The sequence below is a fragment of the Brachyistius frenatus genome, unplaced genomic scaffold (assembly GCF_029030835.1).
Source record: "Brachyistius frenatus isolate BFR_SWC_R1_liver_20210118 unplaced genomic scaffold, ASM2903083v1 Contig_33, whole genome shotgun sequence".
NCBI classification, from domain to species: Eukaryota; Metazoa; Chordata; class Actinopteri; family Embiotocidae; genus Brachyistius; species Brachyistius frenatus.
In genome coordinates, this window is record NW_027210632.1 from 3177679 (window position 1) to 3321857 (window position 144179).

Genomic DNA, 144179 nt, shown 5'->3' on the forward strand with positions numbered 1-144179 from the left:
TACTTGACTTTAAAGTGTAATCCAATGTAGAAAATGGCCACAGGTGCACTGCAAATCTTATTTAAATAACATGCCAAAACTCTTGCTCTGCAAATGTGTTTTAATGAGATTTTAAATTTTGGGGGAAATTAAACCTTTTTATCAAGCACTGCTTACTCGTCTCTGCTCTCATATTAAAAATGAGAGTTCATGAGAGATGGCTGATTATTCATGGATAATGGGTGATGTTAACACTGAAAAGGTTTAGGCTATAACTTTTTTTTTAAAGGCAATCAAGTTAGAAGGGTGAATAAGATCATAAATGATCTGCTTAAAATGGAAAATGCCCACTTATTAATGTATGTTTTATTTTCTTGGCAACTTAACTCCTGTACCGCTCCCAGCATAAACACACACATACACACACAATAAGATGTGCCCTCACTGATCGGGAAAACAACAGCGTTGTGGCTCAGTTGTAAACGAGTCATCGTGGAGATGACGAATGAGTTGCTAGGCGACGGCAACCGGGCAATTCCCTGGACAGGTGGGTGGGGTCGGGAGCTGATGGCAGAGGCCACACCTGCTGCCTGCCAGGCACACACACACACACACACACACGCACATGCACACACACACACACACACACACACACACACACACACACACACACACACACACACACACACACACACACACACACACACACACACACACACACACACACACACACGCGCGCGCGCAAACACTCACACACATTCCTAATTCACCCAGAAACACACATCCCTGTCACTCCCTGTTTCACACACAGTTGCACTGATTTCACCTCGTCTGTTGCTCTTTTGTGCGAACATGACCTGCAGCAAACTGTACTTTGGTGGTCAACAGGTTAAAGTGAAAGTGCGGTGAACTGCAGAACTGATATCCACACAACCTTTAGAGAAGGTAGAAGCTAAAATGCCCAATGAAGAACATTGTTGGGGTCTCATACACATTGTAGCCTGTTTTTACCCAGTTAGTTTTATTATACTTTTTCACATTTGCTGAATGTGTAAAACAATAAAAGAAACAGAAGAAAAGCCTTCCCCACACTTAAACCTGTATTAATTTAACTGATCTGCAAATGTCTTAGAAAACAGATACACTATTTACACATTTAGCAGATACAGAAAGAGACAAGCATTCACTACAGGTCATGTTTCTGTGTTTCGCTTGCTTTTTTTTAGCTTTGTTATGCTCCCTATAAACTCCTTAACAACACACCTGTCTTATCTGTGTTTAGGCACTAAATTGGCTGTTTGGTGCAGGGCAGGTGGTGTACATGGATGTATCAGAACTTTTTCTGTGAAAATAGCTGTTCTGATTAGAGCAGTGAGAAAAAACTAAAATAGTACGGGTGTGTGCACTCAAACCAGAACAATGAGCTAAAAGATGTAAAAACGTTGCTGTGTTTGATCATGTGGGTTTGTCACTAAACTGTTTCACGTTCGTCATTTGATCTATTGTTTACATAAAACTATTGATTAATGCAGGTTTAAGGATGAACCTTTTAAAGCCCTAGTAATCTGATTATTTATGGAAATGGGATGTATTTAGTCATACTGAATTGGCTGTTTTTGAGAGGCTTTTGTGAGACAAAACTAATCCCTGTGAAAATCCCATATAATCCTGTTTAAGAGAGTGTTGCATTTGCTTGCCTGTTTCAAAAACAGGGGCAGCATGAGGGATTGATGCTGGATTTATTTGTTTGAGGGAACACATGGTGCCTTTTTTTGTCTTTAGAACTCTGAATAATTTTATAATGGACTGGTGTCATTTTGTTATTTATGAACAGATAATTTCCTGACTAAAGTATGTTCATCTCCATGTAAACTTCCAAGCAATCGCTCATCTCTCTGCATGGATGACACTCTCTCCTAACCGGCCCCTCCTCTTCACTGTTGCTCTGTAAATACACCCCTCTTCCCCCAGCTCGCAGCCCTGCCCGGCAAGAGGTCCCAGAGGAGCAGCTTTTATATGAGTTATTGAAACCTAAGAGGGGGAACATGGGCAGCTATTTGCTCAGTAAATCTATTTGTGTGATTCACATAATAGCAGGTGAGCAACACTTTGCCTTGTTTGTCTGCTCTGCCCCTCAATGGCAGACACATCGAACTCATGCCCAGTCGGCAGACAGAAATTAAACTCGGAGATGATAACTTTGGGGTTCCAAAATAACCACGGAGCTCTGAGGAAATTAGTCAAAGATTAGTTTTGTATTTGACAAAGGGCTGTGGAGAAAACCCCATTAGAAAGTACAGTATATTATTCTAGTATTTACCTTGTTGATTGTCCCAGCAAAGGGAATTGTCACTTCCTATTAAGTTTGCCACAGCCCTTGGAGCAAGTGGAGGAGCAATTGGAATTTATTATCACATTTCTGCATAAGCAGAAGCCCTGCACTGCTTGAAATGAAATGAATGTTTATAATGATGTACATTATTAGAGGATAATTGTGAGTTTTTCTTGAGATTCTTGGCTGAATCTGACATGGACTGCAATCAGGTTGAGGGCCCGAAATGCTTTGAGCTGCACACGTGAACAGACACAAGCGAAGCTGTCCTCAAGTGTACGCCGTAATATCACCTGGCTTGTGGTGGAATATTGTTGTCAAGCATGCAGAAGAAGGAGAACAAAACTCATCTGAAGTCAGCTCTGGAGGGTTTAATTTGGAGAATGCAGCTCATTGGAGGAGTTTAATTCATATGCTTCATCATAAGAAATATCAGTCTGTGGAGACTAAAGGCTATAGAGGAGAAGAAGAACAATTATTTTGAGGGTATCATAACAAAAACAGGATATTCCTCTTCTTTATATAGACTGATCTCTGACCTTTGATGCACTGGAGGTCACATAAGGTTAATGAGGTTGGTAGGCTAAAGGGAGACGGGCACATTAATCTGAAGGCAAACTATACACTGACAGGAAGGTGTCTGCATGCTGTTAAGAGGCGGTGTTTGTCCCATGCTTGACAGGACCCCAATGGCGACAGAGCCATGCATAATAGTTTCTACGTGTGGTGGAACGGGCGCCCGGAAACCCGTTCGTGCGTCAGGAACACGAATACACACTGTAAAAAAAATGTCATTAACAACAGTCCACACTTCAAAAGTGTCCATACAGTGTCTTATATTATAATTTTTAGGTTTCATAAAAAGTGAGATTAGTCTCATTGATATAATTAGATCGACTTTTTCCACTTTTGTCCGGAATTTCACAGAAATATTTCTCCAAATCTCTAAACTAGATCGCAGTAACATATTTTTGCTAAACCATTGAGAACTCTTAACTAAAAAAAAAAAAAAGTATAAAATATGGAAAGATGTCACTCAATTTAACAACTTTCCCACATGCTTAACACTGCAAACTGCAGGGTCATATGTTTTTTGCAGTGTGCGGAGTGGCACCGCTCTGCCGGCCAAGATGAAGATCTTGAATGCGCCCTCCCCTTTTCTCCTTTTCTTTTTTGACACACGCCGTAGATCCTGCTCTAATAGCCTATCGCAGTTTAAGGCACTCGCTTAACAGTCAGTCACACACACACACACACACACACACACACACTCTCGCTGAACCTAAAAAAGCCCACTCTTCAACTCCACCGGTGGGGGGAACATAGATACCAGATGAGATTTGTTTCCAAACGCGCACCGATGGCGGTGTGAGGCGTTTGGCTAAGAAGTACGCACGGCGCTGTGGATTTGTGGACCTTTTGTTTTTTTTAGGTGAATCTTCTCCAAGTCTGGGTCCTGCTTTGGGGGAAATAAACAAAGCGATGGATTACTCATTCTGTGTATTCTTATTGCTGACGACCATCTCGTCCGCGTCGACTGGACAATTCCCAACAGCACAGATGTGAGTAAAGCTTCAAAACAGCCTGTTGGCTTTTGAAAGTCTTGGGTAATAGAAATGACAGCCTGGCGTTTCATAGAGTTGTATTCTACAGAATCAAGCTTTATTTTGTGATTGTCGAAGAACATTTCGTCCTTAAATTCAGTTTTAAGTTGGTGGCAAATGTTCTGTAAAGCGCAGCAGCAGAAAGCCTTGTGGTCTTCTTTCCAGCTGATGATGATTGCTCATTACTCGGGATACAACTTTACACTGTGAAACGTGATATTTACAGCTACTTGTCCATTTATTGCCAGCCTGCAGCAGTGTGACATGTGGCTGGCTGTCATATGAATCATCCCAGGGAGGCAGACTGAGGTCTGAATGTCGGAACTTTTCCTTAACCACAGTTTAGAGGGGATGCACACTTGCTTAGAGTTGTTGTAATGAATCAGATTAATTGTGAGGCACATGAAAGTTGAAACTGGAAGACCAATAGAAAGCACACTCAGTTTTGCCAGAATGAAAGAGTAGAAATTATGAACTGATCCTTCAAATTAAAAAATAATAATAATAATGGCAACAATTAATTAATAAATTGTGTTCATGAATATTGATGTTTTTTTGTTTTCTATGATGTTAAATTTCATATCTTTTGAAGTTTTAACTGCTGTCATGTGTTATATTTGGAGGCTGCCTTGGGTTCTGTGAACTTGTGACATGTATTGGACTATTTTTAGACATCATATTTAATTGATTCATTGAGACAATTATTAATTGAATAATCAATAATAAAACGATTGTAATTAGGTTTTAAAAAATAAAAATAAGGGTGGCCTTAAACTGTTTTTCATTTTGCTGCATGTGAAAACCTTTTGAAGACCTGCCAGATTCCTCCAAATGTTCTAAAAGACTCAAAAGATGATTTCCAGGCACCAGTGACTTAAACACATGCTCGGTAGAAATTGTGTAAGATAACCATATCTCCATATGGATTTATAAGTACTTTTCATTTCCAATATGCAGTTCAGTAGTTCAGCTTTGCTCTGTTACTAATTGTCTCAGTAGTTTGGCCTCCATCTATGAAGTAAAAACTCTCTGCTTGCCCTGCGGGATGTTAAACTTGAAATATGAATTTACTGTATGTGATTAAGTAGAGCTATCGCTGGCACAGTCGAGGTATCACTACCGCCGTCTAAATCTGACCCAACCTCTATATTTGCAGTGCTACATTTATAGATATAATGATGTATCAGCGGAAACAGGAATAGAGTTCCGAAATTAAAACAAACGTGTTTGTGCTGCAGCTCGCACTTAATCAACAGGTTCAAGATATTCCCAGATGGTTCTGAGGCAGCCAAGATGACCGGGTTCGGTTTTGCATACAGCCCAAGTAACGGTCCCAGAGACGTGGTGAGCCATGATGGCACTTAGCCTAATGGCCGAGTACAATGATGTCAGACAAGCAGAGTGGCCTACCCACTCCCTGTATTCCATGGGCACTAAGTGAATTGATCTGTGGGTTGTATACATGATTTTCACACAGGCTTGGCCAACTGCAGACCCACGTCCACTGATGTGTTTGACTCTCATCGTTCGAATTAGGGAATTGGAAGCCAGAACCAAACTGAAAACATTTGGTTATCATCCTCTGTATTTTGAAATCTGCTTCTTCGTCACCAGTAATAGTTACAATTTCTTAAGCTTAAATTGATTCATTTTCCTTTCATTCTCACTGTTTCATTGTGAGCAACTGCGGCCAGGCATGGTGTACTGATGTAGTGATGGTGATTTTGAGTGACAAGCTTCACGTTGACTCCTCAAGGTGAAAGTTACAGAGAGAAGACGAGAGGGGCAAGGATGGAGAGACTGACCCAGCGTGTTTGTCTCCAGGAAATTCAGACATGTGGATGAGAACTTCAGTAGCTCTGTGTTTTGTGATAAACAAAAAAGACAATTACACACTATGTGAATGCTGGCTTTGCTATTTTCTTTCTTTCTTTCTTGCTTCCTTCCTTCCTTCCTCCCTGTCTCATGGCTGTGACTATCTCTTGGCTCCATCTCTAACCTCACATGCCAGCATCTGTCTGTTTCAGATCTCCGTGTCCCCTCTCCTCTTCTCAGCCTCCCTCCCCCCTCCATCCCTTCTCACTCTCTTTCTCATCGGTCTCTTGTTTCCGTCTTGTTATTTCCCTGACCATCTTCTTTCCGTCCTGCTCCTTGTGTCTTTTTTTCTCTCTCTCTCTCTTCTCATAGTTGCCCGAAGGCAGATGATTAACATCATCGAATCCGAAATGCAAAGTCTGATGTCATAGACTGTGCCCCAGAGATCTCAGCGCCATCTAGCACGCTGGGAGATCAGGGGAGATAAAAAAGAAAAGATTGAAATGGAGAGGAAAAAGACATAACATAAAAATCCAGACATCAAAATTTAAGGAAATGTCCAGATCTCTGTATCACCATTATATTGTGCTGAATTCAGCCACCTGATCCAAGACTTTATCATATGCTTCTTTCTGGCTGTGACCCGAGTCATAGACAGATATATTTAATTTATATCCTTTCTTTTTCCACAGTTTCTGTCACCCTCTGCTCCCTTTCTCCCACTCCTTTTTAAAAAAAATTTTTATTTAAATTTTTTTTTTTTTTTAAGGCTAACTAGATTTCATGCTCAACCAGTTAAGAGCCATGCTTGTTGTGTTTGCGGCCTTGTCTGTAGCGATCAGTAGACATAATTTGAGGAGGTGCTTCATCTGAGCAGAGAGCAACATGGTAGTTATGAGGCAAGAAGCCTGTAAAGATGATACAGATATATGGAAGGGTCTTAAAGAACATTATTAAACATAACAACATCAAGATCCACAGTTAGAAGGAAGACAAGACATCAACAATATTTAGTGTACCTAAAATAATAGTTGGACATTTTGTGATAAATGCTTATTTCTTTTTCAAATTGAAGTATTCAAATAATATGTAATTTTATGCAGGCTATTTCTGGACAGCATCAGTGACTTCCTGTTTCAGGTTCTTGCCTGACAACCTCAGGACTCTTTGACAGGACTCTTTCTTTGTTCACATGATCACTATTAAAACCACAAATTGACATGTTTATGCTTTGTTTTTTTGTACAGATAAAACAGATATGATATCCATCTATGCATAAGACCAGGTATAGCCCAAAACATTTTGGTACTTGTATGGATACCGGTTTCCGAAAGATACTTGTTTTGATACCAATTTGATAAAATCCATTGTAAGAAAAGAAAAATTACTTACACATTACGGTATGAAACTTAAGTTTTCATGCAGAGAGTTTAGAGGGGGAGAGCGTAACCCTGCTACAATTAAAGATGACCCCTGAATGCCTCACTATCGCGAGATGCTACAATTTACCAATGTTCCCTAAATGTCTCAAATTCTATCAGTAGATGCTAGCAAGCCGGCTGCACACAGAGAAGATTCCAGTTAGTGCTTCGCAGACATCTCGGACAGATATTCGGCCACAAATATGCGGGGGGAACCAATCGCAGTTGACATAGAGTGAGAGCTAGACTACACCCTGAGCAGGTTCCCAGGGCTACAGATATGAAATAAAATGTGAATTAGTGAGCCGCTGAGGTGTTGGCAGGAGGACTTTGTTGAGTTGTCATTATTATTTTCCCCCTTGTTTCTAGTCTTTATGTCAGTCTAAGCTAATGAGCATCTTAATCAAGCTTCATATTTACCAAACAGATCTCAATCTTCTAAAATAACATTCGGCAAGAGAGAAAATAAGTATATTTCCCTAAATGTTTTACTACTCCTTCTTTTTTACTCTTGAAACCAAGTGAGAAAATGAGCCACCCAGGTCAGAATATTGTCTGTTTTCAGTGATCAATCTGGTGTAATTTCCTTGATAGGGGTTGAAATTTCATCCGTCTTTGTATTGTATGATGTTTTCATGTTTGTCTAGACACTTTTATCCCAGTGGACTGACACAGACGGTGGCCTCTAGTGAACATGGCTCAGTTCCCTCATGCAGCCACACACATGCACCTTATTTCGTAGCCAAACTTCTCTCTGGATCTCAGGTGATCAATCTTACTGCTGCAGAGCACTTTGGTCATAAAATATAATATGTTGCAACAATTAAAAAAAAAAAAATCCCTCCAATAGAAAGATAAAGAAGATAATCATGACTTCAATCCGCTGTTCTGTGATCAGATAATCGTTTGAGTCATTATTTTAAAGTTGGCTTGCAGCAAAGAGAACTTGTTCATGCTTTTACATTCGCATTTGCTTCACGTCATCATCGCTCAAGATTTTAACCAGAAAATGTGCCCATATCCCTGGAAAACCATGCTGGCTACAGTCACTGTGTCCAACACACAGGTATTCTTTTTTACATTCGGTTTTATTTTAGTCAATGGAAAAGGCTCCAGGCTTTGTTTCTTGATTGAATCACAGGGCTTTAAACTATTTTTTTTCCCTGCTTTGGCAGAGACAAAGGGATTAAAAATGTTTCATTAAATTAAAAAGCTAAATGAAGGAAAATATTTGATGAATTCTATTTCCTTTCAACTTTGAGTCGACACTGATAATACGGGGAGATTTGAAGAGGATGAAACGAATGTAATGAGCAGCAGATGGAGATGATCAGCTCGGGGCTGTCTAGGGTTTCCTTGGCTGTGATTTGCACCTCTTGGCCCCAAGGGAGTTGGTGCTAGCAGGTATATTTCAGGAGGCATGCTCTTGCCCAGAACCAGGCAGCTGACGGGTGTCTGTTACACACACACACACACACACACACACACACACACACACACACACACACACACACACACACACACACACACACACACACACACACACACACACACACACGTGTGTAAGGGTGGATCCCTCAGGTACTACTTGCTCTTTACTCTCGCTGTAGTTTCTTTTTACCCTTTTAGGGTTTTTTCTTTTGCTCTTTTCTCACGGTTCGCCTTTTTTTACTCACTCATTTTTAGTCCTTCTCACCCACTCGTTTCCTATTGCCCCCCCCCCCCTCCTCCATCTCAGTTATGGCTATATTTAGGCAAGCCCATGTCTGGGGATGGGGCTATTGAGTGTCCTGACTCAGAAGTATAGTGTAAGTAGAGAAACAAGATAGTGGGGAAGGGGGGCTTCCCATAAATCTCCCTCCCCTCGTTCACTAAAGTTTTGTGGACCTCTTGCTTATGTGTGACTTCTGAGTTTGCTCTAGGGTCTGGTTTAGGTTTCTACTCAAACGTTTCTTTCAAGAAAAAAAGAGGCGCATACACAAACTGCCATAGGACGAAAGAAGCAACCCCAGTGCTGCATTATTTCACTCACAATCCTTTGCCACATGGAAATTCCCAGGAATTTTTCCATTGAACGGTTGCCCGGGCAACCTTGGGAATAGCTAACAGCTGTTTGGATGGGAGCCCTGTTTGGTACAGGAAGCACATCTGTATAACAACATATAGAGCAATGGAAGAGCAGTATTGTCAAGTAAGCGTGCGTCACTCCTTACTTGTTTGTAGGTTTATTTCCTTATCACCTTTCATCACAATTATGTACGACATTACTGAGAAAGAGCTACCAAAATTGTTAATAGTCATATATCATTCAATGGTGTGAAACACAGGAAGACAGAAAAAAAGCACACCGAACAAAATATTGGAAAAAAGGTTGAAAGTGACCAAAAGTTGAATGTGGCTTTACTTGCCTGTTGTCTCTGAGTATTTACATGAGCCAGAAATATATCCTCAAGCTAAAGCTGTGGCCTTACTGACAGGAACAACATGATCATTTTATTACGTAGAGCAGTGGTTCTCAACTTGTGAGCCGCCATTTTGAATTGGAGACTTTTATTTTGAAGTCTACAGAATTGCTGCACTTATATTTCGGAGGACATAAGTTTCTCATGACACAGAATGGGTGTAGTAGCTATTGACTCCTTGTGTTGTCAGGACAGTGATGACCAAAATCATAGTCACATCAGTAGTACACTCTCACTTGGGCATTCTTAAACAGGGTTAGGATTAGAAGTGTTTTTTATTTCATAACGTTCAATTTAGATTCTTGAAACTTGAGGGGCAATGACAGTTTAAACTCGTTTGAAAAATGTATCTCTGTAATTCACGAAAAGTCTGTTTAAAAAAAAAAAGATTTGGTTTTTAGCCCCACTTATACTTTTGTTGCTCTTTTTGTTTATTTCATGTTTTTAACTGTTCATGGAAGCTTTGGATATAACTACACTATTTCTTTTAGAAAGAAGTGTCTCAAAAATGTCCAAAATTTGGATTGCAATTAAGTGACTAAGCAAAAATGTGCATCCTAAGGCAAGACCACTCGAGAACCTCTGGCAAAACTAATGACCAGTAGGCCTACTAATTTTGAAAGAGTCTAAATAAAAGTTTTCTGTACACATCAGGAAATGTGGTTAAATATGCAATAAGTCAACTCATCCTAATCACACACTAGAAGATTTAAGTGAATAAAATACCTCTCATGAGACACCTAGGGCCCATTTGATGGGTTATATTTTGAGAGAGGACCAAAAAAAGTGGACCATCATGACATGTGATGGCTTCTCTTGAGCCCCTTAATGGAGCTGCATCGGGACATGAGAGCTGTTAATGCCAGTGTTCAGACTACACTGGACACTGCGCGTGGCCATCAGGGTGACTAGTGCTGAGTACGGCACTAACAGTAGTCTGCCTGTGTAGGCGTCTAGATTGACGTTAATTGGACATTTTGGCCAGAGGGGGGGTTCTCAAATCTCTCTATTTATACACATCGTCCAAGAGTGTCTGTGTGTAGTGATGCTGAAGGGTAGGGTTGTTGCATGGATGGATGGGTAGAGAGTTTGCTCAGAAAGTGTGAAGGTGACAGGGATGTGGAGGTTTAGTCATTTGAGCAGAGTTCAAAATGACATGTAGCAGAGAGAAAGACAGCTGGAGGGGGGAGGATGAGCAAACGAGAAAGAGGAAACAGTGAAATAGTGTAATAGAATAATAGTATCTTCTATTCTGAACTTCAAAGACAAAGGGATTAAAAATTGGACATGCTGTTTATGTGATATTGTGCAAGAACAAATCCTAATTCAATGTGTTTGAGATTTGCAGGCTTAATTCATTTGACAAATATCTAAACTGCTTGTACACTACAAACCTGACTTTAGACTTGTGTTTTCAAAACTTTGCTAAGTCAGTCTTCTCTTTAGCCTAGATTTTTCTTCAAGGAAATAATCATCAACATTTATTGTTTTAGAGACAACTTAACCCCAAATACCTTCCACTCGACCAAAGATAAACATCCCTCAAAGCAAACTGTTACCAAACTGTCTCTGTGCACAGAGGAAGTATAATATTAATTGAGTTACTGCTGTTGTTCTTTGCATCAGTATTGTGCTGGAATCCCCCCGGCAGGTGAAATCGCTCTGCAGTGAGCACAAACACTTGCAGGTGTCACAACAATTCTTTTTCCACCGTTTTAATGTGTCCAGACACCTGCGGGGAGAGGTGATACAATGGGAGCTGTTAGTTCTGTCAGGATTTATATGCCGTTTGACATGGAGGGTGTGGAGGAGGCAGTCTAGGCGCTAGGGGGACGGCGAGTCAGTCCCAGCTAGTAGGGGTCCAGAGTGTGAGGTCAAACGTAGGCAAGGGTGTGTGTGTGTGTGTGTGTGTGTGTGTGTGTGTGTGTGTGTGTGTGTGTGTGTGTGTGTGTGTGTGTGTGTGTGTGTGTGTGTGTGTGTGTGTGTGTGTGTGTGTGTGTGTGTGTGTGTGTGTTAGACATGCAGAGCAAACAACAGCCCTGATCTCAAACATGAAGCTAAAGACATGCTTCCCATTGGCTTTGACAAAGGCAAGGGATTTCTGAAATTGAATGGCATTAAGCCCAGCTTAATCTTGCAGATTTCTTTCTTACAAAAACTACAAAATCAATTAGCTCCCCTTCTTCTTTGACTGATGGTCATGCCACCGTGGACTCCGCCAAAATAAAACAACAAATTGCACATTTCTGTAATCCTGCAAATTAAGCTTGGCTAAAGACACTCTTTTAGCTTTGCCTCACTCTAAACATCGAATAACCTGACTCAAAAACAGCCGAGCAACATGGCTACGAACACGCTGCCTTCATTCAAAAAGAATATCTGATGACACAAAGCATCATCCTGCCTAACCCTAACCCAAACAATCTGCATTGCTCAGAAGTTAAACAGAGCGCAACAAGTCAATATGAGGCTGTTTATCTCAGAATCAGCTTTCTGTAATCTACACTTTCTCTTTTGGCACAGGGTTGCCTTCCAGCACCCCCCAACACTTTAAAATGATCTCATACGATGTCAAGTCAGCTCCTCTAGTGCTGTAATACACCCGAACATAAGTGCTTGATAGAGCACAGAAAATACTGTTGTCAAGGCTTCACTTAAACACTGCTCTTGGTAAAATGTGCCGACTGATGCGCTGAGAGGAAAATGTGAAGGAGAGGCAGAAATATCAATAACGTCTTGTCGTAGAGGATAATGAGGCCGGGAGACATTTACAAAGCCTGCAATTATGGTGTTATTGACCTCAATAAAGGAGAGGATATCATTACTAGTCTCTTTTGTACTTTGGTGGTGATACATGTGAGATGAGGGAGAGGGCTGGGGGGAACTAACTTTCTAGCATTATGGGTGTATTAACACTGAAACAAGGCAGCAATACAAGGCTATATGCTAACCTTTTTTTTTTTTTTTTTCCCCAAAGGAGTTCTCATGCTTCTTAAATGGAAAAAAATAAAAAATAGCACACAAAGGAATTTAGGAGCATGATGAAAAATATTCAACACAGTTTATTAAAACACTATTTATAGTTATACGACATGCATGTATATGTGTGTTTGCGCTCCCTCTACTTATATGCAATTATGATGTGAAAAGCAGGGGAGGACTCTGGAAGTGAAAGGCAGCGGTAGACACAAGTAGACACAACGCACAATACACATCTGTACAATACCATCTAAATCACACAATGATCCATGTAAACTAAAGGCCACTGTTTGTTAGTACAAGATTAGGACAATATATCTGTGAAACACAATAGGGCTTTTAACTTAAAATGAGGGCTTTTCCTTTGAAACACTATGGGAAGTTGCAGCATTCGGCAGACCAATGTTATACCTTTATCCCTAAATCAGTGAGAGATGTTTACGACTGGCTCCGCTACTGTGGACAAACCACATTTTTTTCCAGGAACCAGTAGATCGCGATGACCCAGTAGATCAAAGGAGCTCTCAGGGGAAAAAGGTTGGAGACCCCGGAGCTACAGGAAATGCTGTGCGTTTACATGTGAATAGAAATGGGTTGTAGGCTTGAAGTAACATGACCACTTTACTCCACTCACATTTATTAATAAGAAATGTCTTGTATTCAGTCAATAGATTACATTTCTAAAAAAAGATTATGGCAGGTCGTAAATCTTTACTCGCATGCTGTTCCTAAATTAGTTTTCTGACTCACTCGTATCTATTTTTGGTGCATATGCGAGTTAAATACTTTAAAACCTTGAAATACTAAAAAAAAACGAATTATGTGGCGTTTTGATGACGATGTAAGCTCTCCACGATATGAAGACAACAAGAAAATGTGGTCCTGATTTACAAAATTACACACAACAGCAAACAGATAGCAGACTCAGGGAGGTAGAAGGGAAGAGGGAACAGAAGAAATGAAGGGGAAAGACTTGGCAGAGATGGAGTGACAAAGACATGCAAGAAATAAACGAAGCAATAGGTGCTAGTTTTACACAAGATGGATAAAGGGAGTTTAAGAAAAAAGGGAAATGTAGATAGTAAAAGTCAGAATGAAGGGCAAACGTGACAGTCTCCTACAATGTTCTGTCAAGCTCACTGCTTATTAGATGCATTGCCTCATAGTTAGAGCTCTTATTTGCGATTCCCCAGTGGCTCAATTACATCCATGCTGACATCCTCAAACATCCCTGGCTTTTTTTCTTCATCTCTTCTGCTTCCGGTAATGGTGTCAGACTCGTTTCTCTCTAAGAAAAGATTAGAAGCCCAAATCACTGCTATTAGTAGAGGATTTAAGGTTTCAAACTGTCTCCGATTGCTGGAAACCATGACTTCACAACTTGATGAGACTGAAAGGAAGGTGGGGGTGAGGCGGAGTTGCTGTCAGACGCTTCTTCCATGAGGGTTTTGATGGTATTAAGAGATCAAATGTGGATCTGCAGACTGGGTTCTGAGTACCAAAACATGAGGATGTTTACAAGGCGTGAGAGCGCTGGAGCGGAAACTCCAAGATTGGATATTGAGCCCTGGATTCTTGTGGCTGCTCGCACACGGGCACGTCAGGGCCCCTGAGCTGGTGTGAGCCTGACTTTTCAATGATTCAGTCAGAATGACGACCAACATTGCCGGATCAATAGACTTTTACTGGGCTAAAGGTGTTTACATGGTGTCTTATATCTTTTTTTGCCCTCGGTTAAAAACAAAAGAAAACGGAAAATAAACAGGCCAGCTATAAAGCCATGAAAAATAACATGGGTGCACTTGAAAATCCCTGCTGCTGAGTGACAATGTACGGTCATGTTTCCAGATGTTCTTCATTCTCTTCCCCTGGTGTTGAAGGATGTGACATGCGTACATGCTGCATGAAATTCAACTAATGATACCATGTTTCAGCTGAGATCACACGACTTGGCTGCTAGTAAGCTGCTAGTGCCCGTTAAGCAGTGAGATGTGAAAACATTTCCTTCCTTTCCAAAAAAGACAGTCTAAAAAATGAGAACACAGTCTACAGGGTATTTATTTAAAGTTTCCTTACTCCTTTCTTTCTTTTAAGGATACATAAATAAGTTTTGGTTATGAAAAGAACAGTCATGACTCTGCAGAAAAAGCTTGAAGGTAAAGTTCTCCCCAATGTTCTCTGCATGAACTCCATCTGGGAACCATCTTTTAACGCTGGATTACAAACTCCTTGAAAAATCCTCACTGTGAGCTTTTTATATAAACCATGAATGAAGGTAGTTGAGATTTGAAAAGTTGAAAGAAAGTTATATTCCAGGACAGTTTGAGGCCAGCTCATATGTAAAGGATAGTTTTTTTATTATTATTACAACTTCTGTCATATTTTTAGAGTTTCAGTTTTTATTTCCGACTGTCTAAATCACTTCTTTTCTTTTTTTTTCTTTTGAATGAGCATCCCTAAAATGTCAGTAACGATCCTAATGATAATTTGACAGGAACTGCAGGAAAACAAGCACATGCACAACTATGGTACGTCCAGTAGGTCAGTCAAACAGTTTGTAAACTGCTATTTTTACAACAGATATCCTGTGTTATTAACAAAAACAATGTTAACAATGGGTTTGATGTGGATAGATTTGACATTAGAAGAGATTAAGAGTGATTTCACATTCCGTACAAGTACGTAAGAGCCCAAAGTTCGTACCCATGCACAGATTGTCATACCGTGCACGGGTACACGTGGAAGAGGGGAACTCCAGTCCAGACCAGGCTACTCAGGTACATTGTGCATCAGGTTTAAAGGCTAGCTGTACCAAAACCTGGAAGTGTATCGCTGTTGGCGATACAACGGAAACATTACTCGACTGTTGAATGATAAATAAAGTTTGATAAGTGTCCTCCTCCTTGTCTATGCACCCAAAACAAAAGCAGCAGTAACGTGAAGTAGCACTTCATTGTGAAGTTAACTGTGGGAACTGTATCAATTGGATTTGGTGCACGTTTTTATTGTGTATATGTGCGCCGTGCAGATGCTGACCTTAGCAGCATACTTGGGTATGGAACATTAATATACAGTGGAGGAGGTGGAAGAGGGGGCAGTCGTACTCTGGCATAATACAGATTAGTGCTACCCAATGTGGAAACACTCTGAAAGTATGACTTTGGAAACAACAGTTCATAAAAACTGTCTTTACTCACCAGAACCAAACAGAACAAATATGAACAGACCTTTGTTTAAATGTCAGCTACTGCCTCTGAGGTCAGTAATGCATTTTTAATGTCAGAGTTTGGTTAATCATACTATTTGTTTTCTGTTCCAGTCATCTGCTTGCTTTTCTCACTGCTTGTATCTGTTGTCATAGGAATGATGGTCAAAACATAAAAAAAACTAAATCCAAATTGTAACACTGAGGAATTATCTTTTAATATCATTTCATTCAAAATGTGAACTGCAACTGCTCTTCCGGTAACAATCTCGAGTTGTCCTTCAGTCCAAATGGTTTTCCTGACAGACTGTACCCAAGAGGCTTTAACAGTTACTACTTTCTGAGGGTTAAGGCACATTCAATTCCTGAGCTGATCGTCCTACAAGCGTTTCATCTTGCTAAAAGTGTATTAAACTGCTGCACAGCCGCTAAAAGCTAGAGGCTGTGGTTTTAAAGTGTACAAACGGAGTGAGAGGAAAACACAGGCTGCCTCCTCAACAGTCACACATGTAGCTATGCCGGAGGGGTTAATCTGGTCAGAAGAAAGCAGCAGTGCTCTCATGCTGAGTCATGCTCTCTATTCTGGGATTGTGTCCACATCCCCTTGTTCTCCCCTCGATTCTGACAGCCTGCTCCCAACTGGCAAAGCAAGGCTATCTGGTTTTAATTAAGGTTGTAAATTGTCAGTCCGGATGTTGTAAATCAGGTTGTTTCGTCACCTCTAAGTTCTTGTTTTTTGTTTTACTTTTTAATCAGAGAATAAAAACAAGTGATTTTTTTGTTTGTCTGCCTCATTATTACACTGACCTATCACTACTCCTTTAAACAATGTGATCACACACACATCAATGTATTTACTCCAAATTTCACATATGTCAAATCTAAACTGAACAGAATCACCTCACAAATAGGCCAATTTTTTGTAGTAAAGATGACCAAATATCTAATGAATTTCTTGTCCATTAATTATTCTTTTGGCCATTAAATTGCAAGACACATTTTGTGTCTATCCAGTAGATGTGGGGTAACATTATTTAGTTTGGAGTTTCGGACCATCTCATGAATCTAAATCCAACAGTCTTTCCTCACCTTTTTCAACACATTTTTTTTTTCTACTCTGCTAAATGCTCCACTATGTCCACCAACTTGTTGCTTATTGTGTTTGTAGCTATTTGGTGCTAAAAGTGTGCATTTGGTTAATCAGATGTTCTTTGTTGAAAACAGCTGATGCTGATGAAGTTTACGAGAGCGATTACTGTAAGGAAAAACTGTTTTTGGGATGCGAACCAACAATGAGCTAAAAGAGGCACAAATGGAAAGCGGAAACGTAGACTCGGGTGATAATTCTTTGTGGATTTTTAACTACAAGCTTCAGCTGCATACTACACACCATCAGTTGATCCATTGTTTGAATAACACGACAAAGTCAAAATTTAGTACATGGACGTATGAGGGCTTTTAATTTGAAATGAGGATTTTTAATTTGAAACAAATACATAAAGTTGCGGCATTTGGCCAATCACTGGTGTAACTTTATCACTTTCACTTAGTCATTAACAGACATTTGCATTTACTGGGCTGACCCAACTGTTGCGGGCCAGCCCAAAAAAGTTGATAAGTTCAGTGTTAATCTTTAAAGTCAAGTTGCCGCTTTCAGTGTTTAGTCAGTCTTTGGTTCATCACTCTAAGTGATGGGTTATATAACACTGATCCTGCACACATGCTTAAAAAAAAAAATCAGTCACTTCCATTTCATTACATTAAGAGCTTCTTCAAAAGAGCTGCACCTATCCTGGTGACCTTTGACCCTGGACAACCCCCCTACTACTCACTGAAAGACCCAGTGCTCTGGTTACAGACCAACTTCAACACACACACACACACACACACACACACACATGACAGCTGGCCTAACAGAGGCAGTTTCTCTTCCAGTCATTAGATTGATTGAGGCCAAAAGGATACAGAGGAGGGGCTACTTCATCTCCCCAACAACCACTTTACTCAAGGCCACAAGGGTCAAGTACAAATTAAGATATAGAGTCACTAGTTTAGTCAAAGAATCAGCTCATTTAGCAGTAAGGAGGTCTCACATGCCTTCTAAAATGTGCACTGTGTTTTTCTGTTTTCCTAAAGTGGTCTGCAGAAATGTGTCTAATGTCTGTGGGTGGCAATATTGACACCGTTGGCCTGCACCTCATCTAATGTCACACCATTGAACTCGCAGGCCTGTGACTGAGCACATGGAAAGAACTTGATGAAATTTTAATACCGTCCTTTCATAGTTGGAGCCCTCATATCAGACGACCTGTTTGTCTAAACTCCAACCAAGTGTGTCCTCAGCTTTCTAAAGTCAGTGAACCTGCGTTGATCTGTACTGTGCGAACACTGAGTCACATTTCATAAATAACATGCTGAGTGAGACTTCTCATTTCATGTCTTATAAGTGTATGAAACTGTTCCAAGTCCAAAGTGTGTGCATGTTTAAGTCAGTGGCACATTTCTAGTTCAGTACAGGAAAATCTATGTGACCAGTGATATTCTGACTGACCGCAGCTGAACAAAGTGATTAGCAGTCTGATAGGTATTTCCCACTTGGCAGAATAAACTACTATGTAATAATTATTACATAATCCCCCAATAGCGATCATTTGAGGTAACTGCAATTATTTTTCATAATCATTAGAATGGTTTCCATTCATCTGTATGAAAACAGGCGGAAATGTCAAATTTCCATAATTATTTCCACATTGTTTTCTCCCATTTGAGGCTCGACTGATGCTCTTTTAATGATGTTATTATGGTTTAATGGCAGACGAGAAGAGAATTAGCACCACCATGGTACATTGTTTATTTTGATTACTGGTGCTGGCAAACAGAAATGTATGTTTCAATGTTTAATGCCAGTGAATGGCTCGTCATCTTCATTCAGTGTATGAATGAACAAAAAAAGACAATTAAATCGTTGATCGGAATTATTTGAAATAATTGTCAGTAGAAATTTCATGATTACATGTAAACTACTTATATCCAGTGGATTTTTACTGTCGGCCTGGTGAAGAAAGTATCTGTGCTGCTGATGGCTGGTTCCGAGGACAGAAATGTCAAAGAGAAGTTAAAGTTATTGTGGATGGAAAACACCTTAGCAGTGTGTGGGTGCTGCTCATTGTTGAGATGCAGTAAAATCACGAATAATCTGGATTTTTCTGCCATTCATATTTTTACAGTTTATACAGTTTGACCAAAACTAAATCGTCCCAGATCTTGTACAAACCTGGTTTGCACTGTCCTTTCAGACTGTTCTTGTTGTCAGGAGAGCAAGAAAGCATCTGAAAGAGTAACACAACTGGCAAAAAGAACAAAAAGAAGTAAAGCAGAAAAATGGGGCTCCAACAACTGCCTGTCATGAAAGCAGTCTGCTTCATAAGTGGTTGATTTTAATGACTCAGTGAGTGTGAGAGAAAAGAGGCTTGCAATGCCAGCAGGTCTCACACTTGGCTGAGTATCACATGGTTCCTCTCATTTCTTGCCCAGCAGTCAACAACTGCTGTAGCTGAGTGGCTCGACATAGCTCACCAGCCATTTTGGATGCTTCCTTCCTTTCCTTGTCACCCCCGCCCCCAGTCGCCCCCTGCCTGCCCCCTTCTCTCAAATTTCCCTAAGGAGTAGGGCATGGGGGACAGAGTGGATGTCAAGCATGGGAGGGGATAGTGATGTTATCTAATTTCTCCACGTCCTGCTCCAAGTTTCCATCCTAAAATGTTTTTTTTTTGCATGTACATTTCTTTGTTAAAAACTCACTTTGAGACCATGATCATCGTCTGCTTCATTTTCAGAAACACATAGTCAACTCTTCACTTCAGAGGAAGCCACACATCCTGGTGTTATGCAGGGTTTGCATCCTTTTGACTAATAAGAGGAAGATCGTTAACTGTAGAAGTGGCTAATCAGAACACTGCTTAGCCTTTTAGTTGTTACCCAGGAGCTTTTATTAAACCAAGATCAGAGAGTTTTAAAAATAAGTAGAGTGAGCGATTAGCACAGAGTTTCATTATACTACAAGCTGACTTGATGCAGGGGCTCTGAGGTGCTGCAGAAGAGTCAGGGACTTTTAATCACAACTACTGTAGTCGGATACTTTCCCCAGCTCATGTTTTATTGCTAACTGCACGCTCCTCATTAAGGTTATGCAAAGAAGCTCCACAATAACAGGATAAATGCCAGCTGGTTCATAATAACAATGGGCATTTCAAACAAAAATACTATTTGATTTTCCACGGGAATTATTATTTTTGGAAGGAGTTCCACACACAACTTTTTGACAGCTTTAGTAGTCTTTGCATGGCACCGTACCATACCGTACCGTACCATCTAATCTCATAGCACCACACACGTTTTACCGGAGTTTTACCAGGAAAAAACTCAAGACGAAAGTTGCATAAATTAATAGATTTTTTTGCTTTTGAAATGACTAATCAAAAATTCAAAAATAGTGACCGATCTGTAGAGGTTTGTATCTACGATTGCAATGCTTAACTTGGATCAGCAACTTTGTCAGCAACACTAAATGCCTCACAATTAAAGTACATTTAATGGAAATAATGCTGCAATACACTCAGTAAATGTGGTAAATATTATTCTTTTCTTCAAAAGGATTAATAATTAACATTTGTATGGTGTTTTGAATGAGGTCAAAGTCAGCACTTGTTGGAAAATTAGACAGACAATGAAACGTAACTCTTTGATGGAGCATCACTGCACACACGCATACTCTCGGTTTTCCCATTAGACACCTGTTGTTATGCCCCACCCTGGGCTCATTTGGAAACGTCACATGCATAACAACCTCAATGCACACCTGCTTACTGTGGTCAGCGAACCTCATCTTGACCCTGGAGTTGACTTCATGACATAACAACTATGACTCTGAAAGACATTTGTTGGAGATTTTCTTTTTAAATAAACCTACAGTATGTGTGCGTGTCTGTGTGCCTATGTGTGATTGTGTGGTAGAAGTAAAAAAAAAAAAAAAAAAAAAATAGCAATGTGCTGACATTATGTCCATCCTAACATCCGCAGCTGTCTCTCAGAAGGCTAAATATATTATGTGACTGCTATGCCACACATTTCCAGTGTGAGATAACCCGGCCTGCTCACATTACACTGTATTTTTTAAATCAGACAACATAGACAGGATTGATATGTCAAAGGCCCCTGAGCAGTGTGGAAGGTCAAGAGGTTAGTTCACACTGTGGGGGAAAAAAGGTATTTTTCTTTATGGATTATGTCATGTATTTTTTTATTGACTGCCACACTGAACATGTACCGTGGTGTATAGGTGTAAGTGTGTTGTTTTTAGAGGGTTCAGAACACAGATGTGCTGTTGAACTGGGCAGGATTGACAAATGCGTCATGGGTAGTAAATTTTATTAGCTGTGGATATTGCTTTTCCTGAGAAATATCTAAATCAGCACTTCATAAAAGTTCATGAACTCGAAATTTCCCAGCGAAAATGATGTTCAGTGAATACGGTCAGTTTCAAGGAATCAACATTTTGGAAAATAGGCTGGGTAAATGAGAAGATTGATACTACTCTCAACATCTGTAGGGTATATAAAAGCAGCCAATAGGTCTAGTTTAGCTCAAACACTGGACACCCCTCGCCCGAACCAACATATTTGTTTGACATATATTATTTTACAGCCTGTATCCTAACAGTCTTTCTTGAAAATTGTGGATCTTGTTGTGGCTATGGTATTCCACATGCTGCTGCACACTGCTAGTTAATAAAACAAAAAAGTGTCTGGCAAAAGAACTGAGTGGCTGGTAGATTCACAGTGCCAGGGGGACAAAATGGTTTTCTCCAGCACCAAACATAACCCTCTAATGTCATATTTTAAAATGTTGTTTTTTGTACAGATTAAACAATTAAAGGATAATGAGTGAGTTAGTGAGCTTTAGAGTTTGTGGCGTGGCAGGTTAGCTGTTTCTTCCATTCTCCCATTTTTACAAGTTAACTATGTCAAACTACATGTTGTTGTTTTTTTAAAACTTTTTTATCATCTTGTACTTTGTGTTTACAGACAGTAGATTTTTCTAAGCAACAACAAAAAAGGTTAATCTTTTCGAATGTAATGTTTTGATGCTCAAACAAGCAGCTGCAGCTTAATATCTACTGTTTGAACACACAATTTTCTACAAGAAAGCAGTTATAGCATTTTTTTTTCCCAAAATAATAACTTATTGTGTGATCAGCAGCTAAAATACAGTAAATAGTACTGTGTATGTTTAGGAAATAAACCTAAATAGCTTGCGATGCATGTTGGGTGTGCAGAAGTCTCACCTGACTAGTAAAGAGATTAGTTGGTGGTTTCATAGTTCAGGGTATAGTGGCTATGGTCTCATATAGACGCCTTACGCACTTACAGACATAACCTGAACTAAACTGAATGTCAAGTATTCCACATAAGGAGCCGGTGTCCTTAAAATCCCCATGGCTAAATTACCGGGCATAAATTTAATTTACAATAGTTTAGACACCTGGTACCTGGTCACATGCAGAAATCACATAGAGGTCATAGAATACCACTGGTTGCTCTGATGTTTTAAAATGCAACAAGGTTGATAAAATAATTTTGACTTGACTCAAGGGTGTGTAAGTTACAGAAAACCAAATCTAAAGCCTAATAAATGCGCCTTTGTCTGTCTCTGGCACTTTCATGTCTCTTTCCCTTTCTGTCCTCTTTTTCATCAGAGGAATACATTAACCAGCAGCTCACCCCAGAGGATGTGATACTCCCATGCTGAACACTATGAATAACTCTTGCCTTAATGCACAACTCATGTGGAGTAGAGCAATGTTGGCTAAACATTATTATTTCATGCTTCCCCTCCCCGAACAGATATTTTAGCATATTGAAAAGGTAAGCATTAAAGCTCACTTTAGGTCATGTGATCACGTGGACTGTATTTAAACTGAGTGCGATTGAAGTAGCCCAACAAATTTGATAAGACTGCAGTCCAAACAGAAGCTTTCTACTGGCTGAGGAATAAGTGGCTACTTTTGTCTTTTTTGTGTTTTTAGGATAAAAGAATGGGTGGACCAGATGCAAAAAGATTTGATCACATTAACAGACTCAGCCAGTGGCATGCACAGCCTAATACAGGTAAGTGACTTCCTGTCACACATACACACTCGCTGTTTTTGCACAGAAAAATTACATTACAATCATTACATTATAAAGGTGAACTAAAATTTGAATTCAAACTTTTTGTGTAAGGTGATATAAACAATAATGGTATTGCAGCTATTGTGCATATCTTTAAATGTAGATAAATAAACTGCTTCTTTCTTATACTTGTCACAGGGGAGCCTAGGTTCTAAGGCTCTTGGTGAAAGTTTTCTATTACAGCGGCTGAATGACCAGTGTTATTGCTAGAATTATTAATTTAAACAGGCCTGTGGGAAATAGTGTGTGCAAGAACCAAAGCAAAAAGTAATCTGTAGATCACCCATAACAGTTTTTTTTTTTTGCTCTTAATTTGGCATGCAATTAAAACAGTGTTTGCCCACTATTAATTGTAGGCATTGCATCCATGGCAGGCTATTAGTTTTTGTTTCTGTTGCTTAGCAACATGTGATGTTTCCAGTCATAAAGCTGCTGAGCCCAGCTGCAGCATTATTTTTTTCATTTATTGCTGCAATGTTTTCCCCAATAACATTACAGCACAACTGTTGCATGAAGGCAATGTCAAACCTGGATCTTAAGCAGCTGCAATGGTCTTGTACTGAACGTCTGCAGCACTGAACATGCAACTGCCTCATCTCCTGCAAGGCTCTCCTTGAAGGCCCCGGGCTTTTTCGCCCTTTTCTTACTGCCGTGGTTTAATTGTCTATCTCAATGCATGGCCTCTTAAAAAAAAAACGTGTCCATAGGCCAGACTGAGAGAGCTTTGATTAAACTTTTTTGCATTTTTAAATCTCTTGATTTTACTAGCCTGCCCTGATTTGTATCTGACCGCCAACTGAACCGCAATAAGGCAGCGCCTGCGCCGACGTCACCCTATTTGTACTTTAAACATTTCATGTAGTCTCTCTGTTCACGAGTCTATTCTCTGTTAATTTAACAGTGTAAGAAATAGTAGTCACTTAGGGTAAGACTTTTAACTTGCAGGTAATTCATACATTTGTATAATCATTTGGGGTGTGCCAGCTTTACCCTTCTTTGGCACAGACACATCTGTGCAGCGATGCCAGTGTAACTGACATTTGGTCGGGTATTGTGAGGAGATACGTAAACTTTGTGTACTGCCTGGAACCGAACTGTGTATTAAAGGCACACCAAAAAAGAGTTTACGAGTAGCCGGTCACACCATTAGCGATGTAACACATTTGTCCCTTTACTACAAGTCATAATTTGTGGGGATGCTCGCAAGTGCAGCTGACTAGCTTCCACTCATAGCTATTGTCAGCATTGAATCCCGCGACACATTCAGTGCTAAGTTCTTCCCACATTGTAAATGGGAGGGAGGCTGTCAATGTTAGCTGTCTTTCATGTGACCAGTTTGACCAGACTGTCAAAACTCGCTGCAACAAGTTGCCACGCACCCTTTCAGTATGTCACCGTATGAACTGAATTAAAATATAAAAGTAACCATGGAATAACGCAGAGAATGCTAAAATCACAGATGGGTTTAACCAAATGCTAATGTTGCTGATGTCGTCCTCATGGACACTGAAAATAATAGAGTAAACTATTTTTAGTGTCCCGCACACAGCTATCATATAAATTAAATGATCAGTGCTGGCATTGTGAGTAGGAAAATGTCTTCTTTTTTATACAGTTTAAGCAGGCCACACAATTCCAAACAAACACCAAAAATACAGAATTCTTTGCAGAAATGTGTCTTTATTTCAGTTTGACATTACTCCACGACACTGATTCAGAATTGACAAGAATTATTGGGTGTACTTTTTGTCACTTATGTCTCATTCTCATTAACCCTCCTTGCACGACCTCAGCTGTCACAATACACCGCCAGGCTATATATAGTATCTTCTCATTAGACATAAGGCTACATCATTTCATTCTGCCGGCACAATGTACACGCGTCACAACTACACTGTGATGGCTATAGTCCCTATACACACATACACCCAGACAGAAGCCTACATCTGACAAAAAAAGAAGAAGCTTTTGACATCCTCATTGATTGACATAACGCATCTGGCACTTCTGGCTCCCTTTGAGAATAAAATCAGTCGGCTTTAATGCATCACTGAAATCATTACAAAACGTGTTTTTATTTGATGTGGTGTCATGACTTGTCACCAGAAATGAGAATTAAATGTGTTTGTGCAGCTGAATCATATTTAAACCTTTGTTTAAAAACAATGTAATGTACAAAGCATGTAGAGTTCAAAGGGAGTGTTGTGCAGCTTGCTCAATTTTATATGTGGAGAAATTATGCAAATTGCCTATACAGGTAATTTACAACTGGAAATTCTTTAAGTATTTTTAATGATAGACACAATCTGTAGCTGTTTGCAGACAGGTACACCTTTTGTCAGTGAAAATTGCATGTTTTTATTTAAGACACTCCAAATCTAAATTACAGCATGAGCTTGTTAAATTTTAACATACAGATTAGAAATAGAAATTCTAAGAATAAAGTTGACATTTTGTAATATAATCCAAATCTAAAACTTTATAGTATTACTTTTAATACAGCTCTTAACTGAAGTAAAAAAAAAAAATCCACAGGATGCCTGGAGAATAAAGACAAATACATGCATGTGCCTCAGTCCTGTGGTTTGAATGTCGGACAATGAAATCCCTTTAGGCTGCTAAATAATTGGCTGTTTGCCATTTGTGATTCTTAATTCTCTTGCTGGAGCATATTCTATAGTAGAGTAAATTGTCTTGTTACATAACCTGACATTGCAATTTATTCAGTGGATGTGAAGCTTTCCTTTTTGTGCCTTGGTCAGTGAGGTTCGATGAAGAATAGAGGAAGATCACTTGCGCGCGGTAACCCTCTTGACTTTGGATACTGTAATTGTATCTGAAAAGAAATACTAGACTCAAAAAATTAAAACTACTTGAGAAAGATCCTGATCCCTTCATTAAAGTATGTATTGGAATAATGATATTGTGGTTATCCTGTCGTCTCACTCAACTGGAAAGCAGGGATCCATGTGTGAAACAGATACAACCCCTGCAAACTCAATTTTATGAGAGAACAGCGTCTTCCTCCCGCTGTCAGTGGAAAACAGTTTCACTGTCCATACTTTTAAAATTCTTCCCACCAGTAACTGTTGTGCAGCATTCCGACATCAGATGACATCATTCAGGTTAAGTTCTTATCTCTGACCCCAGATTTTCTCTTGTGATTGCTTTAGATATATCATAAACACAGAACTCACTTCAGCGTGGAGTCCAACAATGCAGCGGAACTGGTGGCAACGGCTGCTGGGAACATAGAGAAACTGCTGGCTAATCGCTCCCGGGCCCTAAAGGTAAGTGTAATCTCATGATCTTGTGGCACCCTTGCTACTTCAAAGAAATTATTTCAGTGGTGAATGAAGTTTGCTTTTTTTTCCTCTTTTGTCATAGTGGTGTAATGCTTATTTGTGGTAATTGTGACCCTTTAAAGTTGCTAATTTTGTAGTTCGAGATGGTCACATGAAATGCAAATTCTAGATTGTTTATTTGCGAGATCAGGTCCTGCATCTGTCTGAGCACAGTGGCCAGAGCCCTGGGAAACAAAAAGAAACAATCTGCTTCTCTTCATTTCACGTCAGAACAGACACTGGAACTTACACAGCCGCTGCTTCAGGCAACGCACTGATCCAATACAATCAGACATCTTCCAGCAAGATTACTTATTTCAAACGTATCATGCCAAAAACTCATAGAAAAACAAATCGCTGTGTTTGTGTGTGTGTGGGTGTGTACCACTTTTTGCTGTTTTGACAAAAAGTCACAAGTGACCCTTTTTTGTTTCACTTTGATTTGTGAGACGGCTGAGACTTTGTCTGCCCTCCCGAATCCATACCGGCTGCTTTCATGGGTCATTTGCCTGAACCGAACAAAAGGAAAATGCCATGATGGCTCCGCTAGCAAATGCTCTCATCTCGTGGTAAAGTGTTCTTGACCGTGTCCACCTCCATGTAGATAAATTATTCCTTGCTGAATGGCTGACCAGACAGTGACCTTGAGAGAGAGCTGTGAGGTTGTGTCAGATTTGGTTTCCCCTTTAGTGTAAACAACCCTGAACAGCTAGAGTTAAATCAGTTTGTACAACGTTGGCAAACTGTGGATTTGTTTGTTTGCCAGCAGCATGAAAAGTGGCTCTAGAGATAGCAGTGTTCATCAGCCCAGTCGGTCCACCACTTTGATCCAGCCTGAAATAACTCAACGATTTTACATAAGCCGTTCACGTTCTGCAGAAAGCAGAGGATGAAATCTGTAATTTGAGGGCCCCCCCAAACTTTTCATCGAGTGACACCTGCTAGTATGACACTTCACGTATCCAGTGAAATGTTTCAGCTCCAACAACTGTTGAATGGCTTGCTGTGAGATTTGTTACACACAATCTTATCCCTCTGTCAAAGAACTGTAATAACTCTGGTGATTCCTTGGCTTAAAAATGTGTTTGTCCAGTACTCTTATTACCAAATACCAATTACCAAAAATGAACGACATATCCTCTAGCCTCAGCTATACTACTGCTAATTAGACAATGATAGCATGCTAACTTGCTAAACTAAATTGGTGGACATGGTGTCAGCTTTGTTATTGTGAAAGTTAGTAGCCTATGTTAACCCTTATGGGGCTGCTGGTTTGATAGCCTCTTGGTCTTTTTTTTTTTCCCAGTTACAAAGGACAGGAAGTGAAATTGATCCACAAAACCTTTCACTGCTCCTTACTTTAACAGTATCTGGCCAACTAAATTAGGAGCTCGGGAAGCTCCCAGTCTCAATCAATCTGACTCAGAAAGCCAGAAATATCCAATTAAAGGCTGACAGCCTGTTGCCATGGCTACATTCTCATTGATTATCCCATCAATCCTTCCAGCCAAGCATTTAGTTTTTTCTTACCTCTCCATAATTGCCAAAGGATGAGGTACAATTAGTTTCTGGTGTTGTTGTGTTGCACCTTGGGAGATAAACATGTCTGATCAGCGAATTAATGGCAGTGAAATAGAGCTGTTAAACTACAGGCTTTGCTCTTACATCTTAAGGCTTGCAGAATCATTAACTTATTTTAAATCACTTCTTAAAACCCATTTTTATAGAATTGCTTCGAAGTGATGTCGTCCTTTTATGTCCTTTTATGCAGTTCTTTTGTTCCCCTGTTTTTGTTTGTTTATTTTATTCATTTGTTTGTTTTCTGTTCCATTTGCTCGTTTTGGTTATTTGTTTGGTTTTGTTGTATTTATTACCTTAATGGTATGGTCTTTTTTTTGCCTCCTGTTTTCCTAAATGTTTACCGGTATTGACGTTATGTTTGACTATGCTTTGCTTCTCTGTAAAGCACTTTGTAAACTCTGTTTTTAAAGGTGCTATATAAATAAAGTTGTTATTATTATTATTATTATTATTATTATTATCATCATCATCATCATCATCTTATCAACACCATCTGCTGTGTATTTCACATGTCAGAGTTAATAGTTGTGGTTTAGTCCTTTGCTAGAAGGGTTAGATGGGCTAAAACGGTGTAGATGGGATGATATAACTTTTTTTTGCCAAACACCGTATGCTGACGCATTGGTCCTCTCAGAATGTACAGTGCATCCGCAAAGTATTCAGAGCGCTTCACTTTTTCCACATTTTGTTATGTTACAAATGTTGCAGAACAAACATGTTACTTATTCAAAAATGGATTAAATAATGGCCCATGGTGGCATGGCAGCTCCTGTAAACGGTGCTCTGTATAATTTAGTAGAATTGAGCCAGCTTTATGGCAGTCAATTTATGTAAGGGACCATAAATAGTCAGAGCGTCCACTTAGCGGAATCATGAATTGAAATAGAAGTAGAAAGGAGGACTGTAGCAGCTGTAATGTTTCTGACCTGACCTACACTAACCTAACAGTAGTTCTCCATGAGGTAAAGAAGCCCCCACTTTGACCTACCACCCTGCCTTGTTTTATATCATCTTATCTTCCTTCTCCTCTTTTTGTATATCCCTTGTTCCATTTAGAAGGGCCGATCTCACACACAGCATGAAGTGATGATGTAAGGGTGTGGAGCTTTCTCTCTGAGGGAAAGAAAGAAATTGAATTGCCTGATGTGTTTGTGAGAGAGATGATGATGATGAGTGTAAAAGAGGGGGAGAGTGGTAGGAAATTCATGAGTGCACTATACGCACCCCCTCCCCCCTCTCCCTCCATGAGGCAGCATACAAAAGACTAGAAGCATATTGCAGACCACCCATCCATTAGGATCTTGGCCTCTTAGCACACAATTCAACTTGCAGCACTCTCTTCTTGTTCACACAGTGCTGCTTGAACCTTTGAAGCCATTAACCTCTCTCCCATCCTTATTAAAAACTACCACTCACAGGAATAAATGGGTAAACATGCACAGGTACATAAAGAGTTAGTTTCCACCTCCAGATACTCCGATGGTATTAATGAATTAAGTTAATGGTATTTTTGGTAGATGTATTTTTCTAGAATATATGTTTCCTGCTCAAGGCTGTGACATAAAGGCTGTGTACATATTGCAATCTATTTCCTAAAAAAGTAGTTGGACACCGCAGGAGAAAATGGCTTAATAGGAATCAACCCAAACGGCAGTAGTCACAGAAGCGTAACATTACCTTACCCACCATAGATGTGTAAGGTCACATGTTGGTGCACAAATTTATGAAGTTACATTTTTAGAGTTGAAAACTTGAAGAAACTGAAACTGTTTGATCCCCTAACTGAAGAGCACCGGAGGGACAACAATTCACACACCCGAGCAGCACTCCACGCTGACAGTTTTTTTGATTTTTAGATTTGAAGTTAATAATTTAACCTTGGCCAGTTTACAATTTCGGCTTTTAGAACGGGGCGGCTGTTTAGTGGATCTTTATTAGGATGCGACATTGTCTGGATATACTATAAACAGTAATAAGAAACACACACCACCATGAGGATCTGTAAGGATAGCATTTTGTGGGAGAGTACTGTTTAAAAACGGCTGAATTTGTCTGTCTTTCCTCCCCCTACAGCTGTACAGTTCAGGCCGTGTTGTGCTTGAAATAAGCAGGATGGACTGTCTGGCTGGTAGCGTTTCTTTTTACACTAGGCCAACTTGTCTCTTCTGGCTACACTTTGCAAGTGTTTATTTGCTTGTGTGTGTGTGTGTGTGTGTGTGTGTGTGTGTGTGTGTGTGTGTGTGTGTGTGTGTGTGTGTGTGTGTGTGTGTGTGTGTGTGTGTGTGTGTGTGTGTGTGTGTTCCTGGGTGGATATGTGAGTGCCAGCAATTGTCAATGGACACAATCCCATTAGAATGATGGCTGCTGTCATTAACTTAATCAGGGGCCAGCTTGGATTTGCTGTCTGTCAACCTGACAACTGTCCATCCCGTCACCTCAATTCGATCAGTACATTTGATGGCGGTGCTCCCTTGACGTGCAATTTCTGTTGTTGGCAGCTGTGGCTACTTAGAAGGAATACGATTTTTCATCACAGCCACAACTTATGGCACACATTATATTTATATCATACTCACAGGAGGTTAAACTCAGTGTTGTCTGTCTGCAGAAGACAAAAATTACAGTTCACAAAACTGTCTTTCAGCTGTTGAATCCAAGGTGTTCCCATATTATTCAAGCATTTCACTTTTCTCATATACTTTAAGGGCTGATTACACATAGCACATACAGCAAAACAAATGAAGGTTAAAAAAAATTGTATTCAATGCATATTTACATTTTGCAAAATAATGTAATCAGTATTCTTTCTGTCAAAATACAAAGACTGGCTTATTAAGACAGGGATTTGCACAATTCTGAGTTTCACAGATAAAAAAAAAGGCTTGTTTTTGCTTTATTATTACTTTTTGTTGTTTTTGTATCACTAAACCGATATGGAGCGTTTTAATGAATACACTTTGCCAACTGTCAGTTCTATCTCTAATCCATCAAAGATGCTGTCCTAAATTCGTGTTGGTTTGTATCTGCTTTGTATCAGTACTGTTGTGGAGTTTGGCTCCACACTAGTAACCACAACCTGAAAGGACTTTTATTTCCTTCCTGTTTACTTCTACATAATGAGCATAAGGGTTTGATGGATGCTGCTCATTAGATGATGTCTACCTGTCTCTTTGTGTCTCTTCTCTCCACTCTCTGCATATATGTTGAATCCACATCGCTGTGTACTTTCTGTTACACCGTCAGTCTTTTTTACATTGAACTCTTTCTTTTTTCTTATGGGGGTATCTGTCGTCTATCTGTTCATACGCTTTTGTAACACTAACTGAAGTGCAAAACACACACTTTTCATTGTCTAACTGGCTTGTCTGAGTGGACTTGGAAACAATGGTATCTTGAGGGTACAAGGTTTAAGTGTGACACCATTAAGTGCTGCAAATATCTCTCTCTCACACATACATATATTCTGTTTTTATACCATCACTCCTCACCTGTCTGTTTCACACAATCTAATGTGTTCCCAAAGCATTGTTGATCTGTCTGGGGAAATGGTTTTGTATCTATACCACTCATGGGTGATCAAAGAATTTGCCTCTTTCATGTTGTGCCACAATGTTCTGCATTCAGTATGTGTTGTCCTTAAAAGGATGTCAAGCGAAACTGTGATTCCCAACAGGAAAGAAACTAGCTCAGTGCTGAGGGAACTGCAACAACTTTTTGCCTCAGTCAAAACCCCTGAAAGGCTTGTTGTCATCTACAATGTGGCTGATTATTTCAGTTTTTGAGAGAGCGAGGTATTGATATGTGTAGATGTGTGTGCTTGTGTGTGACTGAGGCTGGGAGGCTGGGAGATTTCTCCCAGATCGCTTTGATACAGCAGATGAGTCAGATTATTTAGGCAGCTGCTGTCATAGCTTAGTTTCACTGCTGATACAACTCAAGAGAAAACAGTTGCTCAATCTTTACATACACACAGGCTACCCTCTCCACTTGTGGGCGTGCGCGCGCGTGCGCACACACACACACACACACACACACACACACACACACACACACACACACACACACACACACACACACACACACACACACACACACACACACACACACTCACACACTCATGTCATCATCTGTCTTACCTTTCTGGACTTTTTTCATATCCCAAATCTGCTTTTTGCTCTTATTCTTAATTCTTGTCACATTATATTTCTCCTGTTTTGTGTCTTTTTTTCTCATCCCTCCCTCCAACCCTGTCCTTCCATCTGTATTGCCCATGACTCCCTCTTAACTTCTTTTCCCCTAACTTCACCCTGATTCTCTGTCACTCTTCATTTCCCTTTTCCCAATTTTGTCTTGCCTCATGTTCCTCTTTTCTCCCTCTCTGTCCTCTCCTATTTCTTCTGTGTGTGTGTGTGTGTGTGTGTGTGTGTGTGTGTGTGTGTGTGTGTGTGTGTGTGTGTGTGTGTGTGTGTGTGTGTGTGTGTGTGTGTGTGTTATCTCTACATTATGTTACCTTGTCAGACATTTCTATCAATTGAAACCGCTCATGTTGAAATGTAACCGCGTAAAATGTTATGACGTCTTACCATTTAATGTTCATATAGGCAGCCAGTTTTTCTTCTGTGCAGTAGTTTACTTTATTGTGTATATACAGTATTAACATACATGGATATCTAAATAGAACCTTTCCGAAACGACAGTTTTAGTGCTAACAGTAATGATGGAAACGCATTTTCCTGAATTGAAAGTTAATCAACTTCTCAAGTAGCTTCACTTCACCGTGTACCATTAGGACACTCAGTGCAAGGAAGTCTGGTTGAAACATGTGATCAGGATATTTTTGGGGGTGGGAAGTCAGGAGCCATGAGGCAAAGATACTGTGAGGTGAAAGGGATAGATTAATTGTGATACCAACAGGAAGCTTGCTGTTGTTGTTTATCCTGCTCATTCTACTCTGCAATTTGTATGAAAAGTGACTCACACAGATGAAATAAGTATATATTTAGATCCAATGTGACTTAAGATCAGTATTTACAATGGCATGTATATAAATTTGCTGATAAATCACTGAAAAATGTTCTTCTAACGCCAGAAAACACCCTAGAATGGTCATGTTTTGTTCAGAGTGAAAGTGAAAGTGATCCTGTGATAGTTTCCTGTGGATACATTGCAAACAGGAACTGCTGATGACAAATGTGGCATACTTTGAATGTTGGCAATTTCCCCAAATGTAACCAAATACAGGCATGTTTGAAGGGCACCCAAAACTGACTAAGGATTCTTCCCTGCATTATTTCCCTGCTCTTACTCAGTTTCTTTCTCTTTTCTTTGTGTGTCTTCGCCTCAGAGCCTCCTCTACTTGCCTCCATTGTTACATCCATACTGCATAACTGTGAGCTACTGTATAGGTGTGGCTCGGTGAATAATTGTGAATGAACTCGCACAGATTGCACACACACTTTTAGTCCATTTGTTCATTACATTGACCCAGGCTTCTTCTTTTTTTTTTTTTAACCTGTCTTGACAGCAGATAGCCTCTCTCTGATATTCAGGCCACCTCTGACTCTGTTCTCATCAATTATTGAATCGTTCCTCTTAACCAATACTCTTTGATGGTGCCTGTGGTTAACTTCCCCCCAGTAGAATAGGTCATTTCTCTTCCCATAGTGACACCAGCAGAGATCTCCAGATATGTCCCTTACTCTTAATAAGGAGGAGTATGTTGTGGTGGTTACAAAATAGAGTGCCACAGTTACTGATGAGAAATTATCAAACTGCACTTAAGAGATGTTTACCGAGATGAAGTCAAATATCATTTTAAAAGCCTACTTGTCTTGAAATAAGCGAAACCTTAGCTTTTGAGGTAGTTGCAATTGTTTCCACCACAAGCAACAGGACTGTGAAACAAACAGGTGTCAATATCATTACATCTCTAACAATGAATTTGTATCTGAAATTGAAGACTTGTTTAAACGTTTTTAAAGTGAGATGTAAATATAATTTCAAGACTTACTCAATTCAATGGGGGTTTTTTCAAAATATTTTTCACAATAAATGCAGTTTTGCTGGACAAGATCATTTTGACATTTATTATATTAAATTTTTATTAAATATTTTATTGAAATAATTCCACATTAAGTAATTGAAATACCAACTGAGCCAATATAATGCTGGTTTTTTTTACCACTCAGCAAAAAACACTAATAAGTACTCTAAAATGAAAACAAATGAATTTTGTTTTGTTTTGTTTTGTTTTTGTAAAAACAAGTTTGTTTCATGCTTAAAGTCGCAGGCTCAATACTGAGCCACTGTGAGTAAGTAGCATCCCCCTTTAGCTCGTACCTATCGATAGTCTTACACAGCATTACTTTTATTTTTCATATTTTGTTGGGTTATTCAACCTGTGGTGTGGTTGATTGTTATTGATTTCTGTGAGGTTACTGGAGTTTATCCTGTACAATCTTTTTGGTTTTTTGTCCTTAACAAGAGACAAATGCTTTGTTTACTTCTGATATTTTCATGTAGTTGAGGACTGCAAAAGTACAACAACATCCTTTGCATGTCTTTTGAAATGTAAAATCCTTACAGTCTCCTATTTTGACATCATAAAATCCAGGAAGTATTACAGGCTGGCCTAAAAGTGAAGATAGAGGACTGACTTATTAGGTCAAGAGGAAGGTTATTTTTATGTGACTTCCCTCAAGAACTCCTTCCAAGGCTTTGTGCCACCCTTGAGGGGTGCTTGTTGACAAAAGCACCTGCTTAGGGGGACAATGCAGCCTGCCAGGACTTCCCCCAGACAGACTGTCTACACAAAAGAGAGCAGACTGGCTTCTAGCAATGTCATTAGGTGAAAAGGGGAATGGGAATGGCTGAGAGGAAGGTTCTTTGTTTGTCTTTTATTTTCAATGAAGTTAAAGAAAAAGACCAAAAAAGTGACCACCCAAGAGAGAAAGTAAGAGCATAGAGGGGAGAGAGGATGACAGGACTGCAGCCCAGACAGCTAAGTACCGTGTTATTTGAATATTGATTGGTGAGGGTTATTTCAGGCCCAGGATTGCATTAGCACTTTGGCAGCAGATTCAAAAGGCTTTGGCTGCCCACCAGAGTCTGAGCCACAATTGGTGGCCATTTTGGAAACAAAAAAACGGGAGCTGTTTTTCACCCTCGGCCACTTGCGTTGGTTTAAATCACTCTCAGTGTGGTTCTCCATCTCCATCTATAGGAAACAAAATTTCCTTAATTGTGAGTGGGCTGTTGGCTTTGGCACAGAGAAGCAGGTTTGAGTTGAGTCTTAATTGCCGAGGAGAAAGATGGCTTGCACTACAGTGGGAAGATAATGAACAAAATGTTTCTGGTCTCTTGTGTTGCCATCACATGGGAGCTTTTGCTCTCCACAGTGCATGGACCATGGAGGCAGCAGGTAACCATGACACCCTGGTTGCTAAGCAACATGGGCATCATAAACAGATTCCTCACTCCCAAAATGAATCACTTCTCATTCTCTTTCCTCCTCGCTCTGCTACCCTCTTCTACATTTAACACTGCACAAACAAAATGAGAAAACTTTCATTCATGTCCTCGCCTACCTTAGTCTACCTTATGCACGTATTAAACACAAAATGGCCTGTCTAACAACATTCATGTTCATTAAATTGTCTAAGAAGGACGATGGCAAGAGCGTGAGCACTTGAATAGAGCTCTTTTAAGTGTTGCGTTATGTAGTGGTGCGTAATTACAGAGGAGTCACTGATCTCTAGTGTCTGCAAGTGTGTTATTAAACCGCCACTAGATGACATGCTGTGAGTCATTAGACACTGCTGTTAGGGCCCTAATCACAGGGTAAGCACACAGGCGCACACACGCGTACAACATGCTCATTAGACTCCTCATTCACACTTTAAAAAAAAAAAAAAAATTTATTAAGGTGTACAATAAATTGAAAACAGTTTGTAAATGATTTGTATTGTATTTCTGATGACATTCTGAAGAAAACTCACTTTGCACATTGACGTCGTTCTCACTGAAGTGCTGGTAGAATTTATGATCTCAAAATTGCTGAATAAACAACATAAATTTTCTGTGTCACATGCCATGGGGTTATTATTGGCAGGTCATTTATGTTAATGGTATACTATGCAAGAGTGGGCCTTTCAGAGTAACTAACTTGTTGCAGTAGGTATGATTGATTTTGTGAGTAGTGCTGAGATGTTAAAATATTGCCTCCTTCAGTCACAGTCAAATGGAAAAGGGCACATGAAGATTAAAAGTCGCTGTTAGTCTGCTTGCTCATAATCAAATATTGGAACACACATGAGCAAAATATGCAAACCATCCTATTTGTCAAAATTATTTTGAGATTTTTGTTACAATGTTTGGTGTGCGTGTTTTAATGGTGCCCGCAGTTATGAGTAGCAAGTACCATGCGTATATTAGTCTAATGCTGCAGCTAATGATACTTTTCATTATTGATTAATCTGCTGATTGTTTCCTGCATTTATGAGTCCAGTGTGATGTCTTCAAAAGTCTGATTTTGTTTGACCAACAGTTGAAAACCTAAACATATTCAGTGTGAATCAAGGAAAAGAAACAAATGCCCACATTTGAGAGGCTGGAACCATCAAACATTTGCTGTATTTGATCCAAAAAAATTCAAACAAAATAAATACTGCTCATTTACTGCAGTCAGTTCAGCTTTTCATTAAGTGAACATTAAGCTATGAATAATGTAATACTGATTGCCTGAATACCTTGTGTTTCCTAATTGTTCTTCCTATATTTGCATTAAAACTCAGTCCGCTGGGCCTTGAGCTGAAGTGGCTGCTTTCCTGCTCTTGTGTGCCAGAAGAGTCTGAAACATATTCAAAAAAACTGCCTCTTAAGCCAACTATGTATACACAATTAGCAGTGAAGAGGCTCTTCACAGTATCCACGAACAGATGGTTTGTCCACAAAACTTTTGCAAAATATATTTCAATTTCTACTAGTTTGCAAAAAAAGTTTTCTGCCAACCAAATGACAAATGATTTAATGCTGTTGAAATGAATTTATGAAAATAAATAAAAGCACTTCAGTATGGTTATTGCAAGATAGAGAGTTTTTTGTTTGGCATGATGCAATATTGTGAAAACATATTACTGTCTCTCTCAACAAAAAGCATAAATATTTGATGTCTATAATGTTGCAGAAAATGTTGAATCAGTGAGATACACACTCACTCTCGAGTGTGTGTGTGTGTGTGTGACTTTGGCCACCAGTGACTCATTATTCACTACTTCCTGGATTGTGTTTGTGTGTCTGGCTGCTTTTGTCAGCCCAGCTGTCGCACTCCACTCTCTGTGTGTCTCCGGCGCTCTAGCTTTGTGTTTGTCATCTCTGTTTTCCTACATGAAACTTATCAGATGTACAGTATATGCATACAGAGAGGGAGTGCACATTTGATATCTAGCTCATTATAACTCTCTCTCTCCCACTCTGTCATATTCAGTCCCATTCAGGTGTAGACAGCAGCAGCTGCACTTCATGCGAGAGGCAAAATTAAAATTATGATCTACATTGTTTTGTTGACGCGTTTTTGTCAGATTTTTTTTTTTCTTTCTTTCTTGGTGTATAAACAACAGCAGCGAGGTGTGGTGAGCACCGAAGCTGATGCAAACTGGAGTGTGACATAACTGCGGACAATAAAAATCACTCTTCACATTATTGTTGCCAAAACACTGTCGCCGCTCCGTCGCACTTCAAGTAGAAACTAAAGGCAGCACCATCTAGCCAATTATTCGTCCGATCATTTAAAAGTGATATAAAAAAAAAAACAAATCGAAGGTGACATTATTTCAAAACATACTGTATGTGTGCATATGCTGAACCGCCAAGTCAACACCGCAGCTGGGTACAGCTGTAATTGGGAGTTGTTTGCCGCCAGCTGGCAACCAGATAGCGTCGTCGGCTGGAAGAGCTTGCTGCAGGAAAGATGAGCTGTCAAACCAGTGCACAGCAGTGGATTATGAAACTAACACCAGTCTCTAACAAATCACTTCCTGGGAAGTTGGTATGTTAGTGAGGGCTGTTTCCTCACCTCTCGGTGTTGTAGTAGGTAGGGTTAACTTGACAACTTGCACGTACTTACTGTGCAGTTGTTTTTTGTTCTGTTGTCATTGTATGTGTGTTTGTGTGTGTTTGTAATGTGTGCAAATGTATGTCTCTTTCTCTCCCCTCTTTTTTATTTCTCACCACTCTCCTTTTGGCTCCCTACAGGCTGAGCACGATAGATCTGACTAAAGTGCTGCCAGTCACAACAGCAGATGCTCATGTTTCCTCTGCTCTCCCGTGCCTCCCTACACATCAGTGAGATGGCAGGTGTGTGTGTGTGTGTGTGTGTGTGTGTGTGTGTGTGTGTGTGTGTGTGTGTGTGTGTGTGTGTGTGTGTGTGTGTGTGTGTGTGTGTGTGTGTGTGTGTGTGTTCTGTCCTGGCAGGACTGGATGCTCTAATCAGCCTGCCAGGAGCGTGTCGGAAAAGCAAGCGTGCGTGTTTACACAGTTCATCTCTGTGTGGTGCTTACAAAATACAAACTCACAGGATCTGTAGAGCACAATGTTTTAAATCTGTAATCCAGTGAACTTAAATCACAGATGCAGAGGGAGCTCCGAGTGAGTGAAAGAGTTTACTGAGATGAATTGCTATTTTTCCCTCTGTTCCCTTCTACCGCTAAACCCGTCCTCCATCCATCGCTTCCAAAATTCTGCTTGCACTTGTGCATGAAGACTAAGGGTGGAACGGTTCAAGTAAAACAAATCACACCCGTTCGGTTTGCTGGTCACAGTTTGTGTCATGACTGTATTGTTCGGTTCATTTGAAATAGGCCGCGAGGCATTGTGGGAAAAAAGCCTCGTACTAATAAACAACTGAAACATGCACCAACATTGTTTAGGTCTGCTCTATGTGTTTTCAGTGTTTTGACACTGACTGAAAAAAGTAGTGGAATAAACAGCGACTGTGTGGAAGCACTGTGCAACACGTGCTGCTTATACTGTACCAGCAGCAATACTTTGACTATGATGGACCATTTAAGAACAAATCACCCTAGTGGGTCCCGTAACTGTGCAAAATCCAGAACTAAAGCATTGCAGTGTTTATAGCAACAGATATGCAACCCTGTGCAGTCGAGGAGGATGCCGGATTCAGCATATATAAAAGAAGTTGAGCTGTGCTATAATACCCCCTCCTGCCGACACTGCAGCTGAGCAGTAATTGCCGAACTTTATGAACACACACGATAAGGTATTTATATACATATAAGTGTCCAACACAGCCTTCTTAGATCTTACTACAGACAGATGAATCTGCAGGGCGACTACAAGTTACCAAGCTCTGATCGTCCACTGCAATACCTCATCAGTGAGATAAGTATCTGCATTTTGCAGACACACCCCACTTATGAGACACACAAGCAACAAATTCTGATGGCCTTTATGTGTGTAATGTGTCAATTTTTATATAAAAAAATAAAATAAAATAACAAAGTGGTATTTTTAATTGTACTATTCTTTTATTGAAGATTTGTCAATAAATAATCTTTATGTTCTTAGCCAAAATTTTGTTAAGTCAAGCAGTTGTGAGTGTTTTTGGCAAGTAAGGGAAAGCATGTTGAAATTAATATCACGTATTGGCTGTAACACAAACATCTGTATCTCATTCACTTAAATTCCCCATTGAAGAAGTTATGGCATGTGTGTTTACCAGTATTTGGCTCAGTTTTATACATATTGTAACGTAATTTGGGTTTGATTTGGGAAACCAAGGTCCTCAAAAATCTAATTTTTTGTGGCACACATCATTCCATTTGGAGCTTTATGTAGTGACATCAGCTGGAGAGTTAAGGCATTAGAGAGGACATGATTCATTCTCTCCAAACAGGAGACAAACATGTGCAAACACACATTCTGTGTGTGCATACTGTGGATTTATGGGGAATCTGTTATCAAGTGGTCACTCAAAGCTTTTTAAACACGTTTTCTCATTCACTCTTTCTCGGTAACAAAACTCAGTCTTCCTCTTTTTAATGAGTGCACATAGTACGTACATTTGACAGTTGAATACAAAAGGTGCTACCCCCTCCCCCCCTAAATATGAAACGGAGTGGATGGTACCTCAATTAGATGTGTTCCTGTTGAGCCTGGCTAAGGACATAGGAACTAGTTGCAGTGGCTGAGTCTTTATTTTCAGGCATGAAGCTACACAGCATGAACCAGGCATAGATCATCGTCATTATCCGTTCTGTAACTCAGCAATACGCTCTCATTAGTTATTCTATAGCAGCTTGCTGATATTATAAATTTGAATGCCAGCTAATTAGTAAGTTCATATTTTAGTATGCTTATTTATGCTCATTACTTATTGCATTATGCTCATTACTTTACCCAGTTTTTCTGAATTCTGTAAAAACTTGAAGGCGTCAACCAAAAAGAGCGGCTATAAAGTGGAAGGAACTGCAACAGCTGCTGACCTTCGATCCCTTGACTTCTTGATCTTCCACCTCATTAATGAGTGACTGTTTGTCCGTGCATATGCGGGTGCCTGTGTTTGTGGGCAGGTGTGTGTGTGTACGTGTGCGTAGTTGCGTGAAATCGAACCCGACAGTTTTAACTGTTGGCCGAGGGGAGTCAAAGACAGGGTCACCAGGTGAGCCTGATGTAGAAAGCCTGTTTAAAACAAAAAAGGGCCTGCAGTGACGGATATGCAGACTCGACTGTGGAGGTGGTGGAATTTCTTTGCAAATTGACTTTGTATGGACATCAGAAATACACACAAACCTCTTGGCTGCTTATCGTATTTCATTCTTTCGATGATGCTGTGAGCTGGAAAAGGAGTAAATGACCCTCTATGGGTGTGTGACCGCAGTAACACCACACAAACCCAATTTCTCTTTGCATCAATAATGACCCAACTGGAGGCTGACAGTATATTCCCATTAAGTCAATGCAGCTTGGTGGCCACTGGCAACTGGAAAGTAAATCTGCCAAGGCATTGTGTGCTTGTACATGTGCAGTAAAAAGACCACAATGACTCGACTGTCAGGACCCATATTTCTCAAAAAACAGAATGCTTTTGTGTGGATGTGTGGAGATTCACAAGCATAACATATCTAATATATCAATAGCTAGGTAGGTGTCTAATTGGAAGGATGTTTTTTTGTCCTGCTGTGGCAGACACACAAAGATGTTTGGTTTCAAAAAAGCCGTGAAGTTTTTATCTCCTCCTGCACAGACGCAGCCACATTTCTATTTGACCTTTGTTCCTGTATGCCAGATGTGACATCCCACCATTTCTTAAAGCTGCTGCTATATTTTTGCCCCCTAATGAGACACAACTGAGAGGCTGTTGACACAACTGTATTTCAGACAACAACAGTGTCAGGCCCCAGCATGCATTATGAGACGGCATAGAGTGCAGGCATAACGAGTGATCTGAAGCCAAAATCAGCGGGGGGTGGTGGTAGGGTTCATTATCAAAATGTTGCTGCTGTGCCAGTTGATAATGCAGTGAGGAGGTTTCTCTTTTAAAAGAAAAGAGTAAGTAGGATCAAGAAGCTAACAAACATTGTCGGTGTTGCTTTAGAAATGTCAATTTCATGGACTATTAGTTAGATGTTTAGATTGTTGTTTACCTTAATCAAGGTTTTCAGTAAAACTGATATTTTTGATGTATAAGAAAGTGACCCAGTGTCATGTTACATTGCTCCAGGTTCACCCAGATTGAGTGATCTCCATTAGATTGTTGTCGCTTATGATTTAATTAGATCAAAATTGTATAATTGATGTGATTGTGAGGCTGCAATGATATTAGCTAACGGGTATAATTTTCAATGATTTTGGATGACTGATTCCAAAATTGGTCCACTCAACACATAAAAATACACGGCCGGACTCGTGTTTAAAGGTCTGATTTTGCACCCAAACACTGCGACTAATATCCCAGCGTGTGATTCACAATCAGACTTTGTTCTGCCTCTGTGATTCTCACGACTGTCTTGTTTAATTTCACAGCAGAATTAATTCAATAATTCATTTTATCAACCCACTCCTCCTCTCATTTCATAAATTAATTTACTCCTTTGCCCCCATCAAATTTTCTCTCCTTTTGTGTGTGACTTGGAAACCTTAGCGCCGTACACATAAGCAGGAAGTGCTGGATTTGATATTTCCCTTGGGAAATTAATAGTGCAGATTGTTTTTGGACCAGGTACAGATTAAAAACTGGGCCCATGATAAACCCATTAACCTCGTCATTAAGACCAGATCCGGAGAAAGATGGAATAGGTGGAAGTCTAATTTTAGTGCAACACTTTGTCATCACTAGTCCTTATTCCTACCTACAGTTGCTGAGAGGAAATGAGGTGTTTTCCCTTTAACAAACTGCTCCTGCAGAAACACCTGTTTCAGGGTCAGATGTCATGTTTCAACTATGATATTTGATGACAATCTGTTGTAGAAATTCCTTCATCTGACTTGCTCAAGGCTTTTTCCAAATTTCTGAAACAGCTAATGCAAAAGCATGCTTCGACAAAGTCAGAGTTATTATCATTATTTTTTCAGTAATGTAGCCATAGTGCCAAAAGTGTTTTACGGGAGTAATAAATATAGTCTTCCATACTGTCTCCCTCTCTCATTCTACTCTTTCTCTCCTTTTCAGAGGCTGGCAACTGAAGCAGAGAAGTTTCAAATGGAACATGACTGGAGGGACGACAGTGAGGTGAGTGAGCGGCGAGAGCATGATCAGATACGTCCATTTACAGCGGCTGCGTTACATACAGATCAAATGGTGCAGTAAACTCCATATGTGAAGTGGCTGGAGGGACATGTTATTCATGATCCAATATGATTGTAATAATTGGATGGCAAATCTCATTACAATGACTCTGTTATGACTTTATAAAAGATTTAATTTCATTATTTTACACAATAGGCAGAAACAACCAGGCATGATCATACACGCACTGCTCACTTTTTTGATATTGCCCATTCATTGTAGTATTAACATTACATTCGATGGGAATGTACAACAAATAATATGAACACACTGTTATTTTACTCTTTGAATTGCTGATCCTGAGTGCTGGCCCAGTGAATGCAATGCCTCATCCACTCTCAGAGAATTACAATGCAGCTATTTTGCTATTCTTTGCCTGTTATGCTATGTTACAGCTCAGTCCTTTTCATAATAAATGCAAATTAGAATTTCCCTTCCCCTGCAGCCATTTAATGACAAATTATATTCTGTGTACGTTCAGTGGTGGAAGAACATCAAAGAAATTCAACTTTGCCATTTGTCCTGTTACCTTTCAAAATTCCTCAGTGTTGTTTGCCAAATCTTAATGATTCTTTTCCATTAAACATTTTCCCATTATTTAACGTCATGCATGCTTTCTTGTGCTGAGGAAACAGGGAGGGAAATGCAGCTCTGGGGATAGATTGATTTATCTAATATATTACTCACTGAGTTTGATATTCCTTTGGCCCAGGATGCTTGGCTGGCAGTTGTAATTCATTTTTAGTTGATGTGATGGGGATTCCTGCATAACTGAACCAAAGTATTATTAATATATCCCCAGCATGCAAATAGGGATCGGTACAAACCAATGTTATTGTGCTTCCAAAAGATACCAGATTCAATAGTTTATTTATAGCCTTCACAATGACACTTTAATAAAGTTAATGTAGTCACTTGCTGATAATTTCAGCAGTCTTGGCATACTGTGAATTTGCAAATTAGTTGTTTATTTTTGGCGATGGTTCTGCTGCTATATGTGATAAAATGTGGGTTAAGTGTTTAAAGCTTGTGTCAAGAAGGATTAAATAAATGTGAAACCTGAATTTTCAAATTCTGTCTGTAAGTAACTGGTGTCAAGCTTTAGTATTTGATTTTATAGACCCAAATAGATTCAAGGAATACATGTGGCCATTGTTAGCTTGATTTCGTTGAGCCTTAGACTTGCAGGGTTTCTTGCCTCCTTGATCTGGCAGGCAGAAATATCTTCACTGCACATATCTAGCATGCCAGGAAAAGAATGTGATGGCCTTGAGTATGTCAGTCCAGCTATAGTGTAACTTCAGACAGTGCGGCCTCTGCTTCAGGATATCCTCTGACAGTCAGCTTAGCCTCACATGAACGTATGTGCGCTTCGACCAGCGCTGACAAAAACATGTGCAACTCGAGTGCTAATAATGATCGTGAGACGAAATTTTGAACACTTGTACATGAAGGTTATAGCTTCCCCCTGCTCCATGCACGTCAAAGTGCAACTTTCCATTCACACGCAAAAGGAGCAGTCGCCGAACTTTTTAATTGACCCTCGTACACTTTGCACATACAGTACGTGCATATCATCTCATTGTATTTTTATAACGTATTCGGCTGCTCGATTTGGTGCTGGTCACTGATATTTATCAATCAACACTTGATATTGTCATTACCACCATTTGACATACCCAGTGGAGCGTGTCTGTGTGTGCTTTTGTGTGTTTTTATACGCCTGCGTGTGTTCTCTGTCACCTTTGATAACTGGGCCAGTACCACTGGGCACTTCTCCCTGCTGACTTTAAACACTTCAAAGTTGTAACAGCTGCAATAAGAACCACACTCGCGTGTGGGTCTGTTCAGTGTATGACAATGACTTTAACCCTATTTATAAAAAGCTCTATTCAGCTGCTCCACACAGATCGGCTTGATTATATTGTTCGTGTTTACATTTGGTATTAAATCAATATTTCATATTTATTTTATCTGTAGTTTGAAGTTGGCCTTTCCAAAAGTAAACATTGCAGATTATTAAATGTGATACTTTTCAGCAAGAGGAGGAGCACATGTTTTTGGGAGTTTTCAGTGATTGGAAAAGATTAAATGACTCATTAGGGTTTTACATACGTTGAAATAAACTGCAGTTAAACCTTGGATCAGAAAAAAACATTGTATTACTCAGACCAGATAAAGATAATACACACTGTGATTTGGCAGCTCACATCATAGGATTGTTTTCAGGTGGACTGCCAGAACAATGAAAAGAAGGAGTGACTTAAGCTAATGACACCATACCATTTTGTGAAAAGAATTTATTGACACTGTAATTCATGAGAGAAGCTGAATATGTACAGTCAGCCTAATCACTTTAGATACGCAATTTATTCACAGATGTAGATTTATGAATGTCAGACCACTTTTCTTGGTTGGAGGCCACCACTGAAGCTACAACCAAAGAAGTAAAACTATAAAAGAAAATACAATGCTCAGAAATTAAAATAAAACTACAGCAAACATTGTAATATTTTACAAAAATGAAATAAAACATTCAAAAGTATATGATGTTTAGATGAACCTTTCTTTGCACCACTGCAAATAGTGCAAAAATAGTGAAATTACTTTTAGCCAAAGCAATTTTGTAGTTGATATGTATTTAGTTACTTAATTAAGTATTCAAATGTCTGAAGTGGAAAATGCCCCCCCCCCCCGCCCCCTTCCGTTGTCTATAACATGGTTATGTCCTACCACAAACTGCAAATATATTTCTTTTACAAGTTCCTGCTCTCCCTTCATTCTTCTTCCTTTCTCACACGTTAAGTTTCCCTGTACACAGTAGGCTCCCTTGAGGGGTGCGACGGTGCGACCTTAGTGTGATCATCACCTCCTGAGGTGCATGTTGTCTGCAGTAACAGGACCTGACAGAAGGCATCATGATACAGTCTGCTGTTACCAGCTCCTATGTGTACATGTTGTTGCTTCTTTGTCACGTCAGCATATGTGCCCCCCCCCCCCCCACACACACCCCACATTGAACGTATAGCTCAGAGAGAGCAGATGCTCGACTTTGGCACAGTTTACTCCGCTTAATCACTTTGTTTTTCCAGTTCATTACGACCTCTTAAAGTTAACAGAACCCGTAATAGCGGCAGGAGCTGTTGCTGCCTTGTTGGCGCGCAGCCTCAGTGGTGGCAGGCAGGTGGTGGGAGTCCGTGAACCGCCTCCGTGGCTCCGGGGCGCCCTTACGTCAGCAGCAGGGCTAGCTCGTTAGCGCCCTGCTAGCCTGTGTACTGACAGGAAGCCGAGCGGTGTAAAGGCAAAACAACACCCCTTACTTCGCTGATGCTCAGTGTCAAACACAGGCCGCTTCTGTGCGAGCAAATATTTGCAAGTGCAAATTGAATCCGCAGCGGAAAATGTAACTTTAAAAGGCCGAAGGTGAGAGATTTATTTGTGTCACGTGATATTTTAGAGGAAAGCCATTTTTGGGGATTTGCTTCAGCTTTTTTTTTTTTATTATTTATTTATTTTTTTAGCAGTGGATCAATTTGCTTGTTTGTTTTCTCTTTGGTCTTATTTGTTACTTGATAGGGAATCTCAAAAACAAATGGCAGAATTTCCAATTTGAATGACTTTTGGAGGATGAAAATACTTTTGGTGAAACCTAATGCTCTTTCATGTCGTTGTAGCTTATGCAGAAAATAACAATATTTGGGTACAGTACATTCGCACTCCCCTAAAGGTAAACCCTTTTCATTTTAGACTGTCCCAAACTCTCTTATTGTTGGTGCCACCCAAAGGCCAGAATGACAATTTTACACAAATGCAATTATGTTTGTTGAGATTTTTCTGCCATCATAAAAGCCCAAAAATTATTTTATTTTAATATTTCTACATAACATTAAATATTCATGATTAAAGTAATGAATAATCAAGTTGTTGTTGTTGGGGAAAAACAGCCTTACATGTAATTTATTAAGGATTTAACACTCAAAATTTGTCTTGTTTATTCCCTATTTTAGCAGAGACAGACACAGCATAACTGTTGGATTTGACCTTTGATCAGAATGGACACACTTCAGTTTGTACATGAACACTTACTGTAGATATTTATTTATTTAGGTACTTAACAGTACATTATGATTGTTGTTTTTGCTGACCTCCAAAGATTTACATCTTGCCTTCCTGCAATGATGTAAAAGTGTACTCCAGGGTGTGTCAGTACATTGTGTCACTGTGCCTGATATGAAGTTTCTCCTCAAAGGTGTGTATGTTCCTTATTTTGTAACTCATTGTTTAACTTTTTCTGTTTCTCTTTTGATCTCTTCGCAGTTCGACAAAATTGTTTACTACAATGCCAAAGATGACGTAAGTAGAACTTGATCAACTTGATGTGGTACAAATTCTCAACTAAAACCCCTCAAGCAACCCCCCAAAGATTATTACCATGGCAACAAACCTGGTAGAAGGTTTTTGTGATAGCGTGCAAGAATCGTCCACCTGATCCATCAGCCTTCACCTTTGTTTTTTGTTTGTTTTTTTCATCTGTGAAAAGAAGTCACTGTATATACAGTATAGATATGTGAGCTCTGCAGCAGTTCTCTCAAGAGTCATTGTTATAGGATGTCCTTGTGTGTGTATAAAAAGGGGTCTTTTTTTTATGCATTAAGGTCAGTGCATGTTTTGGGCCCCACACTCACAAGCAAATGAGTATGCATGAGACACTGAATGCCTCCTCTGGCCTCGGACGTCATCTGTCTGCTCCGATAAACAGGGATCAGCATGTAATTCCTCTCCACTGTCCCAATGGGGAAGAACCACACACCCACAGCACACTAATGTCACTCTGTATTTGACTGACAGGCCCTCTCCCCTTTTTGTCTTTCCTTATCTAGATGGCTGCATTTATCTCTCACTGCCTAAAATTTAGACTGACAATACTCAACACTGACGCTGTCAGTCACACGAACAAGAAAGTGCATATACTGTACACAAGGGTGTATACACGTGCAGAGATGCCTGTAAACCCCAAAACACATGGCTGGATGGTTTAACTTTGTTTTTGTATTCTTTTGTGCAGCTAAATCAGACAGAGAAGAAGAACCGATATGTTCCAGATGATTTCCACACAGACCCCGACTTCAAACGACCCGTCTCCTACAACACCACTGCTGTCCACATCCCCACTGATATATACGAAGGCTGTGAGTTGAAACACACAAACCTTGCGTTGTAGAAAAGACACAATAATCTCTCTCATATAATACCGAGCAACTACTAGCCCCCACCCTGCTTTCTGTCTCTCTCTATCCCTGTCATCACTATGTCTACTATCTACAGTACGCTCTCATGATGTGGAGCTCAGCCTTGCAGCACTGTCTGCACTGTAGACAGTTCCACACCAAGGCCAAGCTATTCTAGTCTATATATAACCCAGCTGCCAACTACCCAGTGGTCAGCTCTCTCTCGCCTCCTCTTTACCCTGGTCACCAGCTGCTCCTTTCCCTCACGTCCATCTCTGGCCCCACCGACCTCCTTGGTTAGACGTTGATTACATTTTATACAGTCAATCATTGTCCCCAGAGGTTGAATCCTTATGACTTAGGGTATGCCCTGACTTCTGCCCTGATGAGGTTGACATTTGTCAAACTTGTATGGAAACGCTAAATAGTTTACGTGTACGTGTATGACTGCGCGCACGCACGCACGCACGCACGCACGCACGCACGCACGCACACACACACACACACACACACACACACACACACATATCCTCAGGGTTATTAATCTCTGACATTAATGAGCACCATGCAAGGTCACTCTGACACATGAATATAAGATTACAGGCATGTATGGATACACACATGCACAGAGAAATGTACGTTACAGGTCATGTCCTTCCATGCTGATACTCTTGTCCACTTAGTGAATACATTTAACATTCAACAACAATAGTACACAGAAAATGAAACCAGACTATATTAAAGATCATATTCGTTCACTCCTTGATAATACTCGTCTAATGTAGATAAATCAAAAGAAATGCACCACTCAGCCAAGCTTTTAAGAAGCCTTCTATAGTAGCACTACATCATTAGCCTCTTACTCTGCTTAACATGACACTTTATAGCTAACATGTTATAATTTAATTTTACATACTTCATTTAACTACACACGAATTCAGCAGGCAATGAAACGGTTAAATATTATTCTAATATCCAGCCATACAGCATTAGGTAATAGCCTCCTAAGCACTTATAGGCATTCAATATCAATTTCAGTAATGATCTTCACAGCGGGTCTGCTAAATGCATTGGACTCAGTCACATGACTTTAATGCCCTTATACAGCAAGCCACTCCACATAAGTTGGACTATAAATGTGCAGTGACGAGCCTCTGAGGCCTCTGACTGTGCAGACATTTTTGTCATTGCCAAATGGCCAAATGCACTCAGTTATTTTTACAAGCAGCAGTTATAATGATGAAAGGGCAGAGAGGGTGAGTCGGGGTGTTGGAGGAGGAGGGGGTTGTCCCGAGTGTGATTCCACAGCCTGTCTTCTGCTCTCTTTTAGTGACAGACTGTATATGGCCCTTTCCATGGTCTGTCTTTTTAAAGTCTACACTATGAATGAACATGCAAGACATTTATGCATGAGGGAATAGGTCAATTTGATGTTAGTCTGGCCAAGAGTAAGTTCCAGTACCAGGCTCATGGCTGCAGTGTAAATGTGAAACATAGGTATCTTAGCATAAAGGCTGGAAACAGCTAGCCTAGACAGAGCCTAAAAATCCACATAACCTTTTATTATTTTGTCCATCATGTACAATAAAAAAGTGTAAAAACAACAACATTAGCTTTACTGAAAGAGAAGATTGGAAACATTGGGAAACAGGGGGCTTGGCCCGTTCTATCTTTCGGGGTAAATGTGCCCACTGTTGTAAAAAAATTGAAAAAAAAAAAAAAAAAATTGCTTTTTGAGGCTCATTATTGAGCTTCACAATTCCTGGTACACACATGTTAAACTTTATGGAGAACCACATCAGCTGTTTCCTTCTGCTTCCAGTTATTCTGCTTAGCTTAAGCTGGGCTGTCATTGCTCCAGCTGAGTTCTCTCTATCCAAGTGGTTTGCTCTGTTCCCGCCCTGAGGTAGGTGGTTGAAGGTGGAGTCATGGGTGGAGTTCCAGTTAGACTTAGTAGTGACGCTGTGCTGGTGTTGTTGCTCTCTTTCTCTCCAAGGATGGGCTGCCACATTGCCGCCTCTCTGGCTGGCCATCACTGTCCGCGTTGCCATGGCAATTTGTATCTGAGCGTGCGTGCGTGTGTGTCTGCATGTTTGTGTAGGAGGAGACACACTCACAAAGACACGCCCTGGTGTTCAATCTTGTTGTACGGACGCGAAGGACCGGTAACTTGATTAGAGGACTTTGTCTAGACAAGGCTGGCGTCCTTGTGGCTTTTATTGATGCTGAAGGAGAGTTGTATCATCCACCTCTTTAATTGCAATAGACTTTCTCAACAACCTCTACGTTTTATCATTCCTTCCTCTTCTTCTCCTTCTTCTTCTCTACTTATTTTTTCATCTTTGCTTTTTTCCATTCCTCCTCACCAACTTGCCCTCCTCTTCCTTTTCCGTTCATCGTCTACCCTTTCACCCCAATCTTTATAACTCCGCCCCCCCCCCCCCCCCCCCCATCCCTCACTCCACTTTATTAAGCATATTAATAGTGTGCTGTGCGGAGACAAATGTGCTATTGTCTTTCTCCCCCGCGTGAGTCCTGCTGATTGGAACCTAGTCTCCCCGCTGGTCCGGTGTGGGTGGTCAGACTGGGATTCATTATCGTGTGTGTGTACGCGCGCGGCTGCATACCAGAGATAAATCAGTTTGTCTGTGTATGAACGTGTCTGAGATAGAGAGAAGACGAAACACTTGGGGTGTGAGAGTCGTCATGTGTGTGTGTCACATCGCATGCACCTACTGTACTGTGTATGGATCCCATGGTCGTGTATGCATGTCTTCTCGCTCATTAGGCAGACTGGCGTGGATGTGATGAGAGGAGATGAGAGGAGATGAGAAGAGAGCGTTGCGGCCTTGGCAGGAGATCCGAGACTTGTCTGATGCCCGTTTGCATCAACGCTGTGTGGCACCTGTCAGCCCGAGACACACACACACACTGTGATGTGCTGAGATACTCTGACACTCTGTGTGTGTGTGTGTGTGTGTGTGTGTGTGTGTGTGTGTGTGTGTGTGTGTGTGTGTGTGTGTGTGTGTGTGTGTGTGTGTGTGTGTGTGTGTGTGTGTGTGTTATAGCCATGGCCCCTTTGGCAAAGCTCACAGCATATAAACAGAATTATTATTATTTTATTTTTTTTGCATACTTGTTCCACTTCATACACGTCCTATTTCATTTACAGTGCTGGCAGCCAAACTCTGAGGTACCTTCATCTCCCTTTGTCTCTGCCCACATCCGTCCTTCCCTCTTTTGACTCATCGCACAGTCATTACATATGCAACCTGTGTCCTTGCGGCAAGTTGGATGCCTTCCCGTGATGTTCTAATCAGCTGATTGGGATTCACATTTGGATTCCCCTCCATGCGAATATGTTCAAAGACAGAGTTTCCTTCTTCTAATCCCATTTCACCTTTCCATAAAACTTCTTAGAAAAGAAGGAGACGGTCATCAGCACGTGTGTTTTTTGTGTAAATAATTGCTCTCGATTGGCGATTCTTCTCACGTTTATGACCTCAAGACCTTTGTCATGCTGCAGAAATAAATATAGCTGTCAAGTATGCGTGTGTGCTGTTCTCTGTATCTCTTTATCAGTTACCACTGGCCACAGCAGCTATGAATGTGTTGCATGTCTCCGCATCCTCATCTCACCTTTGGTGCTTTTCACACTTACTAATCATACACACACTCAGCATTTGCTCCAGTGGCATTACCAAATGATCGTCTCTCACACACATCAGCGTCTATTAACTACAGCTGAGTAACGTTCAAACATTTTTGATACAAGCACCAATACCTTGACTTCGATACCAATACTTTTTTTGATACCAGTTTTATAAAATCCATTTTGAGAAAAATATGATTACATCAAAAATGACGGTACAAACCTTTGCTTTTCATGCAGTTTAGAGGGGGAGAGTGTCACCCAGGTGGTTTTCTGTAGCTACAATCAATACATGTCCCTTAAATGTTTCGCATGCATGTTATCGCTACACGCTACAATTTAAAGATGTCCCCTAAACGCCTAACATGGAAGCTATCACTTGACACTAGTTTGCTGGCTGTTACTGCAGCACATGTTCTCCAACAGGTGCGAGGCCAAAAATTGGTTCGAAAAGAGGGAAATAGGTTTTTCTCATGTAAGATTTCACCTACATAAGTTGAAACCGAAAGGTTATACGTTCAAACCACCCAAGTTTCTTGCTTACTGACACAGATGAGATTTACCTCTTTGTAATTGTAGCAACAGTTATGTGTTTTAAAAGGAAAGTCTGTTGATATGGATGTAGTGTAGGTTAGGAAATTTGGCTCTAAATGACAAGGCATTTTTCGGTGTTAGATACTACTGAACATATTATTCGGTGCCATAAAAGTATTGAAGTTTGTTACCCAGCTATACTATTTACACACTTATCTAACTGGACTTGAAATGTTATGCACTTACATCTCCTTTTTAGCTTCTTTTCATGCTTCATTTAATCCTTCTTTCCGCCATCGTCCTTTGGCCACCTCGTGCTTGTAAAGGCACCAATTTATGATTGTTTGGCCAATTCTGATTACGATTTAATCATCTTGGCTAACTAGATTAAGTTGGACTGACTCCATCCCCGTCAGGTTCAACAGCTTGGTGATTTTAATGATCTGTTCTAAGATCAAGTTGTTTCTGGTGCTGAAGTCCAGCTCACTCTTATGAAGCTCTCTCCCCCCAAAGCTCTTTCTGCAGTTTTCTGCACTTGTTGCCCACATCTCCCCAGACATTTCATCCAAGTTTACCACTTCACGTTATCACAGGTGTCAGTAGTTGCCGAGCAATGTAACTCACAAGTTAAAAAAAAATACTTGCTTTAATCTAGCCTTGTGCCATTTCGCGCTGATAGCCATTTAGACCTAATCAGAGAAAGTTACTGGGATTTGGTGATCTGAATGCAGATATCGATGTGGGAAAGTCGAATCAAGTGTTCTGCTGCACATCACACACACGCGTCACACGGCATGTTTCCTAAATACTGATTGTCCAGTGTCCAATTGTCTCTTGTATTTACTTAAGTGTTAAATATGTGCTCCTTTCTGGCAGACATTAAGACAAAAAATGTGTATGTTGGTGGAAACATGCACTGTTTGTGGGGACTGAGAATTTTAATGTGTGTAAGCACCTAAAGTGTCTTCCCATGCTGTGTGAATGCCTGCAAAAGGATGTGTTTGTGCTCACGTCACAATCAGTAGTGAGTGACAAAGTATCGTTGACTGGAAGGACCCCTTCTGATATGATGATTGCAGGTTCTCACCACTTCAGCCCCCACCATGTAATTACTTTCAAATGCACAGGCGATTTCAGCCACCAGCGAGCTGATGACAGGGAACACCACAGGGCATCGCTTGGCATGGCACCGTGGAGCGTTCCCTCCCCTTCCGTCATCACCTCCCACGACCATCACCTTCATCAGTCACTGCCAGAATCCTGTTTGATTTGTTGTTGAAAGCTTCGACGTGCCTCACGGGGGATATTTTGTATCATCTCTTCCATATTCAGCTCCCATCTCTTCTTCACCCATGAATCATTCATTTTTTTTTTGTCTCACATGTCTTCACCATGTTGACCATGTGATGTTGAACCGTGTGATTTATGAGGCTGCCATGGCTGTTGTCGAGGCTTCTTTTCTGAATTTATTATCATTTGATTGGTCAACAATTAATAATCCAGAACAAGGACTAACATGATAGTGCTTCAGAGTAAGAAAAGGCTCTGTTAACTCGTGTTGGGTGGCATGCAAATAAGTCCAACTGGAGTCCTGCAGTAGACAGTTGGCAAGTTCAGCGAGCTCAGAGTGCTTTAATTCAACCCCCAATATGCTTTCATTGAAGTGAATTATGTACAATTCTGAGACCAAAATGTGAAAGGGTAGAAGAAGTCAAAATACAGATAAATGAAAAGACTCTCAACAGCATGGGCTCAGCTTGGTAGTGTGTTCGCTATTCAGACACCACAGCACCTGTTTTGTCAGGATGCATGGAGCAATTTTGCTGTACCACTCTCTAGTATGAGCAGCTCTTAACTGTTAAAATAGGAAAATGGAAACTCTGAAACTCTGCAGATTGCCTGTTTTTGCTTTTCCTTTTAATTTGAGCCATCATCGTCCAAATCTAATTCATTTGATTTCATATCTGTAAAGTAACAGATGTATGTTTGTCCAATTACACAGGTTAGAAATGACCCAATCCTGCACTAACTGTGCTGCTCAGGGCCAGCTCACTGAAAGTATGTGTTCAAAGAAAATCAACGCCAGTATAGCTTCCTTTCTTGTCATCCTCCTTTCCTCCCCTTTATTCTATGTTCACTCATTATGTTATCAATTCTCTCATCTCATCAGTGGAAGCACGATCTTGCTGCAGAAAACTCATTTGTAGAACATTCAGAAATTCATGGACATTACTTGATTCATCAATTACCTTTTTCCCAGAGGAAAAATACTTTTACTGAGAGCCAGGTTGTTGTTTTTTGAGACACTACTAATAATCATGTATCCATGTTTGTTGTTCTGAGTATGCATATGCACAAACACCCACGCCCAACACCCTTTAAGTCCCCCGGGACGTGATGCCATGCTTGACAAATGGAGCTGACCAGAACTTGCATTGCTCTTGTGATACTTCTCATTTCTTCCTCTCATCATAGTGACCTCGAGCCAGCAACACACACATCGCCACAGAGATGGATCTGTTTACACTGAAACTGTAATTTGTTCCAGTATTTGGCTGAGATTAGAGGACACTGCCTTGCAATGCCCACTATTGTTGCTAAGGGCTCATCAGTGGTGCCTGAGCTGCCCGTGTGTGTGTGTGTGTGTGTGTGTGTGTGTGTGTGTGTGTGTGTGTGCGTGCGTGCGCGCGCGCGCGTCCAAATTCCTATGTGAGACTAGAATGGGTTTGCCAATTTTGTACAAAAGACACACAGGAAAAACACACACACTTTTACTTTGTCACTCATTGTGTATTTACACACACACACACACACACACACACACACACACACACACACACACACACACACACACACACACACACACACACACACACACACACACACACACACACACACAGACACACAAATCATGTAATGGATTGGTCACTATATTGACTTCCTGCAGTGGCAGCTGGTAAAATAAATAAAATACTCTAAGTGCTCTTTGCTTGTTATTTCGGTGTTCATTGTGAGCAGTGTGCAGGTGAAAAATGCCAGTGCTTCCTGTGTGAGGTCACCCTGAGATTTTGTGTTACTGATGTCACGGAAACCAGCAGGACTAATCCATTAAGGGCCATCCTTGGGGAGCAGAGAGATCAGACCTGAACAAACTGTCACCACTTATCACCGGGACACTCTTTTCTCTACTGTACCATTGGGAGCCATTTAAGGCCCAGCCTAAACTCTCTTTTTTATCCTGAAAAGCATGGAAATACAGCCTCAGTAAAGGAGCTGGCTGTCAGGAGGGTAGAGTGAGGAGCAGTAGGGAGCGTGAGAGCTGTGGGACAGTAAAGAAAATGAAGGGGGGAGTAGGAGGGTCAGAAATGGCAATATTTTTCTAAGCTTTTTTGCTCGGGCATCCATTTACTGACTGTAAATCTGACTAATCCATTTTGTAACTGCTATTTTTGTTGGGTTCTCAGAAATGTCCTTACACTATTTAGCATGTGGGTTGTATATAAACGGGCCTGGATAATAGATACAGCTTTCATTCAAACAGAAAAGCTTCATGCAATTTCAGGTCATTGGGTTTTTGCATGTCTGTGTACCCAAACAATACCAAATGCTGTATACTTGGCTGCCAGTTTGTTACATATACCCTGCGAAAAAAAAAAAAAAAAAAAAAAAAACTGATTCATTTTAATGGAGCCTGAGAGTTGGCACAACAGGGGTGCCAGTGCAGAGAGCTCAAGCTCAACACATGGTTGTCCGGCAAAAAAAAGACAGATTGGGTTTGACTGTAATCATGCGTAATATCATCGAGCACGTTGCTGCATTTAACCATCACATTAATGCAAGTACACATTCCTACTAGATTACTTTATTACTAGATTACTTTATTACGCAACGCTGAATTTCTGCCGTTTATCTTGCAGTATTTATGGCGAAGGATAAAATAGATGCGTCTGTCATAACCTCTCAGTTGTAAAAGAGTGTTTTTACAAGTATTACATACCATTGTGCAGTGCTTTAAACACATTAATCTGTTACTTTAACTGGACTTCTAGGGTAGTATTTTCAAGGGTTTTTCTTTTTCATATTTCATTTTGCAATATACAAGTGTTTTGCTACTAATGTATCTATATCAGGAAGTATACCTATACTATGTAACATTGTATTTTTTAGCCAATCTAGTAGTGTGGCTCAAACACTGAAAATGATCAGTTGGTCTATCACTTTGTTCTGGACTGAAATATGTCAGCATCTCCTGGATGGATTGGTGAATCATTTTGTACAGGCACTCATGGTTCTCTGATAATCTTACCTCCACATTTTGGTGATAGCGCCACCATGAGGTGTACTGCCAGGTTCGTATGGACCATGAAAAATCGTGTTGCAGTGCAACCAGTTGTTCTCACAAACGTTTACACACATAAATGAGGGCATTTACACACACACACACACACACACACACACACACACACACACACACACACACACACACACACACACACACACACACACACACACACACACACACACACCTAAGTATGAGTCACACACAGCCCCATTTTTGACATGCAGCCTACCCTCCCCGACAGAGTTCTGCCTTTTTGGATCAAACTAAATTGTTGGAACATTAAGCCAGTAAGAGCTTCTGCAGACAAACGGGTAAACAAAACGTTTCCAGTATGTCTGGCCACTGAGTACCCAGAAGAGGATTTGGTCTTTTTCCAGAAATATCAAATTGAATCGTTCTGTTTTACCTCCATCTTCCATCTTTCCTCTCCCCTTTCTCATTTCTTTTGACCACTTTCTGCTGCGGTATAATGTGTGTTGTGTGTAGTGTGTGTTCGGAGAGCAAAAATCCACCCAAAAAAGGAAATATCTCATCGTAGCAGATTGACGTCAGTTTCAATATCTGTGAGGAAACTTCCTCTCAGCCATCAATGTCAGTAGCCTAATACTGCCAAATCTGTGTGTGTGTGTGTGTGTGTGTGTCTTAGTTTTTCAAGCATAGTTTTCTTTCAAAATTGCTTTTTCAGAACAAATGGTTTTTGAAAAGCCTTAAAATTTTGTGCTTGTGTGATTTTTATGATTTTATACTTCTGAAAAAATATGACTCATTTAATCCGTGTGTGTGTGTGTGTGTGTGTGTGTGTGTGTGTGTGTGTGTGTGTGTGTGTGTTACAGCTACCATAATTTTGAATGAGCTAAATTGGACAGAGGCTTTAGAGGATGTTTTCCGGAAAAACAAAGAGGAGGATCCCTCACTACTCTGGCAGGTGTTTGGCTCTGCCACCGGATTGGCTCGGTACTACCCAGGTAAGCAGCTGACTGTCAGACCATTAGCATAACCACTGACCTTTAAAGGCTGATCCAGCTCTTTGGAGAGCGACAGGCAAGCTGTTTCATCTTGTTTCCAGTATTTATACTAAACTAAACTGAGGTAATTGGATCCTGGTTCCAGCTGCATCCTTAATCCACAAACATTAGAATGGTATCAGTCTTCCCATCCAAATCTTGACCAAAAATGTACTCTGTGTGTGTGTGTGTGTGTGTGTGTGTGTGTGTGTGTGTGTGTGTGTGTGTGTGTGTGTGTGTGTGTGTGTGTGTGTGTGTGTGTGTGTGTGTGTGTGTGTGTGTGTGTGTGTGTGTGTGTGTGTGTGTACTCTGTGTAACAGTCAAACTATAGCCTTTGATATAAATATAAGAATAAAAAATAAAGTAAGAAGTCAAATGAAGCTGAACCCAAAACCCTCACGTCCTCTTTGATGTAGGGTGCAGTAAAACCCAACAACCTTAAACTCAACCTTCGTGTAAAGAAAACGCACTTTTTCTGTTTCTATTTTTTTATTTTTTTTCATTCTGCCAAATCCCAGCATCCCCTTGGATGGACTCCAGCAATTCAGCCAACAAGATCGACCTGTACGACGTTCGCAGACGACCGTGGTGAGTGCAACTGCTCATGAAAGCCTGTCGCTTACCGTCATCATCTCATTTTCAGACATTTTTCTGGTGTCTGGTCAAGGGCAGACACATCGCTCAATCGGTGTACCTGTGCAATTGTCACATTAAACATTTATTGGCCAAAACCTGTGTTTGCATGTTGCATGAAGTGATTACGCACAGAGCGTCTGCACACACAAACCCAGGTCTCTGGCCAGACCCAAACCCTCTCGAACAAACACATCAGAGCACCTGGTTGATTAAGCCACTGCAGATCAAAGGCTACAAATACAAAAGCTTCATTAGTCTCTCAGATATGATTAAAATCTGTCTAGAAGCCACCAATACTCTTTTAACCATGTTATTAAATTTCATTAGCTTCACACACCCCGTCGGCAACTGAGCACTCTAACTCTAAACAATGACACACAACTGTTTGTTTATGAAAGACGTGAGAGAAGAGCAGTAATTAAGCCAAACAAAGGCCAGATTGAGTTCACATGCAAATGACAGTAAGTGATATTTGTTTACGTGCTCAAAGACAGATGAATGTGATGAGACAGCAGAATGCACTCAGAACTATTATGTGGCTCAGTCTTTGTGTTGTGTAGATATAAGAAAATATAATCTAAATAAATAAATGTATAAATAAGAAAGCATTTCTTACATTATAATAACTACATGTATGTATTTTTGTGTACGTGTTTGTTGTTACTCACCAGGTACATTCAGGGGGCAGCGTCACCCAAGGACATGCTGATCCTGGTGGATGCGTGAGTGACGACCTCATGATTCATCCATTACAGTCAGATTTTATCTTCTTTGGCGAGCCAGAAGGCCCTGATGCTAACTCTGTGACGGGCCTCCTCCCGCTGGGCGCTGCTGTACTGTGCTCACTCGTGACACTGAAACACAAAGAGCAGACATTGTACTGGGCAACCTCATTGTTTACAGTTCAGCTACTTCTTCCTCTGACTTACACCTATAAATGCAAGTTTAGAAAAGCCATTCAGAGGGGATTCTGGAGCAACAACTGCAACGACGGCAGTTCAGTCTTTTATCGAGTTGCAGAACCATCAGGCATTTTTCAATATTTTGACACCGTCCAATTATTATCTGAGAAATGGGAGTTTTAACAAGGCCAAATAGTTGAAGTCTCTATTAAATTTAGGACATGCAGAACTGCAAACCCACCGACAATTTATATAAATAATGTTTTTACGTCTTAATTAATAAGATTAAGCAAAAGAGCAAAACTCTTAATTGTTTTTCGCATGGGAACCCCGTAGTTTATGATCGTAAGCAGTCACTAGGACGCCAAATGAGTATCAATCCACAGCTGCAAATATTCCCCCACAAACAGACTCCACACGCAAATCCAAAGAGATAAGAGTGTTTATGTGAGTTATCTGTAATGTAAGCATTTGTGTGGATGGGTGAAGAGTAAATGCAAGTGAATCTAAATGTAAGACATGTGGTCAGGGTTCATGCTTCTCAATCCGAGGAAAAGAGGGACCAATCACAGGAAAGCAGCCTTGTTGGTTTTGGTCTTTTTTACGGAGTTGACCAAAAATGTCAAATAATACCAGCCAGCCATTTAATTCTTAATAGCATTTTTATATTTGTGTAAATCGGTCCTCATGATTGCAGATGATTCAACATTTTCACTACAGTACAATAAATATCTGCTGCATTATAAAACATGTCATTATGAGTGTGGTACTTTATGTTCTATTAGGTGTCAAAGTGCTTTTTTCCACTCAGGTGGAATTTCATTATAAACGACTGGTGGCTCAGCACCAGGGCTAAATAACTGCACGATGTGATGATTGAAAAGCTAAATTACCCCACTTGCAACTCTTAACACTGCTCTGGTAATTGTCACACAGGCAATTGATGAGGCTCATTAAAAGTTGCCACCGCTGTGCTTTGGTGAAAAGAACATTAAAACAACTTCACTCCTCATTTTTCCAGTTTCTGTACTTTTCTATTCTTTCACCTGCAGGAACCAATTAAGTGATGTATTTATAGATCCATCTGTGCAGGGTCTCCGTCTCATTTTAGCAACAGATGTAAAAAAACAAAACTGAATGTTATTAAGGAATCAAGTTTTGACAATGCTGAGCGCTGACATTTTATTATTCATTTCATTCCAACGTTCGTAGTCTGAGTACCAGTCATTAGCCGAGACTTGTTGATGACACTCGGCTCGTTTTATAAATTAAAATTACAAATGTAATTATGGCTCATGAGTAGTGTTTTGCCCTGCAGGGGGTATGCTTTTAAAATACCGCCCACTGAAATAAATTGTTTTGAGCGTGTTCATATGTGGGAGACCTTTTGACCTCTCAGGCATCAGCTACACATAATGTTACTGAAAAAGGGCAACGAGCCTTTCACCATGAGGTTACGTAACAATAACATACGTGTTACTGCCCATGTTTACTACCTAGAAGATGAGTTTTTGACTGTTTTATGATATTTATTTTTGTAGTAAAACAAATATCATCTTTGTTCCCAAACTGCAGGAGTGGCAGCGTATCAGGTCTCACCCTCAAACTCATCAGAGGGTCCGTCAGCAACATGCTGGAGACGCTCTCTGACGATGACTACGTGAACGTGGTTTATGTGAGTATTCGCCAATACTTTGAACTCGTGTTTAGTTTTAATTGCTCACCGGAGAAATACTCCGAATCCCAGCACTTCAATCAGAAGCTGCATTTTTCTGCCAACACTCTGTCCTAAAAATTCCTTCAGATTCTGTGTATGTATTCAATTTCCAGACACACAGATTGATGAATGTTAATGTGGACATAATTGTGGTCTGAGTGTTTGTGTAGCTTTAGCCTGCATTGAATGATTGGTTTAAACCGGGCTCTGACCTTTTCAGTGACTTAATGTACCACACATGGATGGATCTTTACTGTGGCTGTGTATGTGCATGGATGCGCGCATGCCAGTGCGATCATTTGTCTGACTCAAAGTATCTGTGTGTACATACGTGTACAGTATATATATATATATATGTTGTGTGTGTGTGTGTGTGTGTGTGTGTGTGTGTGTGTGTGTGTGTGTGTGTGTGTGTGTGTGTGTGTGTGTGTGTGTGTGTGCGTGTGTGTACGCGTGTGTGCGCGCGTGCGTGTGTTTACGTAGGAGGATGTATGCACCAGAGATGAAACCAAGTATGCGCGGCTAATAGAGCGAACACACGACATAGTTGGGGCAAGCCCTGAAATGCCACAAGATAAGTTTGACAAATGAATGTGTTGCTGCAGTCATGAGGCACGCTTTGAATCAGGGAAATGTAATAGAAAAGCATTCGGTCGCCCAATTGAAATTCTGTAGGAATCTCAGGCATCAAAGTTTCACTGACGCGGGGATTGAGGAAATATTCATCCATCATCATTTACAGCTCCAGCGCCTGGTCAGTTAAAGCATTTCTGCTTCCTGGCGATATTATTTGTGGAAAGAAAAATAGCACCGTTTTAAATGGTTACAGTGGTGATTTCCCTCAGTTGAAAGAATTTGTGAGTCGTCTCAAAGACGTATTGCAGGCAATCACCCGAGATGTGATTAGGACTGAAAGGCAAAGTGCATCACTAACTTGATTTTGAACCTTTACTGGCAGTGTTGGTATCTTCTTCTTTATCTTGTTGCTAGGCAACCATCAAACTCTGCTTCTGCCTGTCACTTAGCCTCGTTTAAAGTAGCTAATATTGTCCGCCATTTCAAGAACACTTAAATTGAATGTACAGAACAGAAGAAGATTGATTCTCTAATGTTCTCGTGTGATCGGAGGAAAGAGGCTTTTTTTTTTTAAAAGGTAATGGAATAATGAGGAACACTCTTGGTGGCAAAAGGTCAAAGAGTGTTTCAACCTCAAGTGAGTCTACACCTCAGGTGAGTCATTACACGTTCGTGTATTGATAAAACCAACAAAATATCATATTAAGATGAGTTATCTTCAGAGAAACAAATAAGAGAATTTTGTCTAGAAAGAGCTCAGATAACTGTTTCACTGTGTTTTCAGACTTTGTGTTACCCAAACTAAGCTTGCCAGATGCTCCCTGTTGCTCATCCCAAATGTGGTTGCTTTAAGACTCTGTCATATGTGTCAGTCTACTTTTTCACAATTATTCTTTCGAGTTTATCAAATTATAAGTACACAAATGGAAGGTCCCCTTTTTTTTTCTTTTTTTTTAAATAAATATCACAACGCAAACTTTGTTATTTACATGTTCAAAGTGGGCCCGAATCCCCCATATTTATTTGAATAGCATTGGCATTCCTTCAGCATACAGGTGGTCTGGCTTTCTGCAAACATCTCAGCTCAATGAACTGATCATCTTTGGCACAGGACACATCATATTCTTGGATGTGACTGTCTTAGAATCTCCTTCATCCTTATTTGCCTCCTCTTTGTCCTCCTTCCACTCTCTCCTAATGGATGGGAATATAAATTACTTTTTCAATTTGCTTTCCAAATTAGTCATTTATTAGGTTTTCCTTCACTTCCCTTAATAATGCAGTGGTTTGTCTTTTTGTTTGGAGCTTTCAAATTAGCTAAGTGACATGGACCAAGAAGTTAATTAATTCAGGCATCAGTTCAATAAGTACATTGGTGGCATCAAGCCAATTTTTTTAGACCATCTAGAAGCTTTTTGAAGGTACAACCAATAAAATTATTTTTGATCAATCATATGTACTTCTTATCTCTGACATGAGTGTAGCTGGTTTTATGTGTTTCTGGTTGGAAATTTTGTCTTTTTACAGTCTTTCTCTGGGAACCTTTTTGAAACTTTAACGAAAAGTTAAACCTATGTTTCTTTCCTGCACATCAGCAGAAACTATCAGAACTAATTAAATTTGTAAATTAAAGAGCTGCAAATGTTTTGTTTGTAAGTCTATAGCTATAACTAATATACGATATAAAAATTATACTAAAAAGAGTATTAACAAGTGGAGGCACTTTTTAATACACTGTACACACAAACGTATACAATGTATATACAACATGCTCACACACAGTATGTTGTTCTGCTGAGCGTTTAATTATTGTGTCTGTGATATTTTAAGTTGTGTACTATAAGTTAGATGAAGTTCGAACTCACTACGGTTTATATTTGTTTGTGTGTAGGCGTGTGCCTTTAGAGGATGAATGTCTTGGCAGCATATACCCTGAAACTTCTGCCAACATGTTGAATACTTGGAAACAGTCACTGCAATACGCAGCATCCTTTTGGTGTTCTAAAAACATAAACCCAAGAAAATGGAGAAAAAATTGGCAAAAAGGTGGCACACCGGAGCAGTCTCTGTTAGATTGTGTCCTTTGTTGGTGTGGACTTTTTCTAGTGTTTCTTATTCTCATATATCAAATTTGCTTAAAAACTATTAACTAATTTGACGTATTTAGTGTGTGTATACATTATCATGACTGCTGAAACATCTCTTCTTTCTTTCGTGAGTAATGTTGCGGCTGATGCACCTAGAACACTTACGCTACTTTGCTTCTATTACACTCACTCTTGCTTTGACAACTCACTTAAATTTCCAGTCAGCTCAGTATGACTTTACTTTGTAGTTGCCCTTGTATTGTAGTTCAGAGATGACAAAGTTGAAGCCTCTTTCAAGTGTCATTCCCACTATTATGTCGCCCACATTTGGCATTTCATGTATCCATTGTGCGGTCTTTGTTTTTCAGATACCCACACTTGTGCTTAAATCATAACAGAACTGGAAAAGCAGGATTTGTGCACCTATTGTGTGTTTGTACATATTTTAGAGTGTGTATTTTTGTGTGTGTGTTTGTGTGTGTGTGTGTGTGTGTGTGTGTGTGTGTGTGTGTGTGTGTGTGTGTGTGTGTGTGTGTGTGTGTGTGTGTGTGTGTGTGTGTGTGTGTGTGTGTGTGTGTGTGTGTGTGTGTTTCGAGCATGATCATGATTGGAGGGTTGCAGTCAAGGCCAAAACAGATGTTAGGTATTAATGAGCCGTGTCCCAACCCCCCCCCCATAGATGATGTGTGTGTGTGCGCGCATGCGATTATATTTGTGTGTGTGTGTGTGTGTGTGTGTGTGTGTGTGTGTGTGTGTGTGTGTGTGTGTGTGTGTGTGTGTGTGTGTGTGTGTGTGTGTGTGTGTGTGTGTGTGTGTGTACCTGAATAGATTGGGAGCCATCTGTTCCTCCACATTAACTATTCACCAATATTAACCTGAAGATACTTCACATGTAGAGCTGTGTAAATGTAATTTAACCAGTTACAGTAATGTTTGCCTTCATGGCGTAATCTCTCCATAATCAAGCTCTTTGTTGTTGTTTTTTTACCTCCTTACGCCACTGTTTTCACATCCCTACCTGCTCTCCTGCCAATCCTTCCTTCTGCTCCTACAGCTCCCTTCGGTCTGTGCAGATTTGATTAAAACTGATTTCATTTCACACGTGATAATTTGTTTGTGTTATTTAAGTAGATCTCTGTCAATAATTGATTTTATTTTATTTAAAATGAAATCACTTTAATCTCTCTATTCAAATACCTCATTTTGAGTCTGTTTAAGGAGCACTGCATGACTCTGCAACGAAGGGAAAAAAAAAAAAAAAAAAAGGCCACATATTTAATAGCGAAATATGTGCAAGTGCCTTCCCTCCACTTCCCATCATCCCTCCTTCCCTCTTCCCCCAGTTCAACGAAAAGGCCTCGTACGCAGCATGCTTTCAGAACCTGGTGCAGGCCAACGTGAGGAACAAGAGGATTCTGAAAGATGCAGTGCAGAACATCATCGCCAAGGGGATCACCAACTACAAAGGTGGCTTTGAGCTGGCCTTTGGGCAGCTCGCACAGGTAAAGTGTCAGCGTGGGCCGACTTGGTAAAATCTTTGAGGTATCTGTGTTTGGCTAACAGCGGGGTAAGAGTGTATTTGTGTGGTGGGTGGGGAGGTTAACTTTGAAGACGTTACTGTTATATATTATTATTTTATTTTATCAACCAATGTCCCTGGAAATATAAAGACCAGCCCAGAGGTTTGATGAGACTCAGGGAAATGTACTTACTTTTTTACTTTTGATTAAATTCATGTTAATTTAAGGGCCAGCACAGTGGTGCAGTGGTTAGCACTGTCATCTCACAGCAAGAGGGTTCTGGGTTCGATCCCGGCTTGGAGCCTTTCAGTGTGGAGTTTGCATGTTCTCCCTGTCCCAGCATGGATTCTCTCTGGGCACTCTGGCTTCCTTCCACTGTCCAAAGACATGTGTGTTCAGGTTAATTAGTGATTCTGGAAAAAAAATTGCCCTTAGGTGTAAATGAGAGTGTGGATGGTCTCTCATTTTCAAAAATGAAAATCATAGGAAACACACATCCCCTCTTCTTAGGAAGAGTTAGTATGTGTCGACCTCTTCTGGTTGTTTTGGATATTGCCGTTTTTGGCTCAGTGTGGCACATTTGTAAACAAGCAATTGACTTCTTTTTGCCCCTGTATCTAATAGATGAATGTGTCAAGGGCCAACTGTAACAAGATCATAATGCTCTTCACTGATGGGGGAGAGGAGAGGGCGGAGGAGATCTTTGAAAAATACAACCCAAAGCAAGCGGTAGGACTCTAAACACAACGTTCATGGAGAAGAATACGATGTTTTGCTTTTTGTTATATTTAGTTTTATTATGCTCTCTCCCTCCTACAGGTGCGCATCTTCACGTTTTCAGTAGGTCAACACAACTACGACAAAGGACCAATACAGTGGATGGCCTGCGCTAATAAAGGTACAAGGTTGCATTTGACGTCTGGGGACTTTGTGACACATTCAGTTCATTTAGTTGATGTGAATGGTCTTATGTTGGATGAAATTATGCAAATGTAAAAGGAAAATTTTGTAATGGCTCACAGGTTTTTGTTAAAACATTAATAACTTAAAATAATTTAAGTTACTAATGTTTTAGAGGCAGCAAACGAAAGCCATATTTTCAATAATGATCAATTTACAAGCACACAATGCATCGTGTTTCATCTATTGTGAACATAGGCCCATATTTATACGATCAGAAAACCCTACAGAATGGCCCTTTAAGCAGCATTTGCTTTCGAACAGTTCTAATTTTGGTCAGTCAGATTATTCTTACAAGAGCATGTGGTTTTCAAAAGACAATAGAATTGTGCTTAGATATGAATATGGCCGCCTCCTACAGTACATATCTAATCAAATCATCTTATCTGATCATTTGAGCTGTTCAATTTTAAGTAGCTGAGACAATAGATGTTATGTTTTACCGTGGACCTAACAATATATGATTTTCTCTCTTTTAGGCTATTACTATGAGATCCCATCTATAGGTGCCATTAGGATAAACACTCAGGTAAACACACACACTACTATAAAGACACACTCATGTAAGCGTGTACAGGATGTCTGCTTCTCTTGTCTTTTACATCAGAATTCTCTGTGGCTCAACCAGATGTGTTTGGTGCCCTCTTGTGGCAGAATGGCTGATGTGCAGGTTTCCAAATAATAACGGATTCTTCCTCTCACCTCCTTTGCAGGAGTACCTGGATGTTTTGGGTCGGCCTATGGTTAAAGCTGACAGAAAGGCCAAGCAGGTTCAGTGGACCAACGTCTACCTGGACGCGCTGGTATTTTGTTATATCTGACACACTTTACACTCTCGTCAATGTAAACACTGAACATACTTTGAGATGTGGAGAAAAAAAAAGTAGTGCCACTGTCACAAATGTTGTGATCTGGTGAGAATTAGAAGAAATCTGTTTAATGTCATCTGAAGAATTTCATACTAAACATTTCCTGTCATGTCATCCTGGTCAACTCAGTTCTGTTCCAGTCGTGTTTGCGAAAGGAAAGATAAACTTTATTTCAAAATAGCTGCATGAAGCCATTTCTAGTGGTGCTCAAGCTTCTGTCACAATTTACTTTAAGGCGACGGCGTAGATAAGAGAGCAGACTGATAAAGTGAGCCCAAAGGTTTGGATACTGTCAGACGCTGTCAACTCCTGTAACACTATTGACCTCGTCAGCACCGGGAATGTCTCTGCCTTTTGTTACTGGCAACACGTTATATTTACGCTCTAGTTGTTGTTTTTTTAATGACCAAGCAATGTGTTTTATTAATTTTATTTATTAATCAGGATAACTGTACATTAATAGGTAACAGATTAAATATTATGTAAATTTAAGCATTGGGAAATTATTTTGACATGACTATTTGGCTTAAATACCTAAACATATATTCAATATGTTGTATGTTTGATATCTTAGGAGCTGGGCCTGGTAATCACTGGAACTCTGCCGGTCTTTAACAAGACCCACACAGGCTCAAAGGTAAAGAAACGTTCTTATGGTTCACATTTGATATAATCTGTGTGTCTTCTTTCACATCCATCATGTTTCCAGTTGACTTGCCGATTAAATTTACTGTATGTCTGACACTTTGACCCCGTGGGACTACTTAAGTCTGTGGTTTTAGGGACCATAATGTTTACCAGATTAAAAAATAAACATACAACAGGAATCCTCTCAACTAAATTGTCTCATCCTTTACTTTTATCCTTTGCTTTCTTGTGGCTTTTCCTTATATCCTCTATTGACGCTGAGGTCCCTCAGAGCTCTCCACAAGAAGACAATCTGGGTTGTCATAAAGCAGAAATCAAAAAAGAGATCAAACCTGCAGATCAGAGTGAGAAATGATCCGGTAGCAAAGTGCTTCAAGATGAGTTTACATGTCTGCCTCGGAGGACTCAGGGTTACCTCCGCCATGACTAAAAACAAGCCTGGAAATGCTTTGTCAGTGACTCATAGCGGCACATGAAGCTTTTGGAAATGAAACAGTCCAGATTTGTATTGCATCCCATTTCCTTGAAATCTGTCAGAACGCACCGAGGGACTTGACTTATCCAGAAAGAACAGGACTCATAAGAGGGTGTTACAATGACTCTTTCTACCGCTGCCTTCCTTCTCTGTTTTTCCCATGTATTTTGTTGTTTTTAACCTCAGAAGTCTCAAAACCAGCTCATCTTGGGGGTTATGGCTATTGATGTCTCCCTGGAAGATATCAAGAGACTGACGCCTCGGTTTACTGTAAGAGCACTCACCTCATAAATACACATAGTGGATGTAGTAGATGTGACTTTTACCCGAGCTTCTCTTTCTGTCCTCACACAGACATTTCCCTCTCTCTTTCCTTTTCCCTCTAGTTTGGACCAAATGGCTACTACTTCGCCATTGATCCCAATGGATATGTGTTGCTCCACCCTAATCTGCAGCCACTGGTAGGCCAAATCACTCAACTCTTAGAACACCCAGAGATTTCCTTTTTCTGCATCTAATCTATTTTTCACAACTGATGTCGCTCCAAGGATTTGGTTATTTTGTTCAAATCCATTAGTGTCTCATTCATATTGGCCAAACAGTCATTTTGGACGAAAACATGACATTCCTGATTAACAGCAGACTTTTTGGTGTGCAACCATTGCTGAGGCTTATTTTCTCAATTATTGACAGGATTATTTTCAGATGGACCGCCAGAAAACCAATAAGAAGGAGCGATTTTAGCTAACAACACTGAAACAACTCACTGAAAAAATGTATTGACTTCGAATTTTATGAGAAAAGTTGAAGGGGAATCTATGGAGCCGGTGGCTTTTTGGAGCCGATGTCTCGTCGCACTTGGTGGTATTGCAGGTTAAGGCACTTCTGCATCGGCCTCCTTTTTCAGACCTGGAAGCTACGTCCATTTTTATATAGCAGATCCTGTTATGTTTCACAGAGTTTTAAAAATCCCATTATTACATGTTACAAAATGCACCTTATCTGAAAGGTTGTCATCATACATATCGGACTTGATATCTTAGCTTTAAGTCGGGTTAAGTGTTTGCCAATACAATTCATCTGATTTACCACACTGACTATGTTTGTATTATTTGGCTGACTCCAAGGTTCTTTGTTTTTCACAAATATCTCAATCATATGGTTGCAGGATGATGTTGTTGAAGCAAGACAATATGTTTCTCGTTGACCTTTTCAAATATGTGCTTTTCTTGTACATGATGGATGCACATGTTGCTTACAGATGATTACAGCATTCAAAAGTCAGAGCTAACAGACAAATTAGTTCATAATTAGTTCCCTCTCCAAGGGCTACAAAGTAAATAGAAGGTCAATAAATTATGTTTACTGGTCAATTTGTTTTCTTCTTTGTACTCAAAGCCCACAAATTATGTATGTAATACTCACTAATTGTTTGCATTTCTACACAGACTGCCAAGTTTCAAGAACCTGTGACACTGGACTTCCTGGATGCAGAGCTTGAGAATGAGATCAAAGTGGAGGTTTGGAAAATAGATTACTCCCAACTCTTATGATTCCACGAGCTTATATCAGACTCGAAAGTATGGCAATCTCTCGGTACGTTGAAATATACTTATTGTGTATGATTTGGTTAACAGATCCGAAAAAGAATGATCGACGGTCGAACAGGGAATTACAGTATATCAACTCTTGTGAAATCTCAAAATGAGGTAATTTAATTTGATGAAGTTCATGGTAATGGTCAGCAGATTTGTTTAGTAATGGACATGTGCACTGACACCACTGTTTCCTTCTAAGCATTACATTGACCTAGGTCAGAGGACGTACACCTTTGCACCAGTAAGGGGGACAGACTACAGGTAAACAACATGTTTTAAGGTTTTATAGAGCCATTGCATGCAGACAGTTCTCTTTACAAACCTCACTCCAGAAGTAGAAGAATTCCAGATGTTTTGCATTGATACACCACTCAAAATAGTTGCCATGGTGTTCTCATTGAGACTGGAGTGAGGTCTAAACTTAAGGACAAACTCCTAAACTCCATGTAGAGGGAACTCGGTGAAGCCATGAGGGTGTTCACAGCCTATGTGTCCTGTTTGGAAAATCGCAACTCCTGCTGAAAATGCTTCGCAGGACTCACTGAAAGATTTGCAGTGGCACTCTGATGAAAATGTTTATACCCTCTGTCCTCTCCCAGCCTGGCTCTGGTCCTTCCCCAGTACAGCCTGCATTACATACGTGCCACAATCGGCGACACAATCACCCAGGCAAAATGTAAGTGTCGTTCTAAATCAGTTCAATGTCTCGTGCTATTCTTAGTTTTTCCACTCGGTTACATTTACTTTCCAGTCGACGAATGGTGCTGAGTGGAAGATGACTGCTAGTGTTCTCCAGTGAGGTTATTGCTCTCCGTGCAAGGGCTGAGAAACACTTTTACCTCAGCTTATGGTTCCTATCCATCACTTACAGCACCCCACACGCATACATATGTAGATATACACACCAATATACAGCTACACCACCCCTGCATGCCCTTGCCAGTTGTGTCATTATGACAAAATATAACCTCAATTGTGGGGCTGTTTAAAGTTTTTGTCACCAGACAGCGGGACGAGTGGCTCCGGTTTCTCCTTTCACACATCAGAACTCATCAGTTCGTTTATAGCTTAGTATGTACCTCTGTGTGTGTGTGTGTGTGTGTGTGTGTGTGTGTGTGTGTGTGTGTGTGTGTGTGTGTGTGTGTGTGTGTGTGTGTGTGTGTGTGTCCAAGTGGGTATTTGTATGTTCATGCTCCATCCTATTGGATAGTTTACACTGGATGCGAGGGTCCAGATGTATGCTATTGTCGTCTCATGTCTCTTTTGAGCTCTGTCTGTTCCCACTAGTAAAAGATGTCATTGACTCATAGTGTTACTCAAAGGACAATTTTATTGTGTGTGTGCGTGTGTGTGTGTGTGTGTGTGTGTGTGTGTGTGTGTGTGTGTGTGTGTGTGTGTGTGTGTGTGTGTGTGTGTGTGTGTGTGTGTGTGTGTGTGTGTGTGTGTGTGTGTGTGTGTGTGTGTGTTCACGGATTGTTAAGATGGAGCCGTCCTTGGTTAGAGTCGGTCTTTGATGGACATTTGTGGATACTTTTGGTTTTAGATGGGTTGCACAAGCATTACATTATTACCATGTGTTTTCTGAGAACATATCGTACAAATTTCAGATTAATTTTATGCCTTCACACCGGTAATCTATCAGTGAACATTTTATCACCTTTATTTTTCCAGCAGAGTTTCATTAGGTGCAGTTGTGACTCGTTTGGAAACGTTCCTTGGACGAACATTTAAGGTTCTTCCAACATGTGACGTTTCAGTTTTGGCTGCGTTTTGTCAATAAAAGAAACAAAAGGACAAAGAGGAAGCAGATATGAAAGTTTGGAATATGAATTGTTAGTTTTTTTTACATTGCAGTGATTGTTTTTTTAGCCATCTCTAAAAGTCTAAAAAGATTCATGTGTACAACAGCAGTCGATGGGAGTAAATATCTAAGTTTATAATGAAAAGACGAAAGATAACAATATGTTATGGATTCCAACCAAATTTCTAGTCTCTGCAAAAGATATTAAAGCTCATGGGCCGCTTAAATGGTAGATGTCCGTAATTGTAGTTATTTACTTAAAATATGGGATTCTCTTAGTGTGTTCCATCAGTATAAAGGTGGTATAAATTTGCACACATATGCATTTACATGAAAGATCTTACTGACATTTCACTGTGTTTCTCTGTTGAAAACAGAACCTTCGCTCACACATGTACTTGTACTTATAATTACAACCACAGTCCATAATGTGTTAACCATAACCTTCAATTAAAATTGATCCTGAACCCAAACCTAGTAAAAAATGTGTCTCTTCCCCAAATGGAACAAAGGTCCCGTAAAGTTTCATCCACACGTAATTCACCTCCTCTGACCTGAAATTACCCAAATCACCCCATGTATTTTCCACCAGTTAATCACTTAAACTTTAAGTGTTTCCTACTTTTGAATACAATATTCTTATTCAATGTCCATTTGAATAAAATATTGTGCAACCTTGTTAGCTTATTTCCTTTCCCGCTCTCTTTCCCTCTCCTCAACTTTTTACCGTCGTCCCTCCCTCTGTTCTCCTGCCCTCCTCAACTCTTGACCATTCCTGGTGTGTTGGACCCCCCTCTGCAGCATTTTTGGGCAAGTATTCTCCTCCTGTGCTTTACCTCCTAACCCCTGTCTTCTTCTTACTCTCACACCACCAGCAGACTTTGGATGTAACTTCATTTCTTGCTTCACTCTGTGTGGTGTTCACAGAAGCATTTTGTTCTGGTTATCTGCTTTTCTTCATTTAACAGGCTTCTGATTAATAATGACATTTCTGTTACACTGAATCAAGCCGGCATTTGTTTGCCCCTCAGAAACAGCGCTTCGCATGCAACGCGTGCCCGCAGTGCGTCGCAGACAGTGTGTGTGCGTCTGTGTGTGCATGTGTGTATTTAACCCCCCACCTGTTCCGATGGCCCTCTGATGTGGTTTTGGCACTAACCCGCTGTAGCAGGAAGAACAGAGGACAGGATGTTTGCATTACTTAAAGGTGAAGCCATAAAGGAGAAAGCTGTGAGTCTGTACCCCAAGAACATGACTTAGTGTGTGTCTTTGTTTTCTTCAGTTTTCTCTTTTTTGACTCACTCTGAGTTTTACTACCTTGTTAAATAACTCCTAATGAAAGACAGGATCCCTCTTTACGCCCTAAGCTGCGTCTCTTCTGTCTGTCCTTCTGTGTGCTTTGTCATCAGTTTTGTCTTGTTTGTGGGCACTGGATCAAAAAAATCTCCACAGAACGTTGTTAAGCTCTGAAACTGAAGGCCTGACTTGCGTCTGTTTTATTCTTTCTCAGAGCGAATATATAGTAAATGTCCATTTAAAAACTCAAGTGAACTTGAAAATAAATCATGTCCCAATTGCCACATCTATTCGTTAAGTCAGTGCGCGTTCTTCTCTTGCATGTTTCTGTGTGAGACTGATTTATATTGAAATCCAGTCTTACTTTGAATGAATTTTTGCATTTTAAATGAATTCACAAAACTGCCAGGAATGTCATCATCGTAAAAAGACATGCGAGAGTGCAGAAAATAAATTCACTCATCACTCTCGAAATCTCCCTCCTATCCATCATAACGAGATACTTTGTTGGATTAGTAAGCAGCAACCAAATATCAAAAAAAAAAAAAACACACGGGTGCAATTATTTCCCAATCATGACCACCAAAGAGGACGAGGAGTAACCATGTCGTCATGAGAAATAATCAACCGTCGACACACTGAGCTTTGGAGAATGTCAAAGTAAAACTAAGGTTACGAACTGCGGTTAATATTCCCCGGTTCATTTCGCTATACCGTATTGTAATGCAAATACATCACAGAAGAGAAGTAACTCCGCAGATTTACCATATCACCAAGAGAATGCTAATACTAAGGCTAAAAACACATCTCAAATCTTCTCTTTAACAACTTCCCACCACATTTTAAGCCTCTCTTTATGTTCTCCATCAGCACTGCTCCCATTTACATCCAAAGGCCTACAATTTTTTGTTCAGAATGCAATATTTCTATTCAGGACTCGCTCTGTGAATAAAATATTGTCACCTTTGACCCCTGTGGTTTTACCCTGTCTTTTTTCCCCCCCTTTCTTTTCCCTTTCGTCTTTACCTCCCTGGGGGATGATTCTCTCGTTCGCTCACTTTCTCTCTGCTGGGATTTTTTCCTCTCCAGGGAAAGATGGCAAGTATTTTTTCTTTACTTTTCATCGCTCTCCTCCTGTTCTTGAGCATTGTCCATCTTTTTACCCAGCACGCTTGGCCAAGTCTGTTCTGGTCCCTCCTATTTATACCTACTTTTCAGCCCTTTGTGCAACACTGTATTCTCTACAGTTTAAAGAATTTATTTAGTGCAAAACACTTGCTTTAGTTAGTGTAGTTTAATGAGTTATGCACTCAGTGTAGCATCATTTTTTTTTTAATTATCCTATTTGAACTTCATATATACCAATCCTTTACCTTATAAAGCTACCCTGCTTTCAACATAAACATAAGCAGGACAGTATTTAGAATGTAAACATTTTTCTACTAAGAATATCGAGAGATGAAATCTCTTTTCAGTTTGTGGTCACTGTAGAAGCCCTTTCTTAATGGTGCACTGTTACATATTCATCAGGTGTTGCACGCTTGCCCAGTGAGGCACCAGCTCATCCGCATACAATGAGTCTTTCAGCATAATATCAACCTGTCTAATGTGAACCTGTACGCCAGGGAAACTCATAATATTTTATACTTACCACCAGTTTCTGAAAGCCTGCTGGCAGACAAGTTTGATGAATATGGCTATACATTCATCGCTCCAAGGTAAGATGACATGTAGATGATTACATTTTCTGAACACTTTTTACTTCCGGCATGACAACTTTGATTCAGCATAACTTTAAACTTGTTTCCCGCAGGGTTTACTGTAAGGACTTAAAGCCACCTGACAAGAACACAAACAACACCGAGTTCCTCATGGAGTTTAACAATTACATCGACACGAAGACTCCAAACAATCCCATGTGTAAGTATCAAAAACTTCTCTTTCAATATTACATGCTTCCGGTACCTATGACCTAACGTATATACTGGGTCTCATTGTATTACAAGGGTGCTAGATGATGTAATTATTTCTACAGATTCCTATTGAAATCTCAAAAGCTGTCAAGCCTTACAGTATTTGCGATACTATGTTTAGGTGAACGTATATCAGCCATCTGGCTTAGCATTAAGGTGTGCACTGAACATTTAATGGAAGAGCGCCAACCGAAACGTATTCCCAGAGGTCTCTCTTTCCAGTGAAATGCAGGTCTGGATGGTTTGGTGTGCATGACCAGGCAAAGCTTTGTAATGGGGAACCCCTGTGTTCGTGTTACCCATTTGATGCTAACTCTAGAAGTCTGACCATCACACGCCTGACTGCACATGTGTGAGGCACGTCAGCTTAGATGTGACACACACGCGCTCGCGCACACACAATATTCACCAGTAATATGCCTTCCACACCCCACCTATAGCCGCTCGACCTCATCCAATTACTGTGTGTTTGTGAGAAAGAGCAGGACACGTCAAGCCAAGAGCGCGAGCGGAGCAATAAAACACAAATCAAGGGCCAGTGGACCTTCTCCCTAACATCTGACCAATGCATTAACATCCTTGCCATTTTCTTGCATAAACTCATTGATATGAATCCCTCTTTTTTTGGGGGGGGGGTATTGAGTAAAACTCACGGTCCCCAGACATTTATAAAAGACCTCCTTTATTGTGTTTCACAGTATAATTTGATGGCTTGCGTTTAAGAACTCACATCAAACATCCCAACTTGATCAATCCAATAAAACTTCTCACCCAATTTAAATATTACTTTCACCGTTATTAGCTGCTAGTTTAATGGAGTCCACAGAGAGCACAGGGGGAGAGAGGAGTACGGCCCATGTGGACTATTGGCGGCTCAAACATCGTTACACGCTTTACTTGGTAAAGCCACTGCAGTGGCGAAGAAGTTGAAGTACATTAGGAATTCCTGGGCTGCCTTCAATAAAGAATCCCTAATGAAAACCACTACACGGGGAAGGAAGGTGGAGAAGGAGGGAAATAAAGTGTTACACCAGCTGTTTTCTCTGATGTGTGTGGTGTGTCAAAGGTTGGAGGAGGTGGTGGGGGTGCATCGACGAGCCTCGATGTTAATGGACCGAAGCGGGTCATCGGAGAGTTCAAAGAGGCGGGCACAGCCCAAAAAATGGGCGAGAGGCTTTTATCGCATGTTATGCTTGTCATGTGGTCTTGTCGGACGTCTGCGAAAATATTTTTTTACACCTATATCATCCTACCACCTACCTCACAGCGTTAGGCATGTTCATTAATTGTTTTTTGTGAATTATAATGCAGGTTCATTACATTCAATGTCATTATAAGATTGGGTCTGTTTCTGATTTTAGAATCTTTTCCTCAAAGAATAGCCTTTCCAAAATAATTCTGTCAAATTCAACTTGGACCTCTCAGATCTTGTGCTTGTAAGTTTAGTCATGTATCAACTCAACCTTTTTACAGTGTTGCGCTCAATTTGCATTTATTTTGGATGCCTAAAATGTGATGTAACCGTGGATCAAAGTAGATAGTTTTGACGATTTCTGCTCATTCAGCAGATTCACTCAACTCTTATTCAAAAGATGACATGTTTAGGATCAAACAATATTTTGGTCTTTAGGTAATGTGGAGCTGGTGAACCGTTTGCTCTTGGATGCTGGTATCACCTCAGATCTGATCAAGATTTGGAAAGAAAATGAGTTGCAGTAAGTGAAGCACCAAATTTTGGTAATGAATGTCCAAGTGGAAAAATGTTACACAGATGGTTCAAATATTTCAGCATCACCAGTAAATGTCAAGCAGACACAAAGAACATTCCAGATTTTTGTAATTGTATGTTTTATATCTTTTCTCTGCTTGTCAGGCAGGGTGTCTTGGCCAGATTTGTTACCACTGATGGAGGGATCACGCGGGTCTTCCCCAAAAGGTATTTGTCAAAAAATGGAGAATGGGAGTTGATTTAATGGCATGGGGAGGAGTAGGTAATATGTTAGGGATTATATGATTAAGAGTAATGATGCCCTCTGCTAAGAGAGCTGCAACTTACCCATGTAGTGCTTTATACTTTACAGTAAGGGCATAAAGTCAGATCTTATTCTCCAGATATCTAACCTTTTCACCTCTAAGGGTGAGCACAAACACCCAAACCTACTCACCAGTCCCTCCCTAAAGCTCTTAAGCATAAGCAAGGGTTGGAAAATGGACTAACTCGTAAATAGAGATCTTTGTTTTCATGCTTTCACCCCTCGTTCCAATGACAGTATGATGACCAGTGGTTCCAGTATCTCAACAGTGTAAAACATGTTTTTTTGCAAGTATGAGAGAAATCACAGTCTTGGGATATATTGCAAATATCAAGGGAGAAGTTGGCATTTGACAGACCTACATGCGTATACATTGGCAGCATTGAGACTGTGTTTAGAAGCATGAAGTTAGGTGTAGACTGGGAGTATATTCACAGTTTTTAAGTTCATCACCGTCTTGGGAGAAGGGGAAGCAAGTCAATATATAATCTGCATAAGAATGTTCACGTTCATAAAGTGCGAGCTTGTAAAAGGAAAGTAAAGTGGACCAACACAAATACTTGAAGTACCCCTTAAAAGAGACACACGCCAACACATGGTGGTGTAAATGAAAGTAAATTACCCAAGAATGAAAGAGAGAAAATTGCAATTAGATTTTGGTCTTGTGCAAAGGTGTCTCTGTTGTGCCATGTTTTCCTGAGGAAAGTTTGGATAATGGTGTCATATCTCTGTGTGTGTGTGTGTGTATCTTATGTGTGTTTGATAGTGCTGGTCTGTACTGGAAAGAAGAGGCAGAAACATATGAGTTAAGTTTCTATAAGCGAAGTTTGGACAATGATCTGTACGTCTTCACTCCAACACCCTACCTTGCTAAAGAGAACAACAGTGAGTAACAGCCTGTGTTTCACATGTGACAATTATTAATACAATTGCAGAGTTTTCTTTTGGTTTCTGGAGGGTTTAAGTATCGTGGTAACAGTGGGTGGTGGCGGCAGTGATTTGACTAAAAACTATGCATGTTCAAGTAGCCTGACCAAGCACAAAACCTGGAAACATTGAGAAATAGCTCAATACTAAAGTTGTCTGATGATTAACTTAACTCCACTTTTAAAGCTCATAAATTCACTTTGGACTATGATCACAACAATATTACATTAAAATGCTGTAAAATAAATAATCACCAAACATTAGTAAAAGCTAAAGTGGCTTAGGTACTGTGAATAAACACTCGGGTGCTGCACCTACATGTTTTAATGGTGGGGAAAACCCTGCAATTGTCAGTTTAATAACTCGTGTGGTTTACCATATTGATTTATTCACAGAGGCGTTTCTGTTTTGCTTTTAAATAGGTGACCAAATTATAGAAACACCTCTCAGTATAACACAACACATTGCAATTCAACACCACCACAAACTACACTCTCCAAAAATCTTAATGCAGTTGAATCAACTCTCTAAAAAGTTTAAACAGAAACTGAAAACTGTGACCTTCATGGAGGTTCGATGTGATGTGGGACTGTTGTGTTAAACTGTGTTAGTTTCAGCTCGCTGTTCTCATCTTCCCATCTCATCACTGTGATTTAAAAGAATGTCACATTGGTGACGGGACACACAATCAGCAGAAAAGGTGGCAGTTTATTTAGTGAATTAACGTCTATTGAAACGTCCAATAACGTGTCATTAGCCTTGAACTAATAACAAATGTATATGCGCTTTCCATACAGTGTGTCCTTTGTTCTTGCAGCAAGTGACGACTCAGTCCTTGTGAGCAGAGCAGTAAACCTTAGGATTGATGAAATCACACTCAAACCAGCTGGTGAGGACACACACACACACACACACACACACACACACACACACACACACACACACACACACACACACACACACACACACACACACACACACACACACACACACACACACACACACACACACACACACACACACACACACGTGCAGACTAACACAAAGAGTATTTACACGTTTAAATCAAATTTCTCAAGTGTGTCTTCTCTTCTGCCACCTGCACATAAACACAACTACACTTACAGCAATGAATATTATTTACACACCTACATTTGCTGCCCTCCAGCTTTAACCATATTCATGACTCTGTTTCGCTGGACACACTCGCAGCTTCTTATTTCATGGCCGCTGCTCGTCGTTTGTCTATTTCTCCTTCTCTCGCCGACATATACACACAAACACGCATACACAAACCACACATCAAGTTGTCCAGCCTGCCTGTGATCTTTAGCCAAGTTTGCATTTTGGAAGTTCAGAGTGTAAAGTTGACACAGAGGTTCGATATGATCGAGGATGTCTGGCTTTTGTGTTTTATCCCAGTGGTCGGCGTGAAGTTGGACGTCAGTGCGTGGATGGCGAGCTTTATCAACACAACATACAGGACAAATGTGAGGAGATGCTATCTGCATGACACACACACACACACACACACACACACACTTGATACATGCTATAACTTTTCATCCCTCTGTTCTTCTGTGTTTGAAGTGCATTGATGAGATCTGTGGCTGTCAGAGAAATGATGAGGTAAGAAGTTGAATTGCATATTTTTTTTATTTATTTTGCTGTTAGTTATGGATAACAATTAACATAGTTTTGATCATCTCTTTGTGATTCCAGTACGTGGACTGTGTCATTCTGGATGACGGGGGCTTCCTGGTGATGTCCAATCGAGATGAATATATTAGTCAGGTGGGCTCTTGCATTTTACTCTCATTCACAAAACAGTTGAACGTGACAAATGTATAGGTTGCCAGAAAAAATAAATAAAAGATCATTGTTGTCTCTTAAGCCACACTAATATAAAGGGTTCATTAGCTGTTACTAATGAGTAAATTATTCACTAATGCTTCTATTCTATGATTCATTCTGTTAGTGATTTATTAACCATTTACAGAATGATAATGCCATGCCTTATAAGTAATAACGTCTTTATAAATCAAGCCTTATAAAAAATAAAGCTCAAATGTATTCTAAGTTCATTTACAACTTATATTTGCTGGTCTAACACAGATGAGAGTAGACATCGCTGCTAATTATTTTTGTACAATTAACTCGACACCATTTTCTGGGTGAAAATGACCATTTTGTGGTTCTCGCATACCTATTTGAAGACGGTATGATTATTTAAAAAGAAGGACACTTAAAGAGCGCAGACCTCTGTCAGCGCCAATAGTCCACTCTTTTATAACATGTAAATCTGCAACTGCAACCAGCCTGTTATCTGGATATATTTCCAAAACTATTAGAATGATGTCACAGGTGACTTGTGCCTAGTTTGGATTTTGCTCAGATGTAATCACTTCCCAGACTGGGAGGGGTCAAAATCACATAACCAAAGGTCCATAAGTAGCATGATGACAGCTGATATCAGCAGTTGATATCGTTTTTTGCGTTTTCTTGACCTTAAAGGTTTATTCTTAATAGTAAATATTTTAACTTATGTTAAAAAACAATTGTTTGGTATGAAACAGTGAGTGAGCTCATGGCTCTAATATCGTTTTGATTAATCCACTGAACTCAGCCATACATTCTTCATATCCTGAACAAAACCCAGCTTGTTCTGAAATATTCAAGACTAGTTTGATGCAAAAATAATGAGAAGCTAAATCTGTTGTGAATCTTCAGTCCTTCATGATGATAACTAAAATAAACTAATGAGTTGACCGATCGATTCCCATTATTAAATCATACACACACAAACCCAAATACAGAAAGCATACACATTTCTACCCCATTGTTGTCCTATGCTACATGCTAGCAGTGGGCCCCTGCTGTCGTCTGAGTAAATGTTTTTTCATGCGGCCTCAGCTCCGTCCTAATCAGGGCTGGGTGTGCACTGGATAAATCAGTTGCCCTCTGAAGTTTGACAGCAGCACTAAAACCTAGAGACCTTGTTTGGAAAAGGCTGTATGCCCTCAATCATATTTCCTACAGGAGCAAAGTTTCTCTCTCTCTCTCTCTGTAAGCTTCTCGCCTTCTCTCCTTCTTTATTTCCCTCTCTCTCCAGTTCATTCCTTTTCTTATTCCAAAAACCCTCAGGGAGTCTGCAGCCAACAGGGCTGTGACTGTTAATTCATTATTTGTGTTATTGCGCAGGGAAAGAGGAGAAGGCTCCCGTTACCTTATAGATTGCAAGATTTATATATCCTTTGGCCGTTAGACGAAAGAGGAATGGATACGTGGAGGATGGCTTGTTAACCGTGACCGTGCAAAGTGAAAGGAAAAGGATAGTTTGTGTTTCCTAAAGCACACACACGCATGCATCCGAGCATGTGCACAACGCCACATCTTTAGCACCCACACACACAGATGTACACTACTTACTGTACATAGTCCCTCCTGGATACACAAGTACTTAAACACTTCCATGCACATGGTCATGTCACACCTTTGAGATGCCGAAACAAACTACTTCCTCTAAGTGGAAATTTATGGTTGCCTGGTGTACTGTGTTAATCAGATTATACTGAAGTCTATCATCCTGGTTTGAGAGTGATTTACTGTGTGTGTGTGTGTGTGTGTGTGTGTGTGTGTGTGTGTGTGTGTGTGTGTGTGTGTGTGTGTGTGTGTGTGTGTGTGTGTGTGTGTGTGTGTGTGTGTGTGTGTGTGTGTAGACATTCTTTACAGTTTTGTACATGTGTTGTACATAGAATTAACTGTCATAAACTGAAAGTATAAACATGTTTAAGCACTCTGTAAATGATAAATATTGAGGAAATCTCCAGTGACTTCCATCTACAATGTGCTTTTTAAAGGTTTTTGCTTACACACAGGGTTCAGATATTTCTCAGCGGGCCCTTGTTACTGAAATCATTTCCCCTATGAAGTTGTGAGGTCAGGCACATGGTGGTAGATTTTGCCTCGGGCACAAAGGAACGTGTTGTATTATTTATACCGCAGCATTGTTTAAGTCTCTGTTTGGATTCTTGTTTCTGCTTTTCAAAATGTACGTGAGCCCTGCTACAAAAGCGCAAGAGAGGTTTTTTTTACATTGTCTACTCCACCCTCCTGACCTCAGATTGGGCGTTTCTTCGGTGTCATCGACCCCATCCTCATGAAAAACCTGGTCAATGCGACCCTGTTCACCTCCAAGAGCACCTACGACTACCAGTCGCTCTGTGACCCCGAGAGAGAGAGCAAGGCGGCTGCAGGCCTGCGATCCGTCTATGTGGTGAGTTACATAAGCCAGACACACACACACACACACACACACACACACACACACACACACACACACACACACACACACACACACACACACACACACACACACACACACACACACGCAGCCACGCACGTGCGCACCCACCCTTACATGTTCACACCTCTTGATATCCATACATATACTCATTTCCCTGCATGACAGATGCATGTACACATGCGGCCATTTGTACTCGTACCTGCTAGCTCACACACTTCCAATGGTCGCGCACACACACACACACACACACACACACACACACACACACACACACACACACACACACACACACACACACACACACACACACACACACACACACACACACACACACACACACACACACAGACCGTCCCACGCCAGGGAGCCATAAATCTGCATAGAACAGATGAGAAGTGAAGCAGAGGGTATGGTGAAAGCGTTAGAGTGGGAGTTGCAGTAACAGGATTAGGTGGTCTAGCATGCTTGGCTAACACACCAAGTGATGTAGAAACAGGCACTGTTTCTCTTCACTTAGAAAACACACAACTTAGAGTGAAATGATGCAATTTGTCTGCAGACATTAATACTGATGAATTTATCTTGATGCTGAAAGGTTTACATTACAGATGGTAATAAGCTGATACCTAATAAAAATGATGAAAGTCTTCCAAGGTATTTACAGTTTTTAAAAAATTCCCCTCACTGATCGAAAAAGCGAAACCACGCCGTTTCTTGGCTGGGAATAACACGCTTGAGTGGCCAAGGTGAGATGAAAGATGCGGAGACCTTCTGATCAAAGGCGCTGTCAACAGCCAGCGATGCCTCAACACAGTTAGTTAAGACTCCTTGATGACTCAACCCGCCATCAACCGAAGAGAAAGAGTACAGCACTGAATCACCAAAACAAGGCCCTCGCATGCTAACCATAATGAAAGCAACATGCTGTGCCTTTTATTCAAACCGTGTGCTACTTTGTTTTCTCACTGGTCCTTTGTTTACATATTTATCCGTGCATCTGTTGAGGAGGATTGTGCTCCAATTTCCTCAGAAAGGGAGGAAGAAAAAAAGAAGACCTCTAGCTGGACCTTTTGGTCTTTGTGCCTGGCAAACCTGGACCGTCAGCAGCCACTGTAAACACGAACAGGATGTTGAGAGTGGCTCAACGGGCTTAAAATGATTTGTTAAACGAATCATTAGATTTAATTTGGTGCTTTCCTGATATTAATTCTCATTTTGTTTGTCCCTCTCAGCCCACAATAGCAGATATTTTGAGTATAGGATGGTGGGCGACAGCTGCAGCCTGGTGAGTCTTTTTTCTTTTTGACTTTTTCTAACATTTAGTGTCATCACATTCTTTTCATATGATAAATATAAAGAATATGCAGGATACAAGCCAGAATTGTAAGTCCTTAAACCCAGGTTGTAATGGAAAGCAGACATGGATTTGTTCCTCCAAATGGACATATAGCATCTGTTTAATAGCTGAATTGTTCCCAAGACAGTCGACATTCCTCAAAATCTTCTCCTGATTTATGTTTGGTCTCGCTGTCTTGATGTCATTAACAGCTTGTTTTACAATATGTTCAATATAAAGTGTATATATCAAAGTGCGCTTGAAGATGTTTTGTTTAAATACTAAAATTAGACACAATTCAGCCTTTAAGTCGCCACACGAGTTGTTAGTTTAGTTTTGGTTTGCATTTGCACCGATGATTTATTGTGCATTATATTCCAAAGAATCCAGACATTTTTCATCTTTGGGATTTTGTTTGTGCTCTTAGGTCAATCCTGCAACAGTTACTGGTCAGCATCACATTCCCCAATTTCCTGGACGCAGGTGAGTTCCCAGTAATTTCACGCATAGAAAAATATACTGTTTGGAGGGGGTTTTTTTTCAACATTTTTCCAGTTCTGCACAGCTTAAATATCGTCCTCATGGAGATTGAATCATAATAGATGCTCATTTTAATTTACTTTAAAAAGGCTTTAAAAGATATTGTCACGCCATTAAATTATGGTGCAATACTCGCCACACAGCAGGAATATGTAGTGAGTCACAATATTACTTGCAGGAACTGTTGAGCGCTCCTCTTCTGAGGATTTCATATGTAACACATGTGAACCAGACCTTGCGAACGTATATACATTGTGTGTATATCTTGTGTGGGCACAAATGGGGTATTAAAATACACAGATTACCAACAGCTTCAAAACAAACCCAAATAACAGGCCTGTCTCTATTTTAATAAAAAATGACGTGATGAAGATGTTCCTTTTAACTTCAATCCTTCTCAGCCATATGGACCTAGTTTTTGTTTAATATTCCAAAAGTTTTGATATGACTGTCTTTGAGATTTCTGCTGCCACCCTAAAACAATGTGACAACTGATTTTATTTTTTTATTTTTTTTGTATCCAGAGAAACTAGCACATCCTTTTCCAAAATGATTTTTCACTCCTGTGATCACAACAGACCAAATTCCTTTCTCTTCCTTTGTAAGTTGGCTGCAGAAATTTCAGGAAACCTTTTGCACGGCGAGATACTATTGGAAGTAACCGAGAATATTTTTTTTTCATAAAGTTATCTCTTTGAGATGAAATTATTGCCTGACTCTGCCGTTATGCTCTGCTTTACTAGATTATTAGCATTTCAGCGCCTTTGAGCTCATTGTTTTGGTTTCCAGTTTCCAGCAGCAGTACACGTCTTCCACGGAAATAATGACAAATATAGCCGCAAGCAGTAGAAGACAAGAAGTACATGAAAGCAAATCGGATGTACAAATTGTAACATTGTTTATCAAGTTGTTCCAAAGCAAATTCGATCCATGAACCTTCGGATCCCCCGGATCCAATAAAACCATGCTTTATTAAGGTTGTTCATGTTAATTAAGGCATCAATTTATGCCTTACGTAATCGTGATTAAGGGCGTTATTGGCATTAGTAAATACGGTAATAAGCATTAACTACCAGTTAATTAACAGTTAATTACTGATAAATAATCATTTAGGTCATGTTAATTAAGGTATTCATTTATGCCTCACGTAATAGTTATAAATTGCGAAAACATAAAGTTGGTTGTTACAGCGCCACCTTGAGGTCAACGATTGTCATTTTGTGTGCCGGAGCAGTGGGGGGAATTTGCAACGTAGCTGCAAATTTTGGTCAGGTTTGGACTCAGTTTCTTCTGCACAATCACTTTTAACATAGAAAAATAATACGGAAGAAGAAGAACCAGAACAAAGACAAAAAGGTTCTGCGCAGCTATGCTGCTTGGACCCCTAATTATCTGATAATTAGCTACCAGCGTGAAAACGTTGTGGGGCTGAAAAGAGTCAAAAGACCAAAACGGCACTAAAAAGGAGAGCGTATTTGTCGGCAGGCCAGAAACACAACTGTATGCTCATGTTTCTTCATGTTCGCTGGCTGTATAAAGTGTTTGCTGAAGTCATAATATGTCAACATTGAGTTGTTATAAATGTGTGTTGATGTAAATAGACCTGAATGTGAGTGCATGTCCCCCTGCAGCTGAAATGGATGACGAAGTGTCGGATGCCATGCGAAAGGAGGTCTGCATCACAGAGCAGACTCAGTACTACTTTGAGACCGACGTCGTGTCTTTTAGAGGCTCATTCGACTGTGAAAACTGCTCCAGGTAAAACCGCAGTACACCTTAAAACCTTCTCGGCTGCCCAGCATGCACTTACACACACTCAAGTTTGTATCCATCAGATCCAAATGAAGCGATCTCACTAAGGCCAGTAAATGTTTAAATACCATAAAGGCGAAGTCAAGTCGAGAGCATGGACCACCGTCCTGGCGTGTGTGTGCGTGTGTGCGTGTGTGCGTGTGTGTGTGTGTGTGAGATATGTACAAATATATATGTGTAGGTACGGTGTTTTAAGGCCCCCTCGTGCCGGCTAATGGAGTGCCTGCCCGCATGCCGCGCAGCGTTCCTGCACATTAGCGGCACACACGTTTCTTTTTAACGACTGCCATAAAAAAGCAGAGAAACTTATTTGTGCACCAGCGACATGTGGGTTTCAGTAAACTGCTCGGAGGACAGTGGGGTAGCACAGCAGGTTTGTGTCCCCTCAGGAGTAAAAGCACTTAGGGAACTTGACTGAGCGATCCACAGTGTGCTTTTCATGGTGTTTACACTTCAAGGTTGTCTTAAAGAATAAAAGGTCCCCGGGGTACTGCTGAGTCATCTATGGGGAATAATTAGTGTCTACTTTTTGTAGCTCTTTAGATATAAAGACATGTAAGCAGCAGACCAGAATCACTGCAGCTTCTTTTCACCGCTTTCTGGTTAAATATTCAACTTTCTGCATCTCTTGTGAGTATGTTTCAGTGACATGGTCTCTTTCCTGGACTCCAGCCCACGTGTCAACAACTGCTCTCGTGTCTCTTGTGTGTCTGCTGCTCTGCAGGCTGTACCACGCTGAAAAGCTGCCCAAGACGAACCTGGTCTTCATCATTGCTGATGCAAAAGGCACCTGCACGTCATGTGACACAAAGCCGTTAATACAGGAGGAGCAGCAATGTATCCTTTTACCTGACACAACTATCATCTGGCTGAGAATCGTTGTGTTTGATTCAGTGAACAGATGTTTTACAAAGTTTGTGCCTTTGACAAGATAATAATCATGGATGGATGCTGATAATTACAGAGAACTTGCAGTAAACATCAGAAGGTTCCTTCTCCCAGCTTCTGTAAAATGATTGTTTCCCATCTTTTATAATTCTGGCTACTCACTATTTCCCTCATTTGCGTCTTCTAAATCCCACAGCCATAATAATGAGTGAGCATTTCCATTGTAATTGACATTTACAAATTGGCTCTGAATTCAGATCTGCCTGCACCGAGTCTGCATGGCAGATGGTCGAATGGGACAGGGCTGCTGAATAGCTTACAAACAAATCTGTGATGTTCTCTCAAACACACAGGGCTGTGGTCAATTAGAGATGAAGCCTGTTGGAAAACCCAATGCTCCAAAATGACTGCCACATCATCGAAATGTTGAGCAATGTGCTCAGAATCCAAAAAGAGGGTTTTAATTGTCTTTCCACTGATTTTTTGGGGCACTAATCAAAAGTATATTGGCCATTTTTCTTTTGTAATCGGGATGTTGTATTTAACAGTTTCCTGTTGTAACTGGAGTTAAGTGTCTTCTGGAAAAAGCACCGTTTGTTGCTGCCGCTATGGATGCAGAATCCCTCAGAAGTTGTGTCTTGTTTCCTGACTTTATTCCTACAGCTAATGGGCCTGATCCCTGCGAAATGGCTCTCAATCCTCGGTACAGGAAAGGGCCCGCAATTTGTTTGGATAATAACGAACACGTAAGTTGCTCTCATCAGAGCTGGATGACTTCGGGTTGAGAACTGAAAATTGATCGGTCCGTGTAGGGTTTCCTGTATAATATTACCAAGCTGCTTCACAGTTGAGGCAGTTGATATGTGCTTATTCACACCCAACATTAGCATTCACTTATGGACCTGCATCTGGACACCTGGCGAACAGGAGTCAAACATTCACTCTCCTCGTAGCTCCGTTTTGGTTTTCATTACCTCCTGGGGGAAATATTTGGCTCCTCAGCTGCTAAATGTTCTGCTATGTTCGCTATATAATCACTAAATGTCTATGTGCGGTTTGGTGCGAGTCAGGTAGCGTACAGTGAGTTTATAGGAGCCTTTTCACTGCAAACAGCTGTCTTCAGGAAAGAGGAAATGCCTCTTATAGTGTGAAAAGCATTTTTCCTTATAGTTTTTTTTTTTTTTTTTCACTTTTTAATGTTTCAAAATCAGCAACTTGATCTGTTTTGACTTTTTTTTTTAACCTGGAAATTAAGAGGTAGGAACAGCAAGATTTTAGGGACCAATTAAAAACAAAGACCAGAAGGATTTCGCCCAAGTTTATAAAACTTTTCCTGGCCAAAGTCCAAAATCCTTAAGGTGCTCTCCTGATATGGAAACAATAACTCAGTGAAGAAATCCTACCCATGGCACCTTTCCATCACTAATATCTTTACATGGTGCATGTCACTTCTTTTTTTTTTTTATTTATTTTGTATTTTTTTCTGAAATCCCTTAAAAGCTGAGTGTGTGTAGGTTTCCCATGCAAAGATAAACAGCCGGCTGTTACTCGACTTATGAATAACTAAGCTAAACAAACACTTTTTTGAGCGGCGCAGAATCTTTGTGTGTGAAACCTCTGTGCTTGAATGCTGTTTGTTTTCACTCTATAGTCTTTTTCCAATGTCAAACTGTGTCAGTCCTAAAAATGAACTCTTATGCCTGCACTGTCTTGCTCACTCACACACTCTCTAATGCAAACACCCACCCACACACTAACACTTTCTCCTACACTCTTGTGTCTTAAGGGAATGCATCTGTCTTGTACCACTATTTGTCCACTGAATCTGATTTGTTGTGCCTTTTTCTGCTCCTATTTGCTTTCTAACTTGCTGACTAAGTGGACCTTTTTGCTGCATGATTCTCTTTCTCTCTGTTTTCTCTGTTTCCTGCCTTGTGATTGGCTGTTGATGGTTAGGATGAGGCCATGTGCCGAAGGAGCGCAGGCTCCCCATTGGCTTCCTCTCTGCTCATGTTACTGCTGCCACTGTTCATGTGCTGTCTCGGGTCAGTCCCATAACACAAGCTCTCTCACTCATTAACATGTTGTCATTATGTTATACTCAATCTAACGGTCTGTGGCTTGTAGCTCTTTTGCTCTCTTCCCCCTGATGTTTCTCTCCTCAGTTTGTTTTCCTCTTACTTCCTTTCCTGTTTTTACATCTCTGCTTTGTCCCACTACCTAATGTCTTTTGCTATTGTTTTCCCACACGTATCCTTCTCACCTGTCACTCTCTCTCGTACTATACCACCATCTGTCTTCACCTCCTCCAACCTACCCCTCCTTCTATTTCTGTCTCTCGTCAACATTTTCTCCGTCTCACCTGACTTTGAACTTCAAGCCATGACTCTTTGTATCTTACCCCATCTATCATTATCTGTCTCCAGCTAAAGACTCCAGTGTCTCTACTGATTACTGATGTATACAGACGCGAGCAAAAACTGACCATTCACTTCTCATTTGCATCCATATTTCCATCTGTCTCTTTTAATATTTCTCAACTTATTTTATTTTTTTCTGTTCGCCAAAGAAATATCAAGGCAAGACATTCTTTCCCTTTTACCTCCAGATGCTAAGCGTACCGTGATCAGTTTAGGTCATATGTAATGGCTCAACATTTTCCAGTCAAGTATAAACAAGTAATTTTGGAGCTTTTTTATAGTCTTTGACGACTTTTTCGATCCCTGTATTTTTTAAACTGACCGTTTGCTAAGCCTCAGTCCTCTTACTTTGTGCTGCGAACATGCGACGCCTTTCAGGTTTTCCATTGTCACATGACAGATATACTTAAGTGCTGTAATATGTATGTTTACAATGTTAAAGTAGTCAGACGTAGACAAAACCTCTCACTATCTGAAATGACTGACACCTACAGACCTCACCATTTATAGCCTGCTAGTAAAAAAAAAAAAAGCAAACATAAGCTCCTAGAATGGGTTCAAAACACCACCACCACCGACACTGTCAAGATGTAAAAAAAAAATTATGGAAAATTATAAGATCAGATTTATTCTCAGACTTTCAGTGAAACAATTCATTCATGATAGCTTCTGAGACGAATTACCCATTGTGATGTCAAATTCATCACCTTGGGAGCAATAAAGTTCAGTAAGATAACGTCTCACCGCCAGAAATCTAATTTCATTCGAACAAACAAAAGCATCACAAAAGTGTTTCACATTCTACTATTTGAATTGGAAAGAACGCTGCTGCAATCTGGTGGTGGCAGTGACGCATCTCAGAAGCCAGATGAGGAATCTACACGTACAATTTATATCTCTGTTGATGTACGCCAGCTAGCTGGACACTAGAGCACAAGTTATGTTACAGCAGACCGATAAATCGATTGGTTATACACTTTTTTTTTTGTTGGTTTTGGAAAGTCTGGAAATTAAACACTACTGTCCAAACTCAGTAAATGTTGAGTTTGGCTCTTACTAAAAACCGCCTTGAAAACAGCTTGAAAGTCCTCCCGTTCCAAGTTCTTCTCGTTAAGCTCCGATTGGACAATAGCTGTTTGACGGAGGGGTTTTTAGCAAACGGACAGTTGAAAGCATTTAATTGTGTTGTTTTTAACAAACGGTAACTTCTCTTCTTTTCCTCCCTGCTTGGCACCAGGAGCAGGACCCTGACTGTGGTGGGGTGTCCGGCCTGAGCCCCTCACTTTGGCTAATGGTGGCCCTTCAGCTGGCTCTGCTCTGGGTTGTGACAGACTCCAGACACCATGCCATCCCATCGTGACCTCTGAACAACCAGATCATGCCCTGTAACTTCTCTCCCTCCTTTTCAACCAGCATGCAGCGCTGCCGCTGAAACGACGAATGCCCGACGAGGCGCGCTTGTAACAAACAAAAACCTGTGAGCCCCACATTCTGACAGTTTCTTCTCTTGATACCTTTATTTTCAGGGGTTTCTCAAAGTGATTTCACTGGGGTACAAGTGACGAAAGAAATGTATATCAGAAGATAATGATTTGAATGATAAGAAAGACCTCGAGCTACGCCTGTCCCTCGTCCCTTCAATGGCCCCTGCCAGCTGAGATTAAAGGAATCCAGAGATTAATTTTGATTGGCGACTTTCCGAACTTTATCTGGCTTGATGTCATTGATGAAAGCGATTGGACTGCCTTATATTATCAGAGGGATTTAAACCACGATGGAGGGCCTTGCTGTTTATTGAAGAAGTTGAGCGGTTTTATTCACCACTGCCAGAAACAGCGCTGCCCTTTGCAAAAGTGTACTTTATTTTGAATCGATTGCCGTGATTAGTTATTAGTTATTTATTGTTTTTTGGGGGGGGTGAGAATTTGGCTACGATTTCAGTCAGAGACGCCAAATTGTTCCACCACAAGCTCTCTGCCTTTCCTTCGCCTCAGCTGGGTTGTCTCAGTCCCAGAACATTTTCACAGTGTCTCTGAGGGCGTCGTCTTCGCTTCGCCCCACTGTTCTTTCATGTAGATACTGCAGTGTGGAAATCATGTTCATTGTTATGTTTATGCACAAAAGCCAACCCTTCTACTGCCACAGAGCGCTTGTTTCAGAGTGAACGGATTTTAACTTTATGGCTGATCATCTACAGATCAGCCCTAATCAGGAGTGGTAAAACGTACCTGGATTTTCTGCAATGGTGTTGGATTGCTCTGGGGAAAACTTAGTTGCCATTGCGCGCGTTAACCCATCTGGATGAGCCTTGCCGCTGTCCTGTGCATGCTCAGCGGACTAAATCTCTAGTGCCATGTGGACTGTGTGACTCGGACAAACCCATTGTAGTCTGTGGCTGCTGAATGGAAGTGAAGAAGTGTAGTATTTAATACTTTTACTATTTATTTGAATGACGTGTCAGGACAGTATTTTACTGTTTGTTTTATTGCCACCATGAAAGAAACTGAGTAAAGGTTAAAAGAGAATTTGTGTTTGACATTTTGGTCAACATTCGGTTAAATAAGGAAAAAGGTGAATTCTTCATTACTGCTGTCACTTTTTAAATTAAATGACTACTATCTGCACTGCGATTCAAAGTGCAGCTGTTAGTCGTCTTTGAGGTTTGGTCTCCTTGCTGAAGCCTCTATCTCTGTGTAATCGTGAAGTTCCCTCCTGCAGTTTATTCTACTGTGATATCACCAAGTGAAAACCATTTTTCACTTCTGCCCTATTTCACTTTCCCCAATATACGTTCTTCTTCGTTCATTTGTGTGTGCCTTCTTCTCACATTAGCTACATATATAAGACATGAAGTAATAAAGAAAATGTGCTTGAACTACTGTAGATGGTTTTAGAGAAATAGTGTCATGTTGTTTGCAACAGTTAAATAGATTTATGTTTTTTGAAAAACACACTTACAAGTCAAACCACTGCTTCAGAGCAAAAAAAACATGCCAAAATAATAAACAATAACACACTTCACAGAATCAAAACTGGACCCTTAAACCAGCGCAATGTCAGAGAATTATAATTACGTGATGAAATTCAGGATGAAAATATTCGGAACATGAGGAAAACAACTTGCCGTATTGTTGTGATTAATTTATGTTTGTAAACAGACTTGAGGGTTAGTTGAATATGATGAAATAAGGCAGGAAAGAATTTGTCAAACTAGGCCGTGATCATTGAAAACAGTTTAAATCTTTGAGATAAAAAATGACAATTTTAGTTAAAACAGCTGCACTCGAATGGTTTGTTTTGCTCTGCTGTCAATGACTAAACATACAGTTTGTTCATTTTTTAAGTGTTTGTTGGTTTCTGTTAAGAACTTACAATCACATGTTAGAATAATTCTTCTGATTGTTGCTTTTCATATCTCATTAGTTCACAGAGAAGGCAGAGATGTGCCAAGGCAGCAACTGTTGTGTGACTTGTTTAGTGATATCAGATACTTTATGGATACACTCCATGGTTTTTCTGCCTCACTACATCCCAAATCACCAAATATGCTTCTATGACGAACATTTACATCAAATGTTGCACTTAAACATTTGAAGATTCAACAGTTGTCAGCGTTTGGCATTGAAAACATCAACACTGAAAGAAATTTGAGAATGCAACACAAACCACGAGAACAAAACCAGGGAGTGAATCTTTTTTTTTAAAATATATTTTATAAACACGGCCGGATGTTTGCAGGAAATTACTTAACTCTGCGGGGAAGAGAAAACCACATAATTAAGCTATGTGCGTCGTATTACTACCAACATTCACCCTCTTCCGAATTCTTCCTTTAGCTAGATAATTACATCATACTGAATAATGTCAGCAGGAAGCATTCCCCCAATTCAGATCAAAGAATGATTGCTTGTCAGGCTCCACCATCAAATCATCATTAAACCAAAACCACCATCATCATCACCAGTAACTTTCCAAGTAGTCTGAAGTGCAGTTTTTACTCTTAATGTTTTCCTCTATCTTTATCTATAACCTTCCAACAAAAAACAATGTGGTGAAACTAACAATGGTATTTATGCTCCTCATTTACTAACACTCAAGAATATCAAGTGCCATATACAGTAGGACTCTTATTCTCTTGTGGAGAAACCTATTATCGTAATACAACATTTATGCAATGTAACCAGGACAAGATGTAAGTCTCATAAATTGTTTCCCTGTGCTGCATGGTACTGGCTGATAATTTAAACAAAAAAACAAAAAAAATCCGGTGTGCTCCTGCTTTAGTGTGTAATTTTGGGAAGCGTAATATCCTGGGTGTCAGGCATTTGTTCATGATGTAATAAGGTATGATCAGCTAATACTGCCGTTCTCTCAGGGGTGACAGCATTTGGCTCTGCCCCGAGTCGACCGGAGAAAGGGAACCTGATTGGCCAGCACGATGTTTGAATGCACTATTTGTCACTCTTATTTAAGTACCATACCAATGATTTGGCCTGTTTCCTACAAATTAATGAATGCTTTACATTACTACCAATTATTTGGTAAACTATGTCGTAGTGTTTGAGTAATGTTTTCCAGCGACGGTCGACTAGTCGGTTCACCACTGACTGAAATTGCTTAACATCTATTGGATGGTTTGCCGTTAAACTTTGATTAAAATTTTGGATTTGGTTCCGGGGGAGACCATCAATTTCAGAAAAACACAGAAAAAAGTACATCCAAATATCAAATAATTGGAAGACGGTCAGTAGCAGTGGTAAAGTATACATGAACTGTAGTTATTGGGCTTAAAAGCTGGCATGGTCATTCAAGTCATTTTGGGCAGAGAAGTAAACAGTGAAACTTCAGATCACCTAAAATGTTCCAACCGGCTCCTTTAGAAACACAAAGAAAACAATGGAGAAAGAACGCGAGCTCCATACGTCATCCAGATGATTCATTCTATTTTCAAGTGCTACAATCAGATGCTGTCACCTCAGGAATAATATACTCGCGATGTGATATGAAGTGTTTTTGATTCTGTTGGTGCTCTGTTTGGATCGTGTGGGTTGGCCTTCTGATTTCGGGGATCTTGAGGATTGCTTAATGTGTGTGTGTGTGTGTGTGTGTGTGTGTGTGTGTGTGTGTGTGTGTGTGTGTGTGTGTGTGTGTGTGTGTGTGTGTGTGTGTGTGTGTGTGTGTGTGTGTGTGTGTGTGTGTGTTTGTTTGTTTGTTTGTGTGTCTGTTACCTAGCTGCCACTCTTCGGCAGATGATTGGCAAGCCTGTCAATCAATCTATCTCTGCCTTTGGTTTTCACGGCAGGCTCTCGATGGAGGCATCCACCCAGTTCACACCTCACCAGACTCTGCTTTGGAGAGGGTCTTGGTGGGCCTCTGTCAGTCTCCCTAGATTGTGCTTTAATATGTTACACTTTAGTGGAACTTGATTCTCCAGAATCAGTCATGTAAAAAAAAAATTAAAAAAACTAAAAAAAACTGTACAAAACCAATGTTGTTCTCAACAAAAAGACAAAAGAACAATATTTATAATCCCGGGGAGGAGGAAGTGTTTATTCATGTGCAAATGAGGTATATTCAGAATAAAAGTTTATGAATACTACGTGTTGCATTGCGTTTCGACTTCTGGCTGATTTCTTTTCCTCCCAAAATGTCTGTTTTTTTTTCCACAGCAGATCAGATTTCTTTTACCAAGTTCTGTCACATTGCCAGCACACATTTCCCATCCAAATGTGTGTGAGAATGAGGAGGAAGCACCCCGAGTTTGCTCTCCCAGTGTCTAGCCAACATCAGAAACTGACGTCCTGCCAAAATCAACAATGTTCAGAAAAAGAAAGGAAGGATCCGTAAGTCCAGCCACATCTCTCCACAACACTGAATTTGGCTCAAGGACATGTCTATTAACAACGGTGCCTCTGGTCATAAATTCACGGCAATTCCTGTTTTACCCCCGTTGCATGTTGATCAAATGGTAAGTGAATTTCTCGTTAACGCAGTCCCCTTTGCACTTGAACCTGAAACCAGCTGTGCTCAAGTCCAGAGTCTTGGAGTTACTATTCCTCACTGCCCCCTGAAGACAAACCACTGGCTCATTTTACTCTTTATTATGGACGTTAATACTAACCCCAGTTCTGTATGGTGTGCTGCTAAGACATCAGGAAAAACTGAAATCCTTCAGGTGCTTGGGGAAACTTTTAATAAGACCAATTATGATGTCTTTAGTATTTATTTTTAATTTAAGAAAATAGCCTTTTTTTTGGTGGTTGCACAGTTGAACAACTGTATAGAGACCAATAATGCGAAATTGTGTATTTTACAGAGCTTGTGACAAAAATTGATTGCAACTTTAGGCCATTTTAGGCAAGTCTGGACTATGAGTACAAACTCAAAATATAATTTATTGTCATAGTAATGCAAATGAATTAAAAAGCACATCTCAGTCCCAGAGCTCATGAGCACGTCTGTTACATTTTGTAACCATAGCATATTTTTCTCCGTGTGTAATCTTGTTTTTTTAATGCATTCCACGAGTGAATATTGTACGAAAGATTTATCATCATGCCAAAGGCTGTGTTTTCCGGTGACAGCACGCCATCTTTCTTGGACTCCGTTTTTTTTTTTTTTTTTTTCCTCTTCCTCTCCAAAAGTGTTATTCCTTGTCTGTCACAGATGAGTTGTGATGTCAACAGCACACGGTGGTTTTCCTGCCAGAGGCTCTGGACTTCGCGTCTGGCAACAAGATGACCCTGTTGGTTTACACTGAGAGGTCACTCCTGTTGTGTTTTTGATTGTTATCCTAAGTCTCCGGGCTTGCGTCCCTCTGTCACTGATTGATATCTGGCCTGAAGTCCCGTAAGTAAACGGCCTCGAGAGTAAATAGGGAAAGTTTATTGTGTAAGTAATTACATTTGTAAGTATGAACAGTCCTCTCATTACAACCGCAGATTTGTTTTTCCAATATGGGCCTTCCAAAGTCTATAGAGATGGTGTCACATGTCATCTGTGCACTCGGGTGAACATTTAGGTGCTTTACAAAATAGGATCCTAAACGCTCGGTGGGGAACGGTCACATACTGTAGTTTACCGCTTCATTTATATGCATGTCCCACTCTCCAAACCCCCCCCCCCCCCCAGTGCTTACTCGTGCATTCCTCACAGTGCTAGATGAAGAAGATATGGCTCCTGTGTTCTCCTTTCCTGTCCCGTGGAAGCGATCTTAAAGAGTACGACTGGTTTTAGATTACTGAAGAATGCATTGTCTCCACACAGAACCACGTTTCATTCCCGCAGACAAACCCAGCTGACCACCACAGAGAAAGTTTTGTTTATGCACAGATGCAGGCCACAAAGGATGCAGTAGACGCATGCTTTTAGGGGAGAAAAAGAACAACTTTGTGGGTTGAGGTTGCAAGAAGAAACAGCATTTTGAGCCTCAACTGACAACAAAGAGCGAGGATAAGCCCACCAAAGCATCGTTAGGGTTTTGTTTTGTTTCCACGTCTCCTGCCTTTCAGCTCTTTTTGTGTAGTTTTTAAAGGTCTGTGCTCAGAAGGGACATCTGTAACCACCCCGATCCCCAATGAAGTTCATACTCTTTCATTTAGGTTGCAAACACCTCATAAAGGCATTTGTTTGGCAAGGGCTCAAAACCCAATCACAACTGGTCATAAATATGCTGTGATCCTTACAAGGCACTAGGGGATCCCATTTAAGGGAAGCTGAGATTGATCTGTTTTGCATATCTTGTTCTTTTTTTTCTTCTTTTTTCTCAGTGCCTCTGTTATTCAGAAAGTCTGTGCCCTGAGGGTCGGCAGTCAACTGCATGCAACTCTTTACATTCTTATGCTCTTTTTTTTCGATATTAGATTACGATGGAGGAGATTACAGTAAAAGTATGGCTTTCTTTCATCATGCACAAGCAGCTCCTGGTAGCCCATCATTTCGAGAAAACATATCGGAACGAGAAAATCCCTGTGATTACGCTGCAGCTTATGCAAAACACTGACACAACATCCGCCCTTATTTATCAGTTCTTATTTTTCATCACAATGATTACCACATGGACCTGCCTGATGATTTCATGCCCATCCTTATACGGTGAGATAAGCAAGTTTAAATGCAAAAGAACCACCATTAGGGTCGCCGACACTGGTCGCTAACTGGTCTGCTCTTCAGTGTGGCCGAGCGAACCAGTATTTCCAAACTATAATCAGAGCGGAAAAAAACTGAAGCTGTGAGCAAAGGTCTGCCAGAGCCAGGCCAGAAATGTTGAGAATATGATCGAAATGTTGAGAACTCTGTTGAAATGTCGTATGCTTTGCAATACCGATAGATCAGCATTATTCTTGACATTTTTAATTTTTTTGTAAATACAAAAAAAGAAAAACAAACCATGTCCCATTGCATTTTAATGTGCATCTTTACATAAGAAGTGCAGCAATTAGGAAGGAGATTTTGTGGTTTTCACTCTTCACGCAAGGTGCGATTTCAACTTGAAACTTGGAGTATAGAAAGCCATAAATTGTCAAAGTAACAGTGTTATATTTTCAAGTAAACAAAATTGTCTTATAATCAACCTCAGAATAATTATTGTGTAAAAACCCTGCAATAATGTAATTCCTTCAAAAACATTATCAAAAGAAACTATTTAAATCTTCAAAAGTAACTCGAACCACCAGAAAAAAACAAATATCCAAACATTTTTCTGGGAATACTCAAAGCCTTTCCCAAAACAGCTACAGCTACCATTATCCTCCACCTGCTCTGTTGTTTCTGCACCACTTAGGGTCTCCTGTCGGGAGTTCTGTTACTTTGTGACTCATTAATGCATTCACTTTGTTGTAATTGCTGCAGTCTGGTAGCATTGGCTTTTATTCCTTTCATGTTTTTTGGCCACAGAGAAAGTGAGGCGAACGCGGAGGCCCCAGCTGTATCGGGGGAAAAACAGCAAAATAAGCGCTGCAGATGCCTCATCTGGCCACACAGCGTCCAGTACCAAGAGGTTTGATGTGGTTTTCGAATCACCAGCATCACCCACGGTTCTGCATCAGCTGTCCTTGACTGGAAATATGAGTGGTCCTTATCTCAGGGGAGAGCAGAACAGGAGAGAAAAGAGAAGTGCACTTACGAAGATTTGCAGACAAGACGGGACGTGAAAAAGAAACAAGCTGTCTAAACGTTGTATTTAAATGATGGCGCCTGAAACAAGAGAAGTAAATGTTGAGTTAATCTTCAAGCCTGATGGAAGAATTTAATTCTCCCCAATCTGTTTATAGGTTTGTAGGCTGGTTTATAGTGAGATATAATATAAATAGAACAAAATCATTAAGATCACAAACGAGATTCCATTTATTTCTAGATCTTATTGTATTGTAATGGAGGCAGCAAAATCTCAAGATTTTGTCAAATTAATCCAAAGCTAATTTATCTGCATTGCTAGATATCAGGAGAAGTAGGCCAGCAAATCTGTTTTTGTGTAAACGGAAGCAATGATTCCAAAACTGTGGGGCATGTAGGGCCATTAGGGTTTGGCTCCAAAAAGCCTCCGGCTCCATCGACTCCCATTCAACTTTTCTCATGAAATAGAAGGTTGATCAGGGTTTTTTTTTCCACATGTCATATGGTGTCATTTGCTGAAGTCACTCCTCCTCATTTGTTTTCTGGCATGCCATCTGAAAATAATCCCATCAATATTTAGATATTAGGCCTCGAAAAGCAGTATGTTTTGGGGCACGTCTGTTTGATTGACAGGCCTGCGGTGCAGTCAGGTTTCCGCTATCGATGGGCTGGCGTAGTGTCGGATTGAGTCAGATCCACCGCTCGCTCGTCCCCAGCTCGTCCAAATATGCTCACTTCTAGCTCCAAAAGATGGTGACGGACAAAATTTGAATTCGAGGCTTCATAATGGCACTTCACAAACCAATGGGTGACAAGGCTCCACCTGATGGTATAAAGGGCTTTGAGCTAAAAGGCCTAACAGTTCTATCCCAAGTCTAAATAGTTGTAATTTGCTTTCATTTTGTATGAAAAAGACAGTAATTGTAAATGCACATCGCCTACAATGTAAAAATCAGCTGTTAATCAGTTGACTATTTTAGAAATACAATTTAACTTTGCTTAGCCACGTAGGGTGATGTCACGTCCAACATGGCATGACGCTAGCGGACCTGGACTCCTCATTCGTTATGGATTTTTTTTAAATGGCTTCAAGGTTAAAAAAAAAAAAAAAAAAAAAAGCTGGGAAACAAGTGACAAGACTGGATCTCACGTGTCAGACAAATGTTTTAGTGCCGAAGAGGAGTCAGAGTCAAGAGTAGAGCCTCTGAGTGGCGTCACTTCAAGTAAAAGATTTTAACATATTTGGGGATTTTGAAACATCAGCATTGTATTGTTGTTTCGGGGCCTTTCTGAGGCTACTGTATGGTTACGTTAGTGAATTTTATTTGATGAAAACTTGGGTAAATGGCTTTGATACATAGTGGCACATGCAGAGGTTCTCAAACTTGAAAAGTTGACTACTCTAAAGGAGCTTTCTTTTTGATAAGAGTAAATTGCTTACAAAGCAGTGATGCAGCATGAATCAGTCATACAAACTGACTAAATAATAGCAGTAAATTGGATTCTTTATGATTTGTCAGCATCTTCATCTCCCATGCTGTGACTGTTGTTGGACTCTGCAGCTGATTGCCTTACTGACCGACTAACACACCAAACGAACAAACTCAGCCCCAGAGTCTCGAACAATGACTCACTTTGCTAGACTTGCAGTCGTGATGACTCTTAACGATGTCTCTTCTTACACAGTCAGACACATATCAGATAGATCAGATACAGCTCGGTTACATAACGCAGACACACTCGCAGTCAGGGCAGACATATTTATCCTGGTAGAGTGTGAGTTATTTCCTCCGCCGCGAGCCCCAGGTGTCTGATCGGGACAGCGAGTCAGCGTTTCGACTGTGTGTAACAACACGGAGTGATTAAGCGGCGAGGTCTGGCACACGCAGGAAGCTGACTCCCTTAAAGATCTTCTGACACGCCAAGCCCCATCGACTGTGGCTAAATTAACAGCTGCGTCTCGCAGCTGGAGCGATATGCAGATGCCCTCATTTCTACAAACACTCACACACACACACACACACACACTATGACTACAAAGCGGATAAACCTTTACACCTCCATATACTTGTAAGTACAAACATACTTTCCAAAGCAAAAGTGACTCCCCTGTATCCCGTGCAGACCACTCAGGCAAACACACACTTAACAAACACACACACACACGTGCGGGGAAAGAGGAGAAATTACAAGCATGCAAACAAGAAAGTGCAGAACCTCTCTCACCGCAAACATCAAAAGGGCTGGCATGTGGAGAACCTGTGTGTGTGTGTGTGTGTGTGTGTGTGTGTGTGTGTGTGTGTGTGTGTGTGTGTGTGTGTGTGTGTGTGTGTGTGTGTGTGTGTGTGTGTGTGTGTGTGTGTGTGTGTGTGTGTGTGTGTGTGTGTGTGGCACTCAGGTAATTAGATGTTGAGTAAGTGCAAATGTGTCTCAATGAATAATTAGTGCATCTGAAGTGAGAGAGGAAAGTTTCAGAAAGTAAAGGAACAGTTTCAGGATTTTATATCTATATATATATATATATATTTTAAATATTTTTTTTTTTTTTTTTTTCCACTAAATGCTATGCTAAGCTAACCAGCTGCTGGATGTGGCTTCCAAAATTTCACACTTTGTATTCCTTCAGAATATATGTGAAAAAGAAGCAAGATAAGCTCTGTTGGAAGTGAAAAACACACCTGAGGACAGTTACATACATTATCTGAGCAATCTCTTGACAACAGTTAATCCATCCTCTCAAATTGACAGATATTAGCACAAGTTTGGTTTTGGTCTCTTTACAAGCATGAAAGTGTCAAAACTGGCAACTGTTATTCTGCTGACAGGACCACAGGGTAGGGCGCTCAGTCTGCACTAAGAAACAGCTCCGGCATGTAACTCCCTGTTAAACCACATTGTCATTCTTATATTTATATTTCTGCACAAAAGAAATACACCATTTTTAGGGGCATTTTTAACTTCGGACAGAGCTAGGTTTAGTGTTGCCTCCAGCGTCTAGTGTTTAATGATAAGTTGTGATGCCAGCTCCAGACATGAGATCAACCTTAACGTCAAAGTTTAGGAGTAAGACCACGGGAATGGATTTCCCAAAAGGTACCCAGAACTTCAAGCCAAGTGTACGTTCAGGTCGACTCCATGCCGAGTGATGATGGATCCATCAACAGGGCTGGGTGACGTTCACACTTGATTCCCAAATGACTCTTAACCGCTTTGTGGGCGGCTGCTTAGAGCGGTGCACGTTGATTTGATTGGCAGATGAGGAGCTACGCAAATTGAAAAAAACAATTAAAAGAAAAATTATTAAGATTGGAGCGCATGCTGCCAAATGAATGGAGCCTGTCTGCACGTAGGCAGGAGGCATTTCTGAGAGGTGAAATCCCGAGCAGCAGAATAAATAGTATATCTATGAGCTTTTTTTTACCAAAAACAATATATTCCAATGTAACCCCTTTGTAATCACCAATACTTTGAATAGTAACTATTAATTTAACTTTAATTTGCTATAATCAGACTAGAAATGCATTTAGTTGCCGTCCAACACTGTATACGAGTGTGTAAAGGCATGTCACCACTGAGGATGTATGGTAGTGCTATGTAGGCGTAACTGTGGGTGTGCGCACACGTCTGTGCCCCTCGGTAAGTGTGTGTCAGAGGCGTGTGTCTGGGAGGGGGTATAGGGTGGGGTGTTGTGTTGAAGGGAGGTCAAACCTCGGTCCGGGTAATTTGCCACAGGTGAAACCCGACTCCAGTCCAGGGGACCGGCGCAAGTAAACGTTTCAAAGCTGCAGGAAATCTATTAGCACCTGGCGGGACTCCCCGCACGCCCGATTCCGTCCTCTCCCTCCCCCGCCCTCCCTCCATCCCTCCATCCCTCCATCCCTGCCTCTACCGGCTCACCTCTCCCTGTCCCACCCTAGTTAATAAAGCCACACATGACCACCACACTCCTGCTGTGCCAATAAAGGCAGGGGATTAGTGTGTGTGTGTGTGTGTGTGCACGTGTCTATCTGTAAGCGTGGGGCGAGGTGTGCATTTACGCCTGTAATATGTGAAGCTCAGTGTGTGTGCGTGTGCGTGTGCGTGTGTGTGTATATGTATTAATGTGCATGCTATGTATTTGGACCTGTCCCTTTTACACACGTGGAGCCAGTTACCAGTCAATGAGGTGCCAGACAAGCTTGCAGCAGCTGCAGCACTCCAAACAATAGCTCATGATCCAGACACAGTAGGCTGCAGTCTCCGCTGAGTGCTGACTCCAGGTCAGATCAGATGTACCGCTGAAATCGCTGAGCCCATGTCAGTGTCCGGGTCATTTGAACTGTGGTCAGTGTGTTGTCGTTTAAAAAAAAAAAACTGACCAGTTACTTCGCGTGGTCGAGCCCAAATGAGGACAAAATACGTCGCCTCCTTTTATGACCTGCCTGCACTGTGTTTGCATAATAGCTGGATTTCACATAGAGCATCCAGATTGTCGAAAGTTTGAGCCAGTTATCGTTAATGTTGCAATGTTAACCACGTCAACCTTGCTTTCAGATTCCAGCAACTCCAGCCAGTCTTCTGTCAGACAGCCTCACAAACTTATCAGTTATTTCTCATCCTAAAATCATTTGCTCCTCTAAAAGTGAAGCGCCTCGTGGGAATAGACAGACATTAAACAACTCTGTTGTTTGTCCAAGTAGCATCCAAACTCCTGTGATGTGAGAACAAATAACATTTTAATTACATTTAATACTGTACGATAATACAACAGTGAACTACCTCTAGCCTGCATTATCCAAATGCCTGTCTGCAACATGGTGCATCAGTGACTTCTTTGTGAAACACTCTTAAGTACATGTAAACTTGCCACCATTATCAGACCGTACGAAAGATTTACACTGATGTCTGAGTGACAACCAGAAATAATGCCCCATATATTATTTGCGTGGTAATAATATAGTCATGCTTGCTTGAACAAAGTGCATGAAGCATGTAAGTCAACTTTGCAATTTAAAGGTCCAGTGTGTAGCATTTAGGGGTTTTTATTGGCAGGTATTGAATATAATATTTATAATTATGTTTTCATTTGTACAAAATCACCTGAAACTATGAATTGTTGTGTTTTCGTTATCTTAGAATGAGCCCTTTATATCTACATAAGCAGCAGGTCTTCTTCCACAGAGCGCGCCATGTTACGCCGTCATGTTTCTACAGTAGCCAAGAGGGGACAAACCAAACACAAACTCAAGTTTTGCAAGTTTTGCCGCCACCGTAGATTCTCTTAACACACCTGGAGGTGCAGGTGCAGGTGGAGGCTGAGGCGAGGAGTTCATTTGGTTGCAGTCTGCAACCCCCTCACTAGATGTCACTAAATCCTGAATGCAGCTCCAGTAATGATTTAAAAAATGCTGCATTTATCACCTTCAGGATTTCATTGGTGCTGAATGCAAATGGATGAGAAGGCTGTTACCTCACTGAAATCATATGGCTTTACATTTCTCGTCAGAAATACTGCTCTCTGTTATCAGGAACCAATAACTGACTTTGAGTGTGCATGAGTCCCAGAGGAAACATGATGATATTGAAGTTTAGCTGCCTTGGGGTATATTAGCTTGGCGCTGATTTCATGCGTGGTTGTTTTGGGCAGAACATCTGAGCATTTCCCTCTGATGATACAACTTTGGCCTGACATTGAGACTTCTGGTCCAGTTCTGCTTTCAGAACCGTTGTCATAAATTGCAACCTGTGACATGTTCTCATACAGATCGCTCTCCTGTGCGGTTTAGCGGTGTCCCTTTTAGCCAGCTGGACAAAGAAAACCCCGACAGCGAACACTGAGCTGTCGAAGCTTATCGCCCAACACAACCTCCAAACCAGACAAACCCAAACAGCCAAAATCCCAAATTAGAACGTTGGTTTACTTAAGCTCAAGAGTGTTTTTAGGACTAAATGAGCCTACATCTTTCTCTACCTGCGAAAAATCCGATTATTTAAGTCAACCGTGGAGCGTTTGGGCGGTCGAGAGCACGCTCGCTTGCTCACTAGCTAGCTCGTGTTCAGGGTCCGACCTAATTGGATTTATGTGCGGGAATGTTTTCCAAAGCCACACTTGTGAAATACCTCCACATCTGCTGCCCATTAGCGGTGGACATAACACACAACAGAGAGAGGAAAGCCCCCAACGCCTTGATTCATTGGACTGCAGCTCTGCTTTTATTGCAGCGGAGGAAAAAGGCTAGCTGCAGCGTTTCGGCACAGCGAGCGCTGCGTTATCTATTTCCGTCGTCTTCCTCCCCTGATCTCCATTTGATTTGTTTTCTCTTTGGTCGTTTAATTCATCAGTCCATTTGCTATCCCTTTGTCCAACCTGTTGCTCCCTTCACGTCTAAAACTGTTGGTCTTCTTGCAGCAGTTGTCTTTTCTCCTCAGGTGCAGCCAAATCTTCTTTGGAGGTTTTTTTTTTTTTTTTTTGTCTCAACCTTCAACTTTTTTTTTTACCTTGAATATCTCTCTTCCTCCTTAAGTCCATGCAACAGGTCTCATTTTCCATCTGCTGACCCGCCCCAGACTCCCCGCTCTTTGTGTTTCCGTGCCCAGTTCTCGGACAGTCATTTATCTATGTCAGTGTGACTTCCATCTCGAAACCTTTTTCCTTGTCACTCCCCAAGGCAAGGACGTCCTCCTGTTTCATCTCTCGATGGGCATCGGGAGAAACTAGCAAGGGGGTCTGACAACCCCCTGACCCCTCATCTGTCATCTGCAAGGGGAAAAGCACCCTCCTAATTGGGGGGGGAGGGGAAAGCGATGAGGGGTTGGGGGGCTGGTATGGAGGTTGTTATTCTAGTGTTGGGGGGGGGTCAGAGGTGAAAAGAGGGAGATCACACCGGTGATTAGCCTCCTTCATGTGCAGGAATGGAGGGAAGCAAGGACAAGGGGTGTGTTTGCTGGGGTGTAAAGTAATTAGACGGAAACAGGTAAAGTCGTGCTTTTAGGACGGTCAGTGCTGTTAACGATACCTGATGAGGTGCTTCCAGGTATCACTATCCACTGGGCATTTCAGTCCCGCTACAACTGCAGGAACACAGTGCAATTTCATGTATTCGTAGATTTAAAATTATGATTTTGGCCCTTTGAACTACACTTTCCTCAAAGTTTATAATATCAGTAATCAGAGACTCAAAGCTGCCAGCTGGATAAGCACATCATCTGCATGTAATGATGTGTTTATCTCCAAATCGCATATGTTGGCATCGTGCAGTAAGGAGCGAGTCAGAAAATGAGGCTGCTTGGTGGGAATGTTGGCAGGTGTTGGCCTCGGGAGCAGGCGATTTCAGAAACCTCCTCTCCTCCCCCCGTCCACCTGATGATGAACGTTACCTATCTCTGTAGATCTCTCTCCTCTGACTCCTTCCCCTTTACACTCATCTTTATCTCACCAGGCCATGAAATAGATATGTTTTGATTTGTGCATAAAGAGAGAGAGCAAGGTTTAAAAAGAGATGAAACTCCATTTAGGAGAAACACCAGCTCGATCGTTTCACAAGTCTTAGTCCTGTCAGTCCACTCGCACAACACCACTCTGGTTTTTCTTGTGATCATGGATTTTGACATATTGGTTCTTGAGTGCTGTTTTTTTTTTTTTTGTGGTGCACAGATCCCTCTCTGATTCTGCAGCCTTGTAATGTTTGCATGTCCCTCACTGTCCTGCTCTTCAGCCTCTGGATTTCTTCCTCACCGGGCACGGAAACTCCCACAACTCAAAATCTTAGCCAATTTTCATGTCCATTCAATCGTTGTTCACCGTCAATGTATTTCTGCCGGAATCGCACCGTCATGGGCGACGGCAACCTCTGATAATTGCATCACAATTGTGCGCCCCCGTTTACAAACTATGAAATACTTTGTGGTGGCATTCACACCGAAACCCGACGCTTGTGTGACTCACCTTCGAGAGTTTGGTCTTGAAGTCCAGTTGGACAATTCGTTGACTCTTTCAAACACAAAATCAACGTGGTCATAACCCTGGTTCAACTTTGGTTTGAAAAGGGTATAAATGTGTAATTTTTACAAGTACTGTATGGAGACATTATTCGTGGCATTTTTGTGGCAATGTGTGGCAAATCAAGCAAAAGCTGTATAAAGCAGTGATAACGTTTAAGCTACTTGTCAATCACAGAGCAGCCCTTCCCACAGACTTCAAGTTCTTCCTTTTAAGGTTTGGATTGTAAACTTGACAAAAACTGAACACCATTTTCTGGTCTGGAACAACTTATTCATGCCCCAGATACTCAAACAGAAGATGTCAGTCATAGAATAATTCTGGAGGAACCTGCTCCACGTTATCTTAAAAAAAAACACCCTCTTTGGAAATTGTAGCTGACTTTTTGTTGCTTTCAGTTTCTGGTACCTTTACTGTCCCAATGTCAGATCTGGATTTTAGGAGTGATTTCACTGGTGTCACAAAAGTGTCCTTTTTTCCAAGTCAAGCAATGGGATGAAATCCATGGTAAAAATCTGTTTTCCTTTCTGTCATTATAACGCAATGCAACTCCTTTTATAACTCTCTGGTTTTGTATCCTCCCACAGTTCTGCAGCACCATTGAGATTAATCATCAGACACAAAGCAAGAAAACAATCATTAAATTTATCTCTCAGGATTCCTTTGATGACATTGGACGGCTGCAATTTGTTCAGAGTCATCACAAATTAGCTGGAAATCATCCGGGAACAACTTTGCTATCTGATAAGAAGAAGCTTGTGGTTATACTTTTCAAGGAGTGAACCAGGGATGTTGTTCCTGGCAGTCATTAGTTGTATGTCAGTTACACTGATTACATCTTAAGTCCGCATTTAAATAAAATGGCTCATCAGTCATGTACATCATAGTGCTACCAAACTTCCCATGCTGTAATTAACAATGCTGCAGCGTGACTGACGTTTTGGAGTTGTCAGCAAAAAGCCTGGAGTGAAAAAAGTAAATCCTGGAAGGTAATACTCCCATTGCTTTGCTCTGTTATGAGAGAGCACTCCCACTTCCAACATCTTCTCCCTAGATGCATAATCAGCTGTCAAACCCAACTTATTTACTCAAGGCTTGTGAAGCACATGGGACAGGGCGAGCAGTAATTCAAAAGGTTCCAATCTACAAAAATGTACCCAAAGACAGATTTTCTGAGCGTCTGGATTTCTTCTTTGCGCTGACACTGATTGACGTTGCGAGTGTGATGTGTGCATGGTGAGCGGTGCAGCTCCGTGCCTGCAGCCAGGGCATATAGCCGCAGTTTTTCAGCCCCCCAGAGCACACACACACACACACACACACACACACACACACACACATGCACACACCTCTACACCTGCTGGTTACACTTCTGCGCACACACGCACGCAGACCAAAGGGAGGAAAAGGGACCAAAGAAAAATGAAATGACCTGCACGCGTCTTAATGAGGGAGGGCCGGGCGTCTGGCATTTACCTCAAACCATTTCTTCCCCCTGCTGCTCTCTCTGGAGGGCTTTAAGTCCACCGCCCGTTAACGGCTGAAGTGTGGATTTCCTGTCAAGTAAGGGTTAGAGCCCAACAAAAGTCCTGTACTCTAGTACCTAAATAGGATCACTTCCAGCTGCCTCTCCTAAACACACACACACACACACACTTCACGTCTTATAGTGTCCCTATAGGAATTTATACTGTGCCTGTGGTGCCCGTTGTTGTCTTTATAGTGTCCTTATTGTACCTTTACGGTACTTTTAAACTCCAGTAATCAATGTAAAATTTGCACAATAAAGATACAGGGCATCATAAATTTGTATGCTGTTAGTGTACTCTCTCCAACTGTATCCTCATAATGCAAGCGATACAGTTCTGAGGGCTGTACGAGGTCACTTACAAATGTACCATTGGAATATGCCATGAGTAGACTCTTGGCACTGTTTGTACCCGATATCTGGTTCTGCTATGAGGATTGTTTAAACAGGATGACAAATACTTCCTCAGTCCCTGACAGATATTTTTCATCTTTGTCAAGATTTGAATGTTATGAGAACAGTTGACCCTGTGTGTCTTTGGAAGAATATGCTGTCTCGTGATGTGGCACAGCAGGATTTGTGCAATCCTGTCTATAAGTGCTCCCCTTATTCACATGTTGGTGTGTGTATCAGCCGGTATCGGCAAATAATTAATACTAAGATATATTGCTGATGTTTACAACATAAATATATTTAATCAAGGGGACAACCCTTTCAATTATTAGAGTAACAAGACAAAAGTAAAAACCAGGTGTATGGCTGGACTGTGTTTGAAACATGAGAGGACTTTTGATTTGAAACATGGGCTTTTAATTTGAAACAGGTACAGGAAGTGGTGGCATTCTGTTGACCAATGTTTCCTTCCATTTTTTTTCTCATATGAATTGCTAGTTCACAAGAAATAGTAGACAATTAGGTTGTATTATCTGATTGAATATTTGATGGTAATGTTTTTGAGCAGATGCTGTACATGTTTACGAGGACAAACAGCAGTGGCGCTAACGTTAACTTGCTACTCCCGGCCTGGATTTAGTACTGGTTGGATAGGATTCCACTTTTGAAGCTCCGCTGTCATCACCTGACTCTTCCCTGTTCTCTTTGTACTTTTTTGGAGCCAGACCAATATTATCGTAGGGTTAATGTACTGTTGCTTTGACTAACCACCAACAGAGAGAAGCTTGCAGCCAAAAATGCAGTGCCTCCTGGGTAATCTTGTTTAATTAAGGCCATTACAAATCAATTGGATGACATGATAAGGAGAGGGTAGACGAAAGTACCAACAACTTGTGAGACGTGCCAGGGCACATGAAAAAGTTATGACACACCAAACAGAACAATCTGGGAATACCAGTTGCGTCGCGGTGCGTACCGGCCCACTCCAAACAATTATTCAATTTATTCTGCATATTAATCACAGAGAAGCAGTTTACAAGTGATGACAGATCTTTTTCACTCTACAACATGCGTGATTGATTGAGTGACGCTCTATTAAACCAAAGTGGTTTCTTTGTATCAGTGGTTCCAGTTGGCCAGAGTTCAGCGTTAGCAGGTGTCTTTCTTAGGAACACTTCAGATAATAGTGTAACTATTATCTACTTGTTTCCTATGCTTCATGACTGTGCACATGTACTCCATCAGGTATTTTGCAACCGGCTAATCCACTGAGGATACGATCAATACTTTGGGCCAAGTGCTCTTTGGCGGATCACGTAAATAATCCCATCTGCCTTTTCAGCCAAGCCAAAGCGAGGGGAGTGAGGGGAGACAGAAAGAGGATCTAGTCAAAGATATCCTTCCTGATGACCACCAGCCCAACAGGTCTGTAAATAATTTTTATGGCCCCAAGTCACAACGCCTCTACTACCATGTCTGGTTTAGCATAACCACCTGCTGTGAAAGGGTGTGCGCCTTCTAATGAAAAATATTTTATATCTTACCTCATTAATGATTATGTAATCATTTGCCTATGCTTCATAGAGCACTTAAACCATTCAATTGAAGAACTGTTGGGCTGCCAGGTCGCCAGTCGGTCAGAGGTCGTTCAGTTTATTGAAGTCAAGTATAGGGGGTAGTTAATCTGATGAATTGAAGAGCGAAAGACAAAGGAAACAAACCTATAAATCTATCAGTCAGTAGGGAGCTAAGTAGTGTTTGTTTTTTTTTGTTTTTTTAAATCGGTTGACGAAACAAATATAAAATATCATTAGACTTCAATATTTGTAAAATGCAGAAAATTAACAAGCAGGCACATCTGATTTTATTTTGAAAGTAACAACCGGAAGCTGTGTTCTTTGCTCCACAGGGCTTGACAGCAGTGAGGAGAGACGCTGACAGAGAGGAGCACAAACTTGAGTAAAAGGGGGTTGAACCGAGGACGTGCTGTTTCTTGGAAAAGTGGCATCTGTGTGAGGAAGGCGAAGTCTTCTGCTGATCATCTGCACTTCAAACAAGCAGCGGCTGTGTTCACTTCACCCGGATAACTAACCTGCTCCAAACTCACCATGAGGACAAACGTATGGATTTACCAAGCTTTGGTGTGTGTTGTAGTCACTCTTGTGGATACAGGTAAGACTTGAAGACCTTCTAGAGGATGTTAAATATCTGCATGTCTGATTAAATTTATTATTGAAATCCAATTGGTTTAATTCTCTGGATATTATGCAATAAAGAGAGAAATTGACAGCAGTGAAAGCCAAGAAACTTTGAATAAAAAAAAAAAAAAAAATATGAAACCAGTTAGAATTTTTTTTTTATAAATAGAAACTTCCATTTCAAATTTTTTGGAACAGGAGTTTGACAGTTGTGGTTTGTCTTAAATCAGCTTCTTGCTTACGTTTGAATAGGCAAGTCAGTTTTTGATTACAGATTATGAAACTGACTGACATTGAATGAACTTGATCACAAGCCATGTCTTGCACTGTTTGTGAAGCGTTAACGCTCAAGGCTATTTTCGTTTGTATCTCTGCAAACATTTAATAACCGCGTCGCATAATTATAAACTTAATGAGATAATTGAGGTGCTTTGCACCTTCTTGAACCCCGTGCAGGTCCAATTACTTCACTAGCGGGTGATTATTTGGGTATGGTTAGTGGTCTAATAATTAAGCGTGTTAGAGAATAATACTTCTTCAGGTCTGATCTACAGGTTTCTATTTCAACAATAAAGACGCGCAACGTGTCCAGACGCCTAAACCGCGCCAGAGTGCATCTGTTGATTGTCATGAAGCCTTCTACAGTAAATAGGTCATGGTCATGTCAGTAATAGACACTCCTGTATCTGTTGGGCTGACGCCAGCTCCAGAGAGGATGCCTGACGTGTCGCGATTTGGCAGCACTGCAGCGGCGCGGGGCGCACACACGACCACCGGTCATTTAAATGCATCCAAACGAGCTCCGTGCACCCTCCGCTCTCTCCCCCTCCCCCTTTTAGCTGGTGGCTTCAGAGGCTGTCCCGGCTCACATCCGCCCTGCTGACATGTCAGTGAGTAAAGCACTGAATCCTTAGTTAACCACCTCCAGCGGTGCCGACCCTGACCTCTGACCGCCCTGGAGCTGGGGAAAGTAACATGCGCGCGCCGGACTGTGGTATTCGTGCGTTTGTCCCGGTAGAGAGATAGAAATGGTGTGTGTGTGTGTGTGTGTGTGTGTGTGTGTGTGTGTGTGTGTGTGTGTGTGTGTGTGTGTGTGTGTGTGTGTGTGTGTGTGTGTGTGTGTGTGTGAGAGAGAGAGAGAGAGAGAGAGAGAGAGAGAGAGAGAGAGAGAGAGAGAAAGAGGGAGCGGGGTGTGTGAGGGGCTAACATCTGGCTGCTGAGCCCACTACCACATTTTGTGCTCTCTAAGCAGATGTAATGTCTGTTTAATTCCCAGACAGAGGAACACCTCTAACCTGCTACTTTCCTGTTATTCATGCAATACAGTTTTTCCTTAACACTGCCTTAAAATCGATATTTATCATCATTAATATTATTACTACATTTTGACATATTGCTATCCAGGAAAGCGTGACTAAATACTTATCCAGCTGACACAGAAGTTCTTTGCTCAAAGGCACCTAAGTGGAAGTTTCGGCGCGAGGTCAGACTGTCGGGTCTTTCACCTTTTTCCTTTCTACATTTTTCACTCTAAACTAGATACTTCCACTCTCAGCTGCCTCCTCTCATTACATCTCACCTCTCTCATTCACTGAGCACCTTTCATTATAATCGTCAACTTCAGCAAATGCTTGGGATTTGGAGATAGCAGCAGTGTGAGTGCAAGGAGAGGAAGAGACTAAGTGAAATCTAATTGAGCGGCCTGGCCAGACATCAGGGCTGGAACAACACAGTGATGAGTGCCAGATGTGGTCCAGCGGAGCCCAAACATTAATAACACGTCCTCCCCAAAAAACCATTTTCAACCACGAGGAGCCTCTAAACGCTCCACAGTTTACAATATCCTAAGTACACACACAACGTCTTGTGTCGGATCTTGGCACCGGAGCATGTAGCTGTAACTCGGTAGCTTTTCCTGTCTGATTTATATCGCACTTGCCCCTAATTATAAATCTAAAACTATTGTAACTGAACACACAAAGCATCCAAATATATGTCTGTAGCATGCAGAAAGTGCATTTACAGTCGTGCTCCGTTCTGCTGAGCAATGGGCTCTTAACTTTTTCCAGCATGGGTAAAAATGAATGATTTGTAACACAGAGGATTTAGACTTAAAATATGGTTTTGTCCCGCTTTTGAACCCAGTTTGTTCTCATACATTATGCCACATCTTTACAATGATAGAATTCTCTTTTGATGTACCTTCTCCGAAGAAATGGCTTTCAACAAGGGCCTATAAATAAAGCATGAATTATAATGTACCCTTTTGCACCTCTGACAGTTTCCCATTTTTCCACACATACTGTATATGTTTTCCAGTATGTGTGAGTGCCAACAGCTGAGGGACTAAAATTTGATACATAAAACGTTATTGTTCAGTAGAAATTATGAGTAATATCAAAGTTTTCCTGGCAAACAAGAATTCTGATTGCATCTTGTTTTATTCCCCAAAAATATAAATGTCACCCTTGTTGCCTAAAATGAAAAGGAATAAACTAAAAGTCGTTAAACAGCAGGACTTCGGGGGACACTGTTACAGAAAGCAAGATTTTGAAACAGGTTTCTGTAGGAATCAGGGATGTCTATTCATTTTTTTTTCTCCAATAACATGGATCTATGGCACAGAGTATGAAAAACTGTAGGAAAAAGCTGATTTCAGGCTCCTTCTGAAAGCAATAAAATATGAGATATGTTTTCATGAGCATCAAAGCTCTAGTTGAGGCACTGCAGCGTGTCAGCCTGTTGACAGACGTCATTCTGCTCTCTTGGCTGTCCTCACAGTTCAGCACCCGATCTGCATCTTTCAGCTGCCTTCGGTTTGAAGCCGGACTGTGGGGGAAATTTTGAGCTGGGCTTTGATCCTCGACACGTTTCATACTTGCGGCTTTTCTGACACGTAAACTTTGCTACCTGCTACCTCATCTAGTTTGGAAGGGTTTAAGCTCAAAATGCTTCAGCGTGTGTCAGCAGGGTGGACGCTGACATGCCAAACAACAAACACGGGGCTTGAAGCAAACTGTATTTGAAGGATGCTTTCATGAAACGCTGGCCACCCACTTCTGTGTACGACAGTGGAACGGTTTCATCTTTCCTCCGCCTCCTTCATGGCAACACGCTGAAACCAGTGTTCCGACCTCGTGCTGTTCAACAAGATCCTCTTCGTTTCCCGCTCCTTCGACAGCAGCAGCGAAACGTTGGCCCATGTCTTCCAGTGTTTGAGTGATGTATGACTCTTTGGTAATGTTGATGCAATGTGCAACTGAGAATCCCTGCCCAAACCAAACCAGGATGCTCTTGATTTTTTTTTTTGTTGAGCCAAATGCCATTAAATACACTGTTCCCAGTGCTCCCTCCATGCTTGGAACGCTCCCTGGAAATAATTTTCTGTAAAGTGCGTAAAGCACCATCTGCGATTCGCGCTTGTCAAAAACGGTGACCTTTTAGCTTAAACTTCATTTTAGGCAACAAAAAGGAATCACAAGGAGACAAATCTAGTAAGAAGGCGTGATGGGAAGCTACGATTGTGTTGTTGAGAGCAAGAAACGTTGTCAATGTTGGAGAACCCGAAGGCCATTGTGCCGCTTTGTTCAGGTAATTTGCACTGAGTGATTTTCTTCAGGCATCTCTGACCATCACAGTAGAACTGATGAACTGATGATAAAACTGACGCTGGGAGATGAATTCACGATGCACTACCCAGTGAATGTTAAAGATAATCACTTGCATTCTCTTGGTTGTTCTCCTGACCTGACACGACTTGGACAGTGATGTTCTGCCCCTCTTGAAATGTGATTACTGCTCAGAACATTTCACCCGACTCATTGCTTCATTGTCGCAGGTTTTCTGAAGCATTTCATGGGTCTCTGGCGAGTTCCCAGGTTTGACATAGAATTTGATTTGTGCCATCAGCTCAAATTTCAGAACCATGGTGAAATCACAAATGTTCATGTGCCGGTGGTGACAAAAACGCATAGCACGCAGGTGTTGATGTTGATAAAGCGACGTAACTTGGAATACTTACTCTTAAAAGTTATTGCTCCCTGCAAAAGGAACGGTTTCTGAAATTTTTGATTGCACCTCATACAGAACAGCAACATAACAACGGTCAAAGAATCAACTTTCAAAGAGCTGACCATTGGTTAACTTAGTTGTTGCAGGAGAACCTATGCAGTATTCACACAATATGGGATGGACGGCAGAGTTGGGAAGGAAAGTGATGTTAAGACTTGCAAGAAATTACATCATTGGGCTTAAGACAGCGAAATGATTGCAGATTTGGTCATGTAGAGAATAAAAATACTGTCTACTGACAACAGAGGAGTATATCCATTCAATTTGGCTTTAATTATATGGACTTTGGCAGACATGATCATTCATATTTGTAGCCTGTTCCTCTGTTTCCACTTCCACATTGTCTAGCTCCAAGCTGGATAAAAATCCATTTGCAACTTTGATGGCGATGTGCATCATCTCATATTGTGTCCTCTTGTCCTGCAGGTTGCTGCAGAAAGTCTCACCAGTTATTACAAAAGTATGAAAAGACGGAGAGCCACATGCTGGTTTGCACGGAGTGTCCTCAGCCCACGTTGGTACGAAACAGCAGCTCCCAGGAACACTGCGCCCGCAAATGCAAGAAGGTCAAGAAAAACGTCAACTGCAGGTGAGTTACGCTCTCTTTCTGTATCTCTGAAGTCCGGCACGTGGTTCCTTCACGGCCACTTTACCCTCCCTCCTCCTCTCCTTCTGTATTGAGTCATACTATTTACATATTTTGATTGTTTATCACTAGCTCATCTTCCAACTACTTCCCGTGTGTTTTCTACAGGGCTTTCAACTTTCAGAGGCACAACAGGAAATGCCACTTGCTTCCTTTTGACCGTTTCACCCATGGTGTGCAGAAGCAGGCCAACATCAACTTTACTTTGTATGAAAAAAAAGGTAAATGTCATACATTTTAGAGGCAAAGTCTTTTAAATGTGCCTCAATGCACTCCAGTGTTTTTCTCAGGAGGACATTCAGGTGCAGAGAGGGATTTGCACAGGCAAATCGTTTTGTTGGAGATTAAGCCCCTTGCGTCAGCTCCTCAGTTTTTAAGGTCTTTTGGTGTCTTTGTTGACACAATAAAAGTAACCAGTCTCCCCACCCCGCCGTTTCATCACTCCGGTGGGGAGAGTCGCATGCATAAACACGTAGAAGATCTTAAGTGCAGTGTAAACAAAAAAAAAATCATTGTTTACAGTCAGAGCGCAAAAGTTTCCTTGAGCTCAAGCTGTGGAATCTTGCACTTTAGAATCTATTGCAAAATTTACGAAAACTCCCCTCAGTGACATTTAATGAACCTCAGGGAGCTGTTTGTTTTGGGAACAACACACAAACTGGGACACACAAAATGTGCGCTGTAAAAAAAAGTTTCTCTGACCATACATGGGAAAATATATTCCAGGTGGCTGAGGCAGCGAGCGCAAATCAACGTTTAATCGGCTAAATTCTGTGTAAATTGGCACACAACGAGTACACATGGACAACTTGGATCAAAGCAAGAACACAAATTGATGGGGTTTTTTTTGTTTTTTTTTCATGCCTTTGCTCTCACTTAGATTATATAAGGGAGTGCATCATCGGCACCAAGGACAACTACAGAGGGAGGAGGTCTTGGACGAAGTCAAACATCACTTGCCAAGCGTGGTCAGATAATAACATCAATGAGCACACGTAAGTTCTCTCCTCTTAACTGAGAACATCAACACAAAGCATTTCTATTTGAGAATGGAGTGTGTTTATAAGAGTCACGGGTCACCTTGATGTGCAGAGCCTTGCCCAGCGGTCCACCTGTGGTTGCTTTTCAGGTCAAGATTGTGATAATCGTTCTCTACCAGATTCGTGAACCAACAGCCTTCAAAGCTCGCATCTCTAACCTTCAGGCTTCCACCACCTTCCTGGATGCTCCTTCTCTATTTCTCTGTGTCTGATACTGAACAGGCCTCAGCGCTTGATTTATCGTGGCTCAGTTCATCCCCTTGCACCCCGGGGGTTAAAGGAAGGTAGAGGCTCGGAGACAGTTGAACGTTTATCCAGAGTTAAGTCAGATTTCTTTCAACACATGCAGGGCTGTCCTCCCCGATGAGTTTTTTTCTTTGCAGCACTGTAGGCCATCAGGTGTATCCCAAAGATGTTTTCTCTCAGCTCCGGCTAGGCTAAGATCAGTGATTCTGTGCCAGCAGCTCATTAGCGGTGCTCATTAGTCACAAGATATTTTAACAGCGGCGGGGAGGCGGGGGGGGGGGGGGCGTCGGGGGGACGGAGTAATAAGAGTTTGAGGAGGTGCAGAGTGAAAAATAGAAGGGAGGTCGAATGAAAGAAAGAAGGCGTAAAAAGATTTATAGACTGAAGTCATGTTCTATCTGATGCCCAGCTGAGCTCACAAAGCATACGGAGAGAAAATACAGGTTCGGTGATTCCCGGCAATTAAAACAGACTGCTGTGTTGGTCCCTGCAGTCCTTCCCCGAGCCCCCTCATCACTTTCCAGAAGCAGTTGTTCACATTGGGAATCCTTTGTCATTGTTTATTTGACACACGGCCCCAGTCCTCTTCTCGGATACGGCAGTTTTTCTATCGTTCGGACTTGTCAGCAACTTTAAACTTTCAAAGGGTCAGAGGGAGCTTTACTTAAGGGAGATTTAGTGCCACCATGGGGTTACCTAACATGGGACTGTCCCGCTGTTTGAGAATTACCAGCATAATGAACCACGCACCATTTGACTTTCAGGTAACTATTATTTTCATGCTTGACCGCTCGCCGTGGGGTAGGGGTGATTTCTCAGGAGGTTCCCTTCCAGGAATGGGACTTCCACCTGTTGTCTATATTTAGAGCTCTGAAAGAAGTGTGTATTGATGCCCAGCCAAGCGTGGAGATTGGAACGGAACATTTCTCTTCATATTAATAATAATAGATAACATTGCAGTCATTTATCTTTTCCCTTTGGGACGTTCTTTTGTTTTCCTACACATTTCTACTGGAAAGTCAGACAGCACTCTCAGCTGCAGAAACACACCCCTGCAGCTTTGATTTGGTGTGTTAAAGAAAAAAGATTTGACGTTTGGAGAATAGTAAGTGTGAGGTTTATTTACTTCTTCCACTTACAGACATTTAATATGGAATCATTTCACTCTATCGATGAATGAGTAGGCATAATATGTTGGTCTCATTTGTTTAATTAGGTTCTCTTTATCTACTTTTTGGACTCGTGTAAAAATCTGATCATATTTATGCCAAACATTCTAAAGTGTTCACAAACTTTCAAGCACCAATTTACCTGTACAGTAACATGAATTAGTCAGGTCATATAGTTAGCTTAGATCAGCAGGAGGATTGGAAACAAGGACTGATTGTTAATTAGTGAACTTTAGATTTTGTTAGAGTTGGACAGAGCCAGTCTGACCGAGCTAAGCTAAGCTAACCATCTCGGGACTGTAACTTCATATTCAATAGACTGAATTTACCAACTGAACTGTCATTTTGAAATCTTGAATCTGGCATTTTGGTTGTTGCCATTTTGGTGTTTTGGTGCCAGAAGTGACCATGTTTGGACAAGAGGGCGGATCTGGGGAGGAGTGAGAGGTGGATTGGACTGAGAATCCACCCACACTACCAGAAACTGAGCTGCAGTCATGTCAATTAAACCAGACACGCCCCCAAAACATACTTCTCTTTAAGGCCTATTCTCGAATTTGTTACGGGATTATTGTCAGAAGAAGCACCAGAACACTAATCAGAAGAAATTAATTTAGCCAATGTGACCATTATTATTTAGGAAAGAAATATATTGACTTTGTATTTTATGAAAGAAATGAATCCTTTTTGAATTGAAGTCTATTGGAGCTAGAATTCTTTTTGGAGGCAGCCCCTAGTGGCCCCCAGTGGTATTGCACTTAAAGGCATTTCTGCGTGGCTTCACTTTTGAGACCCGAAATCGACATCTATTTTCATATGCAGTCTATGAAAATGACAGTGCCGCAGTGATTCCTCATTTATTAGAATTCATACAGTCTTGGAGTCCTTGCTATAATCTCGGAATCTTTGGACGCTATCGTGTTTGCAGCATGATGTTCACTCCACCAGGTGTATGTACTGCGAGACATTTCACAGCCGTTACTTCAGGTCCAGATTTCATCTTTAGCAACGTCCAAAATCCAGCCAATATGTTTGGTCGGCCCAGAGAGCGAGGCATGTGTGCACAGTGTCTGCCTGTGCTCCGATGGGAACGCACTTTGGCACGGAGATGAATAACTGGCCAACATCTGTTAGCACAACATCATTACGGTTAACTTGTTCCCTAGCTCCGGCCTTTTTTTACAGAGTCTCACCAGATGCAGGCTTTTTTTTTTTTTTTTTTTTTTTTTGCAAAGTGAAGAACTTTGTAATTCCATTTATAAATTAAGGATATTGTATTAGGATAGAACTCCAGTCTATTGAGCTTGTGAGTTACACACAACAGATGTGAGTTTTGGCCCTTTGGCAGAGTGCTGCATTTGGAGGGGAACAAGTGTTTTGTTTTAGCTACATGCATAAGTGAAACATCGCTGTCAGACCTAACCCTGGTATATTATGACACATATGACTACATGGTTGGAGGGTCTTTCTGAGTTAGCTGCCTGAGATTTCTTCCACCTTGGGGCTGAATGATGTTGTGCATTACTGTAGAAACCTTGCGTAAGCCCCCCCGGGCACGGAGGGGAGAGCGGAGTCGACTCAACCCCTTTCAAGAGTCACTGCCTGAGGTAGAGTGTTCAGACAAGCTGCTGAAGGGTAGATGGACTCTTTTTCTTTTTTCTTTTTTTTCTTCTCAGTCCACTATGCTATCTTTTCTAAATATTTTGCTGCTTTGGACAGTCACTTGTTTCATTTCACCCAACATCTACACCCCCAAATTTTCCTCTTCTGTCTTCCCTCACTGTCTCCCTAGATGGGGGGAGGGGAGGGGGGGGAGGTCGGCAAGGATCAGTGGGGTGCTGACATGCCAGCTTTTTTTTGCCATCCCACCATGACAGAAGATGTCCATTTAGTGCGGGGGGATCCCATGCTGCTTCTCTTTGCTACAACATGTGGTTGTACAAGCCAGGTTCTTCTTCTTACAGTCTCGCTCACACTGACGAGATGTAGCAGTTGACAGAGAAGGATTAGGTTTAACAGCTGCCAGCAAAGGACCCGCTTGGGCTGCTCCAAGTGGTCCATAGCCTTGTTCTGTGCTGTTGGTGGTTACTGTGCTGTGACAGTCTGGCTGCTTCACACTTCAGGGAACTGGGGGGGATATGCTTGGACTCAGAAAGGCGATCATGCAAAAGGTGCAAACCTGCAAAGGAGAAGCGTATTGATTACTTTCTTTGCATACGATTGCGATGACTTGTCATTGCAGGATTTAAAATGAAACCTGGTCTTGCGGTAGGCACTAGCATTACACAGAGGCTTACATCTTTATGTAAATGCCCCTTTGAATTTATTTGGTTTGTTATTCAAGCACTAGCTGGCAGGTACGGGACTGTATGCACTAGCTGGGGCAGCCAAGTGTGCAAGTACTCCCGGAGATTTATTTATACAGCTCACAGTATCAGCTAACACTTTCAATAATGCCTGTCTGCTGCCTCCCTGTAGGTTTTATCCAGAGAGGTTCCCGACGCAGGACCTGAGGGAGAACTTCTGTCGGAATCCCAACAACGATCCTGGTGGTCCGTGGTGCTACACCACAGACCCCAACGTACGAGCTGAGGAGTGCGGCATACCGCAGTGTTCAGAGGGTGAGATCCTGCTAAATACCATCAGACAAAGAGTCAGACAAAATAAAGCAAAAACCGACAGGCAATTCAGCTTTTAATCGGTGTCCTACGTTTCGTTTGTATTCTTTAGTAGAGAAAAGACGTTTTTTTTTTTTATAACTGCTGTTTGTGTGTTGACAGACGTCTGCATGACGTGTAACGGGGAGGACTACCGGGGCGAAATGGACCATACAGAGAGCGGCAGGGAGTGCCAGAGATGGGACTCGGCGAGGCCTCACAAACACCACTTCCAGCCCAAAAAGTAAGCTGCAAATCACGCAGTAATCTTTCCCACGGACAACACCAGCACACACCCAAGACAGATGCTTACATAAATGACGCTAATCCTCGAGAGAGGTAGACCTCACCAGTTGTTATGACTTACCTTTATCTCTGCTTTTTTTTTTTCTTTTCCTCTTTTCCCCTGTATCCTGTGTCCCTTTTCCTTTCTCAGGTATCGTCACAAAGGTTTAAAGGACAATTACTGTCGCAACCCAGATAATCGTCTCCGTCCCTGGTGCTACACCATGGATCATAAAACTCCGTGGGAGTACTGTAACATCACTGTGTGTGGTAAGACCAATCTGTGTGTGTACTCAAATCTGGAGCTGGAGCTTTGTGGACAGTCTTCAAACAAATTAACGGACAACCAAATTGGTGTTTTCCTCTGATTTCTGACTCTGATGGTAGTTTTTCTCAACATCTATTACCGTTACAACCTTATTACAACATGTCTCACACAGTCAGGAATCTATTTAGGATGGAGAAGTGGTCATAGCTTTGAGAATGCCTTGGTTTTTGGACAGACAGATAGCGGTTTTGCACCACCAGCGTGTTGTTTAAATGTGCCGGGGGATTTGTTACTTACAGGATTTTGGTGGTTTTGGGTTAGTTGTGGTCAATTGTGGAAAAAAAAAAAAAAAAAGCTCCCCTTCTCCCCTGCAGAGTCTTTTGTTTATCCGGCTGAGTGTTTCATGTGGTGTTTGGCCTCCAATCCTTCAACCTCAACGAGGAAGAGTAAATAGGTTTGTTTGTAAAACGAGAGGGCCCGTCTTCAGAGAGCCTCGAATGGTTTACAGAGGCCGCGCACGGCTTTAAAGCGGAGGATTACAATAGAGCCTACTGTACCAAAGGGCCTGCCATCAGCATTGCATGGTCTAATAGTTGTTTTAGTGGTGTGAACATTGTTTTTAAGTCGTGAAAAATTTGAAAAAAAAGAGCTATACAATTGCAGAGGATTTCTTACAGAGCCCAGGGGACCATGAATGGTTTGATGAAAATAAAAATGATGTGCTGTGGCCTGTGCAGTCACCAGAACTCAACCGTACTGAGCAGCAATGGGAGATTTTGAGCCAAACACCACCATCGCAACACCACAAAGGGCAATATCTTTCGGAAAATCGTGTTTTACGAGAAAATGAAATGAAGATATCGCCATGTATTCTTAGAAATTGAGATGCGATTTTGTACTATTACTAGGGACAAAAACACAGATAAATCATCATTGGTTACACATCTATCCGTCATTCATTACTACTGTATGTAAATTTGTTTGAGTAATGTCCTGTAAGTGGATAGAATAATAATGACTCCACTTGACTCATGTTACAACTGGCAGAGAGACTTAGTTTAGTTTAGATAACATTTGCCTTCATATGTAATGTAAAAGACGGAGTGAAAAGGAAAATAATGAGGACCAAAAAGAGGTTACGCCACTGGAGAGGTTTTTCTTTTTCTTTTTTTTCTTTTTGCAGGATTGGAGGCTGCACAATGAAATATTCCCACACGCACAGTCACAAACACACAGAGCATCTCTCTTTGTCTCTGTCAGACACGTACACACATGTACTTTGCAGTGCAGGTCATGATTTACAGTGAGGGCGGATGATCTGCATTTGTCCAGATGTGTGTATCCCTCACTGCCTGCCCTCACAAAGATAAAAACCACTGACCTGTGCTGCACTAGTGCACACACAGACACTGGCATGCATTACATCAAGCCAAAGAATCCCTCTTTTCCACCCGCCTTTCTCGTTTCTGCCTCAAAACATTCCCTTTCCTCCTCCATCTTCTCCCATCTCATTTGTCAAAGGCTAAAGAAACAGAGACAGAAATCCGGAGGGGAGAAGTCGCTCCCTGTGTGCCGCTGCCGCTGCACTGCTGAAAAGCAGAATTCCATCTGAAGATGTTTGGAATAGTTTGCCGGTGGATAAAGTTGCCCGAATCAGACTTGGCTGATGTGATATGTTTTGTTGGCCTTGCAATAAACAAATTCACCAGAAGAAGAATTTCATGTTTAATTTAGCAGCAAAGGTACAAATAAGAACCGACTTCAGGGTTTTCTTGTGACAGTAACAATGCTGGTGTGTGCTGTCAGCAAGTTAAATAACTTGTGGATGTCCCTACGTGCAAGAATGTGGGGCACCGGTGTTATGAATACACAGAAAGTTTCCTATCGCAATGTAAGCGAACGGGGGGAGTGCTACTGTTTTTGATCATCTATCTCTCGGTTAAACATGACACATTCTTCTGGGGATTAATATCTCCTTCTTTCTCTTCCTCCCTCATTCCTGCCCTTCACTTTCTGCACCTGACTTTCCTTAGTGACTTTCCCCTTTGTCCTTTGTGCTTCTAACTCACGATTACACATTTTCTCTCGCAGACTCAGACCCCAGTGAGGACTCTGACGTCAACGGAACGACGTCCTGTGTCCAGGATAAGGGCACAGATTACCGAGGCACGATGAATGTCACTCCAGAGGGTGTGACGTGTCAGCGCTGGGACTCTCAGTTCCCTCATAACCACTCCTTTCTTCCTCAGAACTTCAAATGCAAGTGAGTAATGCTTGTTTCATGGTGGCCGGCAGCTCGGATTCAGCTTTCTCTGCAGTGTTAAGGAGATCATTTGTCCATTTTGTGCATTTGACTGTTAAAATGTCTGAAGGAAGCGTAATGTTCATTAGCTTTGCTTTAAAATAACAGTCATCAGCACCATCATTTAAATTGTAGTTTGTGTGTGTGTTACAGAGATCTTAGAGAGAATTACTGCCGTAACCCTGATGGGGCAGATTACCCATGGTGCTTCACTACAGACCCTAATCAGAGGATAGCCAACTGCACCCACATCCCCAGATGTGACGCTGAGGCCACACAAAAAATAGGTAAATTACTTTTCAGTTTTAAAGAAATACTTCAGTGTTTTGGGCATCGCGCTTATTTTTTTTTTTTTTTTCCAAGAGTTAGAGGAGAGGTTTAATATTTATGCCGTAGCACGATGTAGCGGCAGCTAGCCACCTGTTAGCTTAGCACAAAGAGTGGGAAAAGAGGAAAACAGCGAGCCTATAAAAAAAAATTCAAAATTCATCACAATTTGCATGTTGTTTTGGTTTGTTTTGTCCATTCAAAAACTGCAGCGTGAGAACAAGTTAGAGTCTTGTCGTAGTTAAAGCTCACAGTCAAGAAACAGTCTGGCACATACCTTAAAGCCACAACGTCTATGTTCCGTTTTTTTATGTGGATCGAACAAATGAGCGATGAAGTGGTAATATAGAGGTGCAGATTTTGTTACCTTCAGCTGTTTCCCTCTAAAGCTCTTCTTTAGTCTTCAGAGTGGTAGCAATTCCCTCATCAAACTCTCAGCAACAAAGTAGAAAAGCATATTTCTCTAAATTGTCAAACTACCAGAGCCTTTTGTATGTGCCAAACGTCCAACAAATTGAAAGCATGCTGTCAGCTACTAAAAAAAAATATGTCCATGTTGCTTCTTGAATCATGAGATCTAAATACTGACCAACAGATGCTTGAAAAGACATGTCGTGTTTTTGCGATGTGGGATTATCCCGACACTTTCTGCATTGCGCTCGTAGGACTGTGCCACATGGCGACGTGCTGCCCAATGAATGCCATTTCACAGAAGAACAAAAACACCAGACTTTGGCAACAGTGCTCGCTGTCATTTCCCTTGTTTCTCTGCTTTACATTTCAGAAGGCCACACATGTTAAAAAAAAAAAAAAAGCAGCCAGCCGGTTAGTTACAACAGGCCCTCTCCTGGTTCTGTTTAAGAACAGACGTAGCAAGGCTTAAATATTCTGTTATATTTGAGAACCGCCAGTTACACGGGGGTCCCTTAACACCAAATTGATCCAAATCAAAAGGAGAAGTATACACCCAAATCATTTTTTTTTTTTTTTTGTCTCTGTGACTGCATGAATGTGTGTTTCTGAGTATGCCGAAGATATTTAGGTGTTTAAGGAGCTCGGTAATTCTTAGCACTCCTGGGAATATCTAACAAGGAGGTCTGAAATAACTGTATCCTGTTCTTCCTCAGAGTGTTTTGAAGACAATGGAGAGATGTACCGAGGCACTTTATCCACAACTCGATCGGGGATTCCCTGTGCAGACTGGTCCCATCACATCAACAGGTAACAAAGTGATTAATTCTCCAAAGAATTTTGTTGTGTTGCTCCTTTCGCTAACCCCCCGCTGAGCTTCAGCTGTGCTGTGAAACTCTGTTTCCTAGAGAGACTGACATTCCTCTCAGCTCACTTGATGAGTGTTTGTTGACAACTTAGCTCCAATTGCCTTGTGAAAATCGTTTTCATCCGAATGAAGCTAAGCAGTGAAAACAAACAGCGAGAGGAAATCAGGGGTTCCTCAGGGGTCAATACGAGGTCCAATTATTATTCATCTAACTGACGAGAGGAAACCCTGGGGTGCTCTCCGAGTGACTCATCCTGACGGAAAGGTTGCCCACTCCACCACTGTTACTTCATGCTCAAGTCAATTACTTAATTTACAGGAATCTTAAAAGCCAAAATGGCAGAGACAGATGGACATGTTCCAGAGCCGACCCCTGACCCCAGGAAGTGCTTTCTGAGGAAAGCAGATCAAAGCCAATCAGCTCCCTCGCATTGTCTGCAGCCAGCAAGTCTACCCTGCTCAAGGTCAAGGGTCACCCCAGGAAAAAATTGCAGAGAGCTACAGCTTGTTTAACATTCTCCTGGGAAGTGGAATTATCTTCACTCCCTGACAAATTGTTGCCCATCGCTTAGCATTATGTGTGTGTCTAAACTCCTCGATAGTAATTGCTTTTCAGGGATATTTTGGATATCTGAGGAGATTACGTTTAAGTCTCGTAGAGCCAAGTGGAACATTGCAAAAAGACACACGATTAGATGTGAATTCCTACCAATCGAGAGCACGACCAAATCGCCCCATGGAGGATGTGGCTCCTGTTGGTCTGAGCCCCGCTGAATGCTTAGACTGCATACTTTCATACTCCCATGAGCACTCTTCGCAAAACTCTGCGTTTCCTTCTACGGGCTCTGTGCATATGCAGAGGATTCATTGCACTATTGGAATCAGACTTTCCAGGCATACCGTGGTCGCTCACAGTGCGCTCGTTCTGTATGCGCATGACGGCGAGCGCGCGACTCCCAACATGCAATTGTGTTCTTTATAAGATGTGACCCGGTGTTAGTTCTGAAACACTGTGAGCAAAATAACAAGTGGAATATGAGAATCTGTATTTGTGTGTTTTACAGTGGGGATTCTCACTCTACAGTATCCAATGTAGGGCTGGAGAAGAACTACTGCCGGAACCCAGACCGGGACAAGCACGGCCCCTGGTGTTACACCAACCCAAACAACCGCTTGGCCTGGGACTACTGCAAACTGAAGCACTGTGAGTGACTTAAATAAGCATATATCCTTCAATGTTCTTCTCTGTAAGCAGACACGTGCGAGTTCAACAAAGCAGAAGGCCGATGAACGATGCACCTGCCGTGTAGCAGCTTAGGTTAGCTCAGACTCACCTGTAAATATACAACATGTGCAGACTAAACAGGCGACATATGACGAGCTAAGTAGTAACATTTAAAGGCGCTTGTAGGTATATTTTGTTGCCAGCTGACATAGAGCCAGGCTTGCTATTTTCCAGCCTATTTGCAGTCATTAATCTAAGCTAAGCTAACCAGCTGTTAAACATTAGATGGTCTTTCAGAAGCAGGTCAGAAGTGTTGTTCAGTAGTCCAAAAATGGCTGCCTTTGAAGGACGAGAAGCTTGTTGTCAAAGTGAGGGGGACTGAAGATAATGTGTTTCCTTTACGCTTAGCACACATGTTGAAATTTCATTAGCCACAAACTGTGCAAGCAGGACGTCTGGGAGGGCATGTAAGAAGACTGTTTTGGTGTGTGGGTGTCGTGCAATACAATAACACTTGTGATTTAGCTTCGCTGCCTTTGTTGTCTTCAACTAAAATGTCATCTTGCCTGGTGGTTTACGTAATCTGTTAGCTGTGGTTTTGAGCGAAGCTGTGCGAATACACGACGTTCAAACAGAAAACAGATGCTGCCATCCTTTTATTTGAGAAAACGCACACTCGTGCCGCCGGACCCGACATTTCCTTTGGCTGGTTTCAATCTGGCCGCAGTGAAGAGCCTCTTTCGAATGGCTGTATAATAATTTTCATAATGTGAAACATGTCTCCCGTGAAGTTTTTGAGGTCTTGGGAAAATTTATTTGCTGTGGTTGCTTGCTGTTATAGCCTCCAACGACGATACAGAGATAAGTCTTTATAAGAGCTTGTCGTTTTCACTGAGGTTTCATGCTTTGTGTGTCAACGTATGGTCAGTGGTCTGAATTATTCCCTGCTGCTGTGGGGTCTCTACTCACTGTCGGCCTCTGCTTTACTCCTATCAGGTGAATCAGTTACGGTGGCTCCTCAACCAAACAGTGAGTGTCCTTTTCTGGCTTTCACCAACCTCATCCTCCTCCATCCGTCTTCTTATCTCTGATCTCCTCCCTTTTACATCTAACTTCTTCTATCAAGTCCTCCTGTTGTCATTTACTTGACTAAACAAATCATATTTCATGGTTGGCTTTTGAAGTTTTCAGAAAATACATCCGTCTAATGTACAGTATCAAATATATCTCTTTGTTTAGGTCTAACTAGGCCCAAGATATCATGCTTTGTGCATATAAACACCAGAATAGTTGGAGGCCATCAAGTGCGAGGTACCGATGGCAGCTGGGTTGTAAGCATCCAAAGAGAGTAAGTCATTTTATTTCTTTGTGCTTTTCAGAATGACCTTTATCCACCTTTATGTAATGCACTGTAATGAAAAAGATGATCTTCCCAAATTTTCTTAGGAGGGTTCATTTGTGTGGCGGCTCACTGATCAGAGAAAACTGGGTTTTGACAGACCAGCAGTGCTTCACCTCCTGGTATCCTCTCGACATTCTTACCTTTACTTTTACCTTTACTTATGCATTTCCTTATAGAGCCAGTTAATGTATATCCCTCTCATCTGCAGCAGTGACTTTACTGAACAGTACCCAATCTCTTTAGCAATGTCTCAAGCAAACCAAAGATTGCTTGAGACGTTGATTTTTTTTTTCTTGCTTTTTTTTGGCCTTGAATCTTTGCATGTTTGCAATATGAAAAGGATTTTTTTTTTTTATCAAATATGACTGTTAACATTTAATCGTGGTTGTTTTTGGAGAAATTGTACGTCATACTGTGTTTAAAATTGATGTACACGTTAAGAGTTTTAGTAGCTAGTCTGACTAACTGTATCCCATTCAGTAACAGTGATTACTGTACATTGTTAGTAGTGTTTAAAAGTAAGGTTGCTGTAAACATTGCACTCGTGTTCTCTTCAGCGGCAAAGATACTAAAGGCATCTGTCTTACACTGATCCTTGTGGTTGTCAGTGTTCCAGATCTCAGGGATTACAGCGTGCAGGTCGGTCTGCGACACCTCAATGAGTCTTCAAACCACCCGAGGCTACGCATCTCTCGCCTCATCTGTGGCCCAGAAGGATCCAATCTGGTTATGTTGAAACTAGCTGAGTAAGTACTCAACTATTCGCTAGGTCTACATCAATATAAACTCCTAATGTTAGAGCATAAACCAGGGATACAAAAGAATATTCAATTTTTTTGTATCATACTATTATGTGTGTAACTTGGTTAAAGCTTGGGCTTCGAAAAGCATGAAAGTCTGTTTTCATTACTTTAAAAATGTCCAGATTTGAGCAATTTTTTAGTTTTGCTGCACTGTTTTTTTTTCTTAAAAGGAACAAAATAAGAGCCATTTATTTGTCTGCATACTGTATTTATTGGCTATGATTCATGACCATTCATGTTACTTCTAGTCCTGCCCCTGTGTCTGAGGGTGCCTCCACCATTCATCTCCCTGTAAAAGAGTGTCGCATCACCGAAGGCACCAACTGCACCATGTATGGATGGGGGGAAACCAAAAGTACTGCCTTCTACCACCCATATGTCAAACCACTTTTTTATGTTCATGCTCATTCAAACAAAGGGATTCCTGTAACACTGACCCCTCACAGCTTTCACATCCCTCTCTTTTTTCAGATACCGGGTACGATGAAGCGCTGAACACCGTAACCATGCCGATGGTCAACAATGACATGTGCTCGCAAATCAAAGGGGACGCCGGGGATAGCAGGATATGTGCTGGCGGCAGGAGAGGAGAAGGTGTATGTGATGTAAGGATCATAAGTCTGTGTCATGAAATGTGAATGCACAGAATTTCAAGGGTCATTTCACCCAAATAACAAATACCTATTTTCTACTGAAAAAAATAGTCCCGTTGAAAATGGTTGACGTCAAAGTTCGTAGATTTCTTTACTAACTGGGACTTTTCTTTTTTTTATGTAAAAACATTTCATTTAGGTGGCAGCAGATGTTTTAATTAGGACAGTATTAAAAGTGGTAAATTGGTAAAAAATATGTTTTTATAATGTGGGTGAACTGATCTTTTAAGCATTCTGTCCGTGTTTTAGACATTTTGTGTTTGGTTTACCTTGAACACATACAGTGCAGCATAATTATATTGAATAATGTGCAGCTTCTTTATACACTATTTTCTTGCAGAAAGACAATGGGGGTCCGTTGGTTTGCCAGGAACACGAGCGCAAAGTCATAATCGGCGTGAGCATCCAAAGGACGAAATGTGCCTCGTCGCAGCCTGCGCTGTTCGTTAACGTGGCTTTCTACTCTGAGTGGATATACAAAGTGTTCAAACTGTACCCCAGTTTGTAGAGGAACTGATGGTTTAAAAAAACAAACACAGGACTGTATACCATAGCCTGTGAGAGGAGAGGGGGCGGGGGTGGAGGGGGTGGCAAGGAGGGACAAAAAACTTCCAAGAGCTCTCCGATGTGGACCGCGGGGGAGAAACAAAGTTATAGGAAATATGGAAAGTGGCCATTTTTGGGATCTTGGGCTTGAATTTTTATGAAGAGGACGGAGACTAGTTACTGAAGACTGGACGTACCAAATGGAATTTCACCGAGTTCTTCCCCTTTGCCGAAGAGGAGATCTTGTTAGTTAGCCTTAATCGAATTCTTACAAACAAAGTCTTGGCACATGGACGCGACCTAATCGTATTTTGACATGTTCAGAGCTTCTGAAGCCATGCAAACAAAGACAATGACTCTTGTGATTCAGTATTATCTCCTGGAATATACTTGAACCCAATTCCTTGGCAGTTACCACTGAAGGTAGCTGTCTTTGACTGGGATTTTATTACTTCTTTTTTTTTTTTTTTTTTGTATGTGTTGAACTGGACCACAAATCTTTTTTACCTTTAACACAAGTGATGTGGATAGACAGAAATGTTCCTTCAAGTCAACAAATGTACAAAAGTCAGATTTTAGGAAACTTAACAAGTATAAAAACAACTAAAAACTATGGGAATACCAAAAAGGAGGTAAATATAAGCGTGAAAATGTCATGATAAAGTCACTGTTACATTACATAGATAATAAAGGTCCGAATGAGAAAATAGTAATGAAGCCAGTCAGTCTGTAAATCTAAATCTGTCCAGCAAAGATTCAAACTTGGCTTCATATATGCCTGTATTTAAGTATGTAGACTGGACTTTTGCTGCTTGAAAAGCCAACTGCAGCAAACCTGGCAAACCAGGCAGTGCTAATTGTGTGCAGTAGCTGAACTACCTTTTCCCCAGTTAGCTGTAACTGTTAGTTTCCCTGTGGGAGGGTCTAAGTTGGACTGAGCAAACTGCTCCAAATCTTATGCTAATATTTGTAGCATGAGAGAGAAGAGCCATGCCAAATATAACATGGCTATTTGGTCTCCGTTTGGAGGGAACTGTGGCCCCTGGCGGGCTGTGTGTGGTCAGTAGGATATTTTATACTTTTTTTTTGTTTCATGAAAAGTGACTGCGTGGGTACATACCTGCGGATTTATTATGTTTCTGCCGTGCTGTAAGATAATATAGGTCTTATAGATCTGGAATATTTTCGGTTCACATGTCAGATTGGCTTCTTCTGATTGTGTTTGATATTTAAAGAGACTGGTAGCTTGTAGTGATGTATATTTATTTTTTAATTAGCAGAAGACATTGTTCAAAAATGAAACAGAATTAGATGTGATAATTAGACTGCAGTTTCTTTATTCCGAGAATTACAGACCTGAAAATGACTGAGGTGTAAGTCTCTTGTGCAACAGCCACACAGATAGCACAATATACAATATACCCTCACGAGGCCAAACATCTTTAATTGATGACGTTTCAGGCGAAGTTCCTATCATTTTGCCCTGGTTTTCAGACGGGGGCATTTAACAAGCAAGTGAAAGTTAAACATGCATCAGCTGTACAAACTAAAACAAAAGCTCGTCAAGGCATGAAAAATATAGAAAATGCTAATATTATTGTTAGATATTATCAGTATTCTAATACAATATATAAAGAAAAATAAACAAAATCAGCTGTGAAGCCTATCAATGAGGAACAATTATTACAATCATTGGCTATTGATCCATGTCGGTTATGAAAATGATTTATAATCCTTTCAACAACATTTACTGATGAAAAGTAAATATATGTTTCACTTGGAAGCATCTGATTGCTATGATCGAGCGTTAGTGCCACTTTAATGAGAAAAAAAATAAGGGGAGGAAGTTTATTTTTGATTTTGCATTTTGACAATGAAGTTGAAATGCTGTATGTCTGGCACTGATAATGAAATTATCGTATTCTTTTAAAACAAAAAAACAAAACAAAAACATTTTTCCTCATTTCTTTCTTAATGTGGCAAGAATACTATACTAATATAGATTTCTTTTTTGCTGGTGCTTGTTATGAGTAAATCGAAACATGAAATCTGAATTCTCAGATCTAAGATGACTGCTCTGAATATCGTATGGTACAGCCGAGTAACAATAAAGCAACAATATTAATACATCAGACTTTAAGACAACAGATTTCACATTCTCACCAGCGAGTGAATCATCAGGGTTAGCAATACTTCCTTTAACGTTATGAACCATCTCATAGTGTAAATGTAATCCTCGAATAGTCTTGAACAGTTTACAACTGAAGTGAATGTCTGTGAAGAGGCAGTTTAAAGGAAGCAAACTTTGTTAAAGGTGATTTAAGAGCTCAAACCAAATTCCAAATATTCTTCGCTACGCGGCGGCTCATATAATTGTAAAGTTAATCGATCAGTCTCCATGTCAACAGTTGTAACTGTTATTTAATTAACCTTGATGTAAATAGTGTCCTACATTCTGTAAATTACAATTTGTAATTTTTGTAAATATCATATGTAAGTATTTTTATTTCACGATCCTTCTGTTTATATGTTTGTATAACTTTAAATATAACAGCTGCTATTTTGTTTTAGTGCGTTGTTTTATATCGATTTCTGGATTTTGTAGCCTTTGTATTATTCCTATTTTAATAAACAACTTGACATTTCCTTTCTGTGTAATATGTAGTCAGGCAGATGCCACACACACTCTGTAGGTCTGTTTACTCCATTTTTCGACAGTTTAGTGACTATCAGTCAGAGAAGCACATTCTGGTGTATAATAAATATTGTGAAGTGTCTGCAGCAGCAGATGTCATCCACGCAACCCGTAAAAGAGATAAATAATAGCATGTCGGAGGGAACATTTGGGAAACAAATCTGGACATCGCAGATTCAAGTGAGGTCCAGTTGAACTTGGATATCTTTTTCAGGAAACGTTTTATTGCTCAATATTAATATTTGTGTCAAATCATTTAGGGGAAAAAAAAAAAAGGTGTGTTGGGTAAATTAGTGGTGTTCAGATCTTTTATTCAAATAAGAGGAGAAATGCAACAATATCTGACACAAGTAAAATCATTACATTTAAAATTTGAGTAAAAGTAACAAATATTACACAAAGTATGAAAAAGAAACTGCACAGTTCACAAAAAAAATGGGCCCTGTGACTGATATATTATTATATATGCATACAATTATTATATTCTAAATAGTAATGCAGGACAACAGGGAGCTAGTTTTAACTTTAACTTTAAATTTGAACTTTTATAAATATAAGGATTGCGTGTTAATAGGACAAAAAAAATGCAGTTCTACTACACAAATCTGCATTCCTATTATATTTCTCCAATCATACAAAACTAAAGAGGAGCTGCTGACTGTCAAAAAGGCTGGAAACAACTGGGAACAATGGACACAATCCATGTAAAAAAAAATTGTTAAAAAAATTAATAATAATAATAATAATTTTGTTAGTGAAGCAGATGAGTTATTTTAATTGCAAAATCCTAATCTGTAAAGTAATCAGTTTGGTATAACTGCCAAACAAATGTAGTGTAGTAAAAGGTGTAATTGCCTGTGAAACGTGGTATAAAGTAACATGAGACAGAAATACTTAAGTAAAATATCTTAGTACAATACTTGAGTAAATGTATGCGGTATCTTTCCACCACAGTTTGTAACCTCCCTGACCATTTTAAGTTATGTCAAAGTTGGCCTCAGTTTCTGTAGGATTGATGGACGTTTCAATAATAAAACGGAATCAGCTCAGAAAGCCAATTGCTGCAGAGATCGCAGCACAAACAGTCTCGTGGAGATGTCATCGACCCATCTGGCTTCACAGCGTTATATTCCGACGGGGTTCATTTTGCCAGTGGGCCACTTCCACACTGCTGACCGAGCTGTTTGCATTCTGATCCCAAGCTTTCCCCCCTGTGACCAATTATCAAGAAACTGCGAGTCTTACTGTCTCTTCTCTGCAGTAAAGGGATACAAAGGAACTCAATGCCTCTGCCCTGTCGCAGTCATAAAAACTGATACCGAGCAGAGCAGATATCAGGTCATGTTTAGACTTTTTGAAGTCAAACTTTTATAGATTCTCCCACTGGCCTTTCCCCGGACAGAAAATCTTGGAGTGTTGCCTTAACCTCCTTCTGCACTTAAACAAACAGCAAGCCCAGGACTATAAAAGAGATAACATCCATATCATCCCGTGGTAACCTTAAATGATCCATGGAGCGATGATTTATGTTGCAGTCAGCAGAGTCCTCAAACCTGATCCCTGACCAGATACACGGCAGAGCATCCACCTAATGTTATGCTCAAATAACATTTTTCCTTTTAATATTCTCTATTAGCACTAAATGTACCCAATAAAACCTACAACCTTTCAAGGAGAGCAGAGGAATTACCAGCTTCATCACACCTTGGCATATAACATTTTATTTCCTGGAAATGTACATCAATAAAACATCACTTCAAAAAAAGCTCATTACCATCTTATCTATCCGGTTGTATTCAGCACTTAATGTCTTATAAAGTTGATTTAACTTCTTTACAAATGGGTTTAGTGGATGAATTTAATTGTCTGATGTGACCAAAGATTATAACAAGAATTTCTTCCTTTCAAGGCTCAAGATATGAATTTGTGTTACTTCTAATTATTGTCATTTCAAGAGTTCAGAGAGGGTGATGAGTGAAGCTCCAGTATGTTTGAGATCAAATGAGTGTCCGAGGCCAGATTGCAACTCCAATCCTTTGTCTCCCTCTACTGGCCAAAACGTGTCCCTCACAAAATGTGGGCTCACTTTTAGTCCAGGTAGCGATGTGGACTCACATCCTGGCCGAACAGAAACCTCTCGCTTGATTGAAACTGTCGCCAAGTAAAAGGCTGCTGGTTCCATTGCTGAGTCACAGGACAGTCTGCTCTTATTGTCTCTAATTGGAGGGTGGTCCTCGTGTCCGTGGGATGGTGAAGCAGTGGGAAAGTGAGTCTATCTCTGTGGAGATCCAGAGGAGTTTTTTGTATCCTCTGGGTCACAGTGTCACAAGGTTGATGGACGAATGAGGGCGGGATGGAGATGGATGTCAGACTATCAGAATTCCTCATACCTGTAAATCAGAATTTAAAAAAATGAAATTATTAGTTTGGTTGCTTTAAAGTCTAACAGTTACAAATTAGTTACCAAAAATGAAGAGGAAGACGCATTTATAAAGTGATTTACTAGAACTGACAGCTAAGTGTAGGAACAACATTTAAGAATGATGGGTCATGAGTAAGCATATGTATGCTCCAAGCAGCAACAGCCAATTAGACACAAGGATTTACCCAACATCTACACCATTATTCATTCTCCTATCGTATATATTTGTGTGGAAATTGTACATCATCTCCACGAGCAATTCACCTGTAAAAACAACAATCTACTTTATGTTTAATAAATTAATACATACATAGTGATGTAATTATAAAAACTGGGAAAGAAAAGAAGAAGAATCAAAGCTGGAGCAGGACAAATAGTGCAGGCAAAATACGTATGGAGAGAAATTGTGGACAAAATCAAGATACATTTTTGTTTTTGTTTTTTTTAATGCATTTTTTGCTCTGGATAATCACACAACTCTGAGACAACCAAATACACTGATTTGATCAAAGAGATTTCTACAGGATCTCACCTGTTTCTGTTGGGAAGTAGAAGCCATTTTGTAACTTCCTGGTAGCTGTGCTGTAGAGAGAGTTTTCACAGTCGATTCTTGACCCTCTTGTTGCCTTCAAATCAGCACAAACATAGTAGAAATATGATTATATACTATGTTTCAGTCATCTATGAGAAACCAAAAGCTTTTTATGTATATTTAGATTTTTTTTTAATTTTTTTTAAAAAGCACATTATTTATTAAGTGTTTAAAAGTCAACTATCTGCTTCATCGGGGCTGTTTGGGGGGCAGTTTGATCAGGTTTGATTGACAGAGATCGGGAAACCAGAAAACTGTCACCAGATTTTGATTCAAATGTTGCTTAAAAGACGGAACTCGAGAGATCTCCTGCAAAACAACCAAACTTGTAACTGGCAGAAACCAACAGGTTCTCGTGGGACCACATCACGTCTTGTCATACATTTTAAGGGGCTGTAAAGTTTACTGGTTCATAGTATACCTGTTGGGATGTGAAGCTGTTTGGCATTGTTGGATTCACAGGAACAAAATCTCTTTGCTTCTGAAAGTCTGTGGCTGTTACAGAGAAATACGTACGTTAGTTGTGAGTTGTGGATGGACGTGTGCTGAAGGGAAAAGTAAGGTGGCTTACGGGTTAGGCACTAAAAACGAATTGGTTAGGGTTGTAAAAAGATCATGGTTAAGCTAAAATAAGTAATTTTACGTAAGTAACGTCGGACTGACAGGTGTATCACAGTTTTTGGCATAACACCCTGCTGAATCATGATTACTACTTGTTTAACCCTCACCTTAACCTAAACCTAAATATACCCAAACCCCGGCTCACGCCTGTCTTACTATCCCTGTGGGGACAACTCATTGACAATCTCCTGCCCCTTACCCTGACCTTAACCATCACAACTAAAGGCCTAACCCTAACCTAAATCTAAGTCCAATCCTAAAACCAAGTCTAAACTCTTGAGAAGCAGACTTTACCGACTCGACCTCAATTTTTGTCCCCACAGTGACACGAGTCCCCGTGGGTTGGTGTTCATTCAGGTTTAAGTCCCCACCGGGATATAGAAGCAAGCCCACACACAGTCGTGTTTCCCTGACCTCCGAGGACATTATATTGACTTGCAATAATTTCTACCAGACCTTCCCTGACCGTCATCACTGCTTGATTAACCCCGAAATATAAACTAATTCTAACCCTGACTTGCTTTTTGTGCCCACAACACAAGTAATACAAGTACACGCACACACACGCACACATACACTTACTTTGTGTGTTACTTCTCTGCTTGGCTTCCCTCCTCCATTTAGCCCGTCTGTTTGAAAACCAGACCTTTAAGAGACAGAAAGACATCTTAAGAACAGAAAGATGAAAAGCGTGAATATGAATGAAGATTTCGATGCTAAAAAGAGATACGTTTACCTTGATGGTGTCCTCTGGAACTTTAATTTCAGCAGACAGTTTTTCTCTCGTGTACATATCAGCATACTGGCAGTGAGAGAATTCTGATTGGGGAGATAGAAATATTTAACTTCTTTTAACTTGAGTGTAAAATAAATGCTGCGTTGAGCTGGTCTGAAACATGGGATTTTTACGCTACCTTGCTCAAGTGCTCTGCTCTGCTCCGGAGTAAAGGTGGTGCGGTTTCTGTGCTGGACACCTTTAGATTTGTGGTCAGGACTGCACGCTGTCTCAAACATATCCCGCTCGTTCATTTCTTCTTGAACTAGAGAATAAAAATCTGTGTGCATGCAAACACACAAATTACCCCAGCTTGCTAAAAAAAACGTTTTGTCCAAGGATGCTAAGCTTGTCAAACCCATGTGAACTGCTCTTTTTGTTTGTGTTGTCAGAATAGAACAGGTGTAGCAATAGAAACTTTTGTAAAAGATCAAATTAGGTTATTTGGAATAGACTACATATTCAAATCAGACTGTGTTCCTTATATTGGTTGTATGTTGGCGATTACAGGTTCTTCATCGTTTCTTCTCATTTCCACTCACTCCGTGACCCTTTCAGGGGACTCACCCTGCTCTGTCCTGACCTCCATGCACAATTGTCCGTGGTCCAAGTGGATCTTTCTTAAAATCCTATTTATAGACGACACCTTGCAGGACACAGTGTGCAAAAAGTACTGTCAAAAGCGGAAACATTTTCAGCGTCATGAAAACGAAATTGCATTTCATCCTGACTTACGCTGGGAACTTTGGATGCTTTGCATATCCGCGCCGCTGTGAGCCGTTTTCGAATTTCCCAGGCAAATATTGTTGGATTTTCCCTTTTGCACTGGATGATTGTGGAGATGACACCGGGGGTAAAAAGTCGAGGGCGACTCCCTCCAATGGTTTTGGGCTCGAGGAGTCCTGTGCGGCGGTAGCGGCTCAGGATCTTACTGACGCACCCGTTGGACACCTAAAATACGCAGTGGGTTCCACTTCATTAAACGTCATTAATTATTTGTAATTAATTGAGAATGCTCTATTAGTGTAAATAATAGAATAGAATATTCTTTCACTGAAAGCCAAGACACTTAGTTTGAAGCCCAAAAAAGAGTTTCTGCACATATTTGTGCCACTTGGGTGGTGCGTACCCTGAGTATCCTGGAGATCTGACTTGGACGGACTCCCTCCGAGGCCAGTTCAATCATTTTCCTTCTCTTGGATTCAGGGAGAGGTCTGCCGTTGAGAAACATTCCTCCTAGCTGGTTGAGACTTCCACCACCTTATCATAACACAGCTTATACTGTTTAAATTGTTCTTTAAATTGATCACTTACCGTAAAAGAAAATGCTTCTAAAACATTTACTGTCGTTCGTATTTAATATATGCTTATTACGCAACAGTCTTTACAACAATTAGGTGTTTTAAAACAAAATAATTGACTTAAAGTGCATAATAAAATCGTAAATTTAACCTTTACTTTGCAGATCAATGCTTGTTCCGCACATCTCTGCTCGCTCCCAGCCTTGATGATGAAACTGAAAACAAAAACTGTGGTAGCTTAATGTTCCCAGGAAAAACAACCTTGGACTGCAAAGTGAAAAAGTTAGATTTCCCAGGCAACTCCACGCATCTCTGATGAAAGACAGTGAGAGGAATCACACCCTCCAGCCGAAAATTTATGGGCCTGCAGACCTCAACATGACGTGGTGGCCTGTTTCCTGAAATGTCAATATTGCTTTGAAGTGAATGTGGGCTTTATATTGACGACTATAGATTGATGTCTGTGCTGCCAAAATCTCTTTACAAATACAAATATTCTAGTTTTAATTCCAATTGTGTTTTTACTTGTTTCATGGATTTTCAAAATAAATCTCCAGTATTTTTATTTTAGCAATCTGCAGAAGAGGATAGACAGATTGAGTGATGGGAATTTGCTTTAGATAGATTCATCAGACTTTATAAGATGTCTTGACCAACCTGCATTTTGTTAACATATATATTTGGATTATAAGACTATAAATGACGTTTTTAAAGTCATATTTTCTGTGGATATCTGCAATTAGTGAAACAAATATTCGAGTTTGGGAATGCAGTGTTTCCTCTGGCGCAGTCGCTGCAGTCTTAATGAGACAAACTATTTTCTACCGCACAACAATTCAATCCTTTAACTTTCTGATCTGTCTCACTTTAATGTTATGAAAATAAAGACACAAATTCCACCTTTTAAGGAAACTAAATGATAAATACTGGTAAATGTCCCAAATTCAAGTTAGGGTGATTTAGGGTCACGTGACTTGAGCATCCTTTCTCTGGTTAAGTGGCTCAGATTAAACGGATCTCTGGTCTCTTTTCATAAAACAAACATTTGGAAATCTGCTCCAATGACGACTGCCATATGGTACAGTGCTTTTGATAAATCATAAATCCATCACCTAGTCTCTCTTTATTACATTTTCTTTCAAAACGTGAACAAATAGACTCGAGCATGGGCGCAAGGAAAGGGCCAATTGGGGGACCTGGTTTATCCAAAAGAGGGAGGCTAAAATAACCCTCACAGATGTTCTTTGGGCAGCCAGCAGATAAAAATGCGTTGTAAACGTCTCACAGGGAAATATTTGACGAGCAAATATTAGCCTATGTGAAAACCCACACAAGGCTCGTCTTTTGGCCTGTTTAATGACTAATTGAATATCATTAGTTGGGTCCACACAGATCGAAGTGCCACCGAAATAATGGCTCAGATTTTAAAATGCCATATGGCCCAAATTATACATTAACCATGAGTTAGAGGACAATAATACTCTGTGTACAATCAGCCAGGTTGGATAGAGGACAGCCATTTTTGGACACCATCATCTCCTTGCCAACCGAGACAAAGGACAAATAAGGCGAGCGTTTTTATTTATTACCGGGGAGCTGATGTGGTCATTGATTTATAGTAGCTACTTTATTGCACTACCAGTGTGTGCCAAACGAGGCTGATTAATGTACTTGCGTTGTGTTGTTAAAACAGCACCACATTTTCGTGGTGCGTAAATTTTAATCTGTGCTCGCCAAAAGAAGGGGCGGGACTTTAAGCGCTGAAATGGTGCCACAAACTACCTATACGTTTTTGTTGCACATCCTATGTCTTTGTCTAGCACATACAACACGTATATGTATGCTTTACTATGTCCTGAAGCGTTGATAAATGGGGAAGATTCAGCCGCGTAAAAAGGTTACCAAAACCTCTCCAAAGCGCACCGAGGTGCCGTGTGCGCAACGGAGCTGCCTTCATGTTCAGTTTTCTGCACTCTGTTATGAGAAAGCACGGCGATTCACGGAATGTCGATGTTTTTTACTTTTACTTTTGTAAATGTTTAAATATTCAGTCACTGCAGATGCTTGTTTTAGTCTTTTATTATAAATAGATATCATAACTGTCCGTTCACGAGTATAAGATCATTTAAAAAAAAATGTAGATCGCAATTACGCATAGAGGGTTATAGCCTGTTGCGGAGATAATTTACTGAACAGGAAGCCAGTGGGAATTTTTATTTCAGGTGACCAAGGGTCTGTATCAAGGTGCATGTTAATTTTGCTTTATGAGTATGAATACTTTTTGCCATTTTGATAAGATTTTTAGAGAATGTCTGTTTTACCATGCAATGGTCTGCAGTGGCTCTCAAGTCCTCACTTCCAAGTGTGTTTTTGAATTAAAGCGTTTTGATATAATCTTGTAATCAATTTCTTCAATCTGAAATGTGTCTGATTATGTATTTATAATGTACATGTACATTTTCTCTTTTTTTCTTTTCTCTCTTTTTTCCAGATGATATCATGATACAAGCTGTTCTCCTGAGGTGAGGTTCCACCGGACACATTTTTTATTAGTCAGCTGCAAACCGAATAACACATTTTGAAGATATTGCTTGATAGGGTAAATACTTGATAGGTTAAAATAATAGGTTAAAATAATAAATAAATATGTTTATATAAATACATATGCTGGATAATGTTTAGCTGTTGACAATCTTGTAAAAACCTTCCCTGGAACCACTGACGGTGGGGACTGAACGTCAAAACATAAGCGTATAGTCACCCACAGAAAGCCAAACATGTCTACACACCAAGTTTCATACCACTGCTAAGGTGGACATGTGCAGAGAGCACCACATACAACTCACTGCATTTATGTATATATAAGACATCCAGGATTAGAAACACTGATATGGGGAGAGATGATGGAGGAGGAAGTGGGTTATTTGGAACAATACAACTTGAACAGTTAAACAGTATACTCTATTTAATTTTTTTTTTTTTAAATAGACATGTAGGATAGAAAATATATACTGTACTGTTAAAAAAAGATCCATATTCAAGTTAAAATAACCTCTACTCTGAGGCTTTCTACCTCTGCATGTTCAGAGTACATGCGGGGATTCAACCTCTGTGCCTCATAACTAAAGCTCAACAGCACCTCTATATCACCCACAGGATCTGAATCGTCTGATGTAATGAGGTGAATCATAATATGCTGTGGCCTTCGCAGTTACCAAATCTCTACACCATTAAACAGCAATGGGAGATTAGAATCTACGCCAAGGAACATTAAAGGCATTCTGATAACCTGTTACGATCACTTTGTGAAGACGCTAATAATGGTTTTTTTTTGCTTCGGTGATAATCGGAGGCATTGTGATTTTAGGTTGTCCATCCGTCCGTCACATTCTCCTTTATGCTGTATCTCAGGAATACTTTGAGGGAATTTCTTCAAATTTGTTGGACAAAGGTCAAAGGTTACCGTAACCTTACAAAACACGTTTGTGGCCGTAACTCAAGACTCAATTCACTAATTGTGATAAAATTTCACAAAAATGTCTAAGAAGATCAAATTATTACTTGATGACTTTTTTTTTTTTTTTAAAGGTCAAAGGTCAACTTCACTGCGACAACATGGTACCTTTCTGTACATTAATCAACACTGTAACTCAGAAACACGAGGTCAGTCGCATTGCATTGGTGACACTAATCTTGGGTGTCCACCTTGAAACCGTGCTGGTTGCACATATCATTTGTGCTGTAGGGATGAAGATGTGCGCAAAGTTTCAGAATTTGTAGCTTCTTTGCAGTAACGTCATATTAGAGGCAACTCTCATAGCTACAACTTTATGCTCGCTCAGAGTCAGCTTTATTGATCAATTACCTTTAAAGTCATCACTGCATGTATTGTATGAGTCTGAACAGACATGGATGACTAACCCCAACCCTTGACTTCTCACAGTTGGTAATGCACAGGGCTATTAACGATGGCTCAGTTCCATTAAGTGCCCCAGTAACCGATATGACAGCAAACCAACATGCACAAAAGCAGGACCTTCTTATAGTGGAACGCAGCCATCTTTAATACACCTCTGCTTTCTCGACTGACAAGTCAAGATGTCTGCTGAAAAAGGTCTGTTTTTATAGTATGATTACAGTCCTTGCATGGATGTAGTCAGCACCTGTGCATGTGTGCAGTATACATGGCACACATACACAGAAGCAAGTGACCTTGAACTATTGTTCATTTACAATGTGTTCTTTTCCAAATCTCTGTCATTCTTTCACTTTGTTTGTGCTATCTGTCTCTCTCTTCTACTGTATATAGTTGATTATAGTCATGACAAGATACTTCTTTTGGGAATTAATGTCAGAGAATCAAAAGATTCATAACGTATGTGAAAACATTACAGATTATTTGGCCTGCAAACATTTAGAGTAGATCCCCTGAGCACCATGTTCTGTTTCAGCAATGCCGTTCTTCCCATACGCTCTCTCTTTCTCTCTCTCTCTCTCTCTCACACACACACACACACACACACACACACACACACACACACACACACACACACACACACACACACACACACACACACACACACACACACACACACACACACAATACACACATCTGCGAGCTGCCAAGTACAACTGAGCAGCAATTTTTATGTGTCTACGTTCTTATCTGGTGCTTTCATATTCCCGCCTATTGATTATATCACAACCCTGATGATGAAATTCTGCCATTATTCATGAATATCCTGTAACATTCATGTTACTTTATCAGAAACTTCATCTACTTACATGTGCATAATATGCAGTCATTTTAAATTACATTTTTGGTCAATCTAAACTTCTGATCGGTAGTAGAATTTGCACATGAATGCAAACAAATTAATATTTTACTTTTTTTCTTTTGAAGATGCTATATTTTTCCTGTAAACCACATAGCATGCATTAGGCCAATCACAGTGGATCCTTAACACATTACAACACACACACACACACACACACACACACACACACACACACACACACACACACACACACACACACACACACACACACACACACACACACACAGTTATTTTCTGTCATCTACCTCACCCCACATTCTCCAGGAATGCCTTTATCTCGTTTATACAGAGTCCCGGTTCATTGCTTTGGTGCAATAATTCAGTCTGGAATAATTCATTCAATTTGGAGAGAGGACTGTGTTGACCACACATCCAACTTCTCCATCCACAAATTCTAATAACACTACAAAATGAGATCTCACAGACGAAAACATAGCTATAACATTGGATTTATACTATTTCACTTTTACAACATGTCATGGATCCACGGTGTTGCAAAGGCTTAAAGTTACACAGATATCGGTCAGATTTATTTATTAAAAACCAAAAAAAAAAAAAAAGTTAAGCATTATTTTTTTTTCTCTATCCCTTATTGTCGACACGTATTCGTTGTCGCAACCGCCTCGAAGACGGACAAACGCTACGTTGTCCCTTCGAAGGGTTATTCGCGTGAGGCTCCGACTGACGTTTTCTCCGAGGCCCCGTGAAGGCAGCACTATCTCGGTTAACGCTATGCTGACGTGTCGCACCTCCTGCTCCGGAAGTACTTATTTCAAGTGGACGACGCGGCGAAGCGGCGTTTTCCATTCGCCTCCATTCATTCTGCTCCCCCCCAGAACCCGGAACGATTTTTTTTTTTGACGTGTGCGTGCGTGTTGTTACGCGGTGTGTTTCCGGTACAACGTGTGTGTAAGATCGGTGTTCAGCCTTTTTTTTTTTTTTTTTTTTTTCCTTCTTCTTCCCTCTGAAGGCTTTCATTAAGGACGGTCACTCTTCTTCAGAGTCCCAGATCCCTCCACCTCGGTTATTTCCCCCCCCCTCCCTTTTTTCTTCTTCGCGGCGTTATATACATCTCAAACCCCCGGTGGACATGGCATCTGTTTCAGGACCGGCTCAGACGGCACCCGCTCTGGCTGCTTCTCTGCAAAGAGGAATTGTGAAAATGGTGAGGATCCTAAAAATGTGAGGAGGGAGGAGGAGGACGGCTAGTTAGCTCAGTGGAGGCTAAAAAAAAAAAAAAAAGTCGCGGCCGGACCCGTCGCGCAACTTTAACCGAACTTCTGTAACGTTGCGGATCGACGTGTGTGTGTTGAACGCCGGTGTTGACGTGATGTTGTGGCCGACTGTCAGGACTCTTCTGGGCCGCCGAGCTGCGGCGAAGAAAAGCACGTCGGCTAACATTAGCCCGGTCCGCTGCTAACTTTGCTAACCTGCTAATATGAAGCCGAAGGGAAACTGACGTTAGCACGTTTGCTATCTTCGAAAAGTTTAGCCGATAAGTTAACGTAAATAAACTATCCCTCCCCGGAAATACCAAGAATGTCAAAAAAAAAAAAATAAGTCCCCTGACAGATTTGATTTTGTTTTTGTTTTTATTTACAAGCATCCGAGCTGGGCCGGTAACAGATGTTTCGTTTCTCGGCTAACGGCTACCAAACCGTTAGCTAAATTAACTCAGCTGATCGAAGTTCGTCGTCAGCATAAAAAAAAAAAAATAATATAAAAAAAATGAACGCTTTGATATATATATATATGTGTTTTGTGTGTGTGTGTGTGTGTGGCCACATGTAAATCAGTACTTTTAAAGCCTAACTGGCGTGAAAGTAAACACGAAGCGTCTCTCTAGAAGTTGTCCTATAAACTCCCGTCGTGTCACGTGGAAACTACGATCCCACCGGTTATTAAGATTTGATATCAGGCCACGTGTAGTAGTGAAAGTTGGTGAACGTGTTCCTCCACTGAGAGTCAAAG

At 40.8% G+C, this 144179-nt stretch overlaps 4 protein-coding genes across 6 annotated transcripts in view; 3 read left to right on the plus strand and 1 right to left on the minus strand.

Moving 5' to 3' along the window:
- Positions 1 to 3514: 3514 nt before the first annotated feature.
- cacna2d1a (calcium channel, voltage-dependent, alpha 2/delta subunit 1a) lies at positions 3515 to 91639 on the plus strand. 3 transcript variants are annotated; one of them, XM_069700376.1, is made up of 39 exons: positions 3515 to 3873; positions 22882 to 22963; positions 26200 to 26316; positions 42638 to 42697; positions 47072 to 47107; positions 47820 to 47943; positions 57344 to 57475; positions 58033 to 58102; positions 58822 to 58872; positions 60628 to 60727; positions 64776 to 64934; positions 65577 to 65681; positions 65772 to 65850; positions 66392 to 66441; positions 66626 to 66715; positions 67356 to 67418; positions 68091 to 68174; positions 68291 to 68365; positions 69353 to 69424; positions 69542 to 69613; positions 69702 to 69763; positions 70102 to 70178; positions 74257 to 74317; positions 74413 to 74519; positions 76203 to 76287; positions 76446 to 76508; positions 77372 to 77490; positions 78350 to 78421; positions 78955 to 79022; positions 79123 to 79161; positions 79255 to 79326; positions 81656 to 81808; positions 83071 to 83123; positions 83602 to 83657; positions 85346 to 85472; positions 86251 to 86363; positions 87078 to 87160; positions 88371 to 88459; positions 90072 to 90196. In XM_069700376.1, the coding sequence occupies exons 1-39, from the start codon at positions 3794 to 3796 to the stop codon at positions 90106 to 90108; spliced, it is 3237 nt and encodes a 1078-aa protein (XP_069556477.1). In that variant the 5' UTR covers positions 3515 to 3793; the 3' UTR covers positions 90109 to 90196. The 3 variants fall into 3 exon arrangements, with proteins under 3 accessions (XP_069556477.1, XP_069556479.1, XP_069556476.1); XM_069700375.1 differs by lacking the exon at positions 88371 to 88459 and having other exon boundaries at positions 3518 to 3873; positions 70102 to 70190; positions 74251 to 74317; positions 90072 to 91639; XM_069700378.1 differs by lacking the exons at positions 85346 to 85472; positions 86251 to 86363; positions 87078 to 87160; positions 88371 to 88459; positions 90072 to 90196 and adding an exon at positions 84239 to 84315 and having other exon boundaries at positions 3516 to 3873; positions 70102 to 70190; positions 74251 to 74317.
- A 21957-nt stretch (positions 91640 to 113596) lies between these two features.
- LOC138621864 (hepatocyte growth factor-like) lies at positions 113597 to 128935 on the plus strand. The gene is given in 18 exon segments (XM_069700187.1): positions 113597 to 113636; positions 114543 to 114705; positions 114871 to 114983; positions 115643 to 115757; positions 119696 to 119838; positions 119998 to 120118; positions 120311 to 120429; positions 122519 to 122690; positions 122883 to 123016; positions 124184 to 124277; positions 125400 to 125539; positions 126557 to 126589; positions 126800 to 126908; positions 127007 to 127081; positions 127571 to 127708; positions 128014 to 128120; positions 128237 to 128370; positions 128759 to 128935. Coding segments are annotated over 18 exon segments (2127 nt in total).
- Positions 128936 to 135240: 6305 nt separating this feature from the next.
- On the minus strand, positions 135241 to 137555 carry pax4 (paired box 4). The gene is made up of 8 exons (XM_069700445.1): positions 137528 to 137555; positions 137199 to 137329; positions 136805 to 137020; positions 136637 to 136715; positions 136209 to 136334; positions 136031 to 136113; positions 135889 to 135940; positions 135241 to 135254 (listed from the first exon to the last, which is right to left on the minus strand). The coding sequence occupies exons 1-8, from the start codon at positions 137553 to 137555 to the stop codon at positions 135241 to 135243; spliced, it is 729 nt and encodes a 242-aa protein (XP_069556546.1).
- Positions 137556 to 143104: 5549 nt separating this feature from the next.
- The window catches only part of snd1 (staphylococcal nuclease and tudor domain containing 1), a 57168-nt gene continuing 56093 nt past the window's right edge, over positions 143105 to 144179 (plus strand). Inside the window, exon 1 of the mRNA XM_069700185.1 lies at positions 143105 to 143373. Within this exon, the coding sequence (XP_069556286.1) occupies positions 143299 to 143373 (75 nt within the window). The 5' untranslated portion in view covers positions 143105 to 143298. The remainder of the gene's footprint in view (positions 143374 to 144179) is intronic.

Excerpts from the sequence above, each read along its gene's own strand:
- cacna2d1a (XM_069700375.1), top strand. The coding sequence starts at position 3,794 with ATGGATTACTCATTCTGTGTATTCTTATTGCTGACGACCATCTCGTCC. Across the intron at positions 47,944-57,343 it reads CACTGATATATACGAAGGCT|CTACCATAATTTTGAATGAG; the intron begins GTGAGTTGAAAC and ends TGTGTGTTACAG. Across the intron at positions 85,473-86,250 it reads GACTGTGAAAACTGCTCCAG|GCTGTACCACGCTGAAAAGC; the intron begins GTAAAACCGCAG and ends GCTGCTCTGCAG.
- pax4 (XM_069700445.1), bottom strand. The coding sequence starts at position 137,555 with ATGTGCGGAACAAGCATTGATCTGCAAA. Across the intron at positions 137,021-137,198 it reads AGATCTCCAGGATACTCAGG|GTGTCCAACGGGTGCGTCAG; the intron begins GTACGCACCACC and ends TGCGTATTTTAG. Across the intron at positions 136,716-136,804 it reads AAGCATCCAAAGTTCCCAGC|GTGTCGTCTATAAATAGGAT; the intron begins GTAAGTCAGGAT and ends GTGTCCTGCAAG.